At 41.1% G+C, this 132,821-nt stretch overlaps 2 protein-coding genes and 1 long non-coding RNA gene across 6 annotated transcripts in view; 2 read left to right on the top strand and 1 right to left on the bottom strand.

Moving 5' to 3' along the window:
- The window catches only part of bnc2 (basonuclin zinc finger protein 2), a 166,050-nt gene extending 139,356 nt beyond the window's left edge, over positions 1-26,694 (bottom strand). Inside the window, exon 1 of the mRNA XM_005456976.4 lies at positions 25,944-26,694. Within this exon, the coding sequence (XP_005457033.1) occupies positions 25,944-25,946 (3 nt within the window). The 5' untranslated portion in view covers positions 25,947-26,694. The remainder of the gene's footprint in view (positions 1-25,943) is intronic.
- Positions 26,695-37,303: 10,609 nt separating this feature from the next.
- On the top strand, positions 37,304-127,977 carry cntln (centlein, centrosomal protein). 4 transcript variants are annotated; one of them, XM_025907649.1, is made up of 29 exons: positions 37,305-37,662; positions 37,989-38,077; positions 41,530-41,618; positions 43,579-43,663; positions 47,232-47,363; positions 48,324-48,503; positions 50,085-50,218; positions 51,237-51,399; positions 51,828-52,067; positions 60,676-60,810; positions 65,463-65,582; positions 68,249-68,370; positions 72,422-72,538; positions 81,503-81,603; positions 84,215-84,312; positions 85,254-85,783; positions 89,393-89,474; positions 91,450-91,531; positions 91,881-92,149; positions 95,190-95,411; positions 96,748-96,845; positions 99,595-99,721; positions 100,011-100,148; positions 100,820-101,005; positions 106,517-106,714; positions 111,963-112,037; positions 123,788-126,555; positions 126,911-127,845; positions 127,948-127,977. In XM_025907649.1, the coding sequence occupies exons 2-27, from the start codon at positions 37,997-37,999 to the stop codon at positions 123,896-123,898; spliced, it is 3,915 nt and encodes a 1,304-aa protein (XP_025763434.1). In that variant the 5' UTR covers positions 37,305-37,662; positions 37,989-37,996; the 3' UTR covers positions 123,899-126,555; positions 126,911-127,845; positions 127,948-127,977. The 4 variants fall into 4 exon arrangements, with proteins under 4 accessions (XP_025763436.1, XP_025763434.1, XP_025763435.1 ...); XM_025907650.1 differs by having other exon boundaries at positions 123,788-127,434; positions 127,766-127,845; XM_005456975.4 differs by having other exon boundaries at positions 123,788-127,845.
- LOC109202461 (uncharacterized) lies at positions 106,829-107,729 on the top strand. The gene is made up of 3 exons (XR_002062380.2): positions 106,829-107,048; positions 107,142-107,246; positions 107,368-107,729. It is a non-coding gene; the product is annotated as an uncharacterized LOC109202461 (long non-coding RNA).
- Positions 127,978-132,821: the final 4,844 nt, after the last annotated feature.

The raw sequence follows: 132,821 nt of genomic DNA, 5'->3' as shown, positions 1-132,821 counted from the left end.
GTATGCAGCCCAATGGACACCATCTGCATGAACACATTTTTTTAAAAGCTAGCATTTCAAGAGTGTGGCCGCGCACGCACGCGCGTGTGTGTGTGTATGCGTGTGTACGTGTGCAGAGTCGGAAACCAGGAGCAAATGCTTCACGCCAAATCGGGGGGGACGAGGTGGGAGAGCAGGACATTCCTGGGAGATGACAAGCCATCACAGTCACACACCAGCACAGGAATGTTGGGAAAACAGACAGGGTGGGCGAGTGGGTGTGATGCAGGGTGGGAGGATGAGTTAGCAAAGGGGGAAAAGAGAGAGAGAGAGAGGGAGCAAGACATGAGATGCAAAATGAAGAAAAGTTGTCACTTCATTAGAGCAGTAGTCATGGGTTTCCAAAAAGGAGCGGAGGAGTTGCTGTAATTAGTTTGCACTCACTGAAAAGAGAGAAAAGAGGAAGAGATACAAAGAGAGAGAGAGAGAGAAGTGGATGAGAGAAGTCTGACTTTTGCCCCATCCCCATCACTGCCCCCCACCCCCACTCCCCTCATCAGCCCACCCCTACTGCTGGTTAACTCCAATTTCTGTCATGCAACTGAAAAACCACTGGAGGGGTGAAAGAAAAAGGGAAAATGGATGAAAACAAATCTTTGAGTGTGTGAGTCTTTGTGTGTGTTTGTATGTGCTTTGAGTGAGTGTATATAAGTTAGAGGTGGGCTCGCCATAACAACGACAAAGAACCCTGAAATGAGCTGAAGGAATGTGTCTGGTGGCAGCACAAGAATATATATATAGGGCCAGCAAAGAGTACGTGGGGGGGTGAGAGTGTGAACACTAGTGAATATGCGCTCCAGATGTGTCGGCCTGTCACGCTGCAAGTAAACACCCTCGCTGATGGACAGCTCGGGACTGGATGGCCTCACCGTCTTCCCCCTGGGGAGAGATCTGGAGAAGGAAGGAGGAGAGTGGAGGGAAAGGAGGAGAGCTGGAGCCAGATAGGAGGAGAAGCTGTGGAGGGGGAGTGCTGGGTGAAGGAGGTGAGAAGAGGGTTCTGTGCTGAGGTACCCCGGCCAAAGGCAAGTCACCCTGAGGACCTGCGTAGCCTGGCAGGCTGGATACAGAGGAGACAGAAAGAGACAGGAGCGAGAGAGAGGGGGGAACCGAAAGTAAGTGAGAAAGAGAAAAAAAGAGGCATGGGTGGGGGGTAAAAGGAGAAAACATGAGGGAGGGATAGTGAGGAAGGACTGGGCCTGATTGTTCCCCTCCTGTCCCTCCTCCATGTGGCCTCCAAGGGGGCTCCTGCAGCCTCAGCGAATTTCCGTCTGGCACAGACCTGCGAGCTCCTGGGAGCAAACTGAAATATGAACTGCAAGAAGGGAGGATGGGAAGAGGGACAGAGGAAAAGAAGAGGAAAGAGAGGGTAAGAGTGCAGACAGGAGGGACAGACAGGAATCTCAAACGAGGGGGCTGATGTGGTGTACATCAAATGACAAGTACACATAATTCCTTTTGTGTGTGTTTTTGAATGCCCAGGTTTGAGACATCACCCTTTAAGATTCCTGCCACCATCCTATTTCACCCTGGAGGAAATTCTTCGTGTAGTCCTCAGACTTCAGAAAAATGACATTTATCTTTCCAGAAGCACGATCAATGAGTGCTGACATCTTAATCACTTTATTTTATCAGTGTTTTTTGGAGTCCTAAATACATTCTTTAATAAAACAAACAAAATGAAAACAAGATGGGTAAGTAAGGTGACATGTAGGTTTAATGTTGGTCCATAAACAGAATTTCCATTAAAATATAGTTAAAAGTTAAAAATTGGTGAGCTTTTAATTGCGAAACTACTTCATATGTGTGTGTGGTTTGTTTTCTTTTATTGTTTGTTTTTGCTTGAAATAAAAGCTGCTGGCATGCACACACTGACATGCTAGTGCAAACAGCCACATGTTAAAATCCCACATCACTTTGTGAGGGTGTACCTTTCCTTTTACACTCTTATGAAACTTGTACTGTGTGGTATTATTCCAACTGCTCGGCTGTTATTTTAGCTGCACCGGACAGGAGCACCACTACCAAGTCTGAGGGAGTGAGAGAGAGAGAGAAAGAGCGCACATGACTAAATGACTACATATACTACAGTCAAGGGTCAAAGTAACCAGCTTCCTTTATTCTTGTTACAATAACAAGTAATTCTTTTTGTGTGGACACTTGAACTGTTTTCAAAAAAAATCTCAAATTCAATTCTTATTTAGGTTTGTTTTTCTTTTTCTTTTTTTTCTCCAACACTGTACTTCTGTACTGTATACTGTACTACCCTAAATTTCAAATCAGAAACATTACTAAAAAAACTCAAATGTAATAAGTAGTTATGAATCTGCTTCTTTGTTTGCAACTGATGAAGAGAGAAGCTACTAAGAGTCGTTGTCAGCTATAACAGCTACTCTTCTCATACTGATTGATTGACTGCAATTCATGTGCACATCATAACTTGAGTTGAGCTGTAGTTGTTACTTTGTAACCAATTCACATATTTCTACAGAAGACTTCTTCTTCACTTGATTGGTGCAATCTCCTTTTTTTCCAGCAACTTTCCAGTTTGAAGCTTAGTGTTTACTCAGAGCCCAGTTTGTTTCCTAAGCGATGTTTATGAACTGCTGATTTTTAAAGCCCAGTTCATGTTCTGTAAAAGTTTTATGTTCAAAATCAGTGCTTCTTAAACAATGGTACTAACAACCCCAGAGGTACTGTAGGTGATAACGCATGTATTTTTCGGTTTTAATCATTGAATCTTTGAAGCTGTAAAACCTCACAGAAGAAACATGATTGTAACTCAGAGCAAGTTTAAGATATTTATAAATGATCTTTAATGAAAAAAGATACAAAGTTATCGTGAGGCCTCGTTTTCAAAATGCAAAACAAAAAAGAGTTTTTACATTGCAAGTTTGATGTTTAATAGTTTAGATACTGATGATGCAATGCTATATTTGTAGGCTGTTTTTATGACCAAAAATCCATCCATCCATTTTCTACCACATATCCCATTCAGGATTGTGCGTTTTCAGAAAAAAGGTCTGCTTTAAGTAAACCGCTAATTATTCCACAAAACATTTACTGTGCAGAACTACTTTAATTTGACAGAGAAATCTGTGATATTATTAGTTTAAAAACTATTAAAAAAAAAAAAAATTTAATTTGATGTTAAAAAATAATCATTATGACATTTTGTCAAAGACATAAGGTTTTAATGCTGACTGCTTGAGTCACGATTATACCGCATGTGTACTACATGATAATGAAAGTGGCTCTGGTATCCTTTATTAAATTACAGTGCTTAACAGAAAATCCCTTAACCCACCCCACTTTCTACAAAGTACTTTTATTAAATGTAGAAATTCTCTTTTTACATGGATTTTTATTCAGGAACATGATTTTGAGACTTCTTTCTCCGCTAGGAATCATTTATGAGACACTTGTAAAGTCACCGAGAGCTGCCCGCTGAAATTTGACAGATTACCAAGCAGTGAAAAGCAATAACAACCTTGTTTGTAATCATATACTACAAATGTGATATGTCTTGTAATCATACCCTGCAAATGTGACATGGCACACATCTAATACACCTTTACTGAGGTGTTCCGAAATCACATTACTCGATCTGCTAAATGCGGAGGGCTCGTGTTGAGCAGATACATTTGAGTCCCGTCAAGTGCAATGGAGCTGCTATCAGAAAGCAGCACTGATGACACTACTGCATTAAGCAGCTGTCCACTCCCATGATCATTAGCGCGATATGGATGCAGTGGAGCAGTGAACAGGATGCTGGGGTTGTTACAAAGACAGCTCTCCAGGGGAAGAAGGAAGAGAGATGAGTCTAAACAACATCAAGTCCCTGCAACCCTCAGAGACAGGGTCAAAACTTTTACAGGCACAAAACAAACATACAGATTGAATTCTCCCAACATCTTTCCATGATAATCAAATTTTATTTCACTCAGCTTCTGCAAATACAGAACTAGATGGAAGTATCATGGGAAAGTGGCCTTTTAGGTTTCAAATAGAAAAAAAAAAGAAAAACAAAGTGACAAAGTGACTTACATTTAATGCCAAACTGAAATTTGAACTCTTCACTTGCTCAGGATTGTACGCCAAGAGGTAACGAGCCTGTTTCATGTAGAGAAACTGAAGCGTGTTTGGTGTTGTAAATCACAAATCTCTGTTTAGTTTTGCTTTCACTGACTGATTACTTCCATTTTCGCTGGTTTTTACTTTCACTTTGACTTTGCTGTTTGGTTAGGTTTAGGCACCCAAACTACATGATTAGGTTTAAACAGTTTTAAGTTTAAAATATGCCCCATAAAACATTAACCCTGCACATTAAAAAAATATGGGTAACCTCAAGGCTATACACAAGATGCCAGGGGTCCCGAACAACTGTCAATATGTTACAAGTTGGGCAGTGAGAGTTGTATTTGAGGCTCTGAGCATGTAAACAAGCCAGCTACAGTCATACTGCAGGTATTTTCTTCTTTTTTTTCAAAACAGCACTGCCATCTTTTAGTTATTGGCAATATGCTTAAAGTGATTTGACGAATTCATAGCTGTTTAGAAACTAGGTGTCAAGTCAGATTCATGTAGACACAACATAAAAGCCTCATAGCCTGAAACTCTGTTGACCCATTCATACCAGCACTGTTTGCTCCCACATTTCCTTCCCTTTATGTGTGATAAAGAGATGTATTTTTGTGATTTCTTTAGTAACAAAAAATAAATGCAATTCCATCACTAATAAAGCTAAGAATAGCTTCTTAAGAGTATAGAGCTCTTAGAATTCCAAACCTGTGAATTTGGAGGTTCTGAAACTTCAGTAGAGCAAGCAAAACTTTTCATGAAGAAATTCACTTTAAAGTCTATGCTTGCCCAGAAAAAATGTGTTGAGGTTGTTACGACAAAAACAAAATCTGATCTCTCGCACTCAATCTTCCATAGGTACAGTACCTGTTAACTACGCGTTGACACAAATTTGTAATCAGCCAATCACAAGGCACTATCTCAATAGATCTAAGCATGGTCAAAACAACCTGCTGAAGTTTAAACTGAGCATCAGAATGGGAAGAAAGGAAATTTTAAGTGACTTTGAACATGACAGGGTTTTTGGTGTCAGAATGGCTGGTCTATTTCAGAAACCACTGGGATTTTCCCACACAACTATCTCTAGGGTTTACAGAGAATGGTCCAAAAAGATTAAAATATACAGGGAGCAGCGGTTGTCTGGAAGAAAAGTCCTTGTTGACATCAGAGATCAGAGGAGAATGCCCAGACTGCTTTGAGCTGATAGAAAGGCAGCAATAACTCAAATAACCAGTTGTTACATCCAAGGTATACAGAAGAGCATGTCTTAATGCACAGTACATCAAGCTTTGAGGCACATGGGCTACAACAGCAGAAGGCCGCACCTGGTACCAATCCTGCCACTTCAGAACAGGAAACCGTTTGCACCAAAATCAGGCAATAGGAGACAAAATATTGCCTGGTTGGATGAGTCTTGATTTCTGCTGCAACATTTAGATGGTGGCATAAGCATTTGATGTAAACAACATGAAAGCATGGATCTGTCCTGCTTCGTATTAACAATTCAGGTTGTTGTTGGTGGTGTGATGACTTTGGGGATATTTTCTTGGTAGACTTAGAGACCCACCTTCTGATGACTGCTTCTAGCAGGATAACAGCTCATGTCACAAAGCTCAAATCATTTCAAACTGTGTCTTGAACATGACGATGATGTCACTGTACTCAAATGGCCTCTATGGTCACCAGATCTCAAACTAATAGAGCGCCTTTTGGATGTGATGGAACTAGAGATTCACATCATGGATGTGCAGGCAACAAATTTGTATCAACTTTGTGATGCTATCATGTCAATTCAGACCAAAATCTCTAAGGAATGTCTCCAATACTTTATTGAATCCATGCCATGAAGAATTAAGGCAGCTCTGAAGGCAACAGGGTGTCCAACCCCAGAACTAGAGAGGTGTACTGAATAAAGTGGTTGGTAAGAGTACTGGAGTTCTCCCCTGTTCATCCCCCTGTGAAGATAAAAGGTAATACTTTGGCGCCACGCCTGATCAAACAGTCGCAGTTTTGAGAGTTATTTTATTGGCTAGCGTTTTATATTACAGAAAATGCCATATTTTGCTTACTGTGCTTTGCTTTGATAAGATATGCTAATGTTACCTTGCTAGTTAGCAAGGTTAGCCGTGGCAGCCTTGAGGACCAGACCTGCTCTGAAACTGTGACCATGAAACACGAATTCCACGATGCTTCAAAAGCACACACACACCGCTAAAGATAACCGCTCATGAGATTAAGGAGAAAAAAAATTCCAAAACTGTTTAAAGTTTGAATGACTGTGTTAGCCTTTAGCATTTATCAAATTGTAACTTAGCGATGTAACCTTGCTCTCTGAATATTCCCACCATCTGGTCAATGAGGTGCAACTGTGGTAAGATAGAGTCTCTAATTAGCTTTATTCAAAGTTTTAAGTAAGGGATTAACAGATAAAAATCTGAGGTTGCTAAAGATTACACCGGAGAGAAGCGTTTTTTTTTCTCTCATTGAATTGGCTGCCATTGCTGTTGGGTTCCATGACCTAGAGCTATGATGTAAGAAGACCAGGGGAAAAGATGTTTATACTTATTAATCCAAACTTAGCATACACCTAGCTAGTGTATAATTTCCAAAAGCATATGTTTGTTATTGCTTTGGAGATATATGTGCCACTGTCAGTGAGGACGGTCTCCTGTGTTTTCCACTTAATAGCAAAGTCACGCAGGGAGTAATTATTTGTGACGTGGAGAAAGATTCAGCCTCCTACCACACATGTCCTCAGATACACTCCTCAACATTTATGCATGGTCCCAGGAGATCAGACGTATGACTTCTTTTTGTGTGTGTGTGTGTGTGTGTGTGTGTGTGTGTGTTTACTGAGCTACGGATGGGTTCCACCTCAGAGTCATGGCTTGAGTGAATATTCTTAGCACGGTGGGACAGTCCACAACACAGTGCATCCCTGTAGACCTCTGCCCTGCCTGCCTGTACCCTCTGATTTGGACAGAGGGCAATCAAGCAGACCCAGTAAACAATACACAGTCAGGCCCTGGAAAACCACAATAGCTCCTCAATGTATTCCTCTTATATCACTAGGGACACCAGTGTTTGTCCAATCACTGTCGGAGTCAAAGAGAGGCAGTATGGAGGGACTATTAAAACGATCAAGGAGATGCTATTTAATGGCCAGTGGAAGATAGACGGCAAAAGATGACATGCTATACAGTGCTTTCATAGAGCTTCTTAGGGATCAACCATTAGAGTGATGGCCCATGGGATATATATATATCTATATATATAGATATATATATATAAAGAGAGAGCGAGAGAGTCAGAGGCTCCTTTTCACAGGCATTTTCTTGTTTATTTTATCCTGGAAATGCCTCCAGAGATCTCAGTGCTTTCTGAGCCAGTAGGCAGGAGAGGAGGGGGCATATGAGGCCCTTCGTGTGGCTGCCCTGAAGGGGGAAACTCCCCAACACTTTTAGGACATCACACAGTGAACCTGTTGGTACAGATAACTTCAGACAAGCTCAAAATATCTGCACAAACTCTGCAACATACAGGGCTTCATGACCTTATGTCCTTCGTGACAAAAATGCAGAATCATTGAATTTCTAACTCACAGTGCACAGAAACCACTGATTTCTTAAAAGGGGCTATAACAAAAGGTAAAAAAAACAAAAAAAAGAATTCCAATCCTGACATTACTGAAACAAACCATGCTGACTGTAGAACATGGCATGTAAGCTGACAAAGACAGACAGTCAATGTCAAGTGGAAGATAGACTAGTGGACTTGTGATTGGGAAGTTGTTGGTTGGACGTCATATTTAGAGAAGTTTAAAAATGCATTATCCAATACATCCTCTCAACAGGTCGTATTGTTAACTATGATAGGAATGAAAATATTTGGACACCAGAGTTGAAGCTAATGCAAAAGGTTAACTGGGGTACAGAAATCTATTTGACCTTTTTACCTACTTTCTAGTGTCCGACATGTAATTTCCTGCTTTCTGGTGATATTTTTGAAAAGCAAACATGTACAAAAACAGCAGCTGAAAAAAAGAATCACACAGTAGCAAATTTCTTTTTTCTTTTCTGGGTTTTGCTTCAGTCAGTTTGTTTATGGAGAAAACAGTTTGGTTTTGCTTGCTGCCATGAGAGGAGTGCAAGAAAGATACATTCTTTTCTATGTAGGACTAGCTATAGCAGTGACAGAATCTGTAGTGTCATCTACAGACAGAAGAAGAAATGAGTTTTCCTCTAACACTACCAACTCCTACATTGGCAAATGATTAGGGTGCTGAAAGCATCTCATTATCAGTATTTATGAGGGAGTGCACCAGCCGGAGTAATGACAGCTTTACTCCAAAGTGGCACTTTCTACTTTCCCCTCTTTCCCTCTCTCTCGCCATCTCTCTATATATACAGGACAGCTATATATTGTGTATATATGGATAGTTTCTGACACTTTCAAAGTTTTTTTTGTTAACTAATACACAAAATTGGTCTGAGACAATAATTCAGACTGGGAATTTCACTCCATCCCAGACAACCCTGTTCATGAAAACCACCAGGCCACCAGCTAAGTTTGTAAGCTAACCCTATTTGTTGATGTAACCAATACCAGAATAATTACAAATTTGGTCACTGAGTTCATTTGGGAGTAAAGTACAAATGATTAGTTGCTATGATTAGGGGTGTCTTTGGGTCAGGAGGTAGCGCATGTGCTCTGCTGATCAGAAGGTTGGTGGCTCGATCCCTGGCTCCTTAAATCGGTATGTCAAAGTATCCTTGGGCAAGATACTACCAAACCTCAAGTTGCTCCTAATGCATCCATCAGAGAGTCAACATTAGGTTAAAATGTGCTTAGGCATACAAAAACAAACAAGTGTTTGAATGTTCAAATCGAGTGGAAAAGTGCTATATAAGTACAATGTAGTGTAATGTATTAAATCACACTGAAACTTGCAAGGCTTGACATAGTGCCAATAATTTGGGGTCTTATCTATATTATGTACTATATTCAAAACACACACAAATAAATAAATAACAGGCCACTTCCCCTAGCCATCACTCTTGAATGATAAACTATGAGATATGGTTCTCTGTCAGCAGATACTTTTTAATTTCAAAGAGACAGTTCACAGTTTTTTGAGTAATGTTGGCAGTTGGCTTTTTTGACATCTCTATGAAAACTACTGGTCTGCGTTCATTCTCTTAAGATCATCCTATGACTCAACAATGGTTGTAGGTAGCAAGATAGTCCCTCTTTAGCACGTGCATTGCCACATTCATAGCTACGGGCATTACCACGTCTCGAGCTGGCAGTTCAAACTGATACAGCTCAGCACCAATACGGTGTTCCTCCAGACTACTATCTGCCTCGGGCGATTCGGGAGAGGTATAAAGTCCTCGACCTTAAAAGAGCCCTCCAGGTGTCTTGTGAGTCTGTGTCACTCACTATTACTCTCTTTGCTGGGGATGTCACTGAGCAATTCCTGTCTCTCGAATCTCCCCCAACTGATGGAGTTATGGTCAAAGATGGGGTTGAAAAATTTTTTACAAAAATTTTTATGGTAAGTCCTGGCATTAACGCAATGTGATTTCTGCCTGATTTGAAGTGAAGAAATTCAATGAAGTGCAGGTAAACGGCATATTTTACGCCAGTATTATAATATAATATTCATTCTGCAACACTAGCATACAGTTTAGAGTTCAGGTTAGACATAACTTTATGGACGTCTGTGGTAGATGTGCATGGTTTTGCCAGTCTATGTATACCTGTTACATAGCAAGTTGGGGGTTTTTTCAAAAGCAGCTGCATGTTTTTCCTGTGTGTGTATTAGATGCTAGGTACAACATGCTAACTTTAAAACCATCACTTACAAGCAAAAGCTGCCTCCAATCTTAGACATGAGGACAATGAGTAAAAACAGTCACTGCACTTAAGCCAGTGAAGCCAAAACGCCGTTTACATGTCAGTGCGACTTTTTGAAGCTTTTCTGTAAGCACTGTAACACAAAAAGAAAAAAGGCAAAATGTCCTCTTTCATCTAAATGACAGAGCTGTGCAGTACCTCAGCGTTCTTTGCCTGTTGGGTCTCAGTTAAACTTTTACCGATGAATTGGTTGAAAGGTTGTTGTTTTTTTGGACAAAGCTTACAACTCTATTTTTGACTAATATGCCTGACTTAGAAAAAGGGGCTTTTAACATCTCCTTCTTCTGTCTGCAAGCCTGAAGAACACTGTGTTTTTTCTTGAAGTATAAACTGAATCTAAGGTCTCCTCCTTTGTCAAAAGTGGTTTTATTGTGGACTGTGAATGCAACATTATAAACAAGGTTAATGATAGTACTTGCACTGTTGCATTAGGACTATAAAACTATTATTTATACATCGTAACTTTTCTGAATGTTGAGTAGAGTTATGTGACATCATCAATATGAAATGGTCAAAATGAGCGTACACAAAAATGAAGAAAAAGATGACTCTTCTACATCCACACTTCTATTCAACATTTTATTTATCTACATTTAAGGAACATTTTTGGGAAAACTCAGTATTTTGGTGGGGAAAAACTCAACAGATTCTCAAAAGTGAAGAATAGACTTTTTAAAATTAAACCATTTGTGTGCAGACATGAGCTAACATCCTCCTCGAGATCAGTCAACGCGTCAACTTCTTTGTCAGGAGCTTTAGCTCTAAACTAGCAAACTTGTTGAAAATCTGATTTCTGTCACAGATACATGCTATCTCTGCACTAATAATTTTTTTCATCTGAACACTCAACCCAAGAGACTGAGGAGATTTCTTATTAGTTTGGATTCTGTTGCCTTGAGGGGGGAGAAAGCGATGAGATATTTGACCAAACGCAGAAACCCAATAAGGGGCCATCGATTAGGAGGGATGAGCACCATATTGGACACACAGGTGGCAACAAAGAAATTAAAAAGCTGCAACAAAGAAATGGAAGGAATCAAAACTAGGGCACCTTAAATCTCTTTGCAGGTGAGGGGTGTTTGGGCAGCCTGAAGATAAAGTCACAATAGTAAACTTGCATGAATGGTGCAATATAGACTGAAAATAGTCTATTATCTGATGATCTGATGATCTCCAGGAAAGTGATAAATCTTTTATGTTCATACTTTTCTGTTTATAGAAAAAAAGGTATGCATATTTTAAACTATCATGGTTTTAGTAGTTAGAGTTTGACCGACTTCTCACATGCCTGCAATGTTGAACTTAAAGTAAATTTGGTTAACTTAACTCAGTGTTCACTTAAAGCTATGTATATCTGAAATTGTATTTCTCATTTATTACAATTAATTTGTCTGATTTATCAAGCTAAACACTTTTCATAAAGATCATTATCTGGCGGAGAGAAGCAGAGAAAAACGTGTCATAATATTCTGCTTCGTTTTTTTGTTTCTTTGATACTATATATAGAAATTCATCTAGCCAGTTCAAAAACACTGTGCAGAACCAGTACTTCTGTAATGAAACAGACTTTCGACTGTGTTGTTTTCTTCACTTCAAAGTGGGTTAAAGGTCTGTAGTTTGTGCCATTAATGCTACAAACACAAGGGAAAACAATGGTTTAAGACCACAGTATAACCAAAATTACTGTGAGTGTGTGCAATGAACTTCCAATCTCCTGCCTATTAAATGAGTGCTTCGAAGAGGGTCTCTGTCTTCAAATCAACGTTGTTGTTTCAAGATGACAGTAAAGTGGTAATAAGATAGAGTCAGTCTGCGATCAGTTGGCAATTAAATTGGGTCTTTTTGTGTTGATACTGTAATCAGCTGTGATAAATCAGCAGAAATTGTAAATATGTTGCCATGTGCATACAATTGCAAAATGTTTGAAATCTGTTTGTGTTTATACATTTAATGGAAATAATTTGCAAATCTTTGTCAATTTTTGCAAAAGTGATCAATTCAGACCATCATTGTTTGGTGAAAGTTTGACAACCACTGGACGACTCGTGTAAACCTGTGGTAGCCAGAGGCTGAGGGTGGTTGCCAGTTAGGCTCTGCAACAACTTGAAATCACCACCAAATGTGAAAATATTCGCTGATATCAAGGGGCAACCACTGCTTTTTATGTCATATTTTCACTCCAGTGTGACTGAGCCACAAGTTAGTGGCAAGTTTTTATTAGTGTAGTAAACCTTAGATTTTTGATAACAACTTGTGAAGCATTCACAAAACTCTTTTGTCTTTCCAGGTCAAGATCACCTTTTTTGAAGATGCCATACAATAGCACAAAATATGTGCACACTACACACTGACACAGTACTGCATTACGCCATCACAGCTAATATCCACTTTTTCTATTCTGTCAACATACTGCTATGACAAATACCTGCTTTTATGAATTTGTTCAAACAAGTGAAGAATCAGAGTCTTATATGAATCTGGGTTTTTAAGCATTCTGGTGTCATACAGACACTTAACATGCTTGGGTGCGCTCAAACTGCTGCTATTTCCAATCATTTTCATGTAATCAAGAAATATCAGTGACACCTGCTCTTATGGTGGCTTCTGGCTGAAAATTCAAGTCTTACTAAATGCTAAATGCAGATATGGAATTTCTTATAGTCTTATTAAACATTGTTGTGTTGAAAAGTGGGGAAAACACACCTTATATTAAAGTTTGTAGTCTAAAAGGCACTGTGACCAGCCAGTAGAGCTCAGTTTATTTAACAGCATCTCCTAGTCATGAAAGCCATTGAATGTTGGTCAAGGCTGCTGTGGGGAACGCCTGCCTTGATTCTGTAACAGGCAATGGGCAGCTTGTGTGCTTTAACTGATGATTATGAAGGAAGTTTGGATGTAATGGTTATAGAATAATGGCTTTCTACATGCATATTTTCTGGGGAAAAGAAGGCTCGACCCTGAAAACAAAAAAGGAGGAGGATATGTCTCTATAGCTTTCATCAAAATGGTGGACAGCAACTGTGTAACCCTACAGAAAACCCTAAACTGTAAAATCTAATTAGTTCCCAGAACAAACTCGTTGCCTTAGAAAAACTAAGTACAGCTTTGTGCCCTTACTTAAGTAAGGGCACAAAAGGCAAAAATTAGAGCAAAGAAAGGAACAGAAGAAGAAAAGGAGTCAGGCAAAGGTGGCTAGGTGATAGAAAACAAAAGTAAAACAAATGTGAACCATGATGCAGAGAACTTGGGTGACTTGAAACAGTTCAAAAGCAACCGTTACAGATGCCATTATTTCTAGTGCTCCATCCATATTGCGACCCTAGACCCTTGGAGAAGAAGCAAACGGATGGATGGATGGATAACAAAAATAATACCGTTCTATATGCAATACTCTTGGCTTTTTATGAGGGGGGATGGAGAGCTCTCTCTTTGAAGAAATATGCACAGTAACTTAAAAAAAAACTTTTACTGGACATCAATATTGACCACATTATGTGTGCAAAAACCGTAAGGAGCAGACAAGCAGAGACAACTTCACAGCTACTTCTCATAGTGGCAAGGTTGCTTTCTGAATACTGTCTATATTTAACTTTGACAAGGGGGAATGAGTATGTTTGTGCTGTAAATACTAAGTGTGCAGGGGCTATAATATGAATTGGCTGCAACTGGATACATGTGACTAGGGGGCAAATGGATCTAATGGTAGTCTTAATGCTGGCCTTGAATAATGAGGCCTTTGTCTAATAAAACTGGAAAGCCTCCAAATACCTATAGGGACCTCAGCTAGTTAGAGCAATAACAGTCTATCAAAAGAGAAAGCAAAGTGATTACTTAGAGGGTAATAAATACAAGGTTCATGCTGAGGAGGGACTGGAGCCTAGAGTGCAAGAGAGAAAGACAGAGAAGCAGACAAAGTGAGACAGAAAAAGGGAAAGAAAGACCTTAGAGTATGTATACATTTATATATATACCTGCAGTAGGAAAACGCTCATACTGCAGGTATAGTCACTCCTTAACCTTGTGAATTTTTCAATAACCACAATGTTGAGATAGCTTCACTGAAAAAAACGTGCAAGTGAATTGAATGTATGAGGACCTTGATCACTTTAGAGGGGACAAGTATGAAAATAAGGAAGAATTAGAAATAAAACTTCTGAACAGGTATTTTTTTTTCTCCAGGATACTTTGAAAACTTCTTCCCACCTCACATTGTAATTCCTTTGAGAAATAGTTTAAAACTCAGCTGAAATGTGCTACAAGAAAGGACCACCAAACAAAGACCACAGTCAAAGCCACTGAGTGCATTTCTATCGCGGCCAAGGGCAAACACTTCTCTTGAGAAGGAACATGAAGTTCCAAGGAAATATTGTCCCTAATTCAAAATGACAGAATAGAGTTCAAGCGCAGATGTCAAGATTGTTTTGAATTTGAAGAACAGCTTAAAATCCCATCAGGCACACTTTGATTGCTTAAAACAGCCAAAGCAAATTGGTAGCCCTGGCTTCAGCGCTTTCAAAAAAAGTTCCTCGCTGTCGACTGTGAATTCACGGGGTGTTTTAAATGGTGAGGTAGTGCTGACCTGGAGGAACAGCTTTAAGGCTGGAGAACTGGACACAATAACACCACCATCAATTACAGCCCTGAGAGAGGAAAGAGAGAGTCCAGTCAGAGAATTAGAGAGATGTGGAGCAGACAGGTGGATCGACAGCCTCCAGGCGGAGGGAGAAGGGTGGGAAAAAAAAGGATGACAGAGAGGACAGAAGAGAGACAGACTGCTGGTCGCTGCTCTAACTAAGTGACGAGATGAGGGTAAAGAAATAAATAAAGAGTCAGTCACACAGAGCAAGTGGTGGCCTGAGAGGGGGGAAAGGGGGAGGAATAGGAGCAATTGGGTGACAGAAGTGAGAGATGGGCTTCATCAAGACTGCTGCCCGATGGTCAGGGTTCAGGCTGTTGCACCATTGCTGTCCCTCTTTCTTCCTTTAGGGCCGGGGAAAATGTGCTTGTGTGTCAATGTGTGTGTGTGTGTGTGGATGCACATGGGCGTACTTGCTCGATCTCCAATGACACGTGAGCAATTCATTGCCCCCCTACGAGAGCGACCAATGCCTTAGCACACCACACCAGGCCCTGATCCATTTTAGCTAATGTATTACTGAAAAAGCATCACTGTCCACTGCTGACTGTGCTGGACTGACCTAAACACAGCTTTACTGAGCTTTGCTGAAGTGCACCGGGTGTTACTAGAGATGCTTCACAGCTCCCCTCACAGCAGATTCAGAAGTGTTTCCTGAGCGCGTCTGGAGTGCACAGTGAACAGAGCATGCCTTGGTGCATTTTGCGTAAAGTTTAGTTTGGTTCGATATTTTATAAAATTCATATGAACCTATGCGCCCCAAAGAATTTGTGGATTTAATAGCCTTGAGAATGGAGATTTTACAGTGTTACCTGAACCTGGCTAAATAAAAAATTACAGCAGACTGGAAATCTGATGAATTTGTTCTATTCCAGCCCTGTGTCTGAGTAACTGCAGGGATATGCAACTAAACTGAAGCAGAAAATGTAATTTAAAGGAAATGTATTTCATTTCATTTTCATTTAACACAAAATAATTTAACACAATCTTGGCATTAATGCTTTAATATATATTTTGTCATTTCAAATAAAGTAAATAATGTATTTCCTCACATCTCCATGATACTTTTTAACTGTTATGTTTGCCATTGGCCACAAAAGAAATCCACACAGTGGCTTATACTGTGTTCTTTCATTGGGCCAGAAACACCTTTTTAAACTTGGAAAAGACCGTAGCTCTGGTTAAAATAAACACTTTTTAAAAGGACCTTTGTTTGAAGCTTAAAGTAATAAAACACACTGGAGACAAACTATGAACCGTTTGGAATTGCGATGTTGTTGCTTTTGAAATGGCTGCTTCAAAGACATAGACCGGGTCTTCAGGTCATAGTCGGTTGCATTATTCAAAGTTACTTTGGTGATAAAATGGTAAAATGGCATAGGCGCTCAGCCATCTTGCTTTTGCATAGGAATATAACCAGAATACAGCCAGTTGGCAACCAACTGTTCTCTATGCAAAAAAGGCTTATTGCAGATAAGTTCACTGGAGCAGACTGACTCAGACTGACTGCAGTGTGTTGGTGGATTTATAAAATGTATATAATTTATAAATAACTTGCACACCTTCAACAATTAGTCTCTCCAACCTGCCCAAGACAGACTGCAACCAGCCCAAGACTGCAATTGTTTGGGGACAGGTTGCCTCCCACCTTGTCAAAGGTGGTGTGTTGCACACTCAGCCTCTGGTCGGTCAGTTGGTCACTGCAACTTACTGAAATCAGTCGCCAAATAAGAAAGAATTCAAGGAAATCACTAAGGAACCACCAAGTTTTCCTAGCTGCAAAGAGGTCACTGACCATGTATCCATCCACCAAAATGTTCTTACTTTGCAGACCACTGGGGTGGCTGTAGCTCAGGTGGTGGTTCAATCCCCGTCTGCTCCAGTCTGCATGCCAAATGTTCTTGGGCAAGTTACTAACCCCAAGTTGCTCAGATACATCCATCGGAGTATGAGTGTGTTTCAATGTTAGATATAAAGCAGAATGAGCATATAAAAAGTGCTTGTGCGACTGGGTGTGATTGGGCGAATGAGGTAAGTTGTGTAAAGCGCTTTGAATGCTCAGAGAGAGTAGAAAAGCACTATATAAGAACTAGTCCATTTACCATTTACATATGAGTACAACCTGAATGTGTTTTGTTAAACAGCTAAAATAAACAAAATTGTGTCATTTTGAAAACAATAGATAGATGTATAAAGTGTGAATTCTCAAACTGATGCATATTCCGCTTATTTCCTCTCAGATGAAATTACATAAATTATTGTTGATAGAAAATTTATTACTCAAACACACATTCTCTTTAAAGTGCTTGATGTGCAAAGAGCAGAAAAGTGAGGGTAGAGAGGAACAGAGGAGGAGAGTGAGGGAGACAGGGCGACAGACAGGAGAAGGAAGGGAATGGGGGAGGGTGAGGGCACTGGTCTGTCCTTCCTTGGGGACCAGACTGCCCCTCCTGCTTGCCCATTAAAAACAGAATTCCTCCACAAACTGTTTGTGTTTTCAGTCCAACTCCTCCAGGGTGCTGCTTGCCACAGCACAAGACGAGTGTCCTCTCCTTCTCCGGCGTCTCCCTGCTCTGCATTGTAGCTAACATTCCCTTCCCTGTTCTGCTGGAGACCAGTCTACTATCAACATGTGGCACATGTCCTTGACAAGTCAAGAGGACCCTTCACCATAGGAGTTGGGCAGCAGTGTCAACCACGCACTCCATGTTTCTCCCTTTCCCCCTTGTTCTCCCTTACCCTGCCTTCCCTCATTCACCCTTCCTCTCTTAATATTGAGTTGCCAGGGTAAAAGGGGGCCAGAGGAATCTAATAACTGTGACAGTGGGGCTTTTTTGGCATTGTTCCTGAAGCTGTGCAGACACACACAGGGCTGTCAGCTGGCTCTAATGAAAGGTTAAATGAATAGGACAAAGTGACAGGAGGTACAATAAAGAAACAAGGAGGAGGAGAGAATGTGTATGCAAGCATGTGTCCATGTCTCAGTGTGACATTGTCTCGAGGGCGGCCTCCTTAGTAAGGAACAAGGACGGCCCCTCCGCAGTTTTGCAATATTCAAAACAGATTGGTTTGCGACAGTGCATGTGCACTTTTATGTGAGTCTGTGCCGTGTGTGTGTGTGTGTGTGTGTGTGTGTGTGTGTGTGTGTGTGTGTGTGTGTGTGTGTGTGCCTCTCCCACCAAGACACAGATGCTGAAGAGGAATTCCAGCATGGGGTTCTTTGATAAATGTTAAGGTCGCTGGATGAAGGGAGGGACAGAGGCTGGATGGGGAGGAGTGGATGGGAGAGCGGGTGCGGTGGGGAAGAGGCAGAGGGAATGACGAGGGGGGACGCATGTCTCGTCTTGTGCCTCTCCCTGCCTGTGCCTTGGTGGAATGCAGAGTCACATGAAAGAGGCCCTCTTTCTCTCTCCCTCTCCCTGAGACTCGTCTCTTGTATCTGTCTCAAAAGCGCCACTGTCCCCCTCCTGACACACTACCTGTCAGCACATTTCTCCTCCACTCCAAAAACACCCACAGCCACAAACACATGTGAAAACACACACACACACACACAATCATAGACTGTACATGCAGGCAGAAACACATACAGATGTGCCCTTCACACACAGTTAATGAGTGTTAAGTTTCCCTCAAACAGGAAAAGTGAACTAAGACAAACAAACACACAAAATCCTATCATCCTGAGACCGCTTAATTACTATGATTATCACCATAAATAGCACTTTTGTCACCAACAATCACACAGTAGGACTTCTAACATGTCATCCAGGTTTTTGGTGATGCGTTGCAAAGCGCGCTCAGCTCAAAGGGCTACAGCTTAGTCAATGAACCCTGAAAGATTGTGACAGAGATTAAAATACTCATACAGAGTTAAGTATTTAATGTATAGCATCAAAATAAATATTCTTTCCTCCCAAATCACAAGATTGAAAGACAGTACAAACTAATCACTACCTTGACAAGTCTGTAAGAGGTACAGTTGGGGTGCACAATTATGGCCAAGATTATTTTCAGCACTATATGCATATATATGGTTTTCTCTTTGTTAACATCGCATGCGCTGAATCTGAAGTATTTCTAAAGAATGACTGATGATCCACTTCCAGTGACAAGCTCTTCACCTTGTCCTGTCCCAGATATTTGCTTTTTTGTTTTATATCTGTCTTTTAATGTTGTGTTGCTCATCCAGACTAGTTATGCAAAAATTGCCGCTGTGAGGTGCAGGGAACAGCTGTGATTGGTGCATGCAAGCATGTGGTCAGGCACTTAATTGGGGAGTGCTTGATTTGTATTTGCTTTGCATTCTATTGGCGGGGCATGCATTTTCAATATGGCTCGATTGCGGGGAGCTAAAATTGTGACTGACATTCAAATTCAATTAACTATTCAGCCCTAAAGTATAATGTATAATTATTAAATATACGTATATAAGTTAATTAGCTAGCTTGTATCGCTGTCTATCTATCTATCTATCTATCTATCTATATACATATATATATATATATATATATACATATATATATATAATTACACACTTATTTTATCCGTAACAATTCCAGCTCAAAGTCAGACAAATGACTATTAAATAGATTATTTTCTGTTGTCACACTGTAAACACTACACTGTAAGCATATTTAAGTTGTTACTAAGAAAAGAGAACTGTTTGGGTTAAAATGCGCACTCTTTGACGTGGCTTTGTTTTGGATTAAATTTCTATTTCATTAGGGTCAGAGGTTATGGATTCAGTAATAATCACCTTGCCGCTGAGAGGAAAAGTGTCTTTCATACATGCACACATTCCACTGGACACATGAATTCATAAAAGCATTCAAAATGTAATTGAACACATATACAATGCACCGACATCCTTTGCTGATTTTTATCCAAAATCAAAGACATAATTCATTCAAGGCTAAAGAGTCCAAACTCTGCATTAAGGCTTGCTAATAGAAGCTAGATTATACATTCAGCCTACAAGGTTACCAGTGTGTCTGAAATATTATCAATATATTCAAGTGAGAATCATTGTCAGAAAAAAAGCCTGCCAAAACTAAAGTCTCGAAAAATCAAGGTGATTACGGCTCCCTTTGGCCCAGAATATATGGATTTACACACTAGTTAATACACACCAACAGAAACATACACACACATACACTTAAGTTATCTTTTTTTTTTATCTTACTAATATGAGAACTAAACAACATCCAGATGTAGGATACACAGCTGACTGTTGCAATAGTGTGTTTTTTAGGGAAAAGGCAAAAAAGTATTTCCATATAACAAAAAGCATATATTCTGCCACATAACCACAGCTGCAATCTCAGATTTAACCATATGCTTGTTTCTTATGCTTGTACATTTAACTTAGTATTAAGCCAAATGTAGGCCTTTAGGTCCAGCCTATGAACTACAGCTATTTGACATATTCAGTTTTTTGCCTGAATATTTGAACATGCAAAAAACAATTACTAGGTAGATAAGATCCCAGAGAAAAGGCCTATGAGCTTTTTAGGTACAGGATTTCTCACTTTGAGTTAAATGGAAATTGTAATTAATGACTGTATCGCTCTTACACAAAGAAAACGACTTCTTTGTGAGTCACACCAAAGTATAACTGGGAGAACGCCCAACCCTGAAGCATCTTGTTGCAACAACAGAACAGTTTTCACTATAAATACACTGTTGCAGCGCTAATATAACATCAGCAAAATGTTATAATCCTTGTAAGTCTCTGAAATCATATTTTAAACTGTATATGGTAACATTGCATCCAGTAAAATCAAACGTGCTGGTATATATTTGTTTACTCATCGATACTTCCTGATGCTGACTATAAGAGTGATGAGACAGTGTGACACGTGGTAACAACTTTCAGGCTGTCACCGGTGCACGCTGAACTGTCACAAGATATAATCTGTCAACAAGGACTCGTGTCGTAATGAGCATAATGGCAAAAAAAGAGTGACGATGTTTTACTCTGCTTAAATAAACTGATAAACAACACTGGCCAAGTACTTTGCAACAACAAAATAACTAAAAAATAATGGCACAGTAAAATGAGCTGCCCCTACAATGAGTCTGTCATCTTTCCAAGAAACTCCAACATCACCGTCTTGGATTCAGCTGTGAGGTTGGTGTAGCACCACGTGAACCAATTTTCCACCTGCTGCAGGTTCTGCTTAGATCTCTAGAGAAGTGGACTACGATTGCCAGCTTCTCCCTAGAGAAGCAGCTAAATAATACTGAGGGATACCACAATAGCACCCTGGCCACCGAGCTAGCCAGTAGGGAAAACACGACTGGGACTAAATCCTGAAAACAGTAGAAAGAGGATTGTGCCCTGAGAAATAAATCTTACATGCTGTTGTTCCATTTCTAAAACACTGCACGGGGAGACCAAAGACCTTATAATGTGGACAATCATAATCTGGCATATGATCTGCTTTTCATATAAAATCATATACATTTTTCATTACAAAATACTCTGTGTAAATTTTGCATTTTTAAGATGCATTGCTGGTGACCAGCTAGGCCCACTTCGTCCCATCTAAGTCCATGGGCGGACTCAAAAAAGCATTATGACGTGATCACATCACAGTCTGCATGACAGGGTAAAGGGGTGCAATGCATGTCAGCATATAGACACGGAGAGGTCCCAAGTCTACTTGATATAGTAACAGGCAACAAAAAGAAACTCAAAGGCACAAGTTCTCCTTTTTAGTGCAAAAACTGAACATGAAGTCGGTACGCGATCTGGAATAGTGTGCAATTAGAAAAAAACATCAGTCAAAACTTTAAATAAGGCTGCAGCCCAGCAAAGGAGTTGCTGCATATACACTGGAGCATGTCTTTAGCCTGTCCAAGCCCGCTATTTTAAAACAATGATAAATGCCATTCACAGGAAGGAATAACAGTAGCTGACCAATAAAGATTGCTTTGGTGTACGGTCAAAGAAGTCTGAAGAAGAAAATGCCTGGAATGAATTGTGGAGTTTACTTTGTCCATCCTTCGGTCAGTACATAAACAGATTTTAAATGAAAGAATTCTGGATTGAGAACCAGAGGAATCATTTCAAAGGCTATTCAGGTAAAAAAAAAAAACATTGTCAGGCACAGTTACTAGAAAAAGAACTAGACACTCACGGCAATAATTCCAAAGTCAACATGCTACGTCTCAGTCCTCAGGAATTTTTCATGAGCCACCACTTATCTTGTCATATCAGATTTCTTCCACCAGCTTTTTTGGAGGGAAGAGAAAAGACACCTTTAGGGCAAATTATTCTCTTCTAATCAAATCACTCTGTATGGCCTGAGGAGATCTTTCCATCCCTTTTTGAGTCACTCGGGCAAAGGCCACTCATGCACACACCCAGAAAAAAAAAAATACACGCAGTCATTCAAATGAACACTCACTTATTCGCAGCAGCAGTTTGTCGTCTTTTTATCTGAAAGCAAGAAATGAGACTCAACAGGAAAATAAAAAATACAAGAAGGAACCGAGGAACAAAGCGGCGTCTGGAATTTCCATCGCAAGTGAAATCCCAGATTTTCTCACTCCCTGTTCATGGAACAAAATCGAACAACTTTATTCTGGAGTGCAGTCAGTGCAGAAGGGAGCTATAAAATATAAATTATACCACATAACCCTATACCTCCCAACTGAGCCATTTGGTTACAACTATACTCCTGTTCGTTACACAGGTCCAGCGTCTCTGCTATTTCTATAGCGTCGACATGAATTATATCCCAGCCCCACTGAAGAACGTATGGATTACAAGTGAAAAGTAATTCCCCTACCGATTGGACAGTTGCCACCAAGTGACACTGAGGTGTTTATTTTACTCAGTCGCTGGTAATTAGTTCTGGACAGAATCAATTAAGGCCACCCCAAATTACATCTGAAAACCTAAGAGTTATGACTGCGCCTCAGAGGGCAGGAAAATGTATTAGGGTCGCTGCGCCAAATGTGTCCTATCGCAAATAAAGACAGAGTGAGTGAGAGGCTTCCACAAGCACTCAGTGTTTTCATGTTTTAGCACACAAGTATTCCCCAGTTCTTCCTGTTTCCTTACATTATCGCGCATAAGAAGTTTTAACATTTAACATTTGAAATGAAGCCTGTAGAAAACAAAAAAGGGCATTAAAGACATGAATGCATAGAAGTACAGGTATCAGGTTGCAGTTTGTAGCTCGGAGGCTGATTTTAATCTGATTAACTTGCCATTTCCAAATGTGATCCATTTTGTCACCGCAGAGACAATGCAATAATTGAGCAGACTGAAACTCTTACAGATATCAATCTGCGTGATAGTGTGAGACTAAACACATCTTAAATGCTTGTGTCATAACAGCTGTTCACCCTGTTCATTACCTTCTGCTATTTATGTCTCCTTATTTTAAAAAAGTTAAGAATCACATGAACACAGACCAAATTTCATAATGTTTTCACGAAGGTAAGTGTGTGAAGATTCAGTTCCTCGCTTTGTGTGTGCTGGGGTACGAAAAATGTAACTACGTCTCGCATATGTATATTGTTTTAAATCAAGTATGTCTCACGCTGTGCTCTTTATTAAATTAGGAGCCCTGCGATCCAATTTGTTTCAACATTTCACTGCGTCTCTGTTTTAGTCGCCAAAGCCCACAGCTTAGGTTCTGGTGTCTTGTTTAAAGATTTCCATCTCAAGCCATCCCTATGTATGTGACCCCCCCACGCCCCCTTTCAAAATATTACCTTTGCTGTCACTGCCAAGACACACTATCAGTCACTCAAGAGATTATCGGTGATGGGAATGGATGGAGAGGAGCAGGGCCATATCGGTACCAGTGACCCACCTCTGAATAAATAAGAACAGTGCAACAATCCAGCTTTGACGCTGCTGAAGCATCACAGAAACACTCGTGGGAGGAGATGGAAAAAGTGCTCTCTCTCTCTCTCTCTCAGATTTGCTGAATATCTTTACCTGTTAGCATGAGTGAAAGTGCATATTTCCTTTCATCTAAAATAAATGCTGTTGGTTTTTCTTCCTGATCTGCACTTACACATATTCCCCTTCACTTGTGCCTCTCTGAGGTTAAGCGCTGCACTTTCAAACGCGGCCTCATTACTAAAACTGCACAGAAAAATATGTTGGGAAATTATGGTCAAGCAGTGATTATCTCTCTAAATTCATCAATTGAAATATAGGCATAAGCAGCTGCATAAATAGGAGACAGCAGCAAATGCATAAATGCACCGAGTGGGTTATCAGCAGAGTCTTTATGCACTTAGCACTCATTCTTATTAAGTGAGGAGGCAGGGAGTTAGAAAGTAAGAAAGCCGGGGGGAAACAGTGAGGATGGAGTTGGTGTGGAGGGGTGGGGGTGTGGGGTGTTCTCGTTGTGAGGAGTAATCAGAGGAAGCCAGCAGGGGGGACAGGGAGGGTTGGTGGGGTCAGAGCAGAGCACCGCTAAGCAGCCTTTCTCTTCATTAGCAGACTCTCTAAGGGGGGGCGTCACAGGCCTACCTGTCCAGCAGATTATTGAACCGACTAACCAGTGGCACCCACCCCACACACACACACGCTCTCCCCTCTCTGATTCTCACAGACCCAGAGGAATCACGACCTAGCTGCAGATCCTTTGACAACTTTAACTTTTTCTTTAACCTCACGCAGCAGAAGTACAGGCTGGTGCAATAGGGGGTCTGTTTCCTGCATATTAAGGGACATGTACAACGGTGTTTTTCTCTAATAATTTTTGCGGATTTTTGTCTTAAAAATGTACAATTTTTTTTAATTGTTTCATTCAAAATATGCATTTTATTTGCTAAGCTGATTTGTTTCATGGTGGCTTTCACGCATTCTGAAAAAGTCATAATTATCCGACACAAAAAGCGCACGACAGAAGCATTTCGAACATGATGAAAATCATTAGCAGCATTTTAACATCTGCAACTTATGTGGTAAAGGAAATGTGAAATTGAACAGATCCCCACTCGGTCTGGCTGAGAGACAGCAGCACGGAGATAAAAGTAATGAAATGACACTCCAGGAATGTAAATTGGCATTCTTCACTGTAGTAGCAGCACCAGCTCATGAAACATCCTTGACACACACGCACACTCATACCAGGCCAAAATACTGTTAGGCATTAATCTCGCACACATCTCACTGACGAAAGTGTGAAGGTACTTTTAAGTGGGAACATTCATCTCAGTCACCCTCATTGTTTCTCGTTTTCTACCCCTCACACACTCTCTCTCTCTTTTCCTCTCCTCGTCTTTTGAAGCGTTCAGAAATGTCCAAACTGAAGTGTCTTAAGCTGACTTTGAAATTCAAGCTGGCCGTCTGCTTGTGTTTCAATGAGTTTGTTTTTATGGGTGAACTGTAACACAGGGGCACATAAACAGTGGGGGTGAACTAGTGTATTTGGCAAAAAAAATTAAAAACACACACACACACTTTACAAACTCTTAAAATTACCTAAAGGTTTTGGCTGCGTTGATAGCACAGGAAAACTTGTTTGTTCCTTAAAGGAGAAGGAATTGTGCAGAAAAAGTGAAGCAGGATTTTCAGAAGAGGGATTTTATGAGGCCTAAGAAAATTTACTTTCCAAATTTTAGACCCAGCTGAGGTAAAATCAAGTGTGTTCACATTGATCTAAATAAACTCACACTGTTTTTATGAGCCCCTGTGTGTCCTTGATGTATGAAGAAATTGCACTGAACTCTACTCCAATCAAGGCCCCAATACCAACTGGTATCAAAGTGGCTTATACGTAAATATCATGTAAACACTTTAACAGTTACACAATTTACAGCGCCTGGATTTTTCCTCTCAGACGCCACCTAAAAGTTTTTAATTTGTCTCGCAGGAGCAGAGAATTATGAAACACTTTCAGGCAAAAGCTTTAAATAATAACAAGTGAGGTTAGATTTTGTTAACTTACTTTTTAAGCCCCGTTTTTCCTCAGGATTTGAAAGGCTCAGAAACGCAACAGTTGGTGATTTTGTAAGACTCAGAGACGAGGAAAAGGTAAAGAAAAATGTATCTAAACAAGGTGAATAAATTTTTTTTCTATTAGTTTTACTGACAAATCTGGCAAATAAGTCATATGAAGCAAAGCAAACAGGGGGGAAATATATGACTTCAGCAAAACTTGTTTTTGTTTTTTTTCTTCTCTCGTCTGACCAGCAAACAAGTTAATAAAAAGTTACAGCTCCCGTGATTTGTCACACTGATGTGCCTAATCTGAAAAACTTCAGAAACCACACGCAGAAAATTCATATTTACCATTGCTGCATGTTGTTTCTGACAGACCCCGGGGCTCCTGGCACTTTTCAAAGTTGGCGTCCTCAAAAAAGTCTGATTTCGCCCTCAAGTGGGGAACTTTCTCCTCTTCAATCCTGTCCGATGTATATCTGGTGATTCACGCTCGGTTTTCTTTTCAGACTCAGCAACGATGTCTTTTCTTGACACTTCTAGGAGTAACACGGGGAAACGAGCGCTCGCTTTTTCATCCCGAGGTTGAAAGCGTCCCGACTTGAGAGAAAAACGCGCGTCGTTTGGGTACGGGTCGGTCTCACGGAGAGAAACGCGCGACCACGACACTCTGTCGCCTCTCCTTTCCCCCAAACCGTAAACTGAAGAAATCAAGGAAACTGCAGGGATCACTGTCAGCCAGAAGCTGAGTTGTAACTGCTTGCCCTACCTTGATGAAAAAAAGAGAAAAAAAGAAAAGCTTCCTACACTTCCCCGGTGATTTCCTTCTGCAGAGTCAGCACAGAGGAGAGCTGCGGACGGTCAGGGCTGGGGAGAAGGTGGCTGCTCTGTTGTGTTGGGTGAATTCAGATCAGTGTTTTACACGCCGTGTGTGACTGTAACCCAAGTGACTGCGGGTCCACGGAGCTTTTGCGCCTCATGAGTTGATTTACAATGTGCCAGCATGAGGATTCGCTTCGTCGTGCAAGAAAAATGTGCCAAAAACCCTTAGCCCCAAGATAAGAAATCGTCAGAGAGGCGTATTAAAAGCTTTCAGTATTTGAGAAGCAGCAGTGATTCAGTGATATTTCTTTTCCTTCGTGTGCATTTAGATCATATATAGTGTTCTAGTCTAAATAATACCGCCGATTTTTAACAGTATTGTCAAAAAGGGGAGTTCATCAGATCAGGCTGAAGGAGCAATACATTAAAAATAAATGCAAATGATTTTGAATGCTGTATCAGCTCTTTAGCGTCGGACACAGAATTTCATGTTATAACAAGAAATCTTCGCCCCCTTTTTTTCTTTTTTACTTTCTGTTCTCTAAGGCAAACACACGTGCGACCCTGCGCTTGTGCGCGCGCAAGCGTGTTTGAAGCAGTTTGAAATAGTTTCTGTGTTGCCTACAGCGGGGATGTGACACTGATTCCCTAAGCTGTCCCTCAGATCCCTCAGAATTGGGCGTGCTCATTAAAGTTTCATTGTGCACTTGTTTTTATGATGATTTGCTCAACATTTGACTAAGACATCTCGAGAGTGAAGAGTTGAAGGAGTGAGGGGAGTGTGTCTGTGTATGAGTGTGTGTCTGAGGGTGTTGTGTTAGAGGATAGAGTGGAACAGAAAAAGAGAAACATTCACTCTCATCGGAGTGACTGCCTGCCTGCCTGCCTCAGCCCGGCTTTCCGCTGGGGTGAGAGAGGCAACGGAATCCCAGGGCAGTCATTTCTATCAAGTCAAGCGTCTGGAAGCCCCACTTGCATGTTTGGTCAAGGGGTAAATAATAGATCAGGGATTAGGCTTGTGTAGAATTCATTCCAGGGTAACAAGCTACTGAGGTCCCAGGATATGCATATTCATTCCTTGGCCAAGGCCGTGGGAGAGCGAGTACCATATGCTTGTTTGTCAGAGGGCTTAGTTTGCTAATTAAATGAGATATTACATACTTATGTGAGCAACAAAACAAAAAGCCTTTAAAGGATTGTCCAGAAAAAAATTGTGCTTGAATCTATTTTGTGTTGACTTCAAGTGCTTTGATGTTGCTTTAATTTGACTCAGGAAGTGTTTTCTATTTCGGAGTGTTGATTAACCGTGTAGATATCAGGAGCTATGGATGTGTATACAGAGCTTATCAAAGGCTAACATGACATTTTTTTTCTTTGTTGTTGCTTTGCTGCCAAACTATCAGATGACGATAAATCTATGTTATGACAAACAGATGAGATAGTAAAGTTATGATAGTGAGTGTCAGGCTAGCCATAGTGTATTTTCACCTTCTCATTATTTTCTTACCTCATGATTTTTGGAACAATTGCACTTCTTTTTGGGTGGGCTGGATTCTATGAGCAGGGTCAAACAGGTCTTTGGCTTGTTACTTTGTCACTCAGAAATGACTGGCTAACAATATAAAAAAGTTTAAAATCTAAGCTCAGGATTATATGGCAAACAATACAAGTAAGGCCATTAGAGGTTTGGTCTTTTTTCCAACACCATAATAAAAAACTTACTTTGTCAGCCTTTACATTTAACAATATTTACCCTAACCTCAGTCAAAGTAATGTTGTTGCCTATACCCTAACAACATTAAGATGCCAAATCACGACCTCTGATCCACATTCAACAAAAAATTCATGGTCCCAAAGTCAACAGCGACCATCTTCATGTGATTTGTTTGCTGCCCTATTTACCATATTCAAAAACCTCATCGGTGAACACAATTAACGGCATTTCACTGAAAAAAGTGTGTAAACAGAGAAAAAAAAAAAAAATGGCTGACAGAATCAACAATGTAGCATTAGAATTTCAATAAGTTTGTCTTTGTGATAGGAACCACCAGTCTGCTATAGAAACCTACTGTATAAAATATATCCTGACTTTAACATTCACCATCAGTGGGTGTCTAAATCGTCAGGTTTAGACATCTAAATGTAAGTTTTGGATCATGGCATTAAAAAATACAACATTTTTGAAAAGTTTCATTTTATAACAGAAAAGCCAAAATATGAACATCAGCCCCTATCAAATCTGATAATGCATATGGGGCAGTAACTGATCAATATTGGCTTACCATACACATCATTAACACTAAGTGGGCATTCATTTTAATGATACTGATAAACTGAGCAGTGTACTCACAAAATTATATGCATCACATCTTCTTAGAGGTAACATCTGTATGTATATTTATGTATTATGTTTTTTATTGCTGTAGTTATTATATGTTGTACCCTGACCACTGCCAAACCATAAATGACCATACAGAGTAGATACATTTTCTTCTGTGAAAACATCAACTTACATTTCATGTATTCTGTGAAGACGACTAGCAAATTCATGTCCTGGGACGTAAATAGTGTAATCATATTTATTTTTAGAACAAATATAATGCATCTTTATTTTTAAAAAAAAGACAGACATACAATGTTTGCTGCAGGCAGCTTGATAGGGAGGAAAAGTATATGTTTATCTGTCGCTGTGACAGGATCCCACTGTTCATTAATTACCCAGCGGGACCGCCGATAATGAGCTATTGAACCTGCTGCTGAAGTGTTCCACCTCCTGGGAAGGCCATCAGCTGCTGCATCGCATTTTGTGGATCCATCAAATCCACAGAGGTGCTCCTGTTCATTAAGTTCCAGTCACTAGTAAAGCACAAAAAGGTCCAGAAAGGTCACTTCAACCATCCCCAAGAAAACCCAAGAGTTTTCAAAGGACTGGCTCTCACTGTAAGTTTTCTTCAACAGTCTGGAGACAGTTAATGACCTGAAGAGCTTTTTTCTTTTTTAGCTGCTTCTTGTCACGTGATGTTTCTGATGCCAGATCAATACCAAATTCAATGAACACCTTATTTGGATGTCATCAGTCCATTGAATGGCTGTTATCAGTAGCCTTATACATCTCGTTGGTAGGTGCCTTCCTATACCTACTAGCAGGCTCAGATAGCAATTTTTATTTCTACTAATCAATGATAAACTGCCTGCTGCATAATCTAATGTAGCATAATCAGATTACATAGAAGTCCTCTAGTGGTCATGTGAAGAAATGAAAGTTCAACTCACATCTTGCAGTTGCAAGTCATTTAAATTACGAACATTTGAAATATCTGCCTGCTAGTAGACATAGTAGAACACCTACTGGGACTGATAACATGTGGTTATTTAAATGTCTAATGGCTGTTAATCTCTACCAGACATTGTGTGTTACAATGATATGGCTTAAAATTTATCTATGAACCTCAATTAACAGATTTGCCTTTGTAGGACTTCACACATACATGACCTGCTGCCTTTCAAAACTCAATCGGAGTGAACCTGAAGTCTTAGGCTTGAACAGAAAAAGGCGTCAAGACAGTTTCAGGTACTGGAGGTTGATCAAAAGAGAATTAAAGGGTTCGATGAGCATCACTGAAGTAAAATCGTGCCTTTATACTGAGATGACTCGGTATATCAGCCTCTGAGTTTGAGCCCTTCTAACTCACTGAGAGCGAAGCACAGGTGTTGGAAATAAGACAAATACTTTTCTCATCTAAAAGCTGTTTTCCAACTGGACAACATTTACTCAGGGCGATCAATGTCCCATGTCCTAGTCTCTTCTCTCATACTCAAGGGAAATATGAACTTAAATACAACCTCACCACCTTAATTTACCCTTTCACCAAGCAAAGGACAAGCTCTCCGGCAGCAGCCCAAGGGAAATAGTCTGACTCCTTGTTCCCACACATCCTGAGGGGTCTAACTGTGGGTGGAATGGCACTTTAGTTGGGTGAGCAGTTAGTGAGTGTGGCCCTGCAGTTCATGGCACCGTAGACGCACAGAAGCTCACACATACACATATACGACGTTGCCTCTGAGAGGTGTGTCTTGCGGATCAATTCATCCTTTATGAGTGCTCCAGTTTGTTAAGGGTAGGACCAGAAGGTCATCAGATGGGAGTCAAACAGACATCCGCGTCGTCTCTTTGGGGCTGACGTTAGACATGAACAAGGGGGTTTGTGCATACAGCATGTGGGGAGACGGGTGCTAGTGGGGAGATGGGTGCTAATGGGGAGGGGGGAGGGCATCTACATCACATGCAAACAGGAATGCACATAATAGGAAATGACAAAGTGTAAGGTTTATGGCAAGGGAAGGTTTTGAGCTTGAGTGGTCTGATTTAGGTGCACAGATATTGTCAGTCTAACGGCTGAAACGGGGGGGAAAGAAATGGTAATCAATGGTTTCTCTGTCCTGGGGTTTTGTAAGGCAGTCCAAGGTCTCACAGGATTCAGCATGAGGATGGCTCATGCTTGGGGTCAAGAGTGGCTGACAATTCTCCCACAGACTCCACTGAGAGAAATAATATCCCTCCTCAGGGCATCACTTGAACAGAAATGCGTACAAACAAGTCTTAAAATGTCAGCAAGTGGACATGAATTTAGTTTGCGATTTCAAAGATTTGTGACTTTGGTTTCAAAAGACACTTGGTGTGATAGCAGCTTATTATTATCTTACTCAATAAATAGAGTCATCAGCCGTATTGCAAAGTGACTGTGTCTCAAAGCCTTTACTGTAAACGCTCACATGTTGGAGCCTGCCTCATTTGTACGCAGTGGGAGTGATGTACTAAACACTGCGCAGGTTTGACATCCCAACTGGCATTTGTACGATCGATGTTCCTTTAAAGTGGAGGACTTGTGACTCTTTAGTATCTTTTGTCATCTTCTGCAGTTCTCAGGTTCTTTCTTCCCTCAGCATCAAAGCTAGGCCACATTAATGCAGACAATATCCCCACTTACCTGAGGCGGCAGGCGGAGACTGTGCTTTCACAATTCTCCATGGAGTGTCATGTTTTTCCCCGGGATGTGCCTCTCTTCCTTCCTCTGTCAGCGCTGGCACACCAGGGCTTGTCATTTGGTTCTTGAATTTTTCATGCAGGTGCATTTGCATGATCACAATCCTGTGTCACTTCTTCCCCTGGTAGATTAAATGCTGCCTGGCACTTGAACTTCCCCGTGACTCAGCTGAGGCAGAACAGAAGTGAGACAAGCGTGCTTGCTGGGACTGTCAGTGCAAGAGCCATCTTGTTTCAAAGGGTGGCACCTTACGGTTTGGCAATTGGCTCGCAAAGACAACTTAAACAAGAGTCAGTTTACATTTGCTACTGCAGTGCTTACATTTGTTGAGTCATACTCTGTAGTGTCAAGATGTTGTTGCGCTTTGGTTTGGTTTGGCTTGGTACATGATCTCAGGAACCTAACAATTTAATTTTGCCGTATGCGCCGACTGACACATGAATAGCTGCCTTTTCTTCTGTCAGAGCATCGAGTTTAATCATTCAATTGACTCTCTACAAACACCCCAGAGATCATGAATAGTAAGAAGTATCCTTTGAGATAAGCATCTGCAGATCAATTTTAGAGTTCTTAGAAACTTAGAATTAATATTTTGAGGTGATTCATTTTCATCCATGCTTTATTTGCATTAAACAGCACTGAGGTTATTATGTATGTTATCAAAGGTAATCTTATTTTTGGCTTTTTTTCTGGCTTTATTGGATAGATATAGTGAAGACTGACAGAAAGGTGAAAGGAGAGAGAGAGAGGGTAGGACATGCAGCAAAGGGCAGGGGCTCGGACTTGAACCCGGGGCTGCCCGGCTGCTCATCCTACTGAGTTAAACTAGCGCCCATCAAACATAGTCTATGCTGAACATTCTCTACATATATTATTCTTGGATGAATCATTGCTCTCCTATAAAGCAATTTTATGAGCAAATTGTGCTTTCAGTATCTACAAGCAATAGTATGTGCTTTTTTTTTCAGGGGGGAAAAAAAAGGGTCCCATTATTCCTGCCACCCATGTACGTCCACTGACTTTATGGTAATTTATTATTTATCCACAGTTAGCTTTGAAAAAGTTGAAAGTTACAATGTGAACCCAAAAAGAATACTCACAAAAATATGAATATTACAGTGTTTCATATAAATTTTACCTAAGACACACTCATAAAATTTGCAAGCTTTATCTTTGGATCGTATAGATCCTGATCTGTATGAGGACACACATTTAGATAGTGGGTTAGAGAGGAATAGGACTACACTGCATTTATATATGCTTCACCTCTTGCAGTACACTTTGCATACAGTTTTATGCATAAAGAATACATCTTTTATGTATTTATGCATAGCTTAAGGAAGTAAAATCAAGAAAAGACTGCACAGAGTGTGTAAAAAAAAATTATATTGTAAATGCACAAATCACATAATTGGTTATTGTGAAATTGTGCTTGGCTTAGATCTGCTTTATATACCTGAGACAGTCTCAAACTCGGGATCCGGATTAATCTGTCTTTAGCAGTACAAACACCAAATAAAGGGAGATACTGGCTGCTTCAGATACAAGAGAGAGCAGCAAGAGACGCTGCCAAAACATGGTGGAACATGCCTGTGTACGCAACTGTAAGTGTCTTTAGCTAAATAATTTGATGATGAAAGAAGGGATAAGTTAGAAGGTAATCTTCCACTCTTCACTTGTCTCTTAAATGTTCTTAAAACAGCCTTCTTTTTCATAATTTGACCGTAGAGTAACCAAATCAGTTTCAGGGTTTCTCATAAGAGACGCTATACCTAACATTTTGCAAGTGGTCTGTTTCGCCTTGAAGATTTTGACCTGCAGAAGAAGCCAGATTCAAAACTCTGCTGGTCACATGTCGTCATGATGACAGTGAGAGAGGGGCTTATTCACAGATACCATGTGTCAGTTTGTGTCTCTGAACAAGAAACAGGGGGCAGGCAGATGTTGCACATTATGTACCAGTCTACTGCCTCTAAAATTGTTCTGCAAATGAGGATCTTAATGAGAGGCAGTGTTTGTGGGTCAAGGAACAGCCTAATCATACTAAGTCAATTGCATCTTTTCTCTATGTGTGTGTGTGTGTGTGTGTGTGTATGCAAGTGTGTGTGGTTGTGCGTGTGCATGCATACATGGGTGTGAGTGTGGAGCAGTGAGCAGATGAACCAACATTTGTCTGACTCAAGAGGAGAGCCAGTCATCATATTTCTTCATTTCCCTCTCTCACCCTGTGCTCCAAATCTGGCTGGACACTTAAGTACATTAGCCACACAATATGGAGTTGTCTTGTCTCACCAGCACAAAACAGATGTCAAACACATGTCTTTGTTCATTTTCCTTTACCCTCCCTTTGCTTACGTCCAGTCGAGAATCATTGGGCACACTGTCTCTAATCTTACAGCGGCTCATTAAAACTGAAGACATGGGTAAATATCAACAGGAGTAAGTACCTATTTTAAAAGGAAAACAGTAATTGTATCTGCCAAATAGAAATAAAGATCATTATCATATTTCCATATCATTTTTCTTTGCCATCGTGTGTGGTTGCTTCGGTTGTTCAAACTGGAGATTTATAACAACAACAAAGCAGTGCTTACAGACACAGAGGAACCTTTATTTTATATAGAATACATGTGTGTGTATCTGTGTAAGTGTAGTATCAAGAGACACCCATCTGTATTTTAAAACTATGTTTGAAGAGTCCTGTGTTCTCAAAAATAATATTAGTATGAACATCAATACATCATGTGGACATGGTTTTTAACCTCTCTTCCTTTCTTTGTAAAAAGTAAACCTAGGACCTATCTAAGGACCTGAGGACCTGAGGACCTGGGGCAGGTCCTTTGTCTGTTTGGAGCTTTAGCCAATCTCAGTAATTTCAAAATAATTATTAAATAATGCTTTAACATGCAGCTGTAACGTTGAACTGAATTATTATTAACTAATTGCACAAACCATCATGTTATACTGTAGAATAAAGACAACTTCATATTCATAAATGAACAAGAGTCAGCAGATGTAAAGGTATTCAAGTTAAATCTGTGATTATAATATAAAAAACAGTGTTACATCTAGTTTATATTAGTCTACATTTGCTCAAACACAAGATATTGTGCATTTTCCAAAAAGTATTTTCATTATATCCAGCAAATTTTCTCAGCAAGGTTATTATAATAAAGAATAAAACTAAGCAAAAAACTCTGGTGATAGTTTCACTCTAAGTATAAAAGTTAGTCAACTGAAATAAAAATCAACATTTTTGAAAAAACAGCCCTAACTTACAAAACTAACTTACAAAACTGACTAAAATATCAGAATTCACAAAGCTAAACAAAAATGAATCATTTAACAGTCAAATCTAGAGTAAAACTTAGAAGAACTTAGAACATCAATAGAAAAAAATCAACTTGGAAACTTAAAATTGAATAAGTTTAAACTTAAAATAAAATAAAATATAGTGGAAATATCCCTAGTTTTAGTCTTTAGTAAGAAGATCTGGTAAAATTCGTTACCACAGCCTGCCTGATGAGGCTTTGATAGACATCTTTAGTGAGACTTTGGATGTCTGCAATACCGTGAGTCATCTGTGTTCAAAAGGTGTTGCATTTTTTTACGTTTAAATTAGTGCTGCTGACTGCATTAATCTCGTTAAAATGACGTTAATGCCATAACCGCATTAACGCAGCAAGTCTCCGTTAGCAAGTTAGCGCCAATCGCTCAATGCGTGGGGCTGCACGGCGCTAACACGTTAACAAGCGTTGACGCCGTGCAGCCCCACGCACGGAGTGATCCACGCTAACTTGCCAACGGAGATTTGCTGCGTTAATGCTTTTATGGTGTTAAAGTCATTTAAACGAGATTAACACTGACAGCACTATTTTAAATATGCACCATATCTACATGATATAAATTTTAAAAACACTTAAATTAACACTGAAACTAACAAAAACTAAACTAAAACTAAACACGTTTCAAACAATAAACTGAAATGACGAAATCCACTCTGAAAACTAACCTTTTTTAGGGGAGCTCAAGTACCACTAAATTCATGAATTGCTTGCCTAAAAATATCTATAGTAACATTAGTAATAATCAGGCATTTTAGTATCATTTTCTGAAATTGTCTGTTAATATTATTTTGACAACTGGAAATGGTGCAGGTTAGAATGAAAACGGGCTTTAACGGTCCCGTGTTCTTGATGTCATGATGTCACAGCGCACTCACACCGAAGTGCTGCTGCTTCAACAGCAGATTTATCAATAATAAATAAGATGCGTTGGTGCGGCAGAAACCCCCCCCAATAGGTTGAATTTCTTCACACAAAAGTGCCACATGTTCTGTGCTAATATGTGCTCATTTTTGTGACTTATAAAGTGTCCACTTATTTTTATTTGTTCTCTGAATAGTGTTAGCTATCGTACGCTACACAGCTAACCTTGTTAGCCAATTTTAGCTTTTAGCTACATAAATATGCTGTTATATATTGCACATTACCAAACAAGCAGTTGATGTACTTTTTTTAGTTTGTTAAAGATTTGTGTTCCTATTCTGGTCAAATTTGGCTTTATTGTTTGTTTATAGTACAACTTCAGTTCCAGCTGACATGAAGTCAATTCTGTTATGTGTCACTAGATAAGCAACAGTTTATGCCTTTTTTTTAGGTTGTAAATTATGCTTTACTGTTACATTTTTGTTTTTTTTTAGCAGCGCAAAGACAGAGAAGAAGATAGAGAGGAAGAGAAAGGGAGAGAGCAGGATGAAGGCGGCAAAAAGAAACAAGAGTGGACATGTAGTCAAAGTCAACACAAAATTGTAAAGCCACCTGGTGTAGCTCCTGTTTCGACCACATTCATTGATGATAACTTCACATAACTAAGCACTGTGTTATACTGATATCATATGGAAATCCTTATAATAACGGCTCTTAAAATAATTATTATAAGATTTATTTTTTTTAGTTGAATGCATTTGTATGTTATTGTCAGTGCAAAGGAGTGAGGAGGATGGAAAGAGAGAGCAGGAAGAACCAGGTGAGTAAATAGGCAGATACTGAAGTAAGATGGAACAAGAATAATTGTGTTTCACAAAATATTTTTTACATGCAATTCATAGATGCTTTGTTTGCTTTGCTTTTCCAGTAGCATGCTTAAAAATGGACATTCTAGACAGAACGTGTTCATGTGAATGATAGCTTTTTAAGGGATTCATTGCAGTCTAAACATTCAACAGAATGTGAGTGACAGACTACAAATCTATTCTCCACTCTTGGGATTGGGGTACATGATGCTCTGTACTGTGTCTGTACAATAAAAGGAGGGTATGTATGAATTAAAAAACTATATTGTAAAAGCAGCTCTTACAGGTTTGCTTCATATCCATGTGTGTGGACAGACAGGGTGAAATGTGAAATGTGAAAAGCATTGAGTGCATTTGCAGGCAGCATATTCTTTTATTATCAATTATGTGGCACTGTGCACATAACATTATGACTGGGCGTTGAGTCCCCCCTAGAACTCTGAACATAGATTCGCCCCTGAATCTCAATGAAAGTGAACTGAATTGAAAACAAAAATTCAAAGTGAAAAAGAAAAAAAAAAGCGAAAATACAAAACTATGAAACTTTTCATAAATAGGGGAAAAAGTTCATAAAATCGCAGTTCAAGGAGGCTATCAGTGTGCAACACTTTATTTTGGAAAACAAAAGAAAAACAGCAAAAAGCAACTTAGGGTCTTAACAAATCACAAAAAGCCAATCAAAACTGACCTGCGCGTTCCCCTGGCTGATCCAATCTAGCAACACCCTTGCCGATCCCGATCATACTGCCATCTATGAACTGCTACTGTCGTGAAGTGACGTGACGGCTGTGACGCGAAGGGACAGAAGCGGAAAACAGCGGGCTTGTTTGAAAAGAGGAAACCGTCTCCCTGGTTACTGACAGCCGTGTTATCCACACAGATGTTTCATCTGGCGTTGTACAAAACAATATAACGGATGTACACGGGTGAACCCTTCAATTTCTCACAGTTCGAAGTATGCCGTGACTTTTTTTTTTCTAGCGCTCTGACTTCGGAAAGCTGTCAACACCAGAAAGAGTGTAACTGTTTATGCTTTACGTGGCTAACGCTAGCTAAGTAATCTCAGTGTTGGTCTTCCTGGTGCTGCTGCAGGGTTGATATCTGCGTGGTTAGCAAGCGATCGAAATAGGTAAGAACTTATCAGTCCTCAAAATACGTGGAGGGCTGTCCTGGACGCTTGCTTATTTCTTCCTCAGCGGTAGACCTCAGTGGTAGAAACCTGTAACGCCAATATGCTAACATCACATAAATAAATACAAAGTCCCTGTCGGTATGGTTTCAGTCAGCTAAAATCCTTTCCAATTAGTTTTGTCAATCCGATGCAAAGCAGTCTAATCACACGTTGTTTAAATAGCTGAGCTGTGACATGTTTGTTTTGATCCACTGCTGCAAGTTACTGAGATTTTTCTTTTAATATTTCATCACTACAAACCTTTTTCTTTTGCCTTCTTGCAGGTCCGAAAATGAGCTCCAAAGACGATTCTCGCATCCTGGTATTGGAGGAGCAGCTGAAGACTTTATCAGATGAGCTTTTGCAATGCCAGGTGTGTGAATGTTTTGTTTTGGGTTTTTGTTTTAAAGCCATGTGTACACACTTCTGTACTGTACCACTGCTCATTGTACAATGCTGGATTTAGTTAAAAGTAGGAGAGAAAAAAACCCATTTGATTTCCCTAAAATAGTGATTTGTCCAGATTACTTGAGTATAACATCGTTACAACCCTTATCATTACATCACTGTTACAAACAAAGCATTCATTTGGCTGTGATTTCTACATAACTCTTGTCAGTGTTAAAAAGTGTAACTCACTATATTAATCTTTACTTTATTTATCACTCTGACTATGACTTTTTTTCAGACTACATATATATCACACAGTTGTCAGCACCTTTTATTCTGCAGGCTGAGCGTTCATTTCTTTTCAATTGTCACTCTCTGCTATAAATTGTGGACCTTCATTAATTTCAAAATTAAGTAGTTACTGTTAATTTTATCTCTGTGTGCTAGTCAGTCACAGACCTAGAAATTATATTCTCATGCTTATCTTTCCATTAATCCTTATTTTATATTACATAAAGTCAGCTGACATGGCTGGAAAACCACCCCTTTACAGGATGCTACTTGTGATTTTAAAATAAAGCACATTTGACTGACTAGATAAAGCATATTTATCTCCCTCATGCATATGTAAATGTCCTGATTACACCCTTATTGAATGTCTAGCACAGACAGGAAAAAGTGTGGAGGGCCCCCGTCAGATAATACACAGATAGGCACGACATGCTCATGAGCAGATTTCCAAAGGCTTTCATGTTCACTTTGTGAGTCAGTGATTGAGGGAGTCCTTGCATACTCACCACCAGGTGGTGTCTAATAACATGAGTGAATTGATCCCAGCATTTCTCACTTTGTGTATCCACACCACCTTGCTACACAGGTAGGCAGACAGCTGTGGGGTTCAGCAGATGAGGTGTTACATTTGAGGTTTTTAATAGAAGTAGAAATATAAACCACCTAACACGTTGGACACAAACATTCGTTGCGCTGCTGTTTGTGTGTAACCACATGTGTGCCTGTTACCTTATTTATCCTCTGCATAAACTTTGGTTTGACTTCGGGAGCCAATTTTCAAGTGTTTATTCAGTGAGAGAACACAAAGGCATCAGAGTGGAGTGAATCCATGTATTGACGTATGTGATTAAATAAACAAAAGAAACATATTGTGTCTTCTGCAAATGCATCGGTAGTCAGTATGAGTAAGTGACAGCTGAAATAACTTTGCCGGAGACAAGACGGGAAAAAAATCCCCACGAACGTAATAAAAATGTTTATGTAACTGGTTTTGCTAACCTGGGGTTTATTTACTAGAGCTGTTTGTCGAATGATAGAGATGACAGGAAAGTGGAGAGATTTCTGTCAAAGGAAACAAACTTTTCTTGTTCACTGCATGCAGACTGATTATGGTTATGTGGGTAATCATTCTCCAGAGGCCCATTCTTAGCCAGGAACAATCTTGCCTTGACACACCTTAGAAAAAGAAAGAAAAAGAATTATGTATGAGTGATGAAACAGTATGAAAGTCGGTGAATAAAAAGTGAGACAATTATTTGGCAAGTAAATTTATTTTTAAGACAAAGCAGTGTCACCTGATAATGTTAGTTTTGCAAATTTTCTCCATGAATTTTGCCCCAAGAAAATATTAGCCAAACACAACCCTCTCTCACATATAATTTTTGTAATACTGCGATTAGATTAGTTCTCTCAGGGTATTCCGGCTTCCTCCCACGGTTCAAAGACATGTGCGTTAGGTTAACTGGTGATCCTAAATCGGCCGTAGATTTGTGTCTCTGTGTCATCCCTGCGATAGACTGGCAACCTGCCCAGCTGGAATAGCCTCCAACACAACAACCCTGAAATGGATAAGAGTAGGCCTTTTGCCTGCAAACTTTAACATTTGATTGCACCTTTAAACTTAAAAACCATTATAAAAAATGTTATTCTCACTTGTATTTAGGACTACGCACTGTATACTTTGTTCACTTCAGACTCACTTATATTGAGCTGACACGAAAGCCATCTTTGGTGGTCTTATCTGGAGTAGATCACTGATTCTGCATATCTGAGGACTTTAAGTTCTACCGTGCACAATTTAAATTGTGGCATTTGAATACCACTGATGTCTTAAGTCTCTTGCGTGATTACTTCAGGACAGCCATTAACTACAAAGACACTCATCTGTCAGCCAGCAAATGTTCCTGCTAGACCATGCTAATTTTACTAATATGTGCTGAATTCCAGTGGCTCTCGCTCTCTCTCTGGTATGTTTAGCTCGTGGTGTTTCAGTGTCTAGATTCAAAATGAATAATTCAGCCATCATCAAACACACATTCAGTGCATCTTTAAGTACGCATACGGCCGAGGAGAGCTCTTGATGAGGGTCCTGACTGAACATTTGTCCATGGAAGGGCTAATGGCAGCCAAAGGCCAGGCAGAGGGAGACCATGTATTTCAAGTAAACCATGCTGCCTAATTTAATCGTTAGCTGCATTCCAGGGTTGATTTGGTGAGATCTCTATCCCCGCTTCACCCCGCTCCCGATCTGTGTAACCACATACCAAAACACACAGATGCGCATCGAGACAGAGATCTACAGTCCTTCCACTTTATATGTTCAGCTCATGGTCTTATCAAGGTCTGCTTCTGCCACTTCAGTAAATAATTGATTAGACACTTTTGAGAAGGGGGTTAAAATTCATGTGCTAATTGGAGACCAGTAGATTCCAGTGGGAGGGATGACTTTTATCTTATGATGATGTGAACATAATTTATCAGATAATTTTATATTAAGTCGATTTGGTATAATTCTGTCTTTTAATGTCAGAAAATGTAGTTTTTAGATGTCCCTCATTAAATGTAATGTAGCTTAAAAATGTTTGAAAAACCAGCGAGACAATTTGAATTGGAAATGTGTCAGGGGCTGGCTGGGTTTTTCTGCTTGAAGATGACTCTCTCTGTCATCAGTTTTGAGTTTCTTTGGGGCTAGTTACTTTGGAGCTGTAGTGGAAAACATATCCGGAGAGCAATTGATTAATAAAGAAAAATGCAAGCTCGACTGCTGTGTTTTGATTTGGATCCCTGCTCTCCCCAGTCATAAATAGTGCATAATGACAAGTGTCAATGCTCGCTCCCCTTGAGTCGAAGGTCACATCTCAGCGATGGAGATTGCCGCTAGAGAGAGGCTGGTGATTAGAGAGGGCAGGACAGATGAAAAAAATATTATATATTTATATTTTTACAAGTTCTTTAAATTATTGATTGACTTCCCCCAGTTGTCATATGCTAATGTCACTGAGCATCCTAACTTTTTGTTTCTCACTGAAAAAGGGCTGTGATGTGTTGCTGCTTTTCCTTTTAGGGGCTTATCAAATGCAAATTTTATCATCGCATTTCTCAAAAATTATTTCTCTTGACTTGCTGAATCCTTTACTCTCACAGGCAGACAAGGAGTTTGTGTGGTCTCTGTGGAAAAGGCTGCAAGTGGCAAATCCAGACTTGACCCAGGCTGTCAGTTTGGTGGTTGAGCGGTGAGTGGATTCATCTTTCACATTGCTACCTGAGAGGCTCAGCAGACGAACCTTCCCCTTATCTCGCAAGTGAAGAGAAGCAAGTGTGTGTGTGTGTGTGTGTGTGTGTGAAAGTCGTTCAAGGGGTGTTTAAAGCACCTTGGCCGTTCTACTGGGGTTATGACGGAATCTGGTGCAGATGCTGATTTAAGCCCTCTTATCCCTGGTCTAGCAGTTCAAACAGTGGAAACCCTTTTAATGAAAACACTCTTCCACTGCTGCTCACATGTTGGACAGTTGAAACAGTCCTGCCAAATACTTGTCTTTACTGGATAAATTGCAAGATTGAATATGACCTCTTTTGCAGGATGGCTAAGCTCCATTGAGAACAGTGGCATGGGAACTTGTAGGAAAAGACACATCTGGAGAAATGAATTGCGTTCCTCTTATGATTTAAAAAAAAAAAAAAAAACACCCAAAAAACATAACGAGACTCTGATTTATCGCTGAAGTTTGAAAGCTGTTTATTCACGCGTTCCAGCTGCCATTAAATTTTGTGTAAAGCTTTATTTAGTACTTAGGTTTTACTGACTTTTTTCCTTAGGGGATACATTAAATCATATTTTCTTCCTCACTGGTGCACATCGCATACTTTTTGAGGTCTGTCAGTTGTTAGTAGACCCTTAATAGAGGTAAAAACACAGTGCAGCAGCAGAGTGCTCCTCAGTACCTGTGCCTCTCATTTCTACTCCACACCCACTTGAGTTCCTTATAGCCCCTTAGGAAACCCATCAAAGTGGGTTAGTCCGCTGAGACCGGTGGGGGAACACGCACCCAGAGAGTGTATGTGTATTGTATCACCTGATGCGCAGGAGGATATTGACATGGTAATTGTGTCGACTCCAGTCAAGCGCTGTCGTCCACTGGGAGCCGCCATTCATCCCTCCCTCCCCTTCCTGTGCGGATCTTGTAGAGAGATTGGTTGGATGCTCAGGACATGGTGAACATAGCCCAATATATGAGGAGATGCAGCTAGGCCTGCCTGCGTTCCTGCCCCCTCCAGGGACACCAGATACTTATTTCAGTGTCTACCAGGGGAGAGGGCTGATCAGAAGAGGCAAAGAGACGATAGAGAAGGCCTCAAAGACCCGAGGTGTAGAAGAAGCAGCTGATGAGCGGAGGGAACGGATGGTCCCCGGTGGTCCAGACTAGTTGAAACAAGCAGGTCCCCAATTGCAGACTTGTTTTTGTCTCCCCAAAAGTTCATTATGATAAAAGAGGTAGTAGTGGGCTTGAGAGGTTTAAACTTTGCTGTATTGTTGCTCTGTAATTCTGCGTAAGTAGCCAGTGAGTAAACAAAGTTTTTCTTTTCATTTTCTTACAGTTTAGCATTATTAAATATTAAAATAATGATGAGAACACTGGCGACATGTTAAGGCAAAGAATCTTCTTTTGATGAGTGCAGAAGGTGATCAATAATTAAACATTTGTAGTTGAAACCGATAAACTTTTGTCCAAGGACTTGCCCTCTGGGGGCAAAAGTCAGTGTTTTGACCTTTCCAGAGTAGCCAGCAGATATTTGGAAAAGGGATTGTTGATATCTGGGCCAACAATTTCCTTTTCCATGTGTTCACAGTCGAACTATGAATGCAGATGAATTAAAAAAAAAAGTGAAATCACTATCAGATGATAGCTCATGGTTTTCACCTGCATGCAGTCAATGCTCACTCATAAACCAGAGAACTTCCTATACTGAAAATCTCATTTGTAATGAAATCAATGAGTTCTTCATGCTTATTTTTATATGTAGCATCTGTTTATAGAGAAAAGTTAGAAATCAATGTGTTTCAAGCCAGTAAGATTGGACAGAATCTTGAGTGTAAGCTAAATAGATAAACCTATTCTTCTGTATGCTCTCAAGTCCTTAATCGTTGTTGACTATTTACACATGAATATTCTGTGTATTTACTCTTCCTTCTAGTGAGAAGCACAAAGCTGAGATTAAGGACAGGAAAGTGTTGGAGATCCTTCAGTCTAAAGACTACAAGATTCAAGAGTTGGAACAGGTATCAAAATGTTTGCCTTAACCAGCTTTAAGTTTCTAATGCAAACAACTTTTCCTTATGAACATCAGCAAGTCAATTAATTTTTTCGCTGCTGGCCTACTGTCAGATCTGATTATAGGAATTCAAATTGTCACGGCGCAGTTTAAATATGAAAATGTACAAAAAGTGTTCAAAAAGAGTTTTATGCAAAAAAAAAAAATCATCACACTTCTGCACACTCACAGAAGTGTGTGGCTGCTGTGATTTCCACATCAAAGTAGTGTCTTTCGCCATTTTTCTCACACATCATTATGTTTCCTTGCGTCATATGATTATTATAATTACGAAAAAAAAAAATTCAAAAGGCGCCACTTTAATGAGTAAGGATGTCCTCACACTAAGCACGGTTACTTTGTACCCTCCCCGAGCACAATCACCTTCCCTGCCCACTTCCCACTGGCCTGTGCTGACACTGCCCTTAATGATCCGACCCAAGTTCACATCAGTTTGTCTCGGAGTGTCAACTCTTCTCTCTTTCTTGAAAAAGCGCTCTTGTAGTACACAATGGGCTCATGAGTGCTTGCGAATGAGCTTTTTATGAATATTGTGGCTACAATGGGGTTGTGGTGACACACTGTGCTCTCACATGTTCATTAATGAATTGACAGAATGATTTCTAATGGAGACAGCTGCTACTCAGGAGTGTGTGTACATAGCAATCATGCTACATGCATACTGTGCTCAAGTCCAAGTGAACTATGGCTGGGTTCTCCTCTTTAAGTGGGCCAGGGCACCGGCACATTACACAGCACTTATACTAGTCAAGCAAACTTCACCTTGGGGGTCAAACTCGCTTGGCCACAGAAAGGATCAGTTAATGTGAGTGCCCCCTCAATCCCAGCACAAGACTTGAGGAACAAATCCAGTACATATAAACCTAAAAATTTAGGTTTGGGTTTTTTCTACTTTTTTTCCCCCAATAAGCACTGCAATAAGCCCATACCCTGTGTACATATTGTACACACACGTACATGTACAGCTTCAGCTTCCATGATTAACAAGCTGCTCCCAAGTTCCTGCATTGTGTACTGAGCTAAAAGTTAGCTTACCCGGTGGTTGCAAAGCAATTTTCCTTTCGAATGTAGAAGCGCCACCAACCCTGACTTCACAACAATGAAACTGTAAAACCTGTAGTACTACCACGGTTGTGTATTTGTGACTGACTAAATAAGCCATACACGAAACAGTGACCAGGCTCTGTCCTTGAGTGTGCTGCTGGCATTTTTGTTGTACTGCCAGCGATTGATGAATGGCTTTACCTTGGTAGGGAACAAAATAAAGCTTGTTTCCCCTTGTTTTTCCAACTGCTACTGGAATGCGCTCAACTTGGAAGTGACGTTACTCCCAGCTCTGACATCCGACTTCTGCTGTAAAAGGAATGCAGCATTTATCTTCAGGCTGAGCTTGTGGTCATATGCCTTCATAGTTGACATTTAAGTTGCAGCCGTTTCTAGTGGCTCTTAGTGAGTCTTTCACAGAAAGACAAAACAATCCTTGGGCTTTTTATTTCATTTTCATGGTCATTTTATTACAAACAAGCATTTTTGTCTTGCTTGTTTAACTGTCTGCTGAAACTTTAATTCATAAATGCCATAAAAATACAAATTAAATTATGCTGCTTTGATATTTCCCTTTAGATCTTTATCTTTCTCTCATACCTGTTTTTTTTTTTTTTGCTCTAACCCCTGAGTTATAGTTCTTGGTGGTATGATGGCTAATGATAATGACATCACTAATGTAATTTACTCCAAATCATCATCTCTTCACCGAAGCATCTGTCAGTCTCCTTCATTAGTGTCCCTCACCCAGAATGGTGCTCATTCTTAATGAGACTGGCTGTAATGGAGTCATCAGCTTGCCAGTGCTTTTTGACATTACCCTCCTCAGCAATCATAATAGTTGCTCACTGGACCAAAAAGGTACGTGATTACGGTGGACTTTTTGTTTTAAATGTAAAATTTGTGCCTTTAAGGTATAAGTCATCACAGATGACGACTCCATTGCTGTGTTTGCAAGCTTGGCACTTACAAGCTTACAAATGCTACTTATGGCCCTCTGAATTATCCAGATGACAGTGTGACACAAGTTTCACACTGTTGAAATGCTTTTCCCTAATTTACAGAAATGTGATGGATATCTGGATATCCATCAAATCTGATGGATACTTTTTGGTTATTTTTTAATAGACTGAATTGATGAGGCGGTAGATAGCTGCAAATCCGTCTCGTGAGAGTGGGACTTAACTGTGCTGTGTCTTTCAACTGCTTTTTAAGAGCTATTTAAATGAACTCATTCATTTATTACTCTCATTCAGTGTAACGCCCATGTCTAAGTTTATATGAGTTTTATAGGAGGAATTCCTTTGTTTTCAAAGCCTTTTTTTTGCTGCACTTCTTCTGAAAAGTTCCTTGATAGCGCCGCACTCTGTGCTGTGTCATCCAGCCCTCTGACAGTCATCATCTCATCTGCAATCTTAAGCCATACCCTCAGAGTGATTAATAGGTTTTCCTTCTTTTTTCAAGGATGTGATGGTCTGCTGAGTCCACATAGCATCTCAGATTTTTTTCTTAATGTATCAGTTCTCCCACTTTGATTATGTTTTTTTTTTTTTTGTTCTTTGCTGGTCTTCATTTTTTTCTTTCACCTCTTTCTCTCTTTGCTTTTGTAACATAGTTAGCTTTCATTTTTGAACTGTACTGGGAATTTTCAGACACTAATCTTTGTCCTAGACCTCTTAACTTGGCACAACCCGCTCCCCCCCACTATTCTATCACTTGAGTGCTACTGGGGTTCAAATTGTTCTTCCCTATCTCATTATCAGCGTTTGAATTTATTTTCCGCTCTCCAGTATAAATCTATTAAAGCCCCACTGTTCTTAGCACGGCAAGCTAGAAGTAGCAAGGAACGCTAAATCCACTATCTGGATATATCTGAGCGATTTCCCTCAACATGGCAATTAATTGCATCCCAGAGCACGGTGTTATTTGAGAGAGGAGGGTGTACCCACAGAAGACTGTGGATTACCAGCCAATGCCAAACCCCAGCTGATACAGTGTTAAGAAGCCAGCCTCCTCCCACTAAGGCCATAAAGGCTGCCAAAAAACATGAAGTAAACACATAAAAAGTGGGTGGTCATTACTTTACACTAGTGCTTGTTTTAAGAGCTGAATCATTTAGTCTATTCATTGATTGTCAGGTTAGAAAATTAATGCTGATAATGTTTTCCAGTCTTTCTTTTGTCTGTACACTTAATACTTTGGGGTTTTGGACTGCTGCAAAAATATGACAGTGAATGGCATGACCTTAAGCTCCAGGAAATTCCAACAAGCATTCACTCATGCTTTGTAGACCTCATGAATAGCTCATTAATCAACGCCAATTGATTACGAAAGTAAATATAAAAGTGATAGTCTTGTTGTTTTGTTACAACATGTTTAAAAAATGAAGGTTAAAAAAATGATATGCCTAATGTAACCTGTAGTTTTTTGGGTTTTTTTTTGTTCTTTCTGTGTCACCCTGATTGCCACAGAGAGTGACCGGGCAGCAGCAGGAGATTAACGGCTTGTTACAGAGGAGGACGGCGGAAGAGGAGAGTGATTTAATGAAGAAGGAGCTGACAGCTCTGCGTGAACAACTGGTCAATAAGAGTCAGGAACTTGAGGTTGGTGGAACAAATTTTCTGTGGCAGTCGGGACCTCCGCTTTCAAAAGTCTCTTTTCTGCGTGGCACCGAAAACGACAAGTCCCCCGTGGCTTTAGCCCCGGGGGTATGAATCATTTAGAAGAGAAAGAGGATTGTTCAGCCCTCTTGAACACAATCTCAGTGTCTTTGTGTCTTCTTCTCCTGTCTCCACCCTCGCTCTGTCTCACCCTTTCTTGCTTTCAGCTTACTTTCCCGCTACTGACAACAGAGAATACTTAACAGCTGGAAAGTCTGCATGTGAGAAAGAAAGCACGAGCCAGAGAAAAGCAGGTTGTTAACTTGCAGATAAATACTTAATGCCTCCTTCAGTGGGGGGAAAGTGAATAATGTGCATGCAATGGTGTGGCTTCTGCCTAATTATGCTTAGATGGGACATGGCTATGATTAATTGATAAAGGGATGGTCCTTACACAGTCTTGGTGGGGTCTCGTGGTGAGAAATCGTGGGGGACAGCATCAAAGGAGACCTAGGTTGAGTCTAATGGGTTTTGTAGCCAGCACCATTCTCATTAGGAGCCTGTCATTAAGGCTGGCAGACTGGCCCCTGTACCTACGTGAGCCCAGTTCTTGCAGCACGGCTCGGCCAACACCAACCAAACACTGGCCGCGTGGGTCCAGTCATACAGCACAGGTGACCTTGGCCAATCAGCGACCCATGCAGTGGGCTCCCGCAGAAAAAGCGGTCCACTGTTTACATATTCATTTCAGCCTCAACCCCATGGGCTGCTTCTCTTTTTGGATCTTTGCAGTTTTCTTTTTTCAATTCTCAGTTTGAAATGCTACTTTTTCTTTTTCTCTTCTTTTGTCACCGTTGTTTATTTGGCCTTATTGACCCCCTCCCCATCTACTCTTCACACACACACACACACACACACACACACACACACACACACACACACACACACATCTTCCTTATTCAGGAAATGAAGACAAAATGTAGGAGGAAAGAGGAGGAGGAGCGGCAGGTGGTGCAGGCTCTAGAGGAGGAGAAAGAGGGATTAGCTTCCCGCTGCGCCGCCCTGCAAGCTGACCTGGAGGAGAAGCAGAGGCAGGCCAACAGCCAACGAGACCAGAGGGATGCTGCCCAGACCAGAATAAAGGTATGAATGTGGGGACAGGTCCACACAAATACAAAGGCACTCACACACACCTTGAACTTTCTGATCCCTCACACCCTTTCCTCTTCAGCTTGTGAATATAAAAAGATCTCTGTAGCAAAGCACAGAATTAAATAAACAGGGACTGCACTCAAAGGAAGGACAAAATTATGATTTAACGTAGGGCAGACAGATCTTCCTGAGTTGTGGTTTAAAAAAAAAGGAAAGAAAGAAAAAGAAAGAAGAAGAATTAAGCAGACCACAACCGAAAGTAGCTTCCGTTAAGTCGTTGGCCTGTTGGTTCAAGAGTTTGTGGTCAGGTGTGTTTCATTATCCAAATGCAAGTAACTTTCAGAATCTGTTGCTCTGATCATCATTATGGATCAGTGCTTCTTCTCTCTGTGAGCATGAGAAATACGATAAGACATCAACTGTGCTATTGTTTAAACATTCAACCAATCAAATCGCAGTTCTTGAATATTTTATTTATTTATTTTTTTACATTTCAAATTTTATTTCCTAGATTCTCATGAAATAAAAGCTACAGAGGAACCTCACATTCCTCCCCTTCCTTATCGACTAATCATTGTGAAACATATTGCTCCCCTAGTCAAATGGAATCAGACAGAGAGTCTTGAATAAGTTAGAGCTGCAGAGTAATTACTCTTGGATGGGATGAGCCCAGTGACTAGTGTATGCACATCCATCACAGTCTAAGACACTCCACTTGTTTTATAATATTTTTTTTGTATCATACATTGATTTGAAACTTGGTGATGGAAAATATCAGATGCGCAGGGGATACATCATGCCAATTTGTTTGACATGGCAAAGATTTATTCGGGAATTTATCATTTAATGTAGACCTGCGTGCACTGTTAAGATACACCTGTGTAGTTTTAGTATTTTCTTAACCCGAACAGAGGTGGAGGAATATTCTGCAAATACAGAGTCGCAAAGATGTGTAATACGTGAAAAAAAATATGACCGATTATAAAATTTCTTATAGCATTCTTCACATAATTTGCTTGATATTAATTAGCGTCGAATGAATTCAGGGTTTGGTGACCTGTACATGTTTGATGTTGTTTAATCTGCTGCACTCAAATGGTTTCTTTAAATTAAAGCAAAGCTAACTAACGCCTTGTCTGCACATCCTATATACAAAGAAACAGCACAATAAAGACATTTTCAGATAGACTGTCATGTTAGAACTAAATCTAAATTTTGCTATTCGATTACTTCACAGCAACTAGTACAGCTGGTTGCTGTGAAGTAACAAATTGTGGCCGACTTATTACAAGTGGTAAAGAAGGCATCATAACTCCTTGCTTGCTTCCTTGCTTTTCTGTCACTTTTTTGTTTTAGAATCATTTATTTGTTTATTTGTAGACAGCCAGTAAAAGTAATGTGACAAGTGAAATTTAACGATGCTGGTCTGCGTTGGTTTGAGGATTTTGCCATAGAAAATAAATACTGACACATCAAAACGTTGACATAATAATACTAATACTTCTTAAAGCATTTCATTTAAGGATAGCCTCTAAATTTGACAAAATCATTGTTATTACTCTTCTACATCAGGATCTAGAGGAGAAGCTGCACAACACCTGTCAGGAGCTGACTGCCTTGCAGAGCCACAGTAGCAGCCTGGAAGCTCTGCTTTCCTCCAAAGACACAGAGTTGGCAACTAAACATGAACAACTTGATCGCCTTTGGTAAGCTGTACCAGCTGAGATAGTGTCTCTGTTCTTGCAACATCCAAACCCTAATAGGTGATATTTATGGCTAATTTCATTAGTTAAAGTATAATTCTGTCCGATATAGACGTACTATATGTGTATACCTCGATTTACATGGGTTACTGCATGGAGGAGTGAGTATATTGCTTCTTTCGCTGTGAGGCTTGGGGGTGACACAGATTTCTTCCACTCTGGCTCACCTAAAGCCACTTGATAAGCCCTGCATAGTGGATATGCTTTAAAAAAGAGAGAAGAGGGAAACAGGGCAGGCTTTGGCTAAGCTTTAGTCGATATGATAAAAACTGTGAGAACTGTAGGAGCCTTAGTGGTAATCTCAACCTTTTTTAACTACTTTTCTGTTTTAATGCCAGAGGCACTCTGACATGTCAGTCACACCAGGGCTATAGACTATTCTTGTGGATTTAGCAGGGTGATTAAAGATTTCCTTACAAGTTCGAGAAGCGCTTTGTGGTAATTCCATTGGTGGATACAAAACAAGATGGAAATGACCTTTTGGCGCTGATGAATGTTGGTATGTTGAGAAATGTAGCCGCTGTTGACAAAAGAAGGAAATCTGCTGTCATAAATACATTACAATAATGTAATATGCATACAAGTTTATGATTGTTATTGCTCTATAGTTTTGTTGTGCATTTAGACATTGATGATATTAAAGGATATTAAAGGCTTATGAATTGAGTTCAGTTTTAGTTATCAAGTTATCAATTTATCAAAAGTTATCAAAAGTTAGACTTTTACAGCTGTAACACATGTGCTATTATCTTAAAATCCAAAAGGATTAAAACTGAGTTAATTCAGGTTCTCTGGCATACTTTTTTAAATAGTTATTTTAACATCAGTACACAACCTTTATGTTTCTCACCTTGAATACGTCAAAAATATAACTAAATCCACAATATTTAATGTAAGCAGCACATTATTGTTGTGTACTGTTTGACTTTGCATAACGTGTAATGCAAGTGCCTGTGTGTAGTCGTGATTTTGCAGAAGTGCAGACGCTGTACAGACGGAGCACAGAGCATGCAGCGGAGCAGAGCCACCTGATTAAGCAACTGGAAGGACTCAACCTCGACACACAGCGAGTTCTGCGGAACCAAGAAGAGGCTCACTCTGCTGACGCTACCTCCTATCAGCAGGTACTCACAAGTACACACACACTCCCAACCTCAAACTCAACAGTGTTATAACCTCTTCGTCGCGCTTCACTCAGGCCTCACCCACTGTGGTGATTTATTTCCAAGCTAGCTGTAGCCTACAATTATTTTTGTGTCTGCCAGAAAGCCATTTTTTCTCAAAGTATTCTGTTACTGTGACTGGGTTTGCAGCATACTACTTTGCCATGCACGTGGAGGAATCATAGAGAAAGACATTTTGCAAACATAAATCATTTGGGACACGTGTTGTTAACCACTTCTTTTCCCTATTTTTTTCCATTACTGAATATAAGACAGTCTTAATGTCACCTAATGAGTGCTTTGTGTCATTTTCCTCCCATCGATCTGACCCTTCCATTCCCTCTTGCTTGGATTATAAACCTCTCTGTCTTATTTATATTTGTTGACAGCTATACAAAGAGTTGAGTCAGTGCTACCAGGCTCTCGTGTCTAGTGAGGCCAAGCTCCGCCAGAGTCACCAGGAGCTGAGCAGCCAGCTGGCGCAGAAAGACCAACAGATCTTAGAACTCCAAGCTGAGCTACAACAGCAGCAGCAGGAACAAATACAACTTCAGCAGGAGCTGCAGCGGCAACAACAGCCTCCGCTAACAGCCATTTACCCCTCTCCACAAAAACAAACCAACTTTAAGGTAAGCACTATTCTCGTTCTTCACTGTGTGTTCCAAAAAGGCCTTAATCATCAAATGCATTAAAAACATCTTAGCATAGCAAGTATGCCAATCTATGATATGCATTTGTGTGAGTAAGAGCAAGTAAAAGTGCATGCTTACAGTTCCCTGGACATTACATCTGTCTTCTTCCTTTCACAACAAACACATTATAGTTTGATAATTCTGTCAATTGCTTGCCTGGACTTGGTATCTAATTGTCCCAAGGTACAGAGATGTCAACGTGTAGGTGGACCTGCAGGCACAGTAATAACTGACTGGCCCCAGCATGGCCTGTGGTGGTGGTCTTTAACTCAGAATCATTCGTTTGATATTGCTCTAGTTCACCCTTGATCTATCCATCTCTCTGAGCACCAGTGTCTTTTATGTCCGCTATCTGATCTTCTCTCACCGCCAGTCCTAGGCATACGCGCACTCTCTGAATAATATACTTTAGATATCGCCTTTCTCCCCTCCCACCCAAGTAACTGGAAGTCCTTTTAACACACGCGGGTCAGACAGCAAAGCCAGGTAAGAGGTGGAGAGAGGTGATTTAATTGGAACTCAGTAATGTTTTTGAAGATGATGTTAGAGTTACAATTCTACGTCTGTCAGTCAGCGGGACTTTGGCTTTAGCGTTGTGCCTTTTGAACCAATCGCCCCAAGGCAATAGAGGCCTTTAATAACTGCTAACGATATGATGATAGGTGGTAGACCACAGAGTGTCAGACACTTAGTTGGGGAAAAAAGTCAAATCTTGAGACACTTTATTCCATCAGCAGTTCTCTGGCACACCACTTGACATTTTAAGGAGTCTCTCGGTCTCTTCTGCTCTATGACTTACCATTCCAGTTTCCTCCTTCAGATAACTCTAGTTGATGCAACACAAGATGATATTTTTGCAGCAGCGGAGAAATGTTTGTGCCTCCGCAGCGTTTAATTCGTTAATTTGATTGGCTGATTTTCTGAAAGTGCTGCTCCCAGACTGTGCAAGTTAGAAGATATCAGTTCAAATGTTAAGTGAGTTACAATGAACCTGTCTCACTTAACCCTCTTAATTTAACCAGCGGTAAAATATAAATGGATCATTTAGTCAGTAATTAAATACAGTACTGTAGTGTTCCCACAGTAATTAATACTACATTTAGAGTAGATGCAGTTAGTGCTCTGTGTGTGTAGTGTGGGCACATACACTGACTGGCCACAACATTAAAACCACTGGCCGGTGAAGTGAATAACATCGATCATCTCGTTACAATGCAGTGTGCTGCTGGGAAATTCTGGGTATTTATGCAGATGTTTTTGGGGGGCTTTTAATTTTTTTTTGTCATGCACCATTTTAAGGCAGATAGTTTTAATGTGACTTACTGATATATGTTTGCATGTGTTTTCTTGTCTCTCAGAGTGAAAAATCAGCTCACACAATTTTCAGGGCTGGGACATAATTAGAAAAAAATCATGTATATAACCAAAGCTAAGAATAAATGATAACTTTTGTTTACCGAACACATGTAGCTGCTGTCTGGCTGATTTGTTTTTTTAACTTTCTTACCCACTGACATCAAAGTGAACAGATCAGGTATCCCAAGGTATAGCGCTCAGTCAGGAGGGTTTTCTATTTCCCACTCTCTAATTTCACTGACAGGTTGTGCGTACGTGTGGGTACGTCCGTGTCTTCATAGTTGTGTGTTTGACTGAAGGTGTGTGTGTGTGTGTATCCGAGCACATAATCGCAAATTCTGTAACAACTTCCTCCCGAACACCTGTTAAATTCAAATGCTCGGGTTGTTAAGGCAGATTTGATTTTAATTTTAAATGTTTTGGTGGAAGTTACTATTGGAGGTGATCAAAGTGCTGATCGCAACAGGAGCACAGGGGGGGAGACACAGCGCTCATTTGAATATGGACCGGAGCGACGGCTTTGAACACCCCACCCGCAGTGGTTTTTGGTGGGGGCGGGGATAAAGGAGGGGTTGGGGTGAGAGGAATAACACCTATTGTGTGTTACATTTCCATGCTGCGCACCGAGATTGTGCGTTCTCGCTTGTCTTATGCAAAGTTAACTCTTTACAGGAAGCTGAACAGGACTTTACAAAGGCTCAAATGTGGGCAGTGTGTGGCGTGACCACACAGCTCAACTGATTTTAATCAGGCTGGTTTCTCCTTGAATAATGTCACCTTCTACATCAGTTTATGCTCATTCATTATCTGTTAAATCTATTTTTGTTATTTATTCACAAATTAAAATATAAATACAATATCTATCAGTCTGTCTCTGTATGTAGATAGATTAGATAGATTGTCACCATTTTTTAGTACATCAAAAGTCAGCTAATTGCTCCTGTGCTTAGGTAGTTGTCCAGTGTGTGGGTATTTGCCTGTGTTTGAGTTTATAAAGTGGTGCAAACATCTCCACGTCAGGCTGTAGATGGCCCGACGCCCTGATCTTCTAGCTTTAGGGCCTGGCTGATCATCAGGCACCTGGATGACCCCCATGCACAACGAGCTGCTGTGAAATTGCCAGGTTAGGGAGGCTTGGGTTGCCAGGTTGGGTGGTCACCATCGCAATCTAGATGCAAAGCAGGCTCCCTCATTAGCAGACAGAAAACTAGCTAGTCTGAACATTTCATTATTCAGAAGCGTTTAACTGCATCGTTTGTATTTACTGTAGTTTAGTTAGAGTTTGGCTACTATCAGAGCCGAGCTGTGATTAAAGACCAACATTAGAATCCACAGCAGACCTCAGGCTTTCTGGAATCATCACCGCAGTAAATGAGTGGTAAGTTGTTAATTATGTGGGCAGTCATTCAAAACAGTGGTTACTCTCTCATCAACATTGGAAAGAGAAAATTAGGCATTCACATTCAATCCAGAAAAGTTTGGTCTAAATATAATGGGAAGAAGCACCTGTGTCTTTTCAAATGTTTACTGAAACTTTTTTTAATGGCCTATTTAAAAAAAAAAGGTTTGTTTTTTTTTTCTTTTTGTTTGCTTTGGTTTGTCTCATTATCTCAATAGGACAGCAATAATGTTAACATAAAACCTCTTTTTTTCTTTAAACTATGTCCATAGACATTTGAATGCAGCTTTATTATAATGATACATGAAATGCAGTAAGGTCTCATACTAAGCCTGAAGCACAGAAATAACATTTAGAGACATGACCGGGCCTTCCCCCCCCTGTTTTTTTTTAATAAACCGAATGAACCCCACACGTTGCATCTCCCTTATCTTGCTGAGATCATTTTTTAACATCTGCTCCTGGGTTTTTATTAATGTTGGCTAATTTAAACGCTTTTAGATGTGTAATTAAAGTGCTAGTGAGATGCTCACACGTGCATAAATTTATACACCCACCGTTTTTGTCAGGTCACCTTTGGCTTTGGTGAGGCATTTCTTTTGATCATCATCATCATTAATGGCAGTCGTCGGCTGGAAAGGGTGAAAACATAATGCCACAAAGAAATATGAAATCAGGTTTCAGCTAGAAGTTGAATAGACACTCAAAAAGGCATGAGGATGAGTTTAGTATGTTGTCCAGCTTGTCTCAGTATTGTAATTTTTATTTCTGTATTTTTAAGCACTTTGCAGACCTTGGGTTTTTAATTTCTTAGATTTTGTAGTGCTCTGTAAAATAGCACAAGGATTAAGGACTGCCAAATGTTAGTACTATATTGCATCACATAAGAAGTGTTTTGCAATATATTATCAATATTTAAGTCAATTGTGGCATTTCCCAAATGAAAGATGGTAAACTGAACTAAAGATAACTGAATTGTGGTGATGTGAAAAATGCAGGGTAAAGCAAATCAAAAAGCAGGTTTATAAAGTGATGCAAACATCTCCATGTCAGGCTGTAGATGGCATGACGTCCTGATCGTCTAGCTTTACATTGCATTCTAACATGAATGCAATAAAGAAATGTGTAAGTGAGTATCAAAACTACTGTATAATGATAGCATTGCTATTGTCGGGAAGGTATCACTGTAGTAACAAATTGCTACGATATTGCTAACCCTAATAAGCATAAAATTAAGTTCAATTAAAAAAAGCAGAGAGGAAATAAGCACATATATGAATTTAGCTTTGAATGTTCATCATTGTACTCTGGCAAATATGTGATTGAAAGCACAGGCCTTGTTTTCATTCATGCCACAGTCACAATGAGGAAAACGGTGACTGGAGACCATATTGTGACCAAAATTATTGCAACCATGTGCAATGAACTTGCAATCTTGTTGCCTTTGAAATGGTTGCTTCAAGGCAGGCACTAGATCTATCACCACTTGCAGTCAGTTGGAGTCTTCAAAGCGATTTTGGTGCCATAGACAATGAGGCAGAATCAGCCTGCTATCAGTGTGCAATTAAATGGAGTCAAGTGGGCAATTATATGCAATCTGTGACAATACAGTGATTAATTGGGATTAAATCTGTGAATATATGTCTACTTTACTACTTTACTTTAACTACTTAGAACAGCCTCAGCTTATGGGCAACCAGTTGGTCACCGCAACAACTTTCAATCAGTCTAAGACAGCAAAAACAATTCACTGCTTTCACCGGGCAACCACCGATTTTTCCTAGGCGCAAGGAGTTGCTGTCCTATTTTTGCTCTAGTGTGACTGAGCCATTAAGACGAATGCCCTTCCTTTAACTAAAATGCTTAAAATGCATTTTTTGTCAGTGACTAATGTTATGTGTGCTGTGCTAATGTTGTATTATCACTAAATAGTATTGCCTACATGAGTTTGAGTTTTGGGTGTGTATTAGTAGTAAATATTGTTGTCAACATGTGTTTTGTGTGTGTGCGTGTGAGTGGGTGGGTGAGTGTTTGGAGCTGGCCCACGTCCAGGGCCAGAGACATACTAATGACATAGATGCCAGTGGTGTGTTTTACAAGCTCAACTGCTCTCATTAGATGAGAAACTCTGTGTAGCACAGCTCGCCTCATTAATGAAGCACAGCCATGTGCCGCTGCAGAGACATACACTCACTCGTTCTAGCACATACACCCGGGTCAAACAGACTGTGTGGGAGGACTCAGGGCTGGGTACACACTCCGAAAACATACACGCACCTACTTCCTACTCACTGTGTGCCGTCCTTCTATTAAGTCCCCCTCCACTGCGCTGCCAGTTAAAACACACACTCATCCATCTATGCACAAAGACACATGCTCTTTGAAGACTCACCATCTTGAATACAAAGTGCGCCAGGCCTGAGAGTGCGCTGCTTAAAGTCCTCACTTCTCAGGCCTATCCAATCACTTTCACATATGCTGTCGTTCCACAGATCTATTCGAATGCGATTGTGTGAGCATGCGTTTGTGTATCCATGCAGTGAGTGGCTTTGGGGGTGTGTGTGTGTGTGGGTGGGGAGCCCCTCCTGATTATAGCTACTCCATAATTAACAGTGATCAGATTTGTTTTGTGGCATAAATGGTGCATGTGTAGAACATTAGGCCTGGCAAGTCTCATTTCACATTCAGCTCAAGGGCTCGGCAGCAGACGGGTCACGAGCTTCAGGGAGCACAATCACAAGCCTCGCTCCATATGGTCCTGCCTGCCGCATCCTCACATGTGAGGGCCGCCAGTGCCAGACAAGTTCCCCCAAGAACCTAATCGTGTTCAGTAATTACCAAGACCGGCTTTTCTCTCTCTTTTTTTCCTCCTCCCCTCCCTCCCTCAGCCTCCTCCCAATCTCTTGCTCTTCTCCTTTTTTTTCACCACACCTGCATGCTCTCTTCTTCTCTTTCAATCTCATGCTCCCGCGCCGTCTCTATGTTTACTCTAAGCTACGTGTAATCTGTTTGTCTTTTTTTCCCGTTTATATATATTGTTGCTCTTTTAACGGCTTCCCGGCTTTTCTGTTTTCCGCTGGATGAAAATCAGGAGGGCGACGAGAGAGAATTCGCGAGGAAGAAAAGTCAGACGCTCCCGCATCAGTTAATTTCTAAATTGCTTTATGTGGCTGATGCCGAAAAACGCACTCCATCCTCCTGCCTGCCTGGAAATTATAAATAATTGTAACAGATGCGCCAATATGGCCGGCCTCCAATAAACGAGGCCCCAGATAATTTGACCAACCCCCTTTGACAGGCCAATTTAATAAAACATGAACAAAATCTTCCTCACTAATAATTTATCATCCCCTCTCCTCCCCTTTGGTTAAAGTTGATTACCCTGGCAGTTAACAAGGTCACGCCCAGATGCCAGGTTTCTGATAATGCAATCAGGACTTGTTGGAAAAAAGGTGATGACATCCTGTGTGGTTTTCTTCACAACTTGGCCTCCCAGTACAACACGGTGGTGAAGGCCTTTGTTTGTCAAAGAGCTTCAATTTGATGTGTTGAGTCAGTGTTGTTGATAGCAGCAGGTGAGGCTTTTTTTCTCTTTAGTTTCACACTTTTTTTTATTAACGATTTAAGAAAAGGCGTGAATATGTGCAGGTGATGCAGTCAAGAGGTATGTGGATGAGTTTTTGAACTATAAAAGGGCTTGTCTGGCTTTATAAAAACTGTGTATACAGCACGTGGCCTTTTGGCAGTGGATTAAAAGTCATGCTGTCCTTAAAGCTATAATATCTTTGCACAGAAACGCACACACAGCATAACAACACAACAGTAGCTAAAGTGTAGAGATTAAAGTTTGAGTGACATGGGCAGTTTGAAGGTGACAGTTGTTGCCCTGTACATACAGAAACCCCCTCTGGTTAGTCTTGATTGTGTTAATGCTTTGGCTTAAAGTGTCTCATTATACACTTTTTTCCGAAATAGTGGAGATGCTAGTTAATTATCTCTTGACTAGATGAGATATCTGGGTGTTGACTGCAGTGAACTAAAGTTGCCAATCTTTTTAACTACATGGTGGACATACTTTGAATGTTAACTGCAAGCAAGAATTACGTTTTAGTTGATTTAGAGAGCATGCTACTTGACAGTTGGGACAAGATGCCAAAGTGTAATATTTTCATCTTCCCTTTAATTAATCTTGACCACCATAGATTCAGTCAAAAGGAAAAATACTTCACCCGTTGCCTACTGGTGGTGGTCAGAGGGCCCGGTGGCGCCAGTGTCCGGCAGCCTCGCCTATGTCAGTGCGCCCCAGGATGGCTGTGCCATCACCAGTGTGTGAATGTGTGTGTGAATGGGAGGATGACTGGTTGTGTAAAGCGCTTTGGGGTCCTTAGGGACTAGAAAAGCGCTATATAAATACAGGCCATTTATGTCTGTGGCATGATTGTGGTTTTTCACTCAGTGTGCTGCTCGTACAACTCTATTAAGACCCATGTGAATGGGGGCAAACTGTTATCACGTTTGTAACGCAATGCAGTACATGACTGCTGCAAGTACACAAAGAAGATTAAAGATTTAAAACATTATTTTAAAAAAAGTATTTTGTACAGTGGAAAGAATTAAAGGCAGATTGCTTTGGTTAAGCTTAAGCAAACTTTAAACTGAATTAAGCAATAAAAAAAATACATTAGCCTGATATTGGTTCATTAATAGCTTGCTGTTAATTTAAAGAGAACATATTCATTTTATTAGGTACACCTTGCTAGTATGTGTTGGATCCTCTTTATCCTTCAGAACTGCCTTAATTCTTTATTGCATTAATTGTATAAGGTGCTGATATTTTGATATTTGTCTGAAACTTTGGTCCATATTGACATGAGAGCATCACACAGTTGCTGCACATCTTTGATGTGAATCTCCCGTTTCACCACATCCCACTACTAGCCTGAAACATTGATACAAGGCAGGATGGATCGATGCTTTGATGTTACTTATGCGGAATTCTGGCCCTACCATCCCAGTGTCACAGTAGAAATCAAGACCCATCAGACCAGGCAATGTTTTTCCAGTCTTCTATTGGCAGTTTTGTGGAGCCCATGCGAGTGGTATTCTGTGTTTTCTGTTCTTAGCTGACACAAGTTGTACCCAGTGTGGTATCCCATCTCCTTCAAGGTTTGTCATGTTGTACATTCAGAGGTGCTCTTCTGTATACCTTGTTTTTAATCTAATTGATTATAAGGTGGGTAATTAAGTTGCTTTCTTATAAACTTGAAGTAGTCTTTCTGTTCTTCTCTAGTGCTTTTTGCCCAGATAACTCCTGCGTAGTGAATATGTTCTCATTTTTGGACTGTTTTCTCTAACCCCTAGAGATGGTTGAGCAGCCAGATCCTCGTAGATCATCAGATTCTGAAGTACTCAAACTAGCATGTCTGCCACCTTGTGACATTCAAAGTCACTTATGTCACCTTTCTTCTTCATTCTGATGTTCGGTTTGAACTTTAGCATGTTGTCTTGAGTACGTGTACGTGCCTGATTGAATTGAGCTGCTACCATGTAATGGGCTGCTTAGATATTTGCATTGACAAGCAAATATGGTGAAGTGGCCAGTGGGTGTGTTTGTTACAGCTGAAATACTCAAATTTGAGGAATAACGTGGAAAATATTCCTAATTTTCTGACATAAACATGACAAATTAACAGCTGTCACCAAACCATGCTCTATTTTCTATCAGCCTATCTCAGTCGTCTCTTTTCAGCCTTTCAAGCACCAACATATGCGCCATCTCTTTTCTCACAGGCGCTGGTGTCAGAGCAGGTTGATGCGGCAGCCCAGAAGTCTAGCCCTGACCAGGCCTCTACTCGAGGTTCATATCCCAGGCCAGAGGGTAGTACTTTCCATCAGAGATCTGCCAGTTCCATCAGAAGACAACAGGTAGGTCAGAACGTGCTTCTGGTAATTATGTCAAAGCCAACACGTGGATGAGCAGCTAACAAACCCACACTTATCCATTACCGTTTTGTTCAGATTAGATCAAAGCCACAGAGAAGGGATATAAAGGAAACTGTCTTTCTAGAATCATATGATTTATCAGACCCAGCCCCTGCCAACCTTTGTCCTGAACTTCCCAACACACACACACAGATGCCCCTCCTACTGTGACCAAGCCGGCGTGTGCTGCTGGTTTCACGCATGCCTTGGGCTCAGGCACTGGCTAATTTACCGCTTCAGCAGTACATTATGAACAAGAAAGAAGCTTTTGATCTTCTCAGTATTCAACTCATAAGTTTGGCAGGACATGTTTCTAGATGGCCTCACTCACTCTAAAGCTGGCCCGAAGACATGTTGTTTGATTTAAGCCGCTGTCCTCATTGTATCTTAAATCGAAGCGCTTCTGTTCTGGCAGTCTATTCGTGTAATGTAATTATACCGTGCAAAATAAATAAATAGTATTGACATTTGATGAGCTTCCTTTATGCTTGCCTTAGGACACACAACTCGCAAACACATAATCGTTCTATTATCCACCTATAATTTATTATCAAAAACATGCGCCAATGTCGATCCTGCTGCTGATATCCAAAATCAGTGTGTAAATACTTTTTTTGATATTCTATTATACTGACTAATAACGTGAATCATAATGAGATCTACTGAATGGAAATCGGGGCATTTGTCATTGTCATGTTGGCTTTTCATTTATTATAAATGCAGTCCTGCCTGTCACTGCCCCTGACCACGCGTTTACTGCGTGCTGTACATACGTTTACAAATGAGATTTTAATGCAGGCACATGATCATATTAGAGCTGCCGCGCCAACATTTACAGAAACAGATGTCAGATGAAAGATGGAGAGCTTTAAATTGAACTAACTCCTTTAAATGAAATAAAGTGATTATTTAACTGAATGAAATTTAAGATTGATGCGTTTTATTTTCTGAGTGGCGACTACAAAGTGGCATCTTTAAAGTGGCATTCTTTCACGTAGCACAGTGGCATGTTCATGTCTCTCAGCCAGTAGCTGTAAAAACTCAGGTTATTACTTTTAAACATGTAAACTTCATAAAACATGTCCAGCCTTACTGTAAATCTTGAATAATTTCTAGAAGCACGATGATGCTCCAAAAAAACTATAAACTTTTTATGCCTCATTAGGATTCATACCACTCCATTTAAACTGGAATAACAAACTGGAAGGTCAGCAGCTGATGAGACGAGTCTTCTGTTCAGCATACTGTTTCCCCCTTGGAATCAGATTTCTGCTGTTTTACTCAATGCCCACAGTGAAGTGGGATTATTGGCTGCGTCTATAAACAGTGCAGAGTAGTGCATGTCTGACTGTGTTGGGTGCATGCAGTAAGTGTTATAATAATGTTAGCCGTTTAAAACAACAACAAAAAACTATGTCTCAAGGAACTTGAGAGACTTGGTGTGTGTGTGTGTGTGTGTGTGTGTGTGTGTGTCACATGATTTGAGTGAAGAAAGTTTACTTTGATGTGGAAAATTAGATTTGAAAGACCTCATGAAAAATTGTATTTTCAAGTTCCAAACTGCTTAGAGTTTTTATTAGAAACAACACTGTGACTTTCCCAACATTATACAGAGTGGACCATTTTTCAGCATGATTTACTTCAAGTTTGAGCTAAAACTTGTGCATTTTTTTAAAAGTTTGCTTAGTAACAGTGCTCATTTGTATGTATAGTCATCAGGGAACGTTAACACATTTAATTACTCTCCAGATGCACTCATGACAGGCTGGTGCAATTATAAAGAAACCCATTGATGACTGTGACTCAGTGTCTCTGTCAGATAGAAAGTGGAGGAGAGGTGAAGGGAGACGGGCACTCAGTGAAATGATTCTTTCCTCTGCTGATTCCTCAGTAAATCCGATTTTTAAGTTACAGGCCTTTTCCCTCATTTCCTTCTTACTATATGCCCTCTGTCCCTCCTTCTGCATTGCGCGCTCATGTTTACAAAGCCATTACAGGGTGTTATACACAGGTCAGGCCATGACCACCAGACAGCTGCCGAGCTGAGGTAAATGGCGAGGACAGCCTTCTGTGTCTCGTGCTCTCTGCTTTTTATCCTTCAGGCCTGTATTGTGGAACATTAACATCAATGCCGCAACACAGAGCTTCCCACACAAATAAAGGGCATTCATGCGTCTTCGGGTCCAGCAGCAGTCAGGCGTCCAACTGGACCAGAGAGAACATCTGCACCAAAATGTCAGTCATTAGTCAGTGTCACCATTTTATTAATTTACCGTGGACTTTAGACAAGCACGCAGCAGTTTGTCTCACGTGGTTCTCACCTTCATTAATAATTACTGTCATCAGGTTAAGTAGTAAATATCATTCACAATTTATATTTCTACCTGAAGCCCGGTTTAGAGTTTGTCTGCAGTATGTCATGCACTTTATAATTGCTCATCTTTACTTTTAGGTTTAGGACTTTGAGTTGGTTTGGATTCCCCTTTTGGAATCTGTGTTTCCCCCTTGTACAGACAGACTAAGCCAGTTGGCCTGCCACTCATCAGGAATATGCAGATCAATCTGCTAATTAGTTGCATAGAGTCATTAAGGCTGAGTTAGAACACATGGTTGGCACCCATGCAGGCATGTTAGCAAAACCTGGCCGCCAGGTCACTGGAGTCAACTGTAGCCTCAGAGCACATTTCCCAGCACACGTACATAGTGTATATATTAATGTCACAAGCAGATGTTCTGTTTTAAATACACATCCTGTGATATTAAAACTAGAGGAAATGTATTATAACTAATTAAGTGACAAATGTGTTTTTTAAGTTACAATAAAAAAATGTCTTAATGTCTAATCCCATTCTTTTAACCATGTCAATTAGCCCTCATGTGAAGGATTTGAGTTGCAGACCCACACACAAGGGATTCATGAGGAGCAATGCAAAGAAAGCAAAATCCATTGTTTTCATGTGTTTCATGTTGCCATGTAACAACGTTCAATCATGTGTTATGAATTATCATGCAAAAATATTTTTTTCGCTCACTTTTGAGAGTGGAGCGTTTTCAGGCAGTGATATTTTCAAGTTTGCCAAGCTGCTTTGTGAGCAGATGTACAAGTTGCGCTATTTGTTGTGCTGACAGAGTAAGGTGTGATTTAGGCTTCTGCAGGGAATCTTTGACGTAACCTACGTAAGGGGCAGACATCATTGCCAGCATTTATATTTGAAACAAATAAAATGTTGTGACTTTTTACAAACAGCTGTCAGAATGTACCATGTCCCTCCAGGAATTTGCTGACATTTTTGAGTCCTTATATTGATGCTACGTTTATTATTCCTCACACTGAGACGATTGTTGATCTCTTGCTGATATATTCAAAAACTACAGCGATAAAGTAGTCAGAAATGCACAGGAGGAATCAATGGTACTGAACAGGCCAATCACAGTAGTTGCGTGCTGCGTCAAGATGACTTGTAGTTACATTTCTAAGGAGGTTACACCAGGAGGTTGTGGGTTTCAGCGGGAGTTTGCAGTTTCCCACTGAAGCATGAATCCCCACCAGTCAAGCACCAAGATGTGTTTGGTTCCCTCAGTGCTTGATTAGTGTATGATTTTGCTTAGGACACTAGGGCATGAGATATTTTCTTGTTTTAGCCGTAACAACAGGTGTTGCAATATCAGAAAAGGCTGAAATCTTAATGACTTTAAGAGGCAAGAGAGCTTGTCAACAGCAATCAAAATACATATTTTTTGGATGGTGGGGGGTTAGGCTTTTACTGATCCGCTATCCTCTCATTAACCTCACCACTTCAGCACCACCTCCTCCTCCTGTACTGCTCATCTTCCTCTACCCAAGGACTGTTGTGCGTTTAGTCGCATTGCATATTTTAGCCTGCCATCTGGTCAGCCCTGCCCGGCGCTACAGGGGGGCCTCCTATCCTTTCATATTCATATTCCACTAGCATATTGTTCCCACTGCTTTTCTACAGCGCGGCCCCAGCACTTCTCCATTTCTTTATTTATTTCTACAGAAGAGGCTGGCAAGCAAACTGCACCCCCCTCCTAATCGGCGGCTCTTCCAGTTGTCCTATCAAGTGTAACCTGGAGGCCCCTAGCAGAGCAATTAGAGCGGCCTCCCTGACCACCTCTTGTAATGAAGCCCAGCACATTCTGGAATCTATAGCCCCTTTAGTCTCCCCTAATGGGACATCATTATTGTCAAAGAAACAATGTAAATGGAAATGAACATACTCATTAGCCAGTCGCAGGGAGAAACCTTTGCTGCTCTCAGCTTGCAACTCCTGCTTCCAAACACACACACACACAAGAGTGAACCTCCTCCCTTCAGCTTCTGTGGACTGCTGCTCGAGCTTGCTTTATTCCTCTGGCAGCGTGTTTGTTTTTGTGTGCATATGTGTGTACCAAGGAAGACAATGCTCATGTTTTACTCAAGGTGAGAGGGGAGTGGAGTGAACATAGATAATTCCATTATTGGCATTCACTCAGTGTTTCTACAGATGTTAATTGCTGCATGTGTTTGTGCCTGTCTGTGTAAGTGAAGTGTGTTCAAGCTCCCACCCCAGTGCTTCTTTGCTTACCCTTCCCAGGGTGCACCAGTGCAGCGGTCCAGGTCCCTGTCTCCAGCTGGCAGCGTCGGGTTCGGAAGTGAGAGGAGAAAAGAGGCAGAAGATAGGATTCAAGACCTCGAGGAGCTGCTGCAATTGAAGGTAATTACTTGCTAATGTATACAAATAAATGTAATGTCTTAATCTTTTCCACCCCTCTTAGAACAGTTTATTTATCCCCAAGTTTAGTGAACAGTTCTCGCTCTCATTCTTTATGGTCGAACTTTATTTTCTTTGTCTTTTTTTGCATCTTTTGTCTGTGTATCCCTGCATGACAGTGTTTCTCAAAGTGACATTGAACTACCCAAAGGACTTGTTTGCTTAAAAAAGCACATTTGTTGTTGGTATATTTTGGTGTCATCTGTTAGTATCAGTTTGAAGGAGCTGCTTGTTGCTGTGGCCTCTAACTTATATATGATTGCTGCTATCAGCTACTGGTTTATATAGAGGTCTGCAAAAAACTAACAGTGGTTCAATTGCAGTACTGCTGCCACTGCCTCCTCCGTGACCTTCTCTTACGGTGTCTTTCACACATACATACGTACATGGGCGCACACACAAGCAGAGTGTGCGTAGGCAGTGAAGCAGCAGGAGAGAAGCCGCTCTGGTGAAAGCGGATGCAGCCATTTTTCTTTTTTTTAATCCTTAAACGAATCAGCTTTATTGGTCTTTTAACCTTCACATGCTCTGTGATGTTCTTCTCAGACTATTCTTCGTGCTCGTGTTGTTTTCAGTGTCTCCGACTGACTGCAAGCGAAAAAAAAAGAAGTTAATTTTCACCCTTGTGTTGCACTTTCCCCTAAAGCTCACTGCCTTTAAAAAAAAAATCTCTCTATCTTCGCAGCTGACCAACGAGTGAGTGATTATCCAAAGGTCATCTCCTTTTGAACACAATCCCAGGAACACATTAGGCACCATTTCCTTGTCAGATCTGAAGTGTCTGAATTACATCACTGGCAGACACCTCGACAGTAATGCTCAACATAGATTCAGACAACACGCATGACTGTCTTAGTTAATGGTGCCATTTACTTGTCTGCTGTTTGAGGGGCATTTAGCAAAGGTATGCACAGAAAAACGTGACTACATTAATGAGGGCATTTGTTCAAGGCATGATTTAGTGGTTTTTGTCCTTTGCTTGTTTCTGGAAATAAGCAAAATGCCCTCTATCAGTTGCACTTGAGACCTTACCTTCAGCCTCTTACTGTACAGTACTTTGCTTGGTTCAGTTCGCTGCTGTGCAGCTTTCCAGTCCTTTCCAACAGAATGCTTTTCAAATTGGGTACGGCAGCCATACCATTGACATGTTGACCTTAGCTGCGAACAGCAAACAAACAATTCTCTTAATAACGCCCTCCTTTTTTTCTACTTCACACTTTGAAGTAAAAAGTAGCTGTTGCTGTGTAATTATTTTTCAGCTTGAGAACGTCCACACATGTGTTCGCTGACTGAGTGAGGGCGTATTGATCGGTGGGCAAGGGTCTGTGGCCTGATGACCAGATCTGGTCTGCCCAGGGGGAACCTCTATAAGGAGCCTGGGAAGCCATGATGTGGCTAATGCCCTGCCACTTGCACCATCCCACCCCCCGCCGCCCCTCCATCAGTCAGCCACAACTCCTCTGTGTCCCCCCTCAGCCTCTAGTTCCACCAGTTAACACTGCTCTGGTCTGGCCCCTTTCATTAAAGCCCTGTTTTTGAGAGGTCGGGGGCTGCTCGAAAGGGCTGAGGATGTCTTGCAGATGTCCTCAGTGAATAATCCGCACTAGGGAAAATCCATACTTGTCACATCGGCAGTGTGGATGTGCAGTGCGCGTGTGTGCACACACATTGTGTGTCCAGCGCATATTTGTGTGCGCTCTCTCCCTCTCTCTCTCTGTTCTCTTTGTCCTTGTTAATAATAACAGGGCCGAGGGCTCGCATTTCCCTCTCTGCAGGGTAGCCGTGTCATATCAGCAGTAAACAAGCTCCTTCCCTTCAGAAAGCGCTCGACAACTCTCCCTAGCCTTGGCCACTCAAGCAGAAACCTGTCCTGCACCCTTCCTTTCACTTTTCCTTTTCCTCCCCCCTCTCTCTTTCTCTCTCTCTCTCTTTTTTCCCTCCCGTTCTAATTTCTCCGTTCTCTGTCTTTCTCTTTTCTCTACTTCCATGAGCTCACTGTCTCTCTTTCCTTACTCTCTTTCCACCTCTGTTTGTCCTGCCTGTTGAAAGAATTTTCTCCATCGCCCTCCCTGTTAAGGTCAATGTGATGAGGGAGGAGGGATGCCCCTGACAAGAAAAATCTATATGTTGTCTTCTCTTAACTCCTTCTTTAAAGCAGGAGCCCAATCTCGCTCTGTTTTAATAGCTGTCAACAGCAACAAACCCACCACTACAACCCCATATCACAACACACGGTTGTCATCAGCTGGTAACTCCAGTGAGTTTGTTTCTTTGCTGGTTAACGTGAGTGTGTGTGAGTGTGCAGGCCTGTTTAGTGTACAGTGGCACCAGCGACTTGTCATGTAAACGCCTCATTTTAACGATGCCTCAGTTGACCAGAAAGAGTGGAAGCATTTGTCTGGGAGAAACAAGGAAAGTGGAATGAATCTGGACCGGCTGCTTTCTGTTAAGCTGAGATTTTTCAGCTGCAAAGCAGCTTAAATATGTTGGTTTCTTATATTTCATGCCTATACTGCTGTATCAGTGCAATTGAAGCGGATTCCCTTCTTCTGCTAACTTTGATTTGAGTTACCCAACTCACGACGGAATGTTGCCATCGTGCTTTACAGACGGAGGAAAATGAAGAGCTGAGGAGAGCTCACGATAAACGCCGTGATCGCCTGCGTTTGATTCAGACCAACTACAAGGCAGTCAGAGATCAGCTGAAAGAGATGGAGAAATCAAATAACATGTGAGTACACACTTTACTGTTTAACATTTCATAACAAACTCTTATCTCACGGGAAACTGTAACTGCAAATGAATGGTGAAAGATCAAAATATACAGAACCCACATCTTCATAAAATAAAACCTGTGCATACACAAAGCAACTGGGATAACCTCCAGTTTCACTACGCAGCAGTGAGTGAGAGACACTTCAAAGCATATAACTCACCTTGCCTTATGTTAAAAGCCCTGTGAAACACTACAACCCCCTGAAACCACTCACAAATAGTCTTAGGGCCCCATTGCGCTCCACATGTTGTCTGACAAGACCTGAGTTCTGGATTTGGGAGAGTGGGAGAAATTCCTCTTTTTTCGCCTTTGAAAAGCTCAGAGGTTTTAAGCCCAGTCAATTTGGCCCGTTTTGTGCCAAGTGTATGTGCTCTTCGTCTCTTCTCCCTCAGCGTTCATTAAGATGTGAGAGCCAGAGGCTGGAGGTGTCTGGTCCTGGGGGTGCAAGGTGTTTGAGAAGGCCTGTGGAGGAAGGCTGAAAGAGGGAGGAGGGATGAGGGCCATTTCCTGTTTCGAGCTGCTATCTTCAGCAAAAACCACAGGATTTTTTACACAAAGTGGAAAATGTGCTGGAAAATGTCATTAACATACAGCTCTTGTTCTTTGTGTTGTCTCCACTAGTCTTTTCCCACTTTGCTGTCTATTTCTTTTCTCCACCAGCGTCATTGAGACCATTCAGAGAGTAGCTAAAGGTGCATATATGTGGTGGCCGTGCGGGAGCGAGGTGTTGACCCCGTCAGCTGTTTTCTCTCTGGGTTAATTAAAGAAAACAGCAGTGCAATGTGAGCCCGTGTGAAAGTGGAGTGAGCGAGAGAGCATGTTCAGCCCTAGGCTCGACTCGGCTCATGTTAGCTCAGCGCGGCTCAGCAGCATGTGTCTGAGACAGTGGGAACAAAGACGGCCATGTAGAGAGAGCCTCAGCAACGTTTCGCTGTTATGAATGAAATACTCTGAATGGTAACATTGATTTTTGTTAAAAGAAAGAATGCATGTTCCTTCAATAATACAAACAGGGCTTTAGTTCGGTATAGAAAGCCTAATGTTAGATTTTGGTCTATCAGTGTCAGTGTATCTGTGTTTCATGAGTGATTTGACATGAAATTGATGCAATAGGCAGCTTTGCCCTTTTCAGTCTTCCTTGGCACCAACCAGTCACTCAATGTTATGGTCTTGGCATTCATTTGGCATTAGGCCACATCCTTAAATAGCTGTTAAGCCCACTGGGGTAATGCCCGCCTGAATGAGAGACAATAGAAAATGACTTAAATACTCCCATTAGTGCTAGGAAATCAGGGGCCTAACAAGTCAGCGGGGATAGGCGTTGACTCTCATTGCATTTCGAGCTTGTTAGGGATGTCCCAACAGCTTCCATGCTGCGTTGTTGGCTTTTTGGAAAGATGCAGGGGGGTCAGTTTGACCCCCTTTGTGTTCGTGACCAAACGATAAATGGGTAAGTACATCTCTCTTCACCTGCCTGTACAAATACATATACTTATTTGCCGCGTCTGTCAGGTTTAGAAATGTTTAGACAGTGTCACAATTTTTTATTATATTTCGTTTTTCAAAATGACCGTCTGGTAAAGGTAGCTTCAAAAGTGCTGTGTTGAGTAGTGATCTGGCGTGTTTCAGATATTCTGTGGCAAAGTCTATTCCTATTCTAGCAATTTTATCCTTGAGGCTGATGAGTGTTTTGCACCTTGTGGTGAACCCTTTGTATTTGCTCTTGTGAAGTTTTCTCTTAATGTTAAATTTTTCAAGAATATGCTCACCTGCTTTAGAGTGTTTCTCATGTGGCTGAATGCTGTGAAGGGTTTTCTTTAGTATAGAAAGGAATCCTGCACTCGTCGTTTTTTTGTTTTGTTTTTTTAAAGATATACCAAAGTGTCGATGTAGCAACAATAATGTTTTTGCTATCTCTCCAATGTATATCTAATAAACTTCCAGCCTAATGGCATATTTCATTTACTTCAAGGGCTTGGGCCACATGTTTTATGTCCACCAAAAACAGCATCCGAATACAAATGCCACACATGAAATCAGCTCTAGACTATTTAGCTGCTTTACTGATGAAGCAAGAATAAAAGAATGTCCCATACCTATCTATGACAAAGCTACATAGGCAAGAAAAATTTGTAAACTCACTGGAATTACCAGAATTTTTCAGTTTTTTCTCAGAGAATGTGGTCTGATCTTTATCAAAATTCCAGTTATGTTCAAAAGTTTTTCTTACGTCAGTCTCCAGCATTGCCCAGCAAATTATTGATTAGACGATTGGTTTGTGCGCGATCAGCTGCCGAAAGATGTCAGCAATGTGTCTGTTAACCAGTCCCGCCCAAAATAGAACTACCAACCAATCGTAAATCAGAAGAACAGTCCATCGGCTGATCGGTATGCAGGCAATGTGCAGTTGGCCAGTCCCAGTGAAATCACCCTGCCATTCACCATTACTACACCATATTTTCCCAAAATGGTGTGAAGAAGAGAGAGAGGGAAAAAACCCAACTTCTTATTTATATTAGAGAAGGGAAAACGTTTTTTAATCAGACTGGGGATGATGGGGGTGAGCAAATAAAATTAAAGGTTATTAAAGCATCCGTACTCTGATCAAAGTTGCGCCCATAAACAGATTCCCCCTGATTCAGAGCAATTAGCCGCAGCAGCGTGGAAAAGTTCTCTCTGTTTCCTCCTGCTTAATAATGGAAACAAGGATACCATAAGGGAGGATGCACTGAGGCCTGAAGAAGATGGCTCTCTCATGGCTCCATGTTCAACAGCTTTTAGGCCCACTGTAAACAAATTAAAATGTATAAAGCTTTACCATGACTTAATAAAGCTTCTTGCACCTTTCTTAAGTAATGCAGATGATACACTGCAAACCTGAAATTGCACAGAGAGAACTGAAAGAGCTGTGGGTAAAAGATCTTGTACTTACTCCAGGCACTTTTAATGTAGGTTTGGCTTCATTCATTGTGTGCTTTCAGAGAAATGTCAGTCTCTGTGCCTATAGAGTACAGTAAGATTATGTATTAAATAGCTTTACACGCTGGGAAGCTAACACACTGCTCCCATAGCACGCATGTACGGCCACACAACTACACTCTAAAGAAGGGCTTCAAATTGCTCACGGGGGCATTAGCAGTATTAAATGAAAACATTTGCCATTCCTCGGTAGCTGCTAACTCCCAGACACCAGGGTTTAACTAGTATTAGCGTAGCGGGCGGCATCTAGATAGCCAATAATGACCATGGGAAAAGGACCCCTCCGCAACAGCGACCCTCACAATCCATTTCCACACCCCTGCCACATTGATCGAGTGAAAATGAGAAGTCGGTGTGTCTGTGTGCGTGACAAAAACGGTATTCTCTTCTCATCTGCTTCTTTTGCAATCTGTGGATTTCTCACTAAAACCTGTTTTAGTTTGCAAATGAAAGGCTAATTGGAATTGAATGTGTTGGGCTCTGGCTGATTGATGAGTTGGATGTGTGCAGGGATGCAGTTGGGGGCAGTGGCGATGGTGTGTGTGTGTGTGTGATTTGAAATGGGAAGTTCAATGGAGGCGGCAGCTACTGAGCACAAAGTGTCATTAAGTATTCATAAGTGAGGTGTAGACATTTGAATGACCTCGTTTGCGAGTGTGTTTTTGCCATTATTTACATTTGCATGGCACACAGGGAATGCTCCACTGCCCTGCCACACGGGCAGTGCCCTGGGCTTTAACAAACATGCATACGTCGGTACATGATTTGCCACTGAAATGTCAAAGTCAAGGCTGCTCATTTGAATACTGCTAAAGATGGCTGAATAACAAAAACACAGCAACACTAAGGGGCCTTGTTACCCAGAGTGAATTGGCCAGAGGCAGCAAGGTGATGTATAGTACCAACAATTTTCCCTTGTTAGTAGGTTTACTTTCCTTATGTCTGTATGTGTGCCAAGTGAGCCTGTGTTTTTCAGTTTCGCTTGTCTATACAACTGCACTTTTGTCTTCTTTTGTTGTGTGTGTAGGCCAGGTGGAAGGATACAGCGTGCAGCGCCGTGGCAGCTGCGGCAAGAGGACAGTGATGCTGTATGGAATGAGCTGGCCTACTTGAAAAACCTCACCAGAAAACTCTCTATTGAAAAGTAAGTTGCCTGCATTAAAAAATTCCCTGCCAGAAAACTTCCAGTCTTTAAGTTGCGGTGGACTTGTTAGCTCACATATGCACCTAGAGTTTAGCAACAGTACTGACACTCCCAGCTTGAAGTTACTTGAGAGATGCTTTTCATTTCATGTTACTTCTTTGTTACTTCTTCTCTTTGCTCCTTCTTTTGTCTTTAGTCTGTCTCTGGATGTAGTGTAGCCATTGTCTTGTTTGATCTAGAGAAGCCCCTGTAACCGTACCACTAACACTGACCCTCTGCAGTGCTACACAAAGCTTGGCCTAAAGCCACGGTCTACCTCTCTCCAGTCTTCCCTAGCCTTCACCTCTGCTCACCTCTTCCCTTCTCTATCTCGTGCCTCGGTAACCTCCCCTTACCCTCTTCCTACTTGTCTTCCCAGTTGTCTCCCTCCGGCCTTCTGTGATGCTGCAGTAGGCTGAGGCCAGAATTCTAGTACTTCCCCACCACCACCACCCCCTTCATTGCTTTCCCCTCTGCTCACCCCCCTGCCCTGTCCTCCTAATCCCAGCTGAGCTCATTATGATATAGCCCGGCTGGCTCTCTCCAAGCCTGAGCTGTCCGAGCTAATTACAGGCTAGCAGCCCTAGTGCCGCTGATGCTGCCTGTTAAGGGATGTCCGTCCGCCTGCCTGCCTGCCTGGCCACGACTAGAACTGAGCAGACCCGAGCACAATATGATATAGAGGCGGGGCGTGTGGGAGTGAACAGACCGCAGTGAACATGCAGGTTCCTCGGAACTGACCTGCAAGGAAAACCACAAGGGATGGAGAGCTGCTGGCCTCCTTCCTGGCTGTGCAACTGCCTCGTCCTTAGGGGTTGGTGTTGATCCCCTTCATGTGCCCCTGACCAGCACTCCACCTCATTTCCTCCTTTCCCGGCCCTCACATGCGACCTCACGACGGTCGCTTGTGGAAAGTAAACTTGGCTGAGATGTTTTTAACTTGCACTTTAGAAACAAGACCTCTCAATTCCAGGGCACGCATCTTCACACACGTACAGCTCAGCAGGTTCTCTGTGCCTTTTCCCATTTTTATTCTGCTCCTCCTTTCGTACCTGTTGTGAGAATTAGCAGGAGGGAAAAGAGTTTGGGACTATAAACAAAGCCAGCTTAACCAAAAAGCTTTACTTCCCTGCAACTCACAATGCAAATTTCGGTTGAATGAGTCCATCCTAGTGCAACTATTTAAAGATGGTCCCGTTACCCTAAAGCAAATGCCAGGAAAGACTTGGGGCAAAGAGCGAAAAATTGCTTTTCACTGACTAGTATTATAATAAATGTGTTTATAACAGTTCTGTCAGGTAAATGTTAACTAGACGTTAATGTATCATTGTTATCTCATAACAGCTAAAAACTTGGGGCTAAATAAAGGCCCTTATTAAGCTTTAAATAGCTAGTGGTTGGTTTAGAGGAGAGTCTCTGTATAAACTCCATTTGTCTTTCATTTGGTTTCCTCATTGTCATGATATCATTCACAGATGCCTTCTTTCACCTTCTCCAAAAACAGCACATTTAAAGCACTGTCTTGAGGCCCAAATGACCATTTCCCACAATGAATATTGCTCTGATAACTTATGCACAGTGGGTCCCTAAAGCACTAAGAGAGGGTTATCAAAACCAGCCCCCTGTAATCTAAGCACTTGAATAGCAGGGTGAGGAGGAAGGTGAAACAGGTCTGTTCTGTTTTGTTCGCTGATTTGTCGGCTCCCTGCGGTTTAATTTAAGGATGAATTAGGCAACAAATTACTTATTATTTGACAACTTTTACTTGAAAATCATAGCAAACACCTATTGCATGAACTTGCAGGAAGGATGACTTTTTCATGTAACATTAATAAAGGTCTCTTTGGGTAGCACACGCTACTAATACTAATTTGTTGAGTTTTGAAATGCTCTTGAATGAGTATTATTTTAGGCTCAAGTCTGTATGAATATTAATCAGGTCTGTAAATTGGCAGCACTTTATAATAATGTCACACTGTTATGCATTAGTAAGGTCTCAGTTCCTTATTAAGAAGTGCTTAATTAATCATTTATATAGCATTACTCCTCTTTAGAATGTCATTTATAAATTCAAATATATTTATCCATCTTTTACTGTTACCCCATGTACAGCTATCACTACTGTATCACTATTATTGCTACTATATTAATGGTAGTAATAATCATAATTATAGACATAGACATAATAATATATCTGTATTTATAAATGGCATACTGAGGAGAAGTAATGCTGTATAAATGATGAATGAAGCACTTGCTAATACCTTTGCTTCTGCACAGACAAAACATTAGTGAAGTTGGTCACTGATGTTAGGTCATGAAGATGCATTCCAAGCAACTTTAAAATTTTACAATTCCGACCTCCAACTTGGAAAAAATCTGTTTCCAAAACAATTGCTTGGAAAACAGGATAAAACACGATGCAATGATTTACAAAATATTAGAAAGTATCACCAAGTCAACATATTAAATGCTGACTTAAAGTATTTAATGCACGTCTCCACACTTGAATTTCTCACAGGTGGCGTGCCAGATTTGGTGACACCACTTTTGGTGTAGCATTAAAAGAGTAACAAAAGTTGTGTATTTCCTGAGATGTAAGTTTAAAATGCAAATTGTTTTATGTGGGACTAAGTTTAGATCATAAGCATATGGTGGGGGAAAAAAAGGATGGAAAGCATATCCCTGGGGGAAATTAAAATGTGGTGGTCCATTTTTCTAATTGTAATTTTCTAAAGGCCATTTCCTCTTTAGTGATGTGATATGCCATGTTGCATTTGGCACAGCTCAGCTTGTGCGGTTCCTTACAGCTGGCAGTGTTGCCAGCACTGGGAGGATGCAGAGCATCTCGATCTCCTCTTTATTTTATCTCCCCTAATCACTTATCTCAAAACACGAACAGATTTTTTTAGCTGCTCTTTCTGTTTAATGCCTCTCAGTATTAGGCTATATTCCTGCTGAGCTCTGCTCTATCATGGTTATTTTGCATTTCATCACAACCCATCTATGCAGTTGTGTCATTAGCCTTCCAATATTAGCTGCTAGTTTTTACAGATACTGCTTCAACAGTCACTACAGTCACACAGTGAATTTCTTTAGTTTTCCACTTTTCTGTAGGGATGGGTAATATGGGCTCAAAATTATATCACAATATTTTAAGAAAATTGGAAAGAAAAGAAAAATAACTGAGTGTTTTGTTGATGCTTGAAAGGAGCATTTATAAATCCTTCTTTTCAAATGCACCACAGTCTTCGATAATGCACTTCCTAATTGGAACTCTAAATCTATTGAAACAAGATTCCAACAGCAGCATTATAGTTCAATAGTAGTGCCACAATATTATATCCAGTGATACAGCAAAAGTCAAATATCAACATAAAAGCTTTAAATTTAAAGTAAAATTATAGTATAGCCACTGCTTTAAACCTTGCTTTTCCATCCACTGTTTGCTTTCCCTGTCATATGGACAGCCAGTGCTCCAGCAATGCTCATTTGAGCCATTTGTTTCCATTTGGGTCACACATCACCAGCTAGTTGTTCCTCCTCCTTTATAACCTGATTTTACTCAATGGTCTGTTTTTTTGCCTCAAGTGGTGAAACACATGTTGTTTTCACCTTTAGTGGGGACAGTTTACTTGCATATTTTGCAGAGTGCTGTGCTTTGCCAGAGGTTGTTAAAGTAACTTCCTTTTTAGGCACTAAATGGTCATCAGAGGCTGACACCTGACTCTTGCTCTTAGACATGCCTGGGCTCATGTCCTTGTTGCACACACTAGGGAACATAAAGGCACGCTGTTGCGAGCAATAATAGCATGATAAGATATTTTTATATAACATAAAAACATTTATATTTGTGTTATCGCAGTCAGTATGATATGACATAGTCCTTCTTGGATCTCAATTGATGCTAGATCACAGCTGTGGGGGTTTTTTTTGTCTGAAACAATTGTTTGGGCAGCGTGGTGGTGTAGTGTCACATTACAACAAGAAGATCTTGGGTTCTGGCTCCCCACAATCATGATAAATGGATGAAGAGATGGATAAATTAATTTTTTTTATGGGAAACATTGAGTGTGTTAAAAATAGCAGTTTTGGAGGAGACAGTTGACCTAATGTTGTCCTCCTCCCCTCATCCCAAACTGGTCCAGGCAGATGGCCGGGCTCAGGGAGGGCCGTCTGGGGCTCTTGAGGTTTCTTCCTGATAAAAGGGAGTTTTATCAGGAAGTTTAAATATTTCCATAAGGTTTATGTTAACGGTTCATCATTAGGGACCACTTTCATGGTTTTTGCTGTTCATCGATACAAGGTTTCATACAAACTCCTTTATGTAATAATGTCATCACAACCAGATGAAGATCAGTATAAAGGGCAATGTAAACATTCAGCATTTAAACCCGTTTAGAGTATCTCTTACCTTTTTCTATGTTTTTTTAACAAAAATAACTCAATAAGACAAAAAATAATAAGACAAATAAACTAACTGGCACCAAGGACGATTTCCTACTGGTGTTGGTACATAGCTGGAAAGCAACTGTGGGCAGGGTATGCTAGAAAATTCGCATTGGGATCATTTTATCTGCCTCATTATGCATCTGTCTGCGGCACTCCATGTCCGTGCTTGTTAATTGTTGTTAAAGGTCTGTTGGTAAAAAGAGGCAGGAATTATTTAGGCTCCATAAACAGAATAAACACATGCAGTGCACCCTCAGACTTAAGATGCTATACTCAGACGACATCAAAGCATAAATTAGCTAGCGATTACTGGGGAAAAAGCCTTTGAGATCATTTGCAGTGCTCCTCTGTAGAGAGTGACCATTATGGACGTGAACCTCCCCAATAAGCGACGTTGACTCTAATTAAGTTTAATAAAGTTTACCCTCATATTCCTCTATTTCTTTGCGTTTCATCTTGATTTGCTAAAAGGTATTAGAAGTAATGAGAGTCTTTTGCCTCCCGGACCAGGGCTTAGTTGGAGGAGGGACACATTTGTTCACACAAACAGACACACAAACAGAATGTTATATGCATTTTCCTAAATCAGACAACTAAGGTTTTCCCTCATTAATTATTTGGCAAGTCAGTTACTATGCTAAAAAAAAAGCCATCTTTACACTTAGCTGGTAATTATGTTGCAGGCTTTAGTGGGTCATCTTATCTGATCTTATCGAGACAACATTAGAACACAAAGTATGTACTCACAAACACTATTCATACTTACAGTAGAAAACAGTATGTGTCTTTTTTTGTCAAATTTAAAAAGGTTTTAATGGACAGGCCTTCTCATTCCCATGTTAAAAAAAAATACACCATTATGATATTGTTTGATTTCATTTTAGGATACCTAACGGCATCAACAAGCCTCTTAAACCATGAGTAAAGCGGACATCCTAGGTTGTGGTTGTAACACAAATCCCCATTTACCTCTCACATGATTGGCCTATGGCAGGAGTACCAACCTCTTCGAGATTCGCTGCTGCTGCTGCCGCTGCATTGCCCACAGCTAAAAGTAGATCACAGAGGAACGTGAACTCCACCAGTCACCGTTTCTGCTGACAGCAGTGGCTTATCCGCTGAAACTCCCTCCATGAACAAACAGCCTTCTAGTCCGAGTTTAACCATGGGGGAAATCTCCCCACACACCCCAAAAACAAGAATCTTTCCCCAGTGATGAAAATGCCAGTGGTGTTTTCACTTTCTCACCCTGTTCCCCGCTCTGTGCCGAGCAAGAAACCAAGAGGAGGCTGGCGTGTGAAATCACAATGGCTGCGAATGATGCGTTGCGTTGTACACCCTTGTGGAGGAACGCTGGCAGTTTGTGCTCTAAGCTGTTTTCAGCGCAGCACATGTAGAGATGAGATCAAATGACATGGAGTGGATAGCTCGTGGCTGAAGTACCAGCACAGCATGAGCGCGAAAATGTGTTTTAAAACGGGGCCAAAAGAGCGGCGTGAGACATAGACTTACATTGTAGACCACATCATTAGCAAACATAACACCTGTCTGTTGCCTTTAGTTTAGTTTCTGCCAAGAAACTTCTTTTGCTTTTATGCCTGCTGAGTGTTTTTTTTTTTTTCTTTTACCTTAGGTGAAGCGGCAAGTTGAGAGGGAATTGAAAATTGTCCGGCTAGCTTCATTTGATTTATCATCCTGATTAAAAAAAAAGACTCAAAGTACTCTGTAGGAGGTGCAGCTTTAGAGAACATTTTCTCCTTAGCAATATGTAGCATATGACAGGAAATCATGGCTTCATTTCAAATAAATTTCACGTTACTGGAGGTAGTGCAACATAAGGAAAAGATGGCGAAAGTATTTTGTTTCAGGTGCAGGTGTAGTGTGATGCACATCTAAAACATAGCTCCTTGTGCCACAACTATATGATGTTGCCTCAATATTTATTTTAAATTCTTGACGCTGCTCTTTTTTTTATGACCATATCTTCAGTAGACTGAAAATACTTCGCCTCTATTTATCAGATTACTCACTCAAGGAGTTGGAGTTCATCCTAATTTGAAATCACAGTTTTGACATTTTTATTTCACTAAGAAAAGAGAGAGGTTGTAAAAACTGAAAAAAATTTGTTCTACACACAAAGTAAGAAAACAGAAAACTTGTGGGACTAAAGATAATTTAACATTTAACTTTAAAACTGAAACAAATGTAACAAATAGCATAGCGATCAATTCTAAAATGCAAATGCACCAGTGAACCAAAGGTGTTTAAATGTTTTGGGCGGGTTGCGCGGTTGCCGTACATTTTCTTCGGGAAAATTACCTTACCAAATTTGTGTTACTGCTGTTGTACCAACCCTAGCTCTGTTAATTTCCTATCTCTTATAGATATGAGCAGAGTCTGCCACAACTGTTACTGAGTACAAGTTGCAGTAGTCTTCCATCTACAGGATGTTATGCTGTGAAACTGCAGTCCCCTGGCCAATGAACTCCATTTGCAATCCAATCTCTTCTTCATCTAAGAAACTATGCTTATCCTTCAGCAAAACTGAAAGTTTTACATATGAGCTTTGGTTGAGCATCAATACCATCAGCATCCAAACAGGCATAAAAAAGAAACATGAGATGGAGCAGGCTCCTTTCACATACTGCATATTTCAGCTCATTTGTCCCATTAACAGCCTGGACACATAAGGCAGTGCCTCTGCTTCATCGACTGGAGTTCATTTATGGAGGAAAATCTATAGAAGAGCGACACATATCCATCTGCTTCCTCACTCCCTTTGGGAGAGTCATTTGTGTACTTATTTAGGCTGTGGTCAGCCATTAGACTATGCCTCTCTGCTAGACTGTGTGGACTAAAATGCTAATTACTTCCCATCCCTTTGCTATGCCGATAACTTCTCCCATGTAATTTTCTTGCCATATGTCTGGAAGAATCTCTTGGTTGGTGTAGCAAAATTAGATTGGTTGAAACAGGTGCCGAGTTTGTGTTAATTGGCATTATGCACATCATAATTCACCCTTACCACAAATGCCCTTTTACTACTCAAATGCTTCATAATGGAACATGCTTGCTCAGCTTACCACAAGCCTTAAGAATCAGCCAGGAGGAAGACCTGCCTTTGTAATGAGGTTAACTGAGGGAAGAATGCCACTATAGTAGGAGCTTGTTTCTAATGTTTCTCTTTGACTCCGTGGAGCAGAGGGGAGGGAAATTAGGTGTGTGTTTCAGGTGTGGTTGTCTCAGTGGGTTTGTGTGTATCCTCAGTAGACTTCAGTTGGGGTCCTAATAATAACTTGAAAGTGCAAAGTCTAGAGCATGGCTCCACATAATTAGCCTTTAGCAGGAATCAAGCTAATTGCAGAGAGGTAATTGGGCACACTTTACAGTCTGTTTGTCTGCTGTGATACACACAAACACACACAGCTACACACTGTACTTTCCCACCTTGGCGTTTCATGTTGCTTGTCACTTTGATTTCCAGATGAATTAAAAAGCATTTTAATTAGTTGATTTCTTCGCCGTGTCATCTTTTTTTTTTTCCTTGGGAACAGAAGCCAGCACATAAGATTGGAGTTAAAAAGTCCATTAAAAGTTTCTACATTAATGGCTTCCACAGTGGAATTCAGAGTAAAAGATTCTCATCACACAGTTCTTCTGTTGATTGTTTTTTTGCGTTTCTTTGTTACTCCTTTCATATTTACTGTTCTACAGCCAGAAACCTTTGGAAATGAGTGTAGTGAAACTTTGCTCATTTTGGGAAACTGAAAATGAAGTTCAAAATTGTTGGTTGGCTCTAGTTTTTATGATTATGCTACTAAGTAAAGAAGAAATGCAATTGTCAAATTTCAAATTCTATGATATTATCGCTGTGTGACCTTTTGACATGTGCACTGACCTTGAATTTGACCTTCCTAGTAGCAGGAGATCTGTAATACTGCAAAGTGAACTTAGAATTTTTTAAAGCAAATTAAAATATCCCAGCAGTAATATTTTTCATTTTCTTTCACAATATGCTGTTGAAAATAGGAGTGGGCGATATAGGAAAAACAATTCTGAATAACGTATCGGTGATTCCAGCTGGCAATTTATTAATGCAAACAAAACAAAGGGGCTTCCTGCTTTTCCTGTGAACTGCTGTCACTGATGATAGACCACCTCAATCAAAGTGTGACTTTATTCCTTCAAGGTGCCAGCACTAACTGTACAGTACAGTAGTAGCAACGCAGCATTATACACGATTTAAACTCATCTAAACAATAAACATATGTAAAATATATATATATTTTTAAAATATTAAATATCTCACAAACAGTAGCTAATCAGCTATTTCATATGTCATATCTGGACTCAGTACAACAAAATCTATCATAAAGAAATAAAACATTTTGTCTCTGAACCTGTGTTTTGAAAAACATAGATTTGACTTAGCAAACTTTGTTTGAAGGAAATTTGATGTTGTGTTTAATGCAGAGCTGGCTTGGAAGAAGAGCTTGACATGCTGCGAGTCCAGGCTGCTATGGACCGGGCCACAGTAAAGGAACTCCACCTCTGTCTTGCAAACGAACACCAAGGTGAGCATTTTCCTTCATACTAGTTCTTCTTTTTGTCAGGGAGTGCCTTAAAAATTACAAAATAATGTTTTTCTCTTCGGTCTTTATTAATTTAATGCATGTTTCAATTTGTCTGAAAATAATTAAACTAAACTGAATTCTCCACAGTTATTCTGTTTTTAATTTTAAGCTCATGTTGTTTGCAATGCTACTTCTACTTCTTCTTCTTCTTCTTTTTTAATTAAGCACTGGTCTGGTCAGGGCCATGTGCATTACTGCGCGGATTTAATAAGACTACTCCCAGGAGAATTCATAGGACAACTCAATTAAGACCTGATCAACTCCTGGTAAATTGATTAGGACATCAAGTGTGGTGTCCATCTTGTCTGCATGTATTATTCCCGGTGTTAAAAATTACATCCCTTTTAATCCAATCTGCAGTTTTGTCAGATGCTGACCACTGCAACCAGTGACCTTAATTAACTAGTTCAATAACAGATCTGTTCTATATCACTTTAATTTTCTTCACAGCCAATGATGGTGTCTGGTGAAGATGCAAGCATGTGATTTAAAGGATTGCACTAATTAAAATAGTGGCTCGACTTCTGTTGGCAGTCTAGTTAGGAATATGAGAAAGCAGCCTCTGTTGAAAGGACATGCTTGGCTTTACATTTTGTCAGGGAAGAATCCCTTAACTTTGACCGAGTGTGGTCACAGCAGTAGATAGAGCTGTATCGATTTATCGGCCGATATTAGCTACCAGTGTGTTGATATCTCCATTTATAATAGCCTCTAAGTAAATTTAAAAAGTGAAGCAGAGACTGGAGACACACCCTTCAACCATGTTATGAGTGTTGATGTTGCACAGTTCCTCAGCTCTCCTGAGTAACTCAGTTAACCCAATGCTGTAGTCTCTAAAATAGCAGATTAATGTGTTAATAAAGCAGGTACAAATAAATAATAAATAGTGAATAAATAAGCTTGCATAAAAAGCGGAGTAGCATCATAGAGGGATTTAATGACATTTAAACACTGACATAAATCTATGCATTGTCTGCACCTTTTTTGACTTTATTTTATTTTAATAAGGCATCTGTGTTTTCTGATTTGGTATAGTTTTACTACTAATTATGAAAATGTCTGCTGTTTTGCAGTCCAAATAAGGTTACGCCATTGTGGCAATATTCAGAATATTTCATATTAAATCTAGACTGAACTGAGTATATTTGGAGTCAGTTGGACATAAAGTCAAGACTCTTAAGAGGAAATTATGGATGGCCATAAGATTTACTCCTGAGGAACCGCTTTGACCCGATCAAAAAGATGCAAGGTTCAGTCGCTCACACCAGGATCACACTAACGAAAGACAGCAGATGAAAGGAACGGAGCCTTTGTGCTGCTTCCTATGAGGAGACACGGGAGGGATGTTAATGTATGCTGCAGTGCCAGAACCTCCTTCAACAGTGGGTGACTAGGGAGCCACCACGTCTTCTTATCAAGGTAGTGCTGAGGTGCCAACTCCCATGCCACCAGTGCTGGAGCTGGATAATTGTCTCCCAACCTGGTTATGTACCCAGCGAACACAGCAGCCCTCCTGTCCTATTTGGTGCTCTGTCTGATTGAATATGACATGTAGGGAAGACAAAAGGGCAGGCTAATTCAAAGTAACAAACTTCCCTGGGCAAAGCATCAATGCAAAGCAAGGGAGCAGCAGCTCTTTACAACATGACCCTCTCTCTTTTTGCTCTCTGCTTCTGTGGCCGCTTTTTTCCCCCCAACTCGTTCTCCAAAAGATCAAGTGACCTAAAAAGTCAAGGTCCTGAATATTTAATGTTTCCAGCCTCATTGAACAAATTATTTTGGTCATCTCGTCAGGAATGTTTAAACAGGAGAGAAAGAAAAGCAGAAAGTTTTGTATTGTTTTGTGTTGCCCTTCGCATATACGTAGGCAGGGAAGTTGTTTGTACTTCAGCAGGTAGATACTGGGTAGGTAGCAGTGACACAGAGGTCTGTTAGATTGTGTTAGATGCGTTCATGAATACACATGCATCAAATGCCTGAGCACTTGCACTCTTGCATGCTTTCTGTTGTTATCATAAAGTCTAAATCGTATCTTTGCCAGGGCCACTATTGAAGTTCCCAGAATAAAGCTGCATGTTTGTCTGTGGAGATTAGAAGTCCTTTGGGGAAACACAGTGGACTACAAAGCAGTGCAGCCTGGGGCTGTGTATTCACAAGGGATTCAAGCACTTCTCTTCGTTTGTTTTAGGTCCCCAGAGAGAGGTTGCACATAGTATACACCCGCCTCCGCTTCTGAGCCCTGTTTTCCTATTTCCCGGTGGACTATTAAATAAAACACCTTTCTATTAATCTGAAGTTAAAGGGCTGTGTAAGATTTTTGAAACCAAAGGTGTTTTTTGCAGAGAAAATTCAAAGTCCACATGAAAACAGCGTTAGGGATTTTTCAAATTTGATTGACAAAAAAGAAAAAAGACACTGAACCTCAGGAAGGAAATTAGACCTTACTAATGCTAATTGATTTAAATGTACCCTTTTTATAATTATTCTATTGATTGAGCAGCTTGAATTTGACACAAAGTGTCACAATAACGAGCTTTGTTCTTCTTTGCAGAATTACTTCACAAAATGGTTGAGGAGCACCAGGTCAAAAGCAGCACTCCGAAAAAGCCTTCTCTTCTTTCAGGTCGAATGGAGCAGTCATTGAAAAAGGTACAGCACTATGCCATCACGGGGTGTTCTTTGTCACTGCCTATAAAGGAAATCCAACACAGCCATAAGTACAGCATGGCAGCTCTCAGAAATTTTTGGTTTTGCTCTTTCAAGGATAGTTTAACGGTGTTCGCATGCGTTGGAGAAGGGTCATGTAGTAATTTCCAAGCACAGTATCAACTAGACAGTCTATAAATTGCCAAATATAATTTGTGTATCCCTGAAAATACTAGTTGATTTAATGTAGATTTCGTAGGTTTGGAGGCATGTTTTACGCTCACACTCACACACACACATTTAAAACCCTGCTTGCATGAGCTTATATGTTCCCCCACCCCTTCAGCCTTCATGGCAGTAAATCATCAGGAGTGGGGATAGCCGTCTAATTTTGTTTGAAGGGTACCAGGCTTCACCAGCAGGCAGAGAGAGAACCAAATAAAAGGGAAAAATTGCCTGGAGGCACAAACCCAGCAGGCATCCACTGTTCTCTTAAACAGTCTCCACCAAAGATCTAACAAATAGACTAAGTGCTCATGGTTGCAGCGTAGTTAAAGGTGATCAGGGTAACGGGGTGCAAGTCAGATGTCCATAACCGTGTTTGACTGGGGACGACGGTATTGCTCCCCTCTCCGCCCCCCACCCACACAGCAAACTGTAATTACGCACTTGGGAAAATATCAGTGGAGAGGAAAACCAGTAAATCACGATATGGTCTTTCTCATTGAATCTTACTAATGTTAATATTATAGAGCAACAACAGGTTGTTATATTTGTCACTAGCAGTCCAAGAATAAGTATTTCTGGGTTGTTTTTTTTTTGAAAAACTCAAAAAAAACCCTACACATATATAAGCCAAAAACAATTGATTATTTTGTAACACAGAAGCCCCATATATGTTCTTCTTTTCAGAAGAAAATGTTTGTGTATGTTTTTCTTTTCAGATTGATCAACTGGAGCAAAGAATGATAAGCATGGAGGAGCAGACAGAAAGGCTGAAAGATGAAAAAGAGCAGCTACTCGAAGTCAACGAAGACTTGGCCCACAACTGCCGCAAACTCCAAGCCTCTTTGGATCATCTAAGAACTCAAGAAACTGCTCGTGAAAAGGCAGCCCATGCGCAGGCCGTAGCTCAGGAGGAGCAGCACTGTAGTGAGATCAAGGCTCTAGAAGCACAGCTGGCCTCATCTCAGAAAGAGGCTACCAAGCTTCATCAGCAGTTGCTGAAGCTGAGACAGGAGCTGGGGATTCTCAGAGCGGCCAAGGATTTCTATAGGAACCGTGCTGCAGGACCGATGCGGGCAGGTGGGATCGCTAACAGCATTAGCAGCAAGGTCAAATTCAAAACAACCAGGCACAGAGGTCTGCTACGGCAGGGCAGCCACCAAAGAGTCGGCGCCAATCAAGCCATCAGCTGGCAAAGCCCAAGCTCCAGTGCCGCTAAAGACGAGTGGGAGGACATGAGCGTAGAAAGGTAATGATACACATGCACGCGCACTGACACACATATTCTCACGCACCCCCCCTCATTATTTTTAGGTGTTTGAGCAGAGAGGGTGGGCTGGCTGAATAGTGGAGGGGGGCTACCAGCAGCATCGAGGGGACAACGTGCATATGCAAAGCGTAAGCAAATGGGTGATTGAATTTCATTGTCTGTCTAGTTGGTATTCAGGAGCCAAAAGAAGAATGTGAGCAAGAATGATAGAGAGAAGGAGAGAGGAGGGGGGGGGGGACTACTGTCAGATCCTTTGAAATATCCTGGGACGCCTCGCTTGGAGCTTATTGACTGAAATTTGCATGCAAAATTAGCCACCTCTCTACACAAAGTTGAACCGATGCCAGAAAAGCCCAGGGATAAGGGGCCGCCAAAGCCTTGATACCTTCCAGTGATGCCATTTTCATGCACTAGTCACGCTACCCCGAAATTGACAGTTTGGCAGTTTGATTTAATTTACTCGTTCTTTGCATATTTACTACCCCCCATCGACAGCACTAAGGATCCCCCTGCAAGGACCCAGTCCACCCCCTCCTCCCAAACACACACACAGACACACTCCTATATGAAGCCCACCTTGCGTCTAGTTATGTTAGTTATCTTGTGGCATGTCGGTTCACAAATGTATGTGTGTGTGTGCGCTGCTCTTTTTTTCCTCCAGCCACCCCATAGCCCCCTCCCAACACACACACATAGACATACACACATACACTTCCTTTCCATCCCACACTCCTCTCCTTAGCTCCTCGCCTTAATTTGGTTAGATGAATTTTGAATGACCCTACTCGGATCAGTACCAGATGTCTACAAGCTGTTTAACACCCTCTAAATTAAGAACCATCGACAGTAATTATTTCATGTATGTTTTATGCAAAAAAGCCACTGAGCCAACATCTATTGAGTGATGGCTGAAATGATTTGATTTCAAACACTCGCTGATATTTATTTCCCTTCTCTTTCTCTCCCGGTATGCCTTGCTCTACACGCTCTCTCCAGCTCAGCCCTTCTAACTCACTACCTCTTCACCGACTAATTCATCAGACTCTAATCCACCCCAGCTCTATCCGCATGAGGCCGTTTAACGGGGACTGGGTGCAGCTATGCCCTGCTTTCCTAATACCACTCCATGTGGCTAATAAGCAGCAGTCTAATAAACGCTTTACCTGAGAGGAGGATCTAAGTGGATTTTTGAAGAAGGGGCCTAAACTGAGATGTTGTCTTATTTAAGGCACCTGTCAACTGATTTGCTACTGTAAAGCCTTCTGTGCCGCGTATCTTCTAGGGGTCCTCTTCACAAATGCTGTCTATGTCTGGTTGACATTCCTGGAAGGTACAGTATTTCTGCCTAAGGAGCTTTGGCCTAAATAGCATCAAATAAAGATGTCAGACTCGTTAAGGCTACTGACAAGTCTTTGTTTTTTTTCCACCACCTTATTTTTCTCGCTGCCTCTGGCACCTGCTCTCAAGTTTTGTACTGCTAGAGGCAGCTGACCAATTTAAGCAGATCAGCAGTTTTGCTGCTAAGCAGGAAAGAAAAAGAGCAAGCAGGTGTCAGACTCAGTCATTCAGTTATGCTAGAAGGAATAAGGGATATGTATTTTTGTGTTATATAAACTCTTGATCAGTGCTGCAGGACAGTACATTTCAGATGATTCGGCCACAAATTATGGATAAGGATGATAACAAAGATGGCAAAAATTAATTTTCCCTCAAGGTACCAGAGTTTAAAAACGCTACTGGAGAGATTTGCTGTGATTGAGAACATAAGAGAACATTCCTTTATTTAAATAAAACAGCAGCATAGGAGTAGATCAGATTATGTCAAACATAAGGCTCGGAGGCCAGAATTGATCCGGCATATAATGTGGCCCACTGGACGGCTTTGGAGAATGTGAAGAGGAGGATCAATTTTGCCATTTTCAGAAGTTTTACAGCTTTTCATCCTCATAAAGAAATCACCCATAGCCATTCACACAACACCAAAATAATTAATTAATAGTCCCTGTTCTTTCACTACCTACTAAATAATCATTTTAAAGACAATTTTAAAGAACAGCAGTAATTAAAAAATAATTTAAAGAGCATTTTCTGTGAATTAACAAAAACTTTGTTTTATAATAACAGGATATTCTGGGCATGGGCTACATATTTATTTAAGCCCAAAGAGTAGTGCTTACAGATTTATTTTATACTGTTGAGATCGCACTTCTTTTTCTTATATTAAAATATTACTGGGATTAAATGTGTAGTTAAATTTGCTTACTGTGACAGAAAGGGGAATTTCACTAGTTTGGCCCACTTAAGATCAAAGCCTGAATGTGGCTCACGATGTAAAATGAGTTTGACATCCCTGGAGTAGACAAAGCTAATCTTGGGGTCTTAAAAACGTACAAGTGCCTTAGAAAATACATTATTCCTAAAGGCCAGCAGGAGGCGACTGCTCTGCAAAATGAAGTCCAATTGTCTCTCTGGATTCATGAGTCCAGTAAATATTTTATGGTTCACATCCAAAATTAACATGATGGTCATTTTGTAAAATACAGCCCCATGTAGAGTAAGACAGACTGGCAGAGTATGCTTTAGGCTGTGCCTACCTGCCTGTGATTGACAGGTTACTACTGTAGGGGCATGCATACTGTATGTGGTCAGTTCTCAGGGAGATCCACCCCTTACACCCCTTGGATCCTCTCATTTCCTCAGTATAAGCATCTGCATTCATTATGTTTCTACATAACTGGTTATCTGTATTTGCTCCACACAGGTTTGGACTCAGCATGTAAAAGCTTAGACATGTCCTCACATATAGAGTGAAAGAACCATGTACTGTAAATATATATATGTTGTGTCTTAAAGAGGAACTAGGGAACAACTAGTTAGACTGCAGACACAATTAAGAACTCCATTAATAATACTAAATTTAAGTTGGATCTATTTGCTGTCATCACCAAGTCGATGCACGCAGCCCTGGTGTTAGTGTTGGTGATTCGTAATCCTTAGCAAAGTCCCTGTGCCCCTTCCAGGCTGGTTTTAACCCTAACTAGCCCCCAGCCTTGTCATGTTCCAGTTAGATCCTCTCTCTGTGGTCTTTACCTCCGCTGCTTCTCCCAGACCCCACCTTAATAAACCCGCCAGCGTAAATGTCACTGGCTTCCACCTTCACGTCAAAGGTCACTGTCAATAAACCTGTGTGCATGTGTGTGTGTGTGTCTCTCAGGAAGCCCTTACCGTGCGTCCATCAGATGCAACTTTGCTTGGCTCCGCTCAGCCGTGCCTCTCACACATGTCTGTCACACACAGAGGGCTAATGAAGGCCACAGCCGCTCTCATACATGTTGATGCATTCACAAACAGCACCAGACACTGCAGCTTTTCACTTAATTTACACACACATTTACACTTCCAGCTCAGAAATTGGATGGGACATTGATTTTCTGTTTGAAGGAGGGGGCCGAAATGCACATATTTTGCTTGATGTCAACTAAATCAACCATAAAAGGTAAATTGGATTTTTGTCCAAGGGTGGTACTTTCAGAACCAGGGTTGTCGGTTCAACTTTTAGTCTGTAATAGACTTCACCTTTCTCTACAGTGACAGTGCAGAGGAGTACTCGGACAGTCTCAACAGCCTGCCCCCAGGGACGTTGCCTCACAGACAGCACACTAATAGACAGGTTGGTCTGCCCTTGTCTTTTAATTGTTTTTGGACTTAAAAAGGAATAAAGATACAGTCAGAAGTAAGCATCAGCTATTTCCTGATCACTGCTTTTTTGTACAGATTAACATTTTACTTGGATTTGTGTGAATATTCAGCCTTTAAACGAAACTGCCTACAAGTGAATTAAATTACTGAAGGCCTTAGTATACAATGTCTCTCCTTGGTCCTAACCCTAACCCTAGTGTAAATCGGACAAGCTTGCCATTTCTTTTAGTAGTCTTCAGGATTAGTTCTCCAGGTCTCTTGAAGGACATTTGAAGCTCTTCTTTGGACGTTTGGTGTTTAATGTGCATTTCCTGGCTCTGAGGACGACAAACCATGAAAGAGCGTCTACGATGTTTTGCACATGTCTGTGGACATCCACTGTTGTATCTCTCTCCTGAGCTCCTCTGTAAATACTGATTAGAGTTTGAATCAAAATTTTCAAATTTGTATGTTTTTGGATGTAAAAAAGTAATACTTATCAAATAATATCTAGAAGGTGTAGGGAACACTATAGGTAATTCAGAAGTGATCGAAAACTGCAATTCTTCAAATGCCCACTTGAGGGATGTTTTACAAAAGGCTTACAGCCTGATACATAAAAAGAGTTTTAGTCTATTTTCTCTGTCTGACAACAAAGATAGGTATCCCCAACATTTAGTTGTACAAAAAAAACAACAACAACAAAAACAAAGTGTATCAGTGTTTTTTGCTTTTTTGTTTTGTTTTTGCTAGCCAAAGTTAGCATCGCTCTTCATTGAATTATTGTTGCATCATACTTACAAAACTAGCCCTGCAGTTCTAGCATTATGTAATAACTTTGTAACTCCATCCTGAAATAGTAGCCTGCAAAGCAGTGGAGTGACGTCGCAGTGGCTATCCATCCATCTTTTATATACAGTTTATTGTCTGCATAAATAATTCTTGGGGCCTCTGTAACTACTTTTTGTGTTGTTTGAGCCGTGCTGTACTATTCATCTTTAACTGGCTATCGCTTTATGTCTACATTCACAAAGACTTTCCTAGTCTTGTGACTGGGGAAGCCTTTGTGAATGCACACCACGAAATCATTAGGCCTGGACCCTTGCACTTGTCCACATCAAACCTCTTCACAGTGGTACATGGCAGATCCAAACCCTTGAGAGAAAAGTCCGTCAAGAAGAGAGACGAAGAGAGAAAGAGAGGGGCCTTAAAGATGTGCTGCCTCCTCTCTTCTCCTCTCTTCTCCTCTTTTTCTCGTTTCAGCAGCACCAAAGCAAAGTAGAAAGTAGAGAGGAGATGGTTGTTGTGAATATAACCTGGGAGCTGTCAGGGCCCTTATCTCAGATCCCCTTTAGTTTCCCCAGTCCTGATCCTCTAAATGTGCCCATCAGCTCCTTCTGGGCTCATCGCTTTGACAGCCCAAGCCCCTCGCAACGTAGTATGTCACAAACCAAAGGGTTCATCTACCCTTTCCTCTCTGCATGCATGATCAAAACTGGCACTGATCAAATCCTACCTGTCCCCCATACAAAGAATGTAGGCAGAGAGCAAGGAGTGAGGTAGGGGGGCCCTTTCTTTGATGTCACTACAAATGATGGTGCAGTTGGGAGTTGTCACAAACACACATGCGTACACACTTTTGCGTACAAATGACTACACTCTCACACACACCCGTCACACCGTAGGAGTGAATCAGGGCTTTCAGTTGGTGATTGAACAAAGGCGGCATTTGCAAGCATCTGTCAGAAGTAATATCTGTGCTGAGAGGTGTTCAAGTTGGAGTCGGTTGAACATGCTCAGGTGAATTATTAAAGCGCTGGGTGATTTGTCTCGTCGCGTTAAGCTGCGCACACTCTGTGATCATGGTGTCGTTATGAGCTGCATCTTAGGAAGAGCAGCATGTCAACTGTTGTGTTACATTAAACGGCTGCTTTTCTTCATTGTCACTGGGTTTTCTGTTCTTTCAGTCCTACAGGTGTTCGCCGATGTCAAACACAGAAGCACCAGCGGCAGAATCGCACAGAAAACAACCCGACGTTCCGGCCCGAGGTAGCACAAGTTTTCCTTTTGTGAACCCATGCTGGATTACAGAAATCTAATCAACTTTTAATTGAAGCAGATAGAACACTCAGTGTATTTACATGCTGTCGATAAGAAACAAGTATCTGAGAAGTTAACAAGCTTCGTTTTTTTTTTTTCCCCATAACTCGGCACATCTGAATTGGTTAAAAATGGAAAATGTTAATTATTCAGGTTGTTAAATCCATCACAGCTTCCACTTTTGCATACACAAAGATGCATGCCTGTTAACTCTCAGCAGTAGCTTCTAAATTGGGATTTTGAGGTTTTCTGTGCACTTGTCAACTCTGAGGCGGCTGCGTGTACTTCCTCCTGTTAGACGATAAACAGCGTGAGCCGTGGGAACGCGGGACAAGAGGAGAGAAAAGTCGGCAGAGGAGGAAGAGGATGCTTGTGAAGACCCAGCGCTGCTCCTCCTCTTCTCTGCAGCAGCGCATCGAGTCTCTACAGCGTCACGTTGACATACTGCGAAGTGCCAGGAAAGATGCTATGCTTTCAGCCAGAGATCTACAAAGGGCCAATGAGATGATCACAGCACAGCTCAACTCCCTCACTGAGAAGCTGTGCAGCAGCAAGCAGCTCACGCAGGTAACTTGGGAAAAACTGGGAGACGAGTTAAGGGAGGCGAGCTGGTTGTAAGTGTTAGGAAGTTTCTCTTTTTTTCCCCCCATCTTTGTCTTTCTTTTGTATTTTCTTGGGGCTGAGAGTGAAGCAGTAGCATGCCCTTATCATGCTTAATAAGTGTGGCTGACAGGCCTACCCTTGTCTGTGGAGGTCAGAACCACAGGGCAGTAGAGAGGAGGAGAATCTCACACACTCTTTCTCTCTCTGACTCTGCCATCGTCTCCTCCTGCTGAATGTTTCAGCGAGCCAGTTCTCCACAACAATCTTTGTCACCAGCAGTTACTTTTCTCCAAATATGAGCAGTCGTGTTCGCAGACACACACACCCTCACACACTCAAGGTGACTACATCCAGTGCCACACACCTTTTAGTTATTTAGTACGTGCCTCCAGGTAAAAAACTCTTAGACTTGGTAAAGAGTATAAATAAAACACCAAGAGCTTTGGCCCCTAAACAGTATCTTTCCTGCCAGGTGCTCCTTGTACACATCAACTTATGTACATACACACACACACAAACACACACACACACAGCAACACCTTGACAGACAGAGTCGTTAATCTGGCAGGCAGAAACTTCTTTTGGTGAATTCAGACACAGCAGCAGCCAGCAAAGGCCCACTGGACTCTTGATTAGGTGTATGTGTTCTTGTCTGTATGTCCGTATATTTACTTTTCACTTACTGTGGAATAGTACCGATGCAGTATATTACACTTGCCCACACGGGCCAGAGTGCAGCCCTCATAGTGTTGCTACCTGGGAAGTGGCCCTTCTGCACCCGCCGAGGCATCTGATTGCTGAAGTCCAACGAGACCTTAGACTCAGGCACAGCAGTAAAGGCACACATGTACACACACTGTTGTGTGAGTGAGTGGACAGAGAGGGAATTGTTGTCTTCCTGTTTGTTTCCTCTTTCCTCCTGCAGTATTAATGCCACTCCACCTGAGAAAGTTGGAGCCGACTGACTGGCCAAAGCTAGGTCTTGTTGCCCTCTCTGCAAAGGCCAAGAGGTGATGGACTTTGGGCTTGTTCCAACCGGTCCTGGCCAACTCTCTAACTAAAACTCTCTGCTTGTAATTGGCTTAGGACAGCCTCCACAGGGGCGATCATGTGAGAAGTAGCATGGCAGTTTCACAGAAACTTGTTTGTGTTGCTCTGTCTCCTGATCCTTCGCCATTCTGTCCTTCTCTTGTTGCTCCTTTCCTTCCCTCCTTCCATTATTAAGTCATATCTTCTCATTTTTTCCCCGTTCTTGCTTCCCCTCTCCACTTCTGTGTGTTTGGTTGCACGTGAACTCTGGGATGTAAATGTATTCTTAACTGTATCATTTTGTTGCTTGGATAAGCCTTCCTTAGTCTGTCATTAATTCCACAGATGCTTTACTTTGTGGCACACTGTGACATCCCCACTCAAAGTGTGGAGTTGCCTTCCCTCCTTTAATGTTTTTGGGGCAGGGATTATCACAGGATTATCTCTACAAATGTAATGAACTAAGAAAGCAAAGCTCCAAACTTTATTTAAATTAATAATTAACAATAGTATAAAACCTATTGCACAAGAGGTCTGGCCAGAAGAATGACTATGTAATTAGGAAATTTATGCAGTAAGACATTCTTAGAGTTTCAGTGGTTTATTCATGTTTAAAAATTCCTTTTAGCTACCGTGTGCACAACAGTTTGACTTCATGCAATCATATATATGTCTTTGGGCTTGCAGCTGTTTCAGTCTCTGCTAATGACTTGGAACAGCATCAGTGAGACCACTGCTCACAGGAAAGAGAGACCGGTGTCCTCTCTCCTGGCCTAATGGAACTACCAGTATATCACGCCTGTGTCAGTGTCATCTCTCACCAGGGCTGAAAATGGCCTGTGAAATCAAAGCTTGTCTTACTGGAAGCGTCATCAATGTCTGTCTTAATTCCTGCACTATTGCCATTGGGGCCACAGCCCCGCTTTTATTTTGTGCTCCTCCCGCTTTCTCCCACCCTCCCTGTGGATGTGGCATGTGCATCTTCAACAGAGAGGAGGAAACCTAAAACAGGAGGGATTCTATTAAAAGGTGTCAGCCAGCAACCAGATATCAATAACCTCCGTGTATGCGGAGCAGAGAGCAAACCCATGGGATTCTGTGGTTTCACTTGGGTGTGTGCGCACGCCTCAGTGTGTGCTCCAACATTTACCCTATGTGTGCAGCGCATATCTTCATGTATCACGTCTCCTGTTTTTGCCATTAACCATTCATGTTTGATATGATACCAAATCAGCTAATTGTGGCAGCATTGATTCAAACTCACAGTAATAGGTTTGTGGCCCATACTTTGTTATAAGAAAGAACCTGATTTTTGCTCTTCTCCAGCACATGCATGTGGTTAAAAGTTTTTATCTCATATAGCGTTCTGAATCACAGAGTCACTGTAAATTGTATGCATTCAGTTAGTTGCGTTAACCTTCATCAATCCAGACTCAACTACTGACTAAATACTTGATCTACCTCTTTTCCAAAGTGTGCTGCGTGATGGCTTTATTATGCATGCCAATTACAGTGAGAATTAGGCTCTATTGACTGGGCAACAGCATCATTTGTCTCCTAATTAGCATAAAAAAGACGTTTTATCGCAGACAAGATGCTAAAGGAGAGCTTGCAGCTCACCCGTGGATAACACATACAGTATTTTAAACAAATTGTGTTTGTTCTGTCTTTGCATTTATCATATTTCTGAGGAGTGGATTTAATATAAAGATGTATGTTAGTCAGAGGAACTCTGCCTTCTTACAGCAGTAAATTAGGTTTGCATTATAAGGGAGAAAAAACTGGCTTTTGGTTTGATGTAAAGCTTATCAGCTCATCTAGCAGAATATCAGTCGCCTTTTTCACCCTCACCATCCAATAATACAAATCTGTGTTTCTTTGGTATTTTTAATAGCAGTGCACCAAACTTTTGCTTCCAGTTGCGGCATCATCACCAGCCTAGCTAACCAATTCTGTCTGTCGGTCAAACCCGCAGAAGCTGACCTCTGACCTGGCTGGTGTGCAGCAGCAGAAAAAGGTTTTGGAGATGGAGTTGGAGCAGTGGAAGCAGATCAAATTCCCCCCGCAAACTACAATACCACCAACAGCACCAGCGAACGCAGAGTGCTCCTGCCAGTGCAGAACCATACCTGCCCCGGCTAACCCTGCCCTCCAGGCCCTGGAGGCTGAGGTCAAACAACTTCAAGCCAAACTTAAGGTTAGCAGTTCTAGAGTTAATGAATTGCCCTCACGGTTGTGTTTTTTTCATTGTGCATGCCTTATGAGGTAAATCTGCTAATAGGATGATGGTATTAAAGATGGTGTTCTCTTCCAATTTTGTGCACTAAGAAGCTTGAGTGCTCGAGAATACCACGAATAACAAGGAAAACTTTGGGAGTATCAGTGGTAAAGGACTGAAAAAATGTATCTAGAGAAAGACTACATCCACTTTCTGCTGTGCTGTGGTAAATCAGGGAATATGAAAATTTCTTTCATTTTTCTTTCATTCTGTTACTTACCATGTTAACAATACTGAATTTTACATATATTTACATCACTATTTCTGAGTCACTTTAACATTTCACTGGTTTGAAGCACTTGCCGTCCTCGAGGAGTTTAAAAACTCTCAACAGAAACTCTGTCAAGGTTTTACTTTCAAGTTGTGCTTGATTCTGAAAAAAACAACAAATTCTTGTGCCTTTCAGTTTACACTTAACATCACTCGAAATTACATTTGATTTCAGCGTGAATTAGCATTTCCTGTCATTTGATCTTATTTCGGAGTGCCTGTCAGAAAGATGAGAAATGGGGAATAACAGCAGAGACATGCCCTACATCAGAGGGAATGAGGTGTGAGTGGTACCACAGTATTATCACCCTCTCAGCAGCCTGCTCGTCAGTGTCACCGCGCAGATTGCCGCTGTCGTTACACACGCCTGAGAAAGTCATGTCAGGTGACAGCGAAAGGGAGAGGCGAGGGATGCGCCGTGGGGGTGCGTGCGCTGAGCGAGTACGTTGTCAAGTGCTTCTACTGGGAGCAGTTCCCACAAGAGACAAGGGCCCTTTAAACCAAAGTGAACTTGCAGGTTCAGATATCCATCATGCTTATAATCAGAAGCCGACCTGTCACCGTGAGCCTTACATCTATGTTACTCATAAAGAAAAGAGTAAAACTCAAAAGGTTATAATTTACAGTTTGCTCATTAGCAGGTCAATTTATTTATTTTTATTGTTAGTGTTCTGGGGGGTTTTTTCTTCTTGTACTTGTCTGTTGGTCATTTTCTTTATTCACATTCCTGACTAAAATAAATTCACCTCTCCAGGTCTATAAATTGTTATTTTTACTAATTACTCCCCTTATCCACTTTAAATAACACAGTTTTCCTCTTAACCTCTTTTAGCACCTTCCACCCTCCCACTGTAACTATAATGAGGAGGCATGCTGTGTTTGACCTGTCATCAGCTGTGTCGTGAAAACCTTCCCTACCCCCCAATCACATGCACATTCAGACACATTAACAAACACACACACACACTGTGTGCCCTCCCCCCAGAGTGCAAGTGCGGAGGTCACGAGGCAGGTGGCGGCTAACAAAGCCCTGCGAGGCCAGCTCCAGGAGAAGGAGGACAAACTCTGCCAGCTGCAGGATAAGTTAGTTTCCCACCTTTTGTCTTCATTAGTGCTACTTCCTCCTTTTTGTGTTTCTTACTGTTGTCTGCAGTCCAGCTCTTATTTTTCCTACTTTTCTTTTTTTTTTTTATTCCTGCAGACCTCTCTGTCTGTCTGTCTCTCAATCTCTCCGTGTCTGCATGTTTGCACATCCTCTGCCGCTCTCATCTGTAGTGTTTGATTCCACCATGTGGCAGCTCTGTTGTCTGCCTCGCTTCCCTTATACTGTACATGCTCCTGTGCCTGTGAATCATTTGTGAAATTATGCATGTTCTATTGAGCAAGTGTGTGTGTGTGTGTTTGCGTGTGTGCATGTGAGTGTTTTTTGTGTCATGTGGTGTGGTGTTGCTTACGTGGGTAGCTGATGTGGAATGCTGATCAAAGCAGCGTATTGATTGTTTGCGTGCCGCAGGAGGGACCATTTTGGCCCATGACACTAAAACCCACACAGCATCACTTTGGCCTGTGGGCCACAAGCCCCAGTGAGTTACATGGTTCACCTACTGTAGCGCCCCGCATGCATTACATAGTCATAATGCATATGGCTATAAACAATTCACTTAGGGAAACAGTCATGGTTTGAACTTACAAGGCACATATCATCATTCTGCATTACGGATCCCATATTTGAACTGAGAAAAACGTACAAAGAACAACTTGGCTTTCCTCCCTCTTGTTCTCTTTGTCTGGTATGCCGTGTCCTCTGCCTGCCATTCTCAATAATGCATCCAGGGCATGTGTACAATCACAGCGGATATGTGTTTGTGTGTGTGACCAAAGCAGGGAGGATCACAGCCAGGCAGAGCGAGCATCCCTCAGCTGCGTTTCTGCGACAGCCTCCTCCAGCTCTTGTCACACACTCACTCACGCATACGCACACATAACTTGCCGTATCTTCTAGCCTACCACTCCATTTGCCTCCATGGAGGGACCCCTTCTCAGAATGAAAGACATGTCTAGACGTCTCTGAAATATACATCTCAGCACACACACAGGGAGCAAGGCTGCTTCGCCTAAAAGAAGAGAAGGGGGGGGTAAAAAAAAGAAAAAAAAGAAATGAATTTCAAAGTACACCGGCATGTCCTCAGTCAATATCCGGCACTATGGCCCTGCCTTATTTATGAAGCTGCTTCTTTCATCTTTAGCCCTGTTGTCTATCAGCCACATGAAACGTCCACCCGCACTTCATTCTTAACAACATACACAGAAATGTGCGCTCGCGCTCACTCTTACGAACACGTACTTCAGACCACTGACTGTTATCATTACAATACACGCATGTTTGATGAACAATATTGCCAACAAGCACAGAACAAAGGGAACAAACGTGTGAGTGATCGGGATATAGTTTGAGGCTCTCTTTCTCTCTTTCCACTAACACTCATAAATAGAGATCACACGCTCCAGCAGAAGCTCTATATATCCTTCATTCTTTTTTATCCTCTATTCTTTCTGGGGTGTAGAAGAAGAACATCTAAAATAAATGTTGTCGATCTAATTGCCATTAGCATTGGGGCAGAGGGAGCTGGTGGGGCTCTTATTGCTGCTCTCACTCTTTAAGTCAACACCAGACAGTCATCTGAAAGGTTCAATATGGGTTTTCTCATTAATGGCCAAATCCATGGGGTAACCAGCTAGCGCTACTCGCCCCCCCCCAACAAAGTCCCCAGGCTAGACTCCTCTCTCATTTAATTTAATGTCACTCCAATAGGACAAGCTCACATTTATTTAACCAGTCTGCCCTCAGGCACTCATCCACCTAGGGAGGCAGGGACATTTACTTACACGAAAGCATTTGCTCTAGCATTGCGTCATCTGTTTATTTAAAACACACAAGCCAGGATGCATGTGGGAGCTAAGAGATCTACTACATCTTTGATATAGAAAAATACAGCAAAAACCATTTAATTAACTGCATCCTTATGATCTTTATTCTATTTGTTCCAATTCCCCGAGGTGCAGACAACCATGAAAATAGCTTTTATTTGCCTCTTATGAAAACAGAATAAAACATGCTAACGTACTGAGACCATTTAAACCGGGTGTCGCTGCAGAATGCGGGAATATTAATCATGTCAATATTGCAGGTTATTGAAATAGGAAGTGACAAGTCGCGTGTGTTTTGTTACAGTTCAGACGCTAACTGCTTACAGTACATACGCACTGCTTCTCTTTAGGGAAGTATCGCCGGCACAGCACAGCACACGAACAAACAACATTTCTTAGAGCGTATTCCGTTCATATTACGTCTTTCCCAAGCCAAGTTCCCCCCGGCCAATGTGTTTTTATATGATTGGTGCAACGCTGAGCTGAAAATAATAAACATTTAAGTGCTTGATTAGGCTTTCAAGTAGTGTCGCTGCTGATTCAAAATGCCGTTTGTCAAAGAGGACTCCCCTGTCACGCTTAGTGCGGCATTCCCTGCCAGAGCACTTGTTCTAATATATGCCAGTTAGAATTATATATGCATCCCTATTTCACCCCCCTCTCCACTTACCCAAGCAGCATGCCAGTGTATTTAGTTGTCATAATGAGCTGTCATGCCTGATGTACTGCACAGGGACACTGTGCCTGCCAGCTTTGCGTGTGTGTTTTTTGTATCTGTCTCCGCGCGTATGTGTGTCTGTGTTTGTCTGCGATGCAGAGGCTGTGCCTGTGTAGCTATCTGTGAAGAGTCATTTAGGCGTTATGCCATATGTTGGTATTTGCCTTCATTTGTGTATGTTTTTAGGCTGAGCCACACAGAGCGAGATGTGAGCATGAAAAGGCAGCTGGTGGAGGACCTGAAGACACGACTCAAGTTCCTGCAGGAAATGGAGAAAAGTTACCGGGGACAGGTGGAGGAGCTAGAAAAGAAGGTGCTCATCGCAGCTCATCATTGCATCTAATTAGTTTGAGGCGCTTCGGCAGAGTGACAGGGGAAAAATGGGCATTGGCATACTCAGCATTTCCCATAGTCCAAAGATTTTGTCTCCTGGAAGACTAACGGGAAAATATTTCAGTGCCGTTAAGTGTACTTATAAAAAACATGGTTGCTAAGGTGATTTGAATGGAACCTTAGGTGAATATATGATGTGATTATCTCATTCAAAAGAGAAATGCAGTTGCACTATGTCCTTGTTCAGCTTTTCTTTTTTTTTTAAACAGGTGAAGACTTTATCAGAGGAGGCCAGCAACAGAAAGGCCCTAATCGAATCCCTGAAGAGAAGGCTGAATGTGGCAACAACAGAGAAAAGCCAGTACGAGGCCTCCTGTGCAAAACTGAAAGAGGACTTGGAAAAAAAGGTTGGAAACTGACACGCACTCAGTTTTCACAAAAATTGTGTTTTCTGTAACATTTGCAAAGTTGGACTACAGTACAGTTCGGATAATCTTTTTTTTTTTTCTAAGCAGCCCTGTAAACAATCACAGATGAATTCTCTTCAAAGGCAGGGTATAGAATATGATATTGGATCACGTTTTTAAATTATGCAATTGTTAGCCGAAAGAAAAGTTTTAGAATTTGTGAAAATGCCACTTCTATCCATGTACATCATATCCAGCTATAAAGTTTAAGCCCTTTTCTTACATAACATCAGAAAAGGTTAATATTTTATGTTTTCGCTTTAACAGCCTATAATCACTGGATTTCTGACAGTGAATGACATCACATTAAACATTAAAATTCAAAAGTGAAAAAACAGAGGTGGAATTTGTTGTCTTAGATGGCATTTATAGTTCTGGTAATATTAGATAGTCTTATTATATATTTATTTGTGGTAATACCAACTTGAAAATCAGTAAGTCACAAGGAGACACCAAAGTCATAAATGTCAAAATCCTACACACAGGGGCTTGAAAGCAGTTTCCACAAATGTCTCACAGACCAATGTGGATTCTCTGCTTTTTTTTCCCTAAAACAAAAAAAGATTGTTTGCTTTCAGCTGACCACTTCTGCATGCTCTTTTTCTTCACAGGAGCAGCGCATGCATGCCCTACAGGCTCGTGTGGGAGCTGGTGAACAGGCTTTGGCTGCACTGGAACAGACAGCCACTGAGCAAATGGAGGGGTTGACCCAGCAGAGCTCCCATGCCTTGGAAAGGGTTCAGAGACAGCTAGGCCAGGCCTACTCCCAACTGGAGCAGCTACATTCTTTTATCAAGGTACTGTGTAAAGGGATAAGGGATTAAAACCCCAAAGTCCAGAGTTTGTATACTCAAAACATCGTTCTCATCTTAAATCAGTAGCCTATGGTTTGGTGTGTTTGCAAGTTCTCTTTCTATAAGTTGTGTTGGAAGGCTAGTGTTGCATTTTTATTTTTCAAAAGTTTAATTTTGAGGATATGGTACACTGATCCATGTAAATTTTAAAAAGAACTGCACCAGTGCCGGCTCTCTGTTGAAACATAGACCCGCTGGAAGCAGATGACATGAGTGTCTGCCGAATGTTGATTGGTTGACCATTGTTGCCAGTATAGACCAGGGACCGGTGGCGGGGATCAATGGGAGCAGGATAACTGTTTTAAAAACTTTAAAGATCAAAAAACAGCATGGAAAGCACAGAAATTGGCTGCAGTGGACACTTTTCATTGTTTTTAACACCTGACTTCACTTCAGCTCTTCTATGTTATGATTTTGCTCTTCTCCGTGGCTGGCTGGTGGACCAGCGACAGCACGAACAAGAGTGGCCCACAGACCCGTTGTACCACATGTTTTGTACACAGCTTCCATCTGGCAACAGATGGTTTCTACAGGCAGACAGGCCATCCCCGGGCTGACAGCTGACAGCGATTGCACTACTGCTGGGCCATAAATTCCAATTCAAGGATCACCTGTATGCACAGCACCTGCAAAGGGGTCTCAACTGTGTGGCAATACTTACAGTTTCTCAAAAATAAGGACATAGACAACAACATGAACAGAGGGGGCGATGTCTATGTCAAAACGACTGACTGAACAATTTCCCTGCATTAGTTAGGCAGAATCTTTATACAGGACAGGTCATCCACTTACTGAGCTTGGCTATTCCTGTGACAAGATAACTATTTCACATGTCTACCCTGGGATCCTATTTGATATTTAACACACTTTTCTAGTCTCTAGCACCTGCAGACTAACAAATGTTTTATGCTACACCAGTCATTAGCACTTCTGAGAAACAACAGAGAACAATTTATCAACATAAACTGTTGATAACGTACAAATGAGTGTGCTGGATGCACACAAGGAGGAAAATATGATGGAGACCTTTTGCTTAAATATGAGTAGCAAATGCATCATCATTACAAGAAAAGATTTGGTTATTAAAATCTCTTGATTACAAGAAAAGAATGAAGATAAATCTGAAGCCTTTCAGTTTTCTGCCCTTGTACATGTGTACAGTGAATAACACTGTATGCGAGTGGATTGAGTCACACTTTTATTTCTTCTGCACTGGCAACAGCCATAGCTGGGGGCATTGTGTTTTCTCAGTGTCTGTCCATCCCTCCCGTTCTCGTGAGCTCGATATATCTCTTCGCTTGGAATCGAGGATGAACCGATTATATGTTGGACGTCCAAGGTCAAGGTGTATGCAGCTGGAAAAATGTCTGTAATTATTACAGTAAACAGGATGAAGTTTCACACAGATGTTTGAAAGGATAAAAATGACTTGATGACATTTAATATTCAAAAGGTCAACGGTCACCTGCTTTCTGGAGAAACAGTTTTCTGGCCATTATTCAATTCAGTATTAACTCAGGAACAGAGGAGGAGATTGCATCAGTACACAAGTCTTGGTCAGATGCTAAATTGGCGACAATCTATGTATTTAGTTCGATTTTGAAACCTTCAACACGCCAACTTAGCTGTTAACATTAACAATAGATTAATGGGGTAGGAAGAAAATCCTTCAGCACTTATTTATATAGTAATATTTATTGATCCCAGATTCAAAGATTTCAGGGCAGTCTGGGATCTCCATGGACTACCTCTGGTGTAATGCTTTGCTTGTGGGAAAAAGATGCTTATTGTTTGTATTCAGAGGAACACCTGTCAAGGATTCAACCTAAGAACTAACTAAAACTGGTGAGCTGATTAGCAGAGCATCGTGGTATAAAACTCATACTTGTTGAAAATAAAACAAACCACTCGAGATAGTTGAGGTTTCTGCTAGACTCCTCTCTGTTCAGTTATTCTGGGCATTTTCAGTTGGAAGAATATCCACAATACCCTGCTGGAATTGCAGACCCCACTTGGCCCAGAAAGGCCTCGGAAAGTTCCAAGACCAGAAAGACCGTTGGCACTACCTTACTTGGCCAGCCATCGCCACATCCAGCTCCCCCGTAAGTGTCAGAAGATGGATGAATAAAACTGGAACATTGCGTCAGTGCAGGCCACCACTCTAAGAATACTGCATGCCCACTGGGAACAGGCACCATTGTCTTTGTCTAGACCTAATCCATCACCTTGAGGTGTGTTTCAGTGTTTGTGTCAGTCTATGTGTGTGTCTGCCAGAGAGTGATAAAGACTACCCATCAGTTCTGTTCAGCTGACGCCTGTCTGTCAAAGCAAGAAAGGGCTTGCCAGAGATTGATAGCGGTGCAGTATTTTTGCACACACATAAATCTTGTGCAAGATTATTGTCACAGTTCGGTTGCAATTTTGTATTGTTTTTGTCCTTACAAGCAAGAAAAACAGAATTTTTAACTTTTTCTTCCCGTTTTTGCAAACTGTGATTTCTTTTACGCAGCTAAGCCTTCATCCTTTCCTCTTGTGTGAATTTACTGCCTACACACACATACAAATTCGTGTAGTGCCGAAGACCTGCCTGCATGCAAAGAGAAGTTGCATCACATGCAAAAGCTTGCACATATAGATGTGCATAAAAATACAGTTCATGCTTGTGTTACTCGTCTCCTCCATTCCCATAACCCCGAGCTGTTGGGGCCATTGTGGTGTTGTTGAGGATTCACATCATTGTTTGTCTCCCCCTGGCTCTTGTGATCCCCTATAAGAACACCAAGCCCTTTGATTGGACTGCCTGACGTCCGGAGGAGATTTACTCTTGTCATGTATTGATCAGGACCGGAGGGCTGCACATGTGTGTGAGAGTGTGTGTGTGTGTGTGTGTGTGTGTGTATAGATGTGTCTGTTTGTGCCTTTATGAGCTTGTTTTTTTTGTTCTTTGTACCTGTGCGATGTGTGTGTGTCTGCGTGTGTCTGTGCCTGAGTGTGTGTGTGTGTGTAGATTTTTTTATTGTGTGCCAGCAAACCCTTTTGGCCCCTGTGCACGCCCCAGGCTGTAAGCACTGCTCTTGAACTGCTAAACAGTGGCCCTGCATGTAGTGACTTCTCCACAATACACAAACACAGAGGAGTTTTTTCTTTTGCAGAATACAAAAAGTACAATTTTTGGCCAGTCATCCCTAAAGATTTTTTTTTAATATACATATGTTTTTGTTTTTTTAATTACTTTAAAATGCTGTCAGGCTCAGATATGGAGGAAATCGGAACAATAAATAAAAAGAGATGTGAGAGCCACATATGACTTTCATATTCTGTGAAACAGGCTTCTGCAACCTCATTCAGGCTCATAGGGTATGTAATAAACTGCTAAATAGCAGTTGCTATTATCAGTGGGTAGATGATCCAACAAAATTAGAGCATTTCTCCTCTTGCTCTGTTCTTTTTATTTATAAAGGGCCCATTGTGTGCTCATGTGTGTAAATGCTAATTCAGTGGTAGTTTATTATCAAAGAGGATATCTTTTAGCTGCTCATTTGATCCACATCTCCATGCCCTGATCCTCGTCCTGTCTAAATTGGCCCTCTGGCCATACTGTTTGTGGTACTCGCCAGGCTAAGACCTCTTAATAAACACACACACACATTTTTCCATCTGTGTATTTCAAAGCTTGTATGTGTGAACGCTTGCATTCGCCAGTCCCAGCCATCTCTCCCAGAGTCAAAATGAGTGATAAAGTCACCCCTTAATCTCCTTCTGGACGATTCCACACACAATATTTACGGCAATTGAATTTAACCCTTGACTAATGAGTGAATATCTGTTGGGCTGTAAATATAAGAATAGGATGTCCAACTGTTAGTTAATGATGTGCATATTCCCTAAGGCTGAATAGAGCTAAGATGACCTAAATGAACTGAAGCTGGCTTCCTTAATAACTAGCGTTTATGTCTTCTGTTCATCATCTTGAATATTTATATCCATATGAAAGTAGAGGCAATTGTGGCGGCACAGAGGTACAGGGGTTAACACGGTGTTAGACCTGCGATATACTGGCAGCCTATCCAGTATATCACAGAGCTACTCCGCCTCTCTCCGTGTGACAGCTGGGATAGGCTCCAGCCTCCAAGCGACCCTAAATTGGATAAGCAATTAAGAGGATGGATGGATGAATGGATGGATGCGCTTGTGAAAATAATTCACTAATGCTGCATGTTGAAGTTTAATCAAGACTTTGTCACACTGTTTTCTAGAAGTGCAACTGGTGAATCTGTACTGACACCTCACACTTTCACTTTTTAACTTTTCCCCGAAACATTTAAACTTACTTTTTTTCACTTGAATGGATTTACTACATTATGATCTTCCGTAAAGACATCCCCTTTATATTTCTGAATGTTCAGTGTTTTGCTAATAGACCAGAAGCATTATGTCAACTGCAAGCCTTTAACTACTCTCTCAGCAGTCTCCAGCAGGGACCACTTCTGGTTTTGTAAACTGCACCTGGTGCACCTGTGTAAAGTTAAGACGGAGAAGTGGAGATTTTTTGCGCAATTCAGCGCTGCTCATGTGTGATTACCAGTGTTACTTTAAAGCCCTTGAGTGTTTTCTGTGTTTGTACTTAGGTTTGTGTCGGTGTACGTGCCCCGCGCTTCTTGTTTGCCTGCTTGTGTTTTCTGCCGTCCAAGAGGAAGTTGTACTTTGTGTTTCTTTTTTATTTTGTTTTGTGTACTGCAAGTTCTCCTGTCTCTAGCTTTCCCTCATCTGACCATCTATTCCAAGGTCAGCTTTTCAGCGGGCTTACAAGGGAATGATACAGAAGATTATTGCCTCGATCAATAAGCTCAAAATGAAGCAAAGGGGAGTTTACTTTATTGACTTTCTCGTGTACAGTGGCAGTTTTAACATTTAATTGTCTCTCTGTATTTAGAGCAAACTCCCATTTAGTGCCCGACAACTGTGCCATCGCAGGCCTTCCTCGTCTCGCTTGCCTTTCACTTGGGCACCATTTGAAACAGCCCTTCATAGCTTAATTATTAACAGTGTTATGCTGCCCTGTTGTACTGTGAGACATTCAGAAAGCAAATAAATAAATGAATGGCTGTATTTTCAGTAGCTCCCTGTCTTTCTCTCTCTGATGCATGATTCTCTGTCTGTGGAGAATTTAGCAAAACTTGGGGTGCGTTTGATATCAAAGCTCTGTTCCCTCAGCTTTCAATCGACAGGGCAACAAACCCTCAGGTCCACATTCCTACAGGGGAGCGTGAGGCGAAACCGAAGAGAATCTGAGTGTGTCAAACTCAATATTCCTCCATAATGTACTAGGCCTCTCTGGCGCATGCTTGATCAATTTCATTTATTCATCTGCCAGGCAGAGCTATCCCTCTTGTTTTTCTACATCCATTTCATCATCCTCTTCTTTTTTTATTCCTTTTTCTCCTCCCCCTTCAGGCCCTGGCCAGTGAAATACTTTTAGACGTTCAAGAGGTCAAGCAGCAGTTGATGAAGAGGAGGAGGTTGAGGCAGGCCAACTCTGTGGCAGCAAAGGGCGGCCTCTCAGCCAAGTCTATGATCAAAGCCAAGTCCATTGCTGCCTCCATCCTCAATATGTCAGAGAATGATCTCGCAGACATAATGGAAACTGATCAGGTAAGCCCAGGAGACTGTGTTCGCGATTATATACAAATTCTAAGTTCAAGAATTATATCAAGTTTAGGATTGATTAAGCCCAGGGCATTCAACATACCTGTGATAGATTTTTTTTAATGCTGTAAAATTTTGAAACATCCTCAAAGTTTTTTTTGTTTCTGTGCGTGTGCAACATGGATTGGCAAAGACAGTATGGCATTAATATTGACTTTGGCTTTGGGTATCTTCTTTGTCAAGTAAAGCAAAATTAGTGTCAAAGAGCTACTTTGCTCTGTCTGCTGGGAACAGAAACTATAGATTGGCATCAGTCTGAAAAGAAGGAAAGAGGAGAGAAGTAGGTGCCATCTCATTTCATTTCATTGTCCAACAGTGTTTAACTTTCCTGGAAATGTCTGCTTGTGTCTGACCTCCTCTCATTGATGCGTAGATAGAGCAAGTAAGCAATCCTGGACAACTTTTTAAAAAATGCGCAGAGGCATGTCACTAATAAGTTGGGAAGTAGCAACGCCAAAGCGAAGACTCCATGTTTAAAGTGAGTGTTCAATCCAGGCAAGATCAAAAACCTGTCAACTCCTGCAGCACATATCAACTTGATATAAGATTTAATAATGGCACAAGCTGAGTGCGTACAACTTTTTTCCCACTCCTTTCAGGTAAAAGCAGTCATTGAACAGAAAATTCCTTGTTATTGAGTGTTGTCGGTTTTCAGAAGTCTTCCAGACGCTTTTACAACTTGGTGGGCCATCGCTCCACCATAGATCACACCCAGCCATGTCATCAATTAGCAGCCCTATGTTACAATCAGCCTCACATCCCTGGGGACTTCCTCCCATCTATCACAAGATGAGAGAGGGCGCAGCAGACACTTACTCACACTTGAAACCAATTTTGGCCCTTTGCTGCACAGCTCCACCCAAGAGATGAAAGGGAACAGTTTCTCACTTGACAAACAGTCCCTTTCACCAAAGCTTTAACCTCTATTGGTAAAATCACTCTTTTTCTCCTCATCGCCTGTTTTTTTCCACTGCATTTTTAATAGTGATGGTTTATGAGGAGCTATTTGGTGCCTTAACACGGGTTTGTTTACCCCTTGTGTCTGTGTTTATTAAAGGATGTAAAAGGTTAAAACTTTTACATACTGTAGAAAGACTACAGTATAATGTAGTCTGTTGTTCACTTGAGATAGTAGGTACAGTTCAAGGAAAAAACTTTGTGAAACCTTTCTGCTTAAATATGGCCCAAATAACCATCCAGTCATTCCCTTTTAACTTATAAAACTAGACAAAGACAGTCCCATTAAAGAGATGAAAAGAAACTATTAGATTCAGGAAAAAGGTACCCAATATTAAATTTGTACAAGGGAAAAAGTACACAAATCTCAGGAATTTGTGGGCTGTAATGATAATCAGGTGTTTCTATTTAAAGAACAGGGAGTTGTTGTTAATGTTTATCATGCTACAAAATGATCTTTAAAGAGGGACATAAGCAATCCATAATTGGGCTGCCTTTGTGCAAATGAAGTCCAACACCACCAGGAGTGGTTGACCAACAAATCATTCCAAGAGGAAGCCTTGTAGCAGTCTAGGAGGTCACAAAGGATCCCAGGGTAACTTCTAAGCAACTAAATGCCTCATTAGTTCAACATTGGTTCATAAAAAAGTTCATGAGTGTCGTGCCAAGAGAACTCTAAACAGTAATGATGTGCATGACAGGGCTTCAAGGAAAAGGTAACTGCTCTCAGTCTAAATATTTTGTTCGCCTGCCAGAAAGCTGGTTTCACAATGTTTTCTAGAAATTTGAGGCCAAAATAGAACTTATTTAAATGCGAATGATGTTCAGAGAGAAGAAAATGCAGAATTCCAGTGTAATCTCTGAAATGCGGCGATTGTGGTTTGGACCTGCTTCACTGCATCTGGGCCAGGATGGCGGAACATCATTGATGGAGCGATGAGTTTTGAAATAAATCAGCAAATTTTAAAGGAAAATGTCAGGACATCTAAATCTCAAGAGAAAGTGGGTCATGCAGGAAGACAGCAGCCCCTCAGCACACAAGTCATCCCAGCAAAGAATAGCCAGAAAAGAATAAAGATGATTTTTGGATTGAACATGTCAAGGTTCTGTCTTTTATTGAACAGAACCTCAAGCAGAAAGTTCATTTGGGCAAACATGAGCGAGGCAATGAGCAAAAGTTGCTCCAAGCCATTGTTCAAGAATGATCAGGATTTTTATTTTCATTGCGTTCTGTTTTTTCACTTCTTGGAAAATTGGACTCGGTTATACAGAAAATCAGAAACCAGCAAAGTGTTCACAAACCTTTTCCTTCAGCTGTAAGGCAAAATCTATGCAAAAGATTCCTAACAGCTTGTGGTTATTAAAACAAATCACTCTATATCATTATCCGCAATCTGAACTCACTTGTGACAGAGTACTGACTCGTGATTTATTTCTTTAGCATTTTGTAAGGGCAAATGTTTCATGTTATTTGTTTCTGAAATATGCTCCTTACTCGGTAAACTCTGAGGAGCGTCTCCACAATCTTTTTAGATTGTGAGTTACTCATTGAGCTTGAGGACTGACATGATGTTACTGTATCAGGATGTCCCAGCAGTGTTCAACAAGTCCAACACATAGCAAGTGTATTCATTTATTCACTTAGTTTTGCGATACCAGTGAGCTGAATGAGAGTTCAGGCTCTGTGGGATTGCTTTTACTTCTCTTTTTTTACTTTTAAATGAGAACGCTGCATTGCCAACAGTTACTTTCTTTTAGTTTGATGTCTCTTGTCAACAATATTTCCAGAAGTTTTCAGCTTTGGAGGGCACTGGTACTTCGTTTTGAAATCGATACATTTTTGAATTTCAAGTGTTTCAAATTTTTTAAGTGAATTATTCCTGGTTGTATTTACAATTTCGGGGGATTTGGGGAATAGATGGCCTTCTTGTAATGACCATCATCTTTTCCAAAGCCTACGCATTTTCTGTTCTCTAGAGAAATAATCTTTGTTCACTTGTTTCTGCCTTAAAATTGTCAGTGAGCGCATTCGTCGCTGTATACACAAATGCGAGTTTTAACTCGGCTGTGCAAAGAAGACACATAAATAACAAAGATGGAGAAATGCTCAGTTCAGATGGAATGAAAATCAAAATCTGAGCTAAAAACCGTCTGGCTTGTTATCACTACAAAAGCCAGCACCTTTGATTGTGTGGGAGCAGATTAGTGCAAATGGAATGGGGGGGAATCTGTAAAGAACATCATTTCTACTAAACATTATATACAAGTTTTGGAGAGCATATAACTGCTCTTGAATGAAGACTTTGCATGTTTTTAATGAGAAACCTAAAGAAAACCTAACCTAATTGCTTACAGCCAAAGAGCGGCAATTATGTCTGACCCAGCTTTTTTTTTTAAACGTCAATTTCAAAATCAGCATATCAGCTAAATTTCTAGATGTTATTGTACCAATTCTGTTATATAATATGTAGGGCTTGAGTAACGTGTAAATCATACAGTTTATACTGCATCCCATCTTTAGGAATGTTGTTTTTTCATTTATTAATTAATATCAATATTCACTTCTTTCCTTCTTGGCTACACATAATTAAATGAAACACACTTATTGCACGCATATTTACACACTGCTGTCATCCTCAACACTCTTACTGTCCACTATCCAGTTCGCTGTGTGCAACAGAGCCTCAGAAAGGCCCGAGCAGCTCCACGCTCCCTTGGCAACTTGTTGTGGAGTTAATGATCCAGATGTAATAAAGCTATAATTGCCAGGCCAGTTTGTTTTGCGCCTGATATTGGATGGAGGGTCAGTGCTTTGTTATGTATTTATCAAGGGCCAGCAAGCGCCCACACATTTACACGCAAACACTTTCACACAGTGCATACATGCGTTTTACACACAATGTTCACCTATGCTGTGAGACATTTTAAGACAGCAGTCACAAAAGGCCTCTTTTTCTCATTAATATAAACACACATACACACACGCTTGTTATGACCTTGCTTTCGATGTAGGTGTCTGTTTCCCAAGCATCATTCACTAATTAGGCAAAACAAGCGCTATCACCAGAGACCTTATATAGGGTACCAAACAGCTGGGGATCAACAGGAAGAGATACAGACTTGCAGACTGTTGTCATAGATCCTGTGGTATGTGAATGCTCCCTGCCATCATGTCAAGGTTAGTGGGATAAAGTGTGCAGTGAAATGAAACATGTCCAGTACTAAAATATATCCTTACAGCGCTTTCAGTAAGAAAAAATCAAGGCAAGCTGCTTTGTTAAAGGAAAGTCTTGATTATCGTGAATACATAATTAAACAAAGGGCCAGCAAATAAAACAGTGAAACCATCCTTTAATATACAGATAGATTTTCTGTTATCTTCCATGGTTCAGAATTTTTGTATTTATTTGTCTAAATTTAGAGGATATTTGTAATGTAATTGTCTATAGGAATGATGTCAAATGTAAGACCCAGGGGCCAGAATCGGCCCAGCAAAGACTTCAATCCGGCCCCCTTGATGGCTTTGGAAAATATAAAGGAGGACATAAATTTTTGGATTTAACTGTATTTTTACAAGTCTTTTAGATTTTCCTGTTGATAAAGCCATGAAAGCTTTATTTAATTAATACTGTAATTACATTGAAAGAAGAAGTAAAAAGTGGACACATAGAATTAAGGTAACTCCAACTCACATGAAACAGTTTTGTACCTGTTAGAGCCATTCTGTAACTGCAGGGACGTCTTCAAACCCACACACACACGTACTCAGACTTTTCTCCTCCTGCTCTTCCTCTTGTATCCCTGCGAGCCAGCACAAGTCTCGCCACATCTTGTCCGGTGCCACTTTGGATTTGAAGTGAAGAGGAAGCATAGGAAGCTCAGGAGTACGTGCTCATGGCCATGTAGTTCCTTTTCACCATGTTCATTAGCACTGCCACTCTCTTAGGTCTTTACACATGAGTAGTATGCAGAGGTATGCTGGGATACCTTGCAATAGTCTCCACAATGCTTCTTAAAGGTCCTAACTGGTGCAACTGGTGCTACATTTCTGTCCTTCGGCAACAAACGTGTTTCTTTGTAGAAACATTATACCTCAATAATGTCTGACGTGACATTTTTACATACAAAATGTAAATATTCCTACAATTTAATGAAGGTTATCTCTCAACACTTTTGATTCCCTGTCCTATGATCTCTAAAAGAAAACATTGCTGAGAATCTCCTTTTGTGTTTACAGGGGACGGCAGATTGCTCAGAGTATCCCAGAGATCAGGAGTGGCTGGCCCATGTAAACCACATTCTCCAGCAGAAGGTCAGTCTCACCTACTTGCAGTAATGATCACATAACTTGTTGTTCCTGCACAGGCAGTGCAATAGTCACAAAATAATATATATTAAATATATATTATTTATTTATATTATTAAATAATTTGCACATTAAAAAATATATTTTTTAATGTGCAAAAACACAAATGCTTGCTTTAGTCCCACTTAATTACCACTCACACTTTAACCTGTTTACTTTATATAAGTAATTCGTGGTTACTGCACAGTTACTACTGTGTTCGAATAAGTCATTACCTGCAGTCCAGACAGGCCTATTTTCAGTATTGGTTGCAGAGGGAATTAAAAAGACATTGCAGAAATGTACTTGCTAATATGGTTTAACATAACAAACAAGTACATGATTTATTTCAACAGAAAGGCAATTATGTATTTTCCCAACCAAAGCAAGTTTGTTTTCCAGCCAGCTATCAATCCATTTCCTTAACCCCTTTTCTAATTCATGATCACTAAGGGGCTGTATCCCAGCTGACACTGGGCAAGAGGTAGGGTAGTACTAGTAGTAATTATTTAGTTATTATTTGCAAGAGCTTGTTTTGTTAGTGGGGTTAGGTTAACTGGTGATTCTAAATTGTGCATAGGTGTGAATGTGAGTGTGAATGGGTGTGTGTCTGCGTTGGCAGTGTGATAAATTGGTGGCCTGTCCAAATTGTACCCTGTCCCTCGTCCTATGGTGGTTCCAGCTCCCCGCCACCCTGAATTGGATGGATGGATGTACTGGATGGATGGACTCTGTCTCCATGTTTATGAGTTTCATGGATGGATTGGATTGATTAAATTAGATAACAGAGAACCTAAAAAAACGTGCATTCATGCTGTAGGTTGCTGTTGACCTACAGTAAGTTGAGCTTTCTTTGCCATACTATCAAATATATGTAATATCTGGTCCTAGCTTACTTTGTTACTACATAGTTGTTTGGGATAAATCAGCAGTAGCCCAGCAAGAGGAAAAGTAAACAACAAATGCTCGTTTAAAGACACCCAAAAAGTGAGCAGGATGATTTGGCTGTAAAAATTCCTGTCTTCCAAACATCACAGATGTTCTGTTTTGAATTTTTGAGTTTTGATAAAAACTCACTGTGTAAGATATTCAAAGGGTTTCATTTCAGTGCAATTGTGCATCATAGTTTTTGCTTCATTTTTGTTTGTTTTTAATAAAGGCTGTGTCAGATAATTGGAGACATCCATGCCCTCAGGTGTGTCAAAACCTTTGGCTGGCACTGTATATGTTTTTGAACATTTATTTATTTATTGACTAAGGCGTTTTATTTATTTATCTATGATTAATGTGGATGTTTTGGTGTCTACGTTACAGTTTGGTTTAGCCAAATGTGGCGTCATTACTTGTCAGTCTTCAATGCTTGAAAAACAAAAATTGGCCACCAAATACAGTAAGTGGATGATTTTGTTCCCACCCCAACGATCCTGCTCAGCCTCTGAAAAAAAAAGACAATAATGCAAAAGATAAACAAAGAAAAGCAACTAGATCGTGGCTGTGTTGGAGTCTTTGTGTGCACACAGCCACTCATCTGTGAGTGCTCTGCTGGAGCTTTGCTCGAGTGCTGTCAACGTCTGCTCGCTGTGATATGTGTATGATTGAGAGTGTCGAGTATGTGTGTGTGTCTTGTCTGTGTTCTTGTCAGCGGCTGCCGCAGGCACTCATGCGTCGCCTCCGCACCACGACACACACCAGACACTGTTCTCTTGTTCCCCAGATCTTCTTCTGACCTTTCCACCTTCCTCTCCCCCTCCCACACTAACACACACACAACACTCTACTGAATCCATGTTTTTCCCTTCTAGCTGGACAGCTCTCAGTCCCTGCTCTCTCTCTCTGCCATCCTCCACTGTCCCGCATTCTTCACTCTCTCTCTCTCTCTCTCTCTCTCCCTCTCTCTCTCTCTCTCTCTGGCTCAGACCCCGAGGCAGCTTGTTAGTGGGGAACTAAATATTGATTTGGCGGGCCTGTCGATGCCGGGAGAATGAGCTAGTGTCCACCAGAGACCTCGGCACCGGCAGCCTGCTATCGACGTTTTCCGTGGGCAGAACAGGGATGGTGGAGGGGGGGCTGGAGTTGGTGTGCAGAGTGGAGGAGGAGAAAAGCGGAGTATGACAAGGCTGAGACTCGCCCCCAGGTCCCTGTGGGGACCACTGGGACCACCGCAGTCATCCCCCTTCACTGAAACAGACTTTTTCTATCCCCTTTCAAGTCCATCTTGTTCTGTTTTTTTTTTGTTTGTTTGGGGTTTTTTTGCTGTTTGTTTGTTTATTTTTTATTTTTTTCTTCTCGGCTCGATCATGCGGTTTCTTCTCGCTGCCTGGTTTTTAAGAGCATATTGTCATATCAAGTGGACACTAGGCTCTGTCTTTGCCTTTCTCTTTCATATTTCTATATTTTTTCGGGCGGTTGGTGGGACATCTTGCGTGCCAACAGATCAGGGTTTTTTCATAAGCAGATCTCTTAATTTATGTGTTTAAGACCGCTGTGATATCGGGCCTACACTAAGTGAAGGCTGCTGCCGAGAAGCCAACATTTTCTAGTGAGTGCATACACTTCAAGAACTCCAGTAAAGTACCCCCTTGGTTTCTCGACTCTCTGTCACAGCTTATGAAAGGCTCACCAAGCAGAACATCTGTGAAGTGGAATGGCCTGGGCTGTCACCCTGTCTGTGACACTAATAACACACTCCCCTAATAGCGATATGATCTTACCCGGAGCAGTACTCATACACACTTCCTCGAATAAAAAGACACAGAGACAGAAATAGACCCAGTGAAAGGAAAGATGAGAGAGATCCATGTCCTTAACTGGCTGGCTGTCACCAGAAGAGGATGAGGATATGTCCATCTGTGTGTGTGTGTGTGTGTGTGTGTGTATATTCGTGTGTGCACCACACTCACGACAGCCTCATCTTGTCACTGTCAGTGCTTAATGGAGCTGCCAGTGGGACAGCACTTTATTATCTCAGTGGCCCTGTCAATGGCAAACCCATCACTCATTCTGTGTGTGTGTGTGGATATGAAGATAGGTATCTATGTGTGCGTCTTTGTCTCTGTGTGGGCCATTGTTTGCAATCACTGTCATGCACTGCCACATGTCAACGTAACAAGAAAGAGAGGCGTTGGCAGTACGCTAACAAACTCTGTGTTGCAGACCTGATGATATGTGACGGTGTATGTGTTGAGGTTACTGCTCCCTTCATGCCATAGAAGTGCCATAGATTTCTGGAGCCCCCTCACCCCTGCCCCACATGTCCACTCAAAACAAAATGAAACATTGCGTTCATTTTCTCGTCTCTCACCTCCACTGGTGAGTTAATGAAATCAAACCCTGCGCCTCTCAGTAGAGAGCCACCATAAGCGGCACTCCATAGCCAGAATCGAGGGACGATGCTGTCTAATAATCATGAGCAGGCCAGGGGGTGTGCTATATGGCTCCACCTCAACCTACCATGAATAAGGCCAGCAGTGAAGATGGAGTGTCCATGTGGGCCATGGGGTCCAGGTACCGGCCCGGGGAAGCATTGATTTAATTGCCTTTGGTTTATTTGTGGAGTCCTAATTATTGACTGGAGGTAGAATTTAATGGACCAAGTCTTTATGAAGACAGGGAAATGACTGCCTTCTGCTGCTGGCCAATAATGAACAGGAGCAGCATGTGCATGCAAGCGTGTGCACATGCACGCGAGCACACACGTTCCCTCCAGATCATTTTTCAGACTCATTTTGTATACACACACACCTATCTGAAGCCTCATGACAGCATAATAACATTTAAAAAGTCATTGACTCTGTTGATTTCTTTATGAGAGGACAGTGGTTTGGTTTACTGGTATGGGGTGGCGCTGAGGGCCTGCTAATATTTACCTCACAATCACACCCAAGGGAGACGTACAAGCATCACTTCTTATCAGCCTCCAAGCTATAACAAGCAGGTGAACATTACATTAAGACAGTGGTAGAGACAAGCCAGACCAATCAGGACTGGACTTGTTATAAAACATCAAAGGCGTTTATGGATGGTCTCTAAGGCTGAAATAATTCCTGTAATTTCAAATCTGCATCAAACTTTAGAGAGGGTTTCCTGTAGCCCATTTCTACAGTGGTAAATAGTGTTAAATAGCACTTTTTTCATGTCACTTCTTATAAAGGCTTCTCACCATATTGGTATTTCTATGAGGCGTTACATCATTAACCCTTGGTTTTAAAAATATCCGTGGCTCTGTTTCCATGCACTCTGAAACTTTTCTGTTGTTGGTGGTGCTGTGAGAGTGAGGAGCAGTATGTTGTGTTGTGTGGCTCATTATGCCTCTATAATGACAAGGAACAGCCCTGAGTCCCACACTTCTCTCTGAAGGAAAGTGGCTCTAATTAAGCTCCAATTAATGACTGAGCTAATTAAATCAGACACTCTTTTTGGTCCCTGTAAGTATGTTTGTATGTGTGTGGAGGGGACTTGAGTTGAGACTTTGTACTGTAAATGCGTCACTGAAACAGTGAAGGGGTTCCCAGGAGGAGACTAATATTATTGTTGTTAGTATCAGAGTGCTGTGTGAGTTTTCTGGCCTATTCAGCCTGCGTTTCAGATAAAAAGAAACTGCAGATGCAGCTTCTTGGTGATGTTCCTTAGCCATTAATGGGTTGGGTGATTAAAGCTGTTGAATTTGCACTACATGAACAACAAGTATTGGGCCACATCTCTTAATCTTTGAGTTCACGTGTTACCGAGCAAGTAGCCATACAGTCACGAAACATTTGTGAAAGAATGGGTCATTCTCAATAACATCTCAATCTCATTCAGTAACTGCACAGTTCCAAAATTCTTCCGGCATTAACATCAGCACAAAACCACGTGCCGTGAATTTCGTGGCATGGGATTCCATGGTCAAGGGCGTCCTCTCGGTCTAATTTGCAGATGGCTACTACTTTTGTCCAGATAACAGAGCAGGGGTGTTGAACAGAAGGCCCAGAGGCCAGAATCTGCCTGATTTAAAAACTCCTATCTTGCCCCATGATGACTCAACAAAGAGTACATATATGTATGTCTGTGAAGGTTCTCAGTCATCCAGGTCATCGTAGTCAAAGGAGTTTGCAAAGAAAAGCGTCTGGACTTCTTTGAGTTGCTTGAAGACGTTTCACCTCTCATCCGAGAAGCTTCTTCAGTTCTAAGGTCAAATGGCCGAGAGTCCCAGATTTAAACGATAGGGTGGGGCCAGGTTTCACAATGAGCTCACCCGAAACCCTGGCTGATTAGGTACCACACCCGCTTTCACACCTTGTCGCATGTGATTAGAGGATCACCAGGGGGTCCTTTGTCCCTCTTTGGGGGGATACTCCCACTGGGTTTAAATCTGGGACTCTCGGCCATTTGACCTTAGAACTGAAGAAGCTTCTCGGATGAGAGGTGAAACGTCTTCAAGCAACTCAAAGAAGTCCAGACGCTTTTCTTTGCAAACTCCTTTGAGTACATATATGTAGAACTTTTAAACGCATTTTCATAACTTTTACAGTGGGTTCGCGGAAACATTTCTTTGAATTAATAAAAATGTTATATTCTATAATTGTGGGACAGTCTGGGCAATGTAAGTTTGCATGTTTGTCATGTAGTTTCACTGGTCCAGCCCACTTAAGTACTCAATTTTAGTTAAAGTTGAGGGGCAAGGTGAAAAAAGATTTCTTGAAGCCTTTTTGGTGCTTTAAATGTAACTCATTGTATCCAAGGGCTATTTAGTCTGCTGATGGGCACAGTAGACTAACGGGGCAGTTGTTCTGCTCATTTCTAACTGTACCCCAGTAGCTTGCATTATTTACAGTTTATCCTCTGTCTGAAAGAAGGTATTTTAGTTCTTCTCCTATTAGGACAATTCTCCTTTAAGCCAGCTCTGTTTGACTGCCGCTGGTCATCTCAGGTACACACCAGAGCTGTGTACCTGAGATGACCATATTAAAGATATCCACTCTCAATGACATCACACAAAGCCAATAGTAGAAAGAATCTCTTTAGATAAGTATTCACAGTGATTATTTTATCTCATTATTGAATAATAATGAGTCCACAATTGGTAATGGTGTATGTGTGAAAGAAAATAAGTAAAAGCGTAATCAGGAACTTTTAAGTTAATATAGAAAAATAATCTACACTGAACTGATGGCTAGATGTGTTGAATTCCCCACACTAAAAGCCGATAAGTCTTAGCAGCTTTTTATTTTGTGACAGCTTGCTGCCAGCACAGCCACTTTTCCTGACTGCAACTCCTTCCCAGTACATTACCTTGACCGATGAGCCATAACTGTTACATAGCCATGTTCTGGGTTCCTGAATTCCACCTAAAGGTTGCATCTCTTTTGTATGGATATCACCTTTCTATATTTATACCCCAATCATGCCTGAATCACCTCATTTTCACACCTAATGAGTATGAACCTGAAACAAAGACCGGGTGCTTTCCTGTGTTTAATCTAGGGTGTATTTAGGTCAGATCCCTAACAAATGCATGTTGCACTCTGAAATGATGTTTGCAAACAACGTATCAAGAAAAGGAGAGATTTTTAATTACAGTATTTGTGGCCCCAAGTGTCCAATTCCCTTTCATATCAGTCTCCAGTGGCCTAAAGAGAGGGATCTGCTATGCTGCTGGGGTAGGTAATTACGAAGGAGAGCAAGAGAATAGGCTCGTCGGTGCTTTAGTGATTTTCTTACCTGAGCCCCTCTTTGCAAATGTGACATATTCATTATTGGAGATAATCAAATGCAAGTACGGTGCCTTTGTGCTTTTTTTAATCTATTTATCATGTTGTTGTTGTTGTTATTCCCCCGTTTGATAAATTTGATTTTCAAACAAAAGTGAGAAGATCAGAGATCAAAGAGCTGTTTCCACCCCCCCTCTGTTATAAAACTACTGTAACTACTTCTCCCTTACCTTGACTAGTGGCCTAGATTGGAGATGACTCACTAGCCAGAGACAAAGACGTACAGCAGGTTTCCCTTCACACCCCAAGAAAGCCGAACATAGCACTCACTTCTTTTATTTATTTATTTATTTAACACTCGGCTCATATCAGTCATGTACACTGGCTTTATTATGTATAAACGTACAAACTGTATGAAAGTTTTGGTTTTTACAGCTGCCAATGTGCACACTCCTTGAAGATTTTTCAAGGACCTAAATGTTGTTTGTATAGCAGAGTACTGGAGTTCAGTGGCAACATCTACATTATTAAATATACATGACTATTACAGTTACATTGATGATAGCTCGTGAATAACTAAGAACCCTCCTTGCTAAGGTCCTCTTGTACTTCTTTTTAGGCTCTGCAAGCCTCACCTTCCTCCACATTTCTATTCATTTAGATATCCAGCCATCTGACACGATCTCTGAAACCAAATTGGGCCCTTGGAAATAATTGTGTTAACCCGTTCTGAGGGAGAAGACAAAAGAGGTGGAATGATTGATCTTTTATTTTTAAAAAAAAGTTTTTGTGTAATGCCACTACCAGACCAGCGTCGCTGGAGTGCGGAAACTTTGAGCTGCTTGTTGCCTTGAGGTGTGCCCCAGGCTATAGCATAGCAGTGTCATTTAATTGGCTCATAAAAACACCTTTTGCTTGCAGCCCCTGTCCTTGTCCACACACACTCACACACGTATACCCACACAAACTTGTCAGTGTCAGTGGCTTTGCACGTCAGTTCACTCCTGAAACATGTTCATGAAATCATACCTAGACAAAAGGTCGGCTCTGCAGGGCCTGTTGAATAGTAATGGATGCGAGTTAGCATGGCTTAATGCTACAGTAGCTATTTTAGTGTTGCCAAAGGGGACAGGGCCTCTTGCAAAACAGCCGTTGTGTTGCTGGTGCTTGCTAGCTCCGCCAAAGGGGACAGGGGCCCAGCTAAATCAACTGTAGCATAACATTAGTGCCAGTTCTTAACACTGCCTTAAGCAGCCCAGGGGATCCAGCCAGAGCAGCTGCATCACAGCTTACCTCCAACCATCCTGCAGGGTATCAGTCCCGAGCTAATGTGGCAGTCAGATGAAAGAGAATGATAGTGCTGCTTGTCCCATTTGTGAGCACTTGTGTTTTCTTGTGTCAGAATCTGCTAGTGTAAGAAACAATCAAAATTAAGGCATTTTCATTGAAATTGAATATCAGCCAAGAGACAAATTTGCACAATACACACACACACACATACACACATCATTACATCAACACTCAAAAAGCTTTATAATCCTGTTGATGGTTTTTGTGTACCTACTCGTGTTTATACAGAATCTGTTCCTTGAATTTCTCATGAGTTCAAATGGGTAATGCCTTGTTTTAAGGGATGATACTTGTGATGAGTGGCAGAAAGGTTCACGGTGTCCTTTGTTTTCCTGTGTGAGAAAAGGACTGCCCAAAAATAAGTTTCTAAATTGAAGGAATTGAAAGCACATTGAGTTTGTTGCATACATTCAGCATCTTTTTAGGCCTAAATCTCACTTAATGTTAGGTTTATCTAGATCATGTTTACCTGTTAGTGTTGTTTACTCATATTCCCATATCGGGACTTTTAATGATCCAGTCTCCCACTTTGCTATCCCACAGAGCCCTGTGTTGTGGCTGTGTCTCTATTTTAGTGCGTTTGTTTGCATAGTTAGTGGCTCTAAGTGCAATTAGCTTATTAAGAAATGTGCGTGTGTGTGAGTGTGTGTGTGTGAAACAGAGAGAGTGAGCTCTCTCTGGAGGACAGAGGCAGAGGGAGATGTCTCAGCAGTTACTTCAGTGTAGTGGTTCTCTGAGGAGTTATGCTGTGTGTTTGAAGCATCCAGTGCTGCTGGAACTGACTCCCCAGTGCACGCGTGCACAAGTGCACACTCACACACACTTTCTCAAATACTTCCTGGCACATACGGCCTTGTGTTCCCTGATTCTTTTACCTTTAATGAAGAAGAGAAGGTGTCAAGGGGCAGGAGAACTGCGTGTGTGTGTATATTTGAGTTTCTAATGCGCACTCTCCAGCTGTATTTGAAACTGAGTACTAAAAGTTTTAAACTACGTTTTAGTACCATTTTGGATCCCAGCATCATCTGCAAATTGTCACCATCTTGGTGACCACATATGGATCAGCGGGTGGGAGCTATCAGCTAATACTGACAGGCTTGGCTAGCAAATTTTATCCTTATACTGTATACTTGCAACACAGACACCTGAACATTAGCCCAAAGTAACATACAAATAAAGTACTAGACTTTAACTCAAAACTGAAGCACAGATATTGCTATTTAATTTGTTGTATAATTACTTTAAAATGCTCCAAAAAGCACAACACTGCAAGCACAGTGGCATGGCACAACATAGAGCCACCTTGACAGGACAAGACTCAGCTGTACATCCGCACATAATGGATAAAGGTCACTGTTACGAGGATGCCAGTGTTCACAGTTTGGACAGAGAAGACAGAGAGTTTGAAAGCAAAAGAGGCCATCGATGTCAGTGACGTAATGATGTAATCGATGTAATGAACATCATTCAACAGAGGTGGTGACTTGCGACACCAGCTGTCAGCCACCTACAATGCAGTCTTGACATCCCTAACCAAGTACCTTAACCCCCACTCGCCTGTGTCAGGTGACCTCAATTTTTTTTTAAAAAAAGGGTGTCAAAGTTGTTTCACCCAAAACCTCTGGTGGTAATGACCCATGTCTTTTTTCACACCGTGGCTCATGATTAATAGTGGGTCAACAACCACCTCCTAAGGGACAACCCCCACTACGGATTAAATGGTTAAATGCTCTCCACCTTTAGGTTTTAAAACTGAAAAAGCTTCATGGATAAGAGGTGAAAGGTCTTCAGCAAACTTAAAGAAGTCCAGTCACTTTACTTTGTAGCTCTTAAGACAGTAAAGAAGCCCAGTTTTTGAATGAATTAGTAAATGTGACCTATCAGACAGCTAGCAACTACAACTACCTATGTCAGCACTCACACACATTATAAGGAGTGTGAGTGCTGACATACCATCCATAGAGTTGTAACCAAGAGAAAAAATAAACAAATAAGGGTTAAACATGGGAATCAATGGAGCTTCACTTTGGCACCAGCCTCAAGTGGTGCTCAGAACAACCTCAACTTCATTTTTCAAACCTGGAGGTTTCTCTGTTATTGTTTGCTTAATCAAGATCATATTTTACAGATTTTTCTTCAGTACACTTTCTGCTTCTGTGTGTAGTTCAAGGGCTCTTGTTTTCACATTCACTTTTAGGAAATAAGTCAAAGAATCCCTGGTATTGCTGTTCACATCTGTCCTGTCCCCTTTTCACTTCATGCTATGGGACTTGGTAAATTGGTCAGGCAAATATCATGCTTCCCTTGCTTACAAAATGTGCCTATAAAAAGCATTGCATAACTTAAGGGGAATATGTATGGGTGAGCCGGTGCACATTCAAATCAAATCCTCCTGTCGATGAGGAAGAAAAACAAAATTACCCAGTACTCTGAGGAGGAACCTGCCAATTCTTTGTTTTCACATATATGAATTAGTCAGCATCAGCTCTCATCCTTTCCTCTTCCTGGTATAGATTCAATCCAGTGACGCACACAAAAAGCAATACTTTAAATTTTTACCATTGGTGCTAATTATGCCTAGAGGCAAAATAAGGAAAAAAGGGATAAAGTTAAGCTTCTGGGAAAATGTATTGTCTCTTTAGACTCATGAAAACAAGATTGTGGGTGGCGTTTTTTTACAGTTACAGGATAGATTTATTTTTTCAGAGCTGTTTCACAGCACTACTCACACGCTTTGACCAGCAGTTAAAAATTCATCCAAGAAACATTAATTCGGTTCATTTTTTTTTTTTATGTAGCACCAAATCACAACAACAGTCGCCTCAAGGGACTTTATATTGTTAGGTAATGATCCTACAGTAATACAGAGAGAACCTCAACAATCATACAATCAGACCCCTTTGAGCAAGCGATTGGCAACAGTGGGTTGGAAAAACTCCCTTTTAACAGAAAGAAACCTGCGGCAGAACCCGGCTCAGGGATCTGCTGTGACTGTTCGAGGAAAAATGACATTCCAAAAATTAAACCAATACTGGTTCGTCTCACAATTAGGCACTTTTAGATTATTGTAAGTCACTCAAACGTGTAGATATACTGATTTTTAACGTGTGGTTTTATTGTTTGTTTATTGTAGTATTATGTTAAAAAATTATATTTCTATAGAGTTTTTCCTGTCCACAGTGGACAGTCATGTACTGGGGAAAATGTTCAGGATCAATGCTGGGATACCATACCTCTGCTGGTGTGGACGGGAAAAAACGGCAGACCTGTTTAAGTTGACATGTGAATGTTTTTTACAGCTGGCTTGAAAAAAAAACATGAACCTTTTGGCTAATACTCAGGTATCGTGCATTCTCACTGGTCAAAAATGGAAGTTTAATAAAAGTGAGCTGTGGAGTTGGGCTACTGCTGTGTAGGCTGCTTTGTGATTTACTTTATCTCAAAGTGGCTGTTCCCTGAGAAGTTTCACAAATCCTGAGGCCCCGTTTGGGCTTCTCTTATTTCACAAAACAGCAAACAGGCTGCCAGGTGTAAAAAAATATATAGATAGATAGATATATAAAAAAAATCTGATTTTATTTTTTAATACTTGTGCTTTTGTGTGTGTTTTCCTCATTTTCTCTTCCCCTTCTACCGCCACCCCCACACCCTTTTTTCTGTGCTTCCCCTCCCCTGCAGATCCCCTCTGCCGGCCAGCTAATGGAGGCTGTGCGCGTGAAGATGAAGGAGAGGAAAGTGCTGACAGAAGAGCTGGCCACGCTCGCAACACCAGTCAGCGAAAAAGCCTGACTCCCTGGGCTGAGGCTGGGAAAACTGTCATCCTCTTCGTTTCCTCCCTCCCTTCTTCTCTCCCTCTCCAGCTCCTACTCGGTGGGAGCCGGGCTGAGCCAAGCTGGGCCGGGGCAGCAGAACCAATATTTGTGAGAAAAGCGCTGTCGACTCACTCTGGGCCACTGGCTCAACGCAGCACCCCAGCTTTTGTAAATGAGCCCTCGACATCTGTGTTAGCACTCACTGCACTATGTCTATCAGATAGGGCCCTTTAGTGCCAAGCTAATTTACAGTGCAGCCACTCTCCTCCGCTCTCAACGCAGACCTGGGGTGATAAGGCAAATGCTTACTCTAATGTTTAAATTACACTTTTTGAAACTTTCTTTTACCCCTTTCCCTCTAATTTATTTGGCACCTCAAGAACTTTTAGGTTGCAGGGACTTGACCTACGCATGCCTAGTCGACACTTTGAGAAAGTCCAAAGCAAGAAAGAGCAGAATATTCACTGCAAGGAGCTCCAGAGTGTATTACCCTCAGATCCAGTTCAGTGATTGAAGCCTCATCTGTTCCATTTATGAAATGCACTGCAAGTATTTATTTCTGAAGGAGATTGTTAAAACGTCTAATCTTTTATTTGTTATGTAATTATGTTAAGTATTGCTTGATTTTTTTTTTTACCATTTTGTTTAATAAACATTTACTAAATTTCCAAAATAAAAGCCCTTTTAACTTCTAAAGACTTTTTGTGATAGTCGCTGTCGTTTGCTTTGCTGTGCTCTGGTACTTTGCTTGTTCTGGCAGTTCAAAGGACTGTCAGTCAGAGTGTGATGGTGACTGAGGATGCTCTGCTGGACTGCGGGGTTCTCGCACCTCTCTCATGATTGACAGCTGCCTGTTGGCATGGTTCCTGTCTGTAACAAGTGGCCCCTGCTGCTGACATCATTAGTAAGGGTCGGGATGAGCACACACACGCACACACACAGAGCCGTGGCGCACAAGAGGAGTGGTTCCATCCTTGACACAGCTACCTCCGTTTCCTTTTATCTGTTTCCCTTGTCCTCCCTCTCTTATTATTCATTTTGAATATTAAACCACGATCCAGGTCTCTGTCCTTGAGTTTGCATCCCACTCAGGAGACCCACACGCCTCCTTTGAAATTGCTTCTTCTTTTTTTTTTTTGAATAACCACTTTCCTCCTTTCTTTTTATTATGTGTAATAAACAGTGGCACGAAGGATCCTCCGTTCAAGAATTAAAAAGAAATAATTCCACTTTTTAATTCCCCCCCACCAACCCCCCACCTCCTTCTCAAATATATGCTAATGATGTCGTTTTCCTTTATCTTTTTATAATAAAGGATTAGGCCAGGACTGTCTCTAGCTGCAACTCGGGGACCAATTTAGCTGGGATCCAGGAGAGACAAACCCTAGTGGTTAATTACCATTCATTAACATAGTTTGCATCTTTTCTTCTTCTCCAATACCCATGGGCAAGCTATTGTCAATATTTGTCCCATATAAATTTCTTCACTCTCTTTTCCTGTCACTGTCCTCCAGCGTAATGCGGCTAATGACAAACATTAATAACTCAGAGAAATCCGGTGGCACCGTGGGTAAAGAGAAGCAAAACATCACAGAGACCCCCTCCTGCATGGCCCCGCCCTACCCCTCCGCTGTCTGTCTCTATTTCTCTCTCTTCCTCGTAGCGTGTAATGCACAGTCAACATATTTGCTCGCCGAAACCCGCCATCCGGCCTCGGCTGACGCGCTCGCACTATTTCTGTGACATATTCAAATGCGGGCCCCCTCAGCTGGTACTCCCTCGGGTTTAATTAACCTGGCCTTGCCTCTGACGCTCCCTCAGTGAAGATGTTAAAATGATCTTGAAAACACCCTTCAAATAACCACCCCCACCCCCCACCCCCCATCCAATGCACGCACACACACACTCATTTCTTCCACTAGGCGCTGTGTATGATTCATCTCCCCTTTTCTTTCTCCCTCCTCTGTGTAGGAATGGCGTGCCATACTCTTCTTTTCTTCTCTTTCACTCTCTCCTTGTCTTCCACCCTTCTTTTCTTGTACAGCTCTCATTAAGAGAGGTTTCCTGTGGGAATTACTTTGATCAGTAGTTCCAAATGCAGAGTTTTTCTCCCTTCCCCTTGTATTCATTCCAACACAATCGCGGTGTCATTTTCACTCTATCTTTATCTCTTTCCCTCCCTGCTCTTTTTAAATCCAACTTTCATGTATATTTTCTTTCCACAGATTTCCTAAAGGAGATGGTTCCTGGAGGGATAGAAGAGGGTTAGGGTTACAGGTTGGCTTTGGGGTTCATCGAGGATTTCTGTGCATGTGTGTTGTTTGTCCCAGGGCTTTCTTTCTGGTACTTTTAAGTTCCCTTTGTCTGGTGAGTCTGTGCCACTTGGGTGGGAAGGCGGGTAGACCTAAGTACAAAGAAAAGTAACGCGCAAACTGAGAATTTCTTCTGCCTCCATCTGATACACAATTAGTCCTTGCCGATCTCGTCAGCCAGCTGTGGAGCGAACAGAAAATAGCCTCTGGTGATTTCCTTTACTTCGCTGACACAGTTTCACACCCCAGCTATTGCTGCCAATACATCAGGCTGCTTTGATTTTTGCCGGCACAGGCGCTTGGCACAGTCTAAAATAACAAGGTGCTTGTGACATACAGCCAAATGTGTTTTCAACAAATGTATAATGCAGCATGTTTACAGTTGTTCATTGTGTTAGTCCTCCGTGTTTGATCCACAGAGAGATGGTTCAGTAATAAAAAGGTAGATGACACAAATCGCGCCACATCTCAGCCTAATAGTAATTTCTGTTAAAACTCTCAGACTCGGCTTGTCAGCGTATCCATATATAATGTTCTTTTAATGTTGTATCATATGGCACCTTAAAAAGAAGAAAAAGGAAAAAATTCACAGTGTGTCCTGATGCACGTGTGCTGTGTGTACAGCCTCATTGATCTTCACTTGAACAAGTCCCTTATCCTTCTCTTCTGTGCTCCAGACATGAAACAGCAGCAGATTATGGGTGGATGCGGCCCGCCGTGGGAAGCTAGGGAGCAGATAAAAAGGCAAGCCACTCCTGGGAATAAAGCTATGTTTTGATGCTGTGTGATGAAGCAGAGCCACAGGGTGAGAGGAAGGGGAAAGTTACAGAATCCATCTATCTAATATGTAGTGTATATACTGTATATCCTGTATTTTTTTTGTGTGTGTGTGGTTTTTCTCCCTCCCCGTCGTTTGGCTGCTCCACCGTAGCCGAGCTCTTCCAGCACTTTTATTGTTCTTTGAGACTCACACTTTCTCTGTCCCCAGTGGACTGTCCTGAGCTTTGTTCACGGCAGCTGTCTCTCTAAAGCCATGGCCAAAGCTTCTGGCGTGAAAAAAGAGAGAGGAAAAAGGGGGGAATGAGACAGGGGCTGATCCCATCTCTAATCCACCTACTCTTACAGCACAGGACCGAAGCCGCTGTCCTTGACCATACCTCAGAGAGAAGTGGCTCTTCAGTGAGATTCCCTGAACCCTCTAGTGTCCTTTTGATTAGTGTGGGATGTTGCCTCAAATGACGTTGAAAATATTCTTGATATTTCATATCAAAGTGTACTATATGTCTAATTTGTCAGACATTTCCACCTTTAAATTTGCCAGTTTTTTGTCCTGAGGTTTCAACCTCATCAGTCGGCCCACTGTTTGTTACGCCATTTTTCCACATGTATCAAAACATTACCAGTCTTCATTTATCCTCTGTTACAAAATAGGCATCCATCCTTTGTTTTCTGCTCCGGCACATATAATAACACCTCAGTCTAAGGTGTACAGCCCCTCAAAGCACCTCTCCACCTTGACTAACTTTTCCAAGCGCTCATTAGCGGACTGGCTGAAGTTTGGAGGGTATGAAGCAGGCTGGCAGATTACCCCCTGTAAAGTAGCACACCTCAGGTAATCACACTAATGAATTCTAGCACCACCACCACCCCTACTCATACACCCCTTGTTCCTTTCTCTATTTCCCTTTACTTACTTTCTCCCTTTCTTCCACAGTGGCGGGTCGGTGCACGAAGTGCCAAACAACAAAGTGTTTGTTTGCATAATATTAGCTCTGCGCACTCGCATGCAGTGGCGGGGGCCTGACTGCAGGACTGACTGGAGGCTTCCCATGAACACAGGTGGAGCAGGGCGAGCATCACTGGGACCAATTAGAGCAGAGCACAGGTACATTAGCATGTTTGAGTGGAGCGAGATGACGTGGGGATTGGTGGACCTTATGAGACCCACAAACACATGACTACAGCCTGGCTTATGTTAGCTGTTTGTCTCTGGTGGCATGACTGGCATATGTGTGACAAATGACCCCTGGTCTGCTGTAGAAGTCAGTCCATTTTTTTTCTTATTACCAACTGCACACACACACAAACACATACAGGTTCATAAAGGATACATTAAATCTTTCTTAAGGGCTTTATTTATGATGAAATATAAACACAACCATTTGCTAATGTTTTAACGATTAATAATATAAAAAAAAAAAAGTTTCTTGTGGTTTGTTGCCTCAGAGGTAAAAAGAAACAAGCTGGGGAATGTGATTCACAGTCTGTTTAGTTTTACAGATGCAGACAATGAATATAAAGCAGCACATTTCTGAGCATTAAAATGCATTTTTCTTAGTAAAAGACCATGGTGAGTAAATACTAAGTAAATTTTAAAGATCCCAAGAAAATCAGTTCAGACGGTCTTGGATATTACCACAAAAAAAAAAAACCGCCACAGAAAGGTTACCTGATCAGATGGTAGAGGCACCTTCTCTTGATCAAAGCAAAGGAACAAATCTTCCTCTCCAAGATTTTATGAAGTAGATGAAGATCATCAGATTATCTGGTCTGTGAGCACAGGGGCTGAGCAAAAGCCCCTTGTGCCTGTGATTGCACTTTTCAGTCACCACACAGAGGCGATAGGTTGTGATAAGTGAGGCCTGCTATTTGGCTTTAAAGAGGTTCTGACAAACCATCTGGTGAGGGAAGTAGGACTTTGCTCAGAGGAGAACTGATAGTCTCAGCCAGGTATGTTATGATGATGGAATACTATCTACACTGAGTCTTTTAAAACTAAAACTAAAACTTATTTTTACACATTGGCACCTGAGTCTGTCTGGTTTGCTCACTTTGTCTCTTGTGCCTTTCTCAGTCATGATTGTATATGTTTAGCACCTATTAGCATGTGTGTATTTATTTTATACCTATATGTGTTTTTTTTTCCTATTCTACCTTTAAATCTGCTTCGAGAACTCTTCTGTGGAGTTTAAAGACTTTTATTAACCCATTCCCATTTCTAAGGCAGAAATCACAAAGATCATTTCACGTTATGGCAGATAGGATTAGCCTTATTTTTAAAAGGCTGGTGCTATGTTGGATCAACTCTGCCGCGTTAACTAAACTATCCCAAACACCAATCATAACACAGCTCTGTCAGTTCTCCCTCTGATTGATCCAACATAGCGTCAGCCCTCCTGGAAAGTCAAACTGCGGTGCTTGTTCTGGTTGGTTTATTGCTCAAGCATTTCAAGGCGTGTTATAGCACAGTGCGCTGGACAATAGCCAACTATATGCAAATTCTTTCCAAGTCATGGAAAGGTGAATCAGTTCTTCAGCTCATGCAAAGTGACGCTCATGGAAATTTAACCATCGAGGGTGCAGGCTGTATGTTTTATGAACATATCTTTGGTTTATGAGCTACAGCAATCATTGTAAAAAACACATTCTTCTTGGTTTTCCCCTCAAATATTTGGTTTTCTTAATAAAGTCATAAATAAGGAAACTAGAATCTCCTCATGTATTGAACTTTTGGATCGATATGCTGTATTTACATTCATAAGCTTGTCATATATGCTAAAGAATACATGTCGTTTTTTAAGCAGAGCAGCTTATTTTCAATGCAATGAAGCAAAGTTGTTTCCTTTTACCGACTCCTTATCACAAATGACTTTTCATTTAAATCAAATCTGTCTTTGAGCGCGCATGAGGAATGAAGAGTATCCAGTTGGTGAGGTTGGGATTGCATCTCTGCCTTTGATAAAAGACATAGTCTGTTGATTTCATTATACTTTGACCTTTAGGTTTGAGTTTTAGCACATCTGGGTCTTAGGCCTATGATACTGTTTTAGAGTGGAAGGTTTTCGCTTTAATTTCATAAGTTAGCATCATAACTGAAAGAACTGTGTTGCACATAATGTGCTGATCGCAAAGTTATCAAGAGTCTGACACTACTGTATGTTTTTGGGCAGCTGTTTATTTTTTTATAAGGAACCTTTTTCAGCATTTCTCCAAAACATCCAAAAAGAAGCCCACAGACTTCTGGTACACAGTTCTAAGGACAGATGAAACAAAAGTCAAACTCTACAAATTGATGGAGAAATGTGGAGAGAAAAAAGCTCATGACCCAGAGCACCACCCCATCTATCAAACAGGTTGCTTCAGTTATGGCTGCCAGTGAAACTGGCACGCTGGCATTTATTGATGATTTCACTGTGGATGGAAGCAACAGGCTTTATGCAGTACTGTAGAGGAGCTTACTGTGTGCTCAGATTCAGCCAAATGTGTCAAAACTCACTGGATGACAATTCATTATTTAGCAGGACAACAATCCCAAACATAACCTTAAAAAAGAATTTTTAAGGGTAAAGAGGTAGAATATCCTTGACTGCCCGAGTCAAACGCCGGCACAGTCAGCGTAGTTAAAACTGAGCTGCATCCCATTTGTTGTAGAACAAACTAAAAGCTGTGAGACTCTACAAGCAACAGTTGAAGCCAGCTGCAGAGGTGGCCTGAGCCAGCACTGCTTATGGTGTAAAAAAGCCTAGAGCAAACCAAATATGTGATTTGTATCATATTTTCTACAGAACATGTGCCATTTTTTTTTACAGTATCAGTCATTGTTACACTACACGTTACAGGTTAAAGTTGGGGTAGTATCAGCATTTGGAGCTGTTTTGCAGCTTCTGGGCATATCCTGCTCACCATCAGTGACAAGGTAATAACTGGGTTAGTGTTCGATAGCTGAAGCTCAGAAGAAGCTGATTGATGTAGCATGAAAAGGATCCCAAACACTGAAGAAAATCTCATATAATGTGGCTGAGCTGAAGTTGAAAGTAAGAACTGTCAAAAATTCTTCCTGAATCGGTGAATGTGCTGCAGATCTAATACCAGCTACAGCTCATTTAAGGCTTTCTCTGCCAAAACTCATTCTCGTGTGTGTGTGTGTGTGTGCGTGTGTGTTTATGTGATCATAGGTTATGATCACTTGATGTAGAAATTTCTAAAGGGTCCGCGTACTCTTGCCCACCACTGTATATTCATTTTTTTTACTAGTGTGCACTCATTGTAAAGAAGAAACTACACCATCTTTCAAATCTAAGTTTTTTGTGCATCAAGACATAAAAAAATCATCTGCAAAAATACATGACATAATATATTGTTTCAATATTTATTCAACAATAACCAAGCCAAAATTAGAAGCAATAAATAGATAAATAAGTACGCGCTTATTGCTTCGATAGGAATTGAAATGGTAAGTTGCAGCCAGCTACTGTAAACCACATGCATCTGATTAACTGATCATAAGCAAGTGTGAGCACCTCTATAAGATGTGTTGACAGGTGTCTGGTCTGGAGCAATCTGATGTGTGTTAACACAAAGTCCCAATCTTCCCAGGATGTGGACGTCCCAGCAAATTCACTTCTAGATCAGACCGAGCAGTGCTCAGAAAAAAAATCCAAGAGTGACGTCTCAGACGCTACAAGCCCCAGTAAGCATGTTAAATATTAAAGTTCACGACAGTGCAATCAGGAGAAGACCAAACAAGTAAGGCACAAGCACATACTTGCACCTGAACAAATCACAACACTTGTGGAACAAGGAACATGTGTAGTTGTTCGTGTGAGGTATTTAAATAATTTCAGAGGCTGTTTTATTATGTTTTCATTTGTAAAATCTTAGAATTGAAAGAGTGTGTGATTTATTTTTATGACGGCTGTAGATGAGACAAACATCTGAGTTCAGCTCAGTGTCTGTGTGAAAAGTACAGCTGAGACTTAATGTCTCATGAGGTAAGACAGAGGGTCACCTGAAGCAGCTGAGGAACCAAGCAGTTTATAAGAGCTGCCTGCAGAAGGCCAGCGAGGAGGAAAACTGAGGATAGCACAACATTCACATCATTTAATCTACTGCAGCAGACAGACAGACAGCACAAATATCTGAGGCCACTATCCTTTATTGTAATAATATGTGGCCTATTGTAAGGTGCGTTTCTCATGTGGTTCAGCGGTGCAGCATCATCTTTTACCACTAGGTGGAAGCAGAGCAGTTTTATAATCTGGGCTGTACAAAACCGACTTTTCATTCCCCCCCGCCCCCCCAAAAAAAGTTCGTATCAACTTTTAAATTATAACATTCAAGAAATTCTCGTGACAGGCCCATTGTCACTGTTTTTTTGTGAGCTTGGCCTTCCACTTCAGTGATTGTTCACAGTGACACCATTTCAAGATTAAGTTATGTCACTAAATTAAAATCACTACTTTTTGGGGCCTTTTGTTTCTTTGTTATTTTAGTAACAGAAACAGAAATAATAAACATAAATGAATAAACCCGCTTCCAAACCCGTGTTCGGGGATTCACCACATGATGGCGCCACTAACACAGCAAATGCTGCTCATTTTCACCAGTTCTCTCTCACATTCTGATGTTCTGTGGTGTAATGTCTGGTTATTACTAGAGTACACACAAAGAAAAAATAATAATAAAGAAACTGTGGTGAAGATTACAGTTTGTAATTTATCCAGAATACTTAAAAGTCCTCTCCGTTTACTACATTCGCATTAAAGCGCGAATGCGTCCACTGTGTGAGGTGTTCATATTTTACATAAG

The sequence above is a fragment of the Oreochromis niloticus genome, linkage group LG6 (assembly GCF_001858045.2).
Source record: "Oreochromis niloticus isolate F11D_XX linkage group LG6, O_niloticus_UMD_NMBU, whole genome shotgun sequence".
In the NCBI taxonomy this organism is placed as follows: domain Eukaryota; kingdom Metazoa; phylum Chordata; class Actinopteri; order Cichliformes; family Cichlidae; genus Oreochromis; species Oreochromis niloticus.
This window is presented reverse-complemented; position numbering and strand designations above follow the sequence as displayed.

Coding starts and splice junctions, on each gene's coding strand:
- cntln (XM_025907649.1), top strand. CDS start 37,997: ATGAGCTCCAAAGACGATTCTCGCATCCTGGTATTGGAGGAGCAGCTG. Junction 52,068..60,675: donor AAAAACAAACCAACTTTAAG/GTAAGCACTATT, acceptor CTTTTCTCACAG/GCGCTGGTGTCAGAGCAGGT. Junction 106,715..111,962: donor ACATAATGGAAACTGATCAG/GTAAGCCCAGGA, acceptor TTGTGTTTACAG/GGGACGGCAGATTGCTCAGA.